The sequence below is a fragment of the Falco rusticolus genome, chromosome 3 (assembly GCF_015220075.1).
Source record: "Falco rusticolus isolate bFalRus1 chromosome 3, bFalRus1.pri, whole genome shotgun sequence".
Lineage (NCBI taxonomy): Eukaryota > Metazoa > Chordata > Aves > Falconiformes > Falconidae > Falco > Falco rusticolus.
In genome coordinates, this window is record NC_051189.1 from 118,129,788 (window position 1) to 118,272,978 (window position 143,191).

The 143,191-nt window shown below is 48.3% G+C and overlaps 1 protein-coding gene across 1 annotated transcript; it reads right to left on the reverse strand.

The window, feature by feature from the left end:
• Positions 1–1,006: 1,006 nt before the first annotated feature.
• GRIK3 (glutamate ionotropic receptor kainate type subunit 3) lies at positions 1,007–120,649 on the reverse strand. The gene is made up of 16 exons (XM_037381768.1): positions 120,535–120,649; positions 55,446–55,622; positions 53,859–54,116; positions 52,306–52,487; positions 47,918–47,971; positions 43,406–43,579; positions 40,711–40,854; positions 37,290–37,397; positions 33,395–33,508; positions 28,556–28,759; positions 19,337–19,560; positions 13,291–13,409; positions 10,359–10,576; positions 2,906–3,128; positions 2,420–2,670; positions 1,007–1,349 (listed from the first exon to the last, which is right to left on the reverse strand). The coding sequence occupies exons 1-16, from the start codon at positions 120,647–120,649 to the stop codon at positions 1,155–1,157; spliced, it is 2,760 nt and encodes a 919-aa protein (XP_037237665.1). The 3' UTR covers positions 1,007–1,154.
• Between the last annotated feature and the right edge of the window lie 22,542 nt (positions 120,650–143,191).

Genomic DNA, 143,191 nt, shown 5'->3' on the forward strand with positions numbered 1-143,191 from the left:
GGACTGCGGTTCATGGGGCAGAGTAGGAGGGGTGTCAGGTTTGGCTCACACAGTGCTGCTTGTCCCAGGCCAGTCCTGGTTTTACTTCGTCTTTCAAGTCTCTGATGCCATGGAGAGCATTTAGTCCTAAACCAGACATACAGTCCTCTCCTGGTCTGAGTGCGAGTGCAGCAGAGCTGCAGTTCAGTGCTGCTGAATTTAATGGAAACTGGTACCATTTGGCTCCCCAAAACAGCTCTGCTCCCACTGCTGCTGAAACCTGTGGACTCAGCCGCTTTCCGTGCTTCTTTGCAAAGAGACCGAGCTTTGCAGAAAGAGCGAAGGAGCTGAGGACCTGGAGATCACGGTGTCACCCTGGGCTGGGCTTTGGCACGGGGTGTGTGGGTGGTGTCACTCGGAGATGGCAGTAGCTCCCATGCACGCTGCACTGTCCCATCCCTGGCCAGGAGTTCAGCTCCATTCAGGCTTACTTGCCCCCTCGTAGTCAGCTGTCTTGGATCTACTTGGCCTTCTGCCACCACACCCCCCACGTGGACTTCCAGCTGTGGATGGCCACAGCCAGCACAGCTGTGAGGTAAAAGGCCATTGTCAGCTGCTTTGAGAGAAGGCACAGCCTTGACCGTCACGGTGCGTCACAGATACCTTTCCCAGACAATGTATCCTAAATGCACTGTGTATGTCAGTGTGGAATAGATGCTCACGCTGCACCTGACAAAGTGTTTCTTTTTATTGCCATGCTAAAGAAGCCTTGCTCAGGGGCTCCTCCTTACCCACCGAGGGTCAGTTTGGCTCAATTCTGTTTTGCCTCCTTGTGTTTTCAGTATGTAAACATCAGACTCCTGGATGGTAGTGTGTTTGGACTCCATGAGGCCTGTAGGATCTAAGTGTTAAAAAAAAGGAATGAAAAATAACAAAAACAAAACAGAAAAGCCCCAAGACCCATGTTACAGTCCGTGCTTTGAAGTTCTTGCTTCTATGCCGATGATTAATGACGCTGTGTTGTAAAGGCCTTGTTCTTGAAATGAACCAAACCAGGCTTTTTTTTTTTTCTCTGTTTTTTTTTTCTTGTTTTTTAATCCTTTCCTCCTAGTTAAGAGTGCATCCAGCCTTGTCTGCTGCAATTCCTTCCCTCCCGCCCCCCCCATTCCCATTCCCTAGGGAAACACAGGTGTCAATCCAGTGTTGCAGGTCATGTTGTCCTTCCCTGGCAGCCGTCGGTCGTTGAATGTGTGCATGTTGATCACGGCGTCAGTCTTCACCATGACAGGTGGCTGCGGCTTGTGTTTCACCCGTCGCTGGCAGGTGAGCGACAACCGGATCTCATCAGCCATGGCGCTGCAGAAGGAGCGCTGGGGAAAGCAGGGACAAAAAGCACCATTACTTCTGGCAAAATGTTCTGCTAACCTCGCCGTGAACAGGAGGGTGCTGAAACTAGGCTCTGCAGAGGGCAAGCACGAGGTTTAGGCTGCGTTTAAGGCATCAGCTGTGCTTAGTGGGACTTCAGTGAAGCACAGGCATCTGGTTGACCCCTCTCTCCTTTGGCAAGAATTGTACCTTTGACGCACTAAATCCTGCAGAAAGGCAGAGCTACAGGCGGCTGTTGGAGTGCTGGTGCTTTGTGTGATCCCTGCTGGGGGGCTGGCAGATTTATGTGCTGGGAGTCAGAGGGCTATCGAGTCCTGCTGGGCTTGCTAGTGGGCAGTTTTCCTTCATCTATCTAGTCCACCACGTGGGCAGCTTGCTTTGATTTCTGGTCATGTACACAAACGCACTTTCCACTTAGAGTACCATGACACACAAGGAAGAGGGAAAAACATAAAAGCAGTCATCTCATTTCATGAGCACTAATCAGCCACTGCGGGTGGGATGGGCTGTTTGTATAAGTGTTGTAAAAAGTTGATTAAGGTAATATGAGGCTCCCTGGTGGACCCTGATCAGTTCCTTGAGGCTTTTTGAATGGGAGTGGGGAGAAGAGAAGGAGACTTCATGCATGTATGCATTGCGCCTAGTATATGAGACACGATTGTATATGATAGTGGCGAGTGGATATAACAGCTCAGAAAGGCCCCTCCCAGGGACCTCCATCCTTATTTTCATTACTTATGTGCTTGCTTGCTCAAAATTACCCTACAGATGTTTACTAGTCTAGTTACTGCAGCAGCAGATGACCCTGACCAGAGCAGACATGATTTGCCCCCCTGACTTGAGGCTGTCAGAGGGGGACAGAGCAATGAGCCTTGGGGGATGGCATTTTGAGGGTGCTGCATTTCAGCCCTTGGGCTGCAGGCGCTTGGATCTCCAGGCAGCAGAGGCAGGGCTGAATCCCTCTGCCTGTCTCCCTGCCTGCCTCTGGGGTCAGTGTGCGAAATCCTCAACGGCTGGGCTAATGGTGGTGTAGGGAAACGGAGGAAATCAGTACCTGCTCACGCTCCGCTGTTTTGCGCAATTTGTAGATAAACTCCACCATGGCCACGAAGACGGACAGCACCAAGCCTGCTGCCAAAACGATGAAAATCCCACCAATGTTTTGGATGCCCAGAGCACTGGCCTCCTTGTTCTCATCCTCAGGACAGCCATTCCCTCGCCACCACTTCTCCTTCATTACGTGGAGCTTGTCCTCCTCCTGGAGCTGGAGGATGGCAATGGTGATCTTGTCCCTGTACGGTGACCCTGGGGAGGGGGAACACCATTACACACAGAGGGAAAGTAGGACAAAAATCACACAAAGTAGGGAACGTGTCTGCATTAAGCAGGGTTGTTGAGACCTCTTTTCAACAGGCAGGCAGTGTAAGCCTTGTTATGTGGAAATTTGCTGTTGGGAGCAGATTATCTTAATCACATCTGTTGTTTGTGTTAACTAGCCCCCCTCCGGGGTACCTACAGAAACCCCACCGCTGTTGCTTACCCATGGGAGTACCAATCCCGTAGCCTTTGGAGTCGATGAGTCCCCCAATCTGAGTCAGGTTGCAGTTCCTCTGGGTGATGTATTCGATGGTGGTTGACTCCATCAGCAGAGCATAATCAGCTGTGAGGGTTCGCTGGATTCCTTCCTCGTTGTTTTTAACAAGTGCTGTGGGTTTGCTGCTCATGAAAGCCCACATTTTTTCAAATGTGGAAATTTTGGATTTCTGGAAGAATGATACACACCACCCCCCCCACCCCCCAAAAAATAAGAATTAATCCATTTGCTGAAACCTAGTATCTTTTCAGTAAATAATAATACCAGTTTGAGAACAGATCACACAATGGAACTATTACCAATTTGACCTTGTCTTAAATATCTCTCTGTTTTCACTGTCCAACATTGTTTGGCTTCATGTTGCCATAAAAGAGACAAAGGTTCCAGCACACTTCACGTTGTGCAGATGCTCAGCAAAAAGAGGCACTGCTCCAGAGACCTTATCCTGTAGGTGGAATCAAACCATCCTTTTCCTTCCGTGAGGTCCAGCAAGACCCTGCCTTGATGCCCTGCAGAACTTGCTAGTGTGACAGGCTATTGGCATATCTGTTTAACTGTATTAGTTTCCTAACCAGAATTTTGGTTATCTTGTAATGTTTCTTCACAATGAGAGAAGACAGAGAACATTTCAGAGGGCATGTTTTTCTCTATTGCATATGCTCTATTATACTTTTGTCTTTCCTCAAGCATTGCAAGGAACATGTTTCCTCTGAGATATGTGCAACTGCCAAACAAATTTAACGTATCCACATAAACAGAGGCATAGAAATATTCAAGAAGATTGTCTTACGGCAAAAAATAAACATGGATATTCTTTCTCTATCAGCAGGCGTTCTGTCAAAAAAGGAAGAATATGTTTTCTAGCTTACTATTCATGTGAATGATTTTTCCTTCTAAAAAATGTGTTGGGTGAGAAGAAATACGGTTATTTTATGTCTTTCTGTAATATTTGAAATATAGCTTTTATCTACAACCACCTTCTGAATTGTCTCTGTGTAGGTTGTCACAAAAGACGTAACTGGCTTTAGTCTAAAAGACTCCCCAGGAAAGGTACATCCACTTTCTCTTAAAGTGTCCCCTTCTCTGGACACTGTTCCCGTGGGTGAATGTAGCTCTTGTCAAACCAGCTCTATACATCCACTCAAGCTCTGGAAAAGCACCTGGATATTGAGGCTTGCGTTAGTGCTGCTGCCTGCTCCTTTATGTGCCATTCTTCTGCCTAATTTCTTGTTTTTCCTCGACGTCTTTTTGCCACTTTATTTTATAAGAGGCAGTTTAGTCAGCCAAAACCTCCCTCCTCCACAGCACTACTTAGCAAGAGCCTGAAGCTGGCTGATAAGTTGGAGGGGCTGATAAGTCTTTGTGCTTTGCCTTGATTAAGGCTGACTGCTCACCTGCAGCTGCATGAGGAGTTGCTGCAGCAGAAGGTCGCTTTCTGGTTTAGCTGTCGTTTATCTCAGTTTCAGGGCTCTGTCCTTCCGTAAGAAAGCAGGAGATGGAGCCCCATCCCATCCCAACTACTGCTATCTCATCTCCCCCTCATTTTTTCAGTATCACTCAAAATGCAGCAGCATAGGTTCTTCTGATAAAAAAACCACTATAAATAAGGGTAAATTAGCGAAGAAAAAAAAAGTCCCCCATAACGCTTTATATTTCAAATGTTTTGCCTGTCCACCTCCTTCTTTTTCAGCATGTTTAACAAAGGTTAGGCAAAACGTGGACACCCCAAAGTTGGTTAGTGTAGTGCAATGCCAAAGGCTGTTCCGCTGTCTTTGACCCCGTGGGCTCATTCTCCTGACTGAAATTTCCATGGACTCATTTCTTCTCAGTTAAAGCTCATGCTTGTTATAATCCACTTGATGAACGTTCAGTAGTGGATGTGCCAGAGCAAACTTCATTCAAGAGGCAGGATAATCTCCCTCACTTGAATATCTGGACCAGTGCCTGTAAGGTAGATTTGTGGCATCTATCAAACCTCAAAGAGCAGCAAGAATGTAGCCTCCAAAAGGATTATTAAATATCTGTGCATTACAATGGATAATTGAAATGAATAGCATACTTGGCTTGCTGATAAGGACTTGTTTAACATTTATATAGTTCACATCAGAGGCCTCTGGGTTCACTGGCTCTCCCTTTCTCTCCTCTTCCTGCATTTAATGCTCCTTGGGTGTTGACACAGAGCTCTTAAACAACATCAGTGTTCTCCCAGTTTAAAGCATAGAGCAAAATAAACTGGCAAAAAAATCAATAGACTGCATTTAGTGAAGCTAATAGGACTTGCATGAGGCATTGTAGCTCTTCAGGCAACTTAAATTACATGAGACAGGGCTCCCTGGAAGAGAAAAAACACTTTTCTCTTCTTAAATCACTGCTTCTGACCAGCTGAAAGGACTTGATTGTGTTTTGAAATGCCAGGAGGGGCCCAGCTTTCTCGGCTCTGGCTGCACTGCTCCCAGCCCCACTCTGGGCATCACTGGCAGGGGCGGGGGGCACCCATGGCAGGGCGAGCACCCTCTCTGGCTGGAGCATGCCTGGGCGAGGGCTCACCGTGAGGCCAGAGCTCCCTGTCGCTGCTTGCTTGTGCCTAATAAACAGCTGAAAGAGAGACCCAGCAGCACAGGGCTCCTTCGGCAGAGCAGGGCTGTCCCCCCACAGCCACACGCTGCTGTTGCAATGGCCTCCTCTCCCCCAAAGGGAAGGCTGGGGTAGCTCCTTCGGGGAGGGCAGCTCAGGCCCTCCGTGTGGACAGGGTGGCTCGACATGTGGCTCTGGTCAAGGCATTCTCAGGCTCTTCCCATAGTCCACAAACCTGCCACCTCCTCACTGGGAATTTATTTCCTGTTAGTTTCTTTAACTTTGCTAACATGAGATAAGGACGCTCCTTTTCCAAGTGAAAATTCACCAACTGTAATTCTCAGCACAGCACTAGCAGTTTGATAGACCGGACTACTTGTTAGAAGTCCAATTTAGAAGCTATTGTCAGTCATTGTGAGAGCAGTCATCAATCAGAAATTGCAGGAGTAACCGTGGTGAGGAATGTACAGTGCTCCAGCGCACACCTAATTTAGCCACTATACATTTTTTCCTATTAGAGGAAAAGTCATTCCTTTCTCCATTTGCTTCTCCCAGAACACTTCAGCTGTACTGCAAAGGTGGTTGCTTATTTATGGAAATTTGGATGATGTCACCTGAGAACACAGCATTCAAATAAGCGAAAACACGTTAGTAGCAATTTATAGTCAGTAAAGAATGCACATAAATTGTGTTTGTTTTGCTGGACAGTTTTTTTGTGTGAGTGTGCACGTCCTGTTTATTTTGGCAGACCTCTGATTTTACAGCTTAAGTAATTTACCTTTAAAAATCCTTACTGGGGTTAGTTACTGGTTTGATCTGATATTTGTCATGCTGTGGCTAGGTGCAAATTTCCTCTCCATTTACTTTTATGGGCTGCATAAAAAAAAAAATATCTGAGTTGGTGGCAGGCAGAGAGACCCTCCTGTGCCCCTGCATCCTCTGTAGGGTCCCCAGCTCCCCCTCAATGATAACTTTGCTTTGCTGCCAAAGGTAGATGGAGAGGAACTTCTTGGTTGCTCTGAAGCATTAAGATAAATGGCCTGACACTGACTTCTTCCTGGCAGGGAAGTTCCAGAGTTGGGTTGGGAGCTCCAGAATGTTAGGAATGATGGAGATCATTACTAATAAACAAAGGCGATAGTTTAATGCTGCTGAACACTGCAGCTGTCTCTCCTGCTTACACCACCGACTCATGTGAGTGGAGCTTCTCATTTTGGTCGGGATAAAAGACATCGGAATCTCGTCCACTGTCCTTTGCATCTTAATAAACCCCTGCATTAGTGCTAAATGAGATGCATGTATGAAAATCTGAGTACCAGCCCCTCTGAATGCAGCAATTGCAATGACACTGAAAATGCCTCTGAATTCATTCTTCAGAGTCACAGCTCAGAAGCTACCTTTAATAACCAATGCTTCAAGACCAGTCACCCAAATAAATTAATGGAATAGTTTAGAGAAGCCACTACAAGGCATCTTGCCAAGACATATATGCTTTTTTATCAGTGAAATTGGCAAGAAAGTAACTTTAAGGCTTAAGATTTTCAATTCCAGCCTGTACGAAAAAATAAATTGATTTTCACCAACTGAAGATACTTACTCTTTAGGATTTAACGTTTCTGTACAAGTGAATATATATATATGTACACACATACACACACTCTCACACCCATACGCCAAACTGCACGTTAAACCTGGCATTTGTTCAGAGAGACAACACCCTTTGCAAGACGTGAAGGATTTCTGGCTTGATTTATAATGTACACTAGATGCTGTTCCTAAATTAATTGATCTGTGTTTATTCCTGTAACTCGATCTGCATTACCAGGGAATAAATAGCTTCTTAAAAGTTCTTTTCATGAAGTCAAAATCTGGCAATATGGTTGGTAAAGCTCTCTTCTGCTTCCTGTTGCTGTACTGGTTAGCTCAGCGGCACAGGCAAAAACCTTTGTGGGAAAAAGGTCGCTGGCTGTGGGTCTGCCCCAGAGGTGCCTGTTGGCTTGGATCAGTTGGAAACTCGTGCGGCGTCTTCGGTGAGCTCTGCATAAAGCCTCGGTCAGCCTGACCACAGGCAGGAAACTGGTTAGTGCCTGGGGGCCATGCCAGGGAACAGCTGCAAGGCGCTTGCCTTCCTCTTCCTCCTGTTTCCCGTTGTTCCCTAAGATTAGTTCTTGGGATGGTGCTCTCCTCCTGCAGCCCTCGATTCTGCTTTGTCAGACCTCCCAGGTGCTGGGAGGGCCACAGACCCAGATGAGATCCAGCTAAGGACAGTGATGGCCACAGTGGATTTGAGGGGTTGGTGTGTGTGGTTTGAAGCTTCTTTAACATGGAGAAGTGGAGGAGTGAGTTCCTAATGTGAGGAGAACTACTCTGTGGGACACTCACACCAGAGCAAGGCAGCAATGTGGGTTAAGTCCTAGTGAATAACCCCCCAGGTGAGTGAGATCCTAGTTGGGATGCTGCTGTCAGTGTTTTGTTCCAGCAGTGCCGGTCTGTTCAGCCAACAGCAGGAGGACTTGACCTCCATATCTCCAGGAGCTTTCCAAGAGCCATGGCTGTACAGCCTGCATGGGGCTGTCTCTGCTGATAACCCTGCTTGAGCAGAGGAAGGTGATGTGAAGACTTGTGCACTTCGCCGTTCCTTCAGTCCCCCCCCATGCAGAGGGAGTGCGGACCCTCAGCAGAGGCTGGAGGTGCCCACGGCTCTGTCCCCCAGACCTTTGTGCTGTTTGACAGGCGTCCCCGTGAAGGTGGTGCTGGCGGAGCAGTCGTTCTGAAACCACCGTGGGGTTTGCCCAGATGTTTGGCAAAGACCTTGTTGAGGGGTGGGAAAAATTCTGGCTCTCCTGTACTTCTCTGTACACAAAGGACGAGTGAACATGGCACCCTGCATGAGTGCTCTCACTGCTCCAGTAATCAAAACATTTGTCAGAGGGAACATGCCTGAGAATTCATCTCCAAACAACAATAGTAACAAAGAAAAAGGAAAATACCTGGCATTAATACACCCTACTAAATGCCTGTTAGAAGCCTGAAGAATGATTCTGATGGGTAACAATATGAAACAACAAATGTACCGTGTCCTTAATTTATTTTTTTTAAAAAACAATTTTCTTTTATACCCATATAAAACTCTTATTGGAAAGTGTAGTTAAAACACAACAGAAAAAACCTGTCTTTTCCTGATAGCTTTTCTAGGTTTATATTACTTTCAGAACGTAACACAATGCATCTGACCATGCCAAAGACAAAACTGCATGCATTGGCGCCACTGCAGAAAGCAAACTAACCAGCAGCAACCTCCTATTCTAGGCAACATTTTCATTTCCCAGAATTAATTAAAGATCAGACTAAATCCTTCATATTTCTTTACCAATCAGTGTTGCTGTCTGTCAAAGTAAGCATGGAGATTTGGAAAGTATAGTGTCTCCATAACCAACTCATAGCCAAGAAAAGTTGCAGAAGAATGCTGCTGTTCCTTGTTGTTAAAATTCAGCACATTGGCTTCCTTTAATGAGTCTTGGCAATTAAACTGCTGACAGCCCAGTCTAGCTGCCTTTATACTCTGCCTATTCAAATTATTGCAGTATTCTAGGCACAGCCTGCTTTTTGAAGCATGAACTATGTCACACTTTGGCCCATATATTTCCTTCTGAATTCGGATGACTGGAGGGGGAAGGAACGTGTCCCAGCGCTGCTCTCAGCGGAGGTGCAGGGGGAAGGCAGCCCCATTCCTGCAGCCAAAGGCTCTGATCTGCCTGTGCTCCTGTGGCCTTGTGACAAAGCACCCAGGGAGAGTATCGGCATTGATTGGGTGCTGCGGCGCTGAGCTCTGGCCGATGCTCCCAGTGTGGCTGGGGCCCTGCACCACCTGCATAGTTAATGCCAAAACTTTCCTTGAAAGATGGTTTTCTGTGTTCATTGTTGCATTTAAATTCTTCTCCAACCAGGGTGATCATTCCTTAGATTAATCACCCCTCATTTCTATTAATTTATTCTCTCACTCTTTTTTTTTTTTATTTAAAAAGCGTGTTTTTGTAGGCCAGCTGTGGTTTTAAAGGTCTTTTTAGGCCTCTCAGTTTTTCTCCAGTTTCAAGCAATAGTGAAATACGAATGCTCTTAGTACCCTCCTCTGCCGTGTTGGCTAACTTCTGAAATTAATTAAAGAGAATAAATTAATATCATTTAATTCTGATGCATTGGTGGTGTTACCTTGCACTGAGTTTCAGAGGTTAATAGAACTTGACTACTTTAATATGAATACCTGAAGGACAAGAAAGGTATTTCAGCTGGAAAAAATACTGGTCAGAGAGGGCACTTTGTAACATCTGTCCAGCTTTATGTTTCATTTGTTCTCTTGCCTGTCCCTGAAGGCTGGCCGGGTCAGCCTCGAGGGCTCTGTGAGCTGTCCTTGCAGAGACAAGGGAGGAGCTGCAATGGGTGAGATGTGGAATTAGGGAAGGTACTTTAAGGAATATAAGATTTTTCTGTAGAGCTTTAATATAAGGTACGCCTGTCCTGTTGTGTCTACCATGTGCTTCAGTTTAGGGTGTCTGAGCCACCATTGGGTAGTCTCTGAAGCTGTAAAATCAACATGATTTTGTAATTGCCACTTCAGTTAGCGACGGGGCGTGGGGGATTTAGCCATGATGTGAATCTAGGTAAACAAACCACCAAAGTCTTGACAAGGATGTCAGACAGAAACAACCTGCTTATAAGGAGTGGTGGCTTAAGAGGCTTTTTGTCTTTGGTTCTTTGTTCTTGCTCCCATTGGCCTGAGAGCGTTGTGTCTCTGCCAGGAAGGTAGAAAGCCTCTACCTGGTCTCACCTTGAAGAAGGTCATAGTAGCTCCATCCTTCACTGCTCCATACTCTATTTTTGTCTGCTTTGCCAAATCATCTGCTGAGTCGATGGGGGATTCCATCCTCTCCACCGTCAGGAAGGCGGCAAGGTTGGCCGTGTAGGACGAGATGATAATTAGGGTGAAGAACCACCATATGCCACCAATGATCCGTGTAGACAGTGCTTTGGGCATCAGCTCAGAGCCTGGGGTAGGAGAGGGGGAAGGAGAAAGAGGTAAGAAGAAACAGAGAGGAAGGACCTATTTCGTATGCACGTATGTATGTACATTACGTACATACATAGATATGTATAAAGGATTAGGTTTCACTGTCAAAACTGTAACAGCTATGTAATTAAAGCCAACGGGTTTTGAGGCAAATTATCCAGACATCTTGCATGCAAGGAAATCAGTGGGATTTTTGTAGCATTTGCAGAAAAACCCTCTCCCTTTATTGCTGACCTTGGGTACAGTGCACAATTTACAGGAAACATTCAAACTGAAGTAATTAACTAGGCTGCTTTTATGAGATTTAAATAGCAAGCTATTTATGAACTTTTATGAGTGTTTTGTTCTGCCATTTAAAAAGTGCTTTGCTTTTATATGGATTACTTTTCAAAGGACTCACTCTAGGGAGTGTGTTCAAATACACAAGGTTTTTTAAAAAATCAAACAACGGGAGAAAGGAACTATCAGGGTCCAGCACTTTGAATATCAGTTAGAAGTAGGGAAGCAGGAGATGTTACAGCATAAAAGGTGTAACAGGTCTGGAATGCCTTTTTTTGAGCAGACATGAAGGACTAAATGGGTTATGCTATTTTTGTAAATGCCCGAGACACCTTTTAAAGCCAGAAAGAGTTTTGGGTTTGAAACAACGGCGTTCAGAAGATATAGCCAACCTGGAATTTGCAATAAGGATTGGGCTTTGCAAAGCAATTTTAAGCTGAGTGGTATCAAAGCATAGCATGGAGCGTAGCTTTTCTCCTATCGGAGTGCAACGAGGAGGCACCAGGAAGCAGAGGAGCCTTGGATATTGATGGCTGCTTCAGTTCTTCTCAAGATGCCGCTTCTTTCCCATTCCATCTCTTGCCCTTTGATGCACAGGATGGTGTGACATCAGTCTGGCTTTGAAATATTTTTCTTCTTAGATGTAGAATAGAATTTAAAAGAATACAGCTTTTTTCATTTATCAGCATCTGATAAAAGGATGATTCATCCTGCTAAACCGTCTTGCTGGGAACTGTCACTGTCCATCAGGGCAGCTGAGATCTGGGAAGAATCTCTATTATACACTGCAGCAGTGGCAGCAGGAGGAGCACGGAGCAGTAGCACCATGCATGCCACCAAGGCGATGCTGTGGTTCTTTTGCTCTCTGGGTATAACTACTGATACATGGTAAGTTAAAGTGTGACAAATGTTTGACATTTTCCACTTATTTCTATTCCTGGATTTTCTGCAATTAGATCACAGCTGAATTTTGTTCCTTATTCGGAGCTGCTCAGAAGCTCCCTCTCTGCTGTCTTCCTAACAGATTTACTCCATTCTATCTACATATATTCCATTTTCTCTATTTCATCCACATATATGAATGTAATTCCATCCATACCCCATTTCTAAGGTCCTTGTCATTGTGGTATCTTACACCAGTTAACACTGAAAACATTCAGTCTCGCATGCAGTGGTTGCCAGGCAGAGGTGCCTGGAGAGGAGCATCTCGCCATCCTCTTTGCCCTATGCCAGAGGGAGTTTCAGGCCATTTCACAATGTGCAGAATGACCAGATGAGGATAAAAATGGAGACACACCAGAGGGCAAGATGCCCTTTCTTCTGTAAAAGTTGATTTAAAACAGTGAGCCAGGATAGACATCCTGAAATTAAACCAATTGTTTGAAGTAACAGAAGTAGGAATTTGCAGCATCTGTGGGATGCTGCTGAGTTTGGTGAATTAAACAGCTGAGGGAGATGAACGCAGCATCCCTCCTTGGGGCACGGTGGGTGGGTGCTCCTCTGCGCACACCAGCAGCAGCACACGTGCGAACACACCACCACTCCATCATCTAGCTGCATGCTTCCAGATGGCAGGCTCAGGAGCTGCTCCTTCTGACACCTGCCAGAGTGTGCATGCTTCATTAATAGTAATTATTGTTCTGCAGCCGCACGTGTGTGCTGGCAGCCAGCTCCAGCTCGTGGGGTGAGCGATGACTCTATCCCCACAGCTGTGGGGTGAGCTGGTGGGATGGGGGCTTTGATCCACAGAAGGCTGAAAGTACAAATAGAGGTAGGTGCCACCCGCCCCCAACAAACAAACCCAGAAAGAGTGAAAAGCTGTGGCCTGCTTTGACGCATAAGAAATCAGAAGGCTTTTTTGGTGTAAGAACCCTGGACCTTTCTCTGGGGTGCCCAGGAAGGCCTCAGCCCTGGCACACGTCCCCCACCAGGTATCCATCCCTTCCAGGCAGGCACGGCTCAGAGGGCGTCCACGTGGTCCACGTGGAGATGAAGTTCGAAGTGAGTGAAAAAACACAGTCACCGAGAGCTCACAGCTGGCTCCCCCTGATGAGATCAGTATCTCATCAGCCCTTTGCTGGCCTGGGTCCCAGCCAGCTGCCATGCACGTGGCTCCCCAGGGAGCAGCTCCCTTGGGTGCTGTGCTGCCGTACGCGTGTCTCCCTTGGGAGCGAGATGCGCCGGTAGTGAGTGCTTCCGCACAGCAGGTCCCGGGGGTGCCAGAGGAGAGCTGCCTCCCCTCTCCTGCACCTCACCGCCTTTCAGCGGCCAGCCAGGAGGCAGTGCTGATGTTTGGATGTTTTATCTTTTTCCTGTCACAAACAACATGAATTTTAGATCTAAAAAGCCATGACAAGAGGCCAGTGCTGGAGAACCGGCAGGAGGGTGTGAGGGTGGGGAGGTGCCGCCGTACCTTGCTGCATCAGTGCTCCCATCCCAAACCAGAAGCTGTTCAATAAGGTGAAGTTATTCTCCACGATGTCTGATCCCGGGTTGCAGGGATGAGCGTCGTACCACTCATATGGGCTGAACCTACGGTGGCACATGGAAAGCAAGAGCTTGTTAGTCGGGATGTGGCATGACAAGACCCTAAAGGAACAGGAAAAAAAGAGCCTCAATACCTCTCGTGCTGCTGTGTGGGCCTGCTGACCCCTTCGGTTGTGTAGCTTACTAAAGAAAAAGACAAATTCAGCCAAGATTTTCCGAAGCGACCAGTGTGGCTGTAAGCCCCGTGTCCTGCATTGCAGACAGCAAGGAAACCTGGGAAGCCGGGTCCTTCGGAGGTATCTCAGCTTGTGTCCCCAGTGCCTTCGGTCACTTTGCATCATCTATGCAATACTGCATCACATGACAGCAACTGGAACACGTAACTATGGGATGGGATAAGGTGCGGGCACACAAACTCTAGTATGTAACAGTTCAAAATGTGAGGAAAAATGGCATTTCTAGATCAACTGAGGAGAGATGCCACAGTGAATCTACAGCAGTAGCTGGGACAAGCCACAGTATCTCAGGGGACTCTCCTGCTAGCACACATGGGAACTGGGGCAGGATTTAGCTAAGTGAGAAGCACTGTCCTAACAAGCAGGAATGCTGCATGGTCAGGGCACAAGCACAGCAGTGGAAGTTGGTGTAGGTTCACTGTGGACTGCTGCAGTGCTTGGCCCTGTTGCAAGTGGTGGGAGAACACTTACGCCCATGGGTAAGTCGTTTATGGGCAAAACCGAGGGAATTTTCTGCAATCATCTCTGCAAATTCTGCCTGGGATTGGTAGGCAAGAGCCGCTATGAATGTAGCTCTTTTAGCCAGGATCTGGGGAGGATGCTTGACAGGAGAGACATTAATATTTTTAGAGCTTTTTATTTGCATTTTCCAAGAGTCCCAAATTTTGCAGAGATTAAATTAAAAACATAATTGGAATAATTGCTTTTGAACCAGGCATTAATTATCATCTTGGCTTCTTTCTGAAATCCCTGTAGCTTCACAACAGCCCTTTCTCAAAGCCCAGCCCACAGTTTGTATTAGGAGGTACTTCTCTCTGTAATTCTCTTGCCAGATGCACTGCTACCCGAGGAGATGTCTTGTTGCCTAATTTTATGGGCGCCCTGAGTCAGACAGTTGGATATATTTGGAAAGAAGAGCCACGGCTCTCTCCCAGGTCCCCCTCCTGGCACAAAAACCTCCCCCAGGCAAACACCTACCCCAGCCTCTGCTCTGCACAGTCGTGCTGTGGGGCTCCCCTCGCAGCCTAACACTTGGGGACGTTCCGTGAACACGGAGCTGTGGTCCCCGGGCATGTGAACTCAGTGGGGCAAAGCGCTGTGTCTGTGGGGCAGACCCCATCATAGGGGATGGACTGGGTGCAATGCACACGAATTCTTGTGGTCTTAGGAAAGCTCATCATAGGTATATCCATCTCACTGTTTGTTTCTATTTTCCACATGCAAGATACAGTTTGACTTCTCTTTTCTTCTGCTTTTATCTTGCCTCTCTGCAGCAGGGACCATTGCCTGCTCAAGATTTTGCGGTGTGTAGAACCAGAGGCCTCACTCAGGCTGCACCCTGACAATCTGGCTCATTTGTCCGGGTAATGGCTGGGCTGTTCTTACTGCCCACCTCCCTCTCCTTTTTTTAAATAAGAGAAAACCAGAAAGGAAAAGAATCAGGCTGAATTCAGACCTGGCTTTACATGGTGCCTGTTCCTTGAAACTTGCTGTAAATTTATGCTAGAGGTGTATAAAGGATGGCACCTGAGCTCTTTCTGTTGAATAAAGCCAGAGTTCAAGAATTAGATGAAAACTTTCTTGGGCTGCCAATGAAAGAGTATGAAACAGAAAGGGAATTGGTAAGATCAAATGAGCCTGACAAGATGACACGCTGAAGAACTTCAAGGTTTCTGAGTGAAAACCTACTGGTGCTGCTCAAATTACAGAGAAATATTCAGAAAACTGCAAAGCAGTGACAGAGTCTTCAGTGCTTGAAAAGCAAGTGGGACCATTAGTGGAAACAGAGGGGTAATGAAGGAAGGAGCGAGTGGAGCTCGTTGACCCCATACAGCTGAAGCTATAACAAATGGGGGCTGCTCCAGCTTCATCATGGGCTTGCGGCTTCCCTCTTCCTCAGGTGCAGGGTCTGAGAAATATTTCATCAAAAACTGTGATTATTTTCTTGTCTGTTCTTGGCCTTTTTGGCAGGGAAACGGAAGCATTTCAAAGAAGTTTTAAAGATCTAATGCAAAATACTTTTGGGTCTCAATTACATCTACAGAGAAATTTCTTATGGATGACCCAGTCCTTGTTGCAATTAAGATGAATATTAAACCCACCTGCCCTGTTGTGCACCCAAAGGTGATTAGCTGTAATTTGAAGGCTGTGTGAGTCTGAGGAAGGGTGACAATTCAAATCAGGCAGCTGCACAGCCCACTTGCAACCTTGCACCAGAGTAACCAGACAAATTACCCCCATGAAGCCTTCTAAATTGCTGGTGTTTATGGCTCTTTGGGGGCTGGGGTGGGTCCAGGAGCAGCAGCTCCATCAATAACTGGGAAAGACTGATTAAAAGGGTAGATGGATCAAATACATCCTTTGCCTGCCTCTAAATAGTCCCGAAGTTGGTTTTAAGTGGCATTGACCTATGATTATAGCATCGGCAGAGGACTCTGGTGTCTAGTTCAGGAGACTCATGTCTCTGAATTAAGGCTTTGCTATTTTGACTGTGGTTTTCTCCCAAGAATTGAGTTTTAGAGGCCTTGCTGGGGTCAAAAGCAGATATTGTTTCTGTTGCTTCTGAATGCAGTAAATATTTCCCCATAAAATCTCTTGTTTTCCATCTCAATGCGTTAAAAGGTCATTCCTGTAGAACTTTAATTAAACCAGATACTTGGTTTTCTTTGAAAGAATAGGAAGACAGAAGAAATGTCAGGAGAAAAACATGTGAAAAAGAAATTGTAGCTGCAACATTTTATAGGTTCAATTTCAGCCAAAAAATAGCCTGATAGGGAAAAACTGTTGTATTACATTGTAACTGCTGTGATGTAGAGAGATTATGAAGCTTGTTTCAGGTAATTTCAGAACAAAACCAGAGACTAAACTACAGTTCTTCAGGTTTTCATCCCTCAACGTCAGCCACAAAGCCTGGCCAGTGGTCCTTGTGCTCATCGTGCCAGGGCAGTCAGCAGAGGGGTGTTGGAACAGACCCTGGGGTCCTGAGGGCAGATGCCACATGTCTGGGCACAGGCAGGGTTGGGGCTCGCCCAGCCCCCACCTCTCCGGGCAGAGAGTGCCCTCCAGCACTGGGCAGGGCAGGGGGTTAGCAGGTCCCTGGCTGGGGTGCCTGGATGCCCGACTTGGTGGGTCAGGGCAAGTGCTGCGTGCACATCGCTGCCGATGGCAGGACATGCTGGAGGCTGGGCAGCCCTGCTGCTCTCTGAACACAGCATCTGTATTTCCTGCTTGTACAAAGTGGCATCTAAGGTGTTCTCACATCGGGGCCCATCCTAGTATTTCCTTCAGCCTTCCTCAGTGTTTACTGCAATGAATTTCATGTGCAAATATAATTTGCACATTTAACATGCTTTGAAAGTGGGATCTGGACAATGTGGGTCGGATCTGGCCATCATATGAGTTAGGAAAAATAAGCTCATAAACACAAAATTGTATTTGAATTGTCATTCCAAGCCATACAAGCAGTCTAATACTTTATGGCATTAAAGCCAAAGACGTTATGGCAGCAGAGCTCATCTAGCTATGTTCTGCATGGCTAACAGAGACATAAAATGAATGCCTATCACTCATCGCAATATTTTTCCTTTTCGTAATTACCATGGGTTCATTTTCCAAGATGGATATCTTTTCCTGCTGAGAGTGTCTGGTTCTTCTGTCTCTGACACAAAGCAAAACTGCAGAGGACCTCATCCTGACCCCTGGAGTCCCAGACAGACTTCCCAGCGCATTCAGCTGGGGCAGGACAAAGCTGGCAGCAGTGTTTTGCCAAAATATGTTGCATTTTGCCTGGTCCAGGGTAGAGCTGGCAGGAAGGTCTAGCGATGCGTTAAAGGCAACACAACTCCCATCCTCTTATAAAATAGTATACAGTAATAACAAGCGCTGCCATTTCCATGCGTTCTACCACCTTCTTGCTGAAAGGAACCGTTAGGTTGTTTCTGTGAGTCGCTGTTTGTACTGCAGTGCTACAAGAGCCCTGGCCTGTGCTCCCAGCAGGCGCTGTGCAAACACAGCGTGCAAAGCCACCCGCGCTCAGGCGGCTGCTGGGGGACCTCAGGAAAGTGCCTGGAAACATGGTGCATGGCCGTTTGATAGAGATGCGTTGCAAAGACCAGGGAGGGGGACAATTGCAGTTAAAATCTTGAGCAGGGTGGGCCTTCTGTGTCTTCGAAGAGTGAAGTGCAACCTCTCCGGCTCTGCACCTCTGCAGAGGAGGGATCGGATGATGTAGCTGCTTTGCCATCCCAGATGGTTTGGAGCGCTAATGCTGTCTGCTAAGCCGAGTTTGCTTTGACAACTGCTGTTATGTGTAATTAGGATATTACACAGTAAACTCAGGAAATCATCTCTAAATGCCTCCACGGACCTGAGGGATGTTGGAAATTGCAGATTTGTTGTAACATGAGGGTTAATGGATTCTGGTTGCTGCAGTTTTGTATTTAATCTTTACTTTGACTATCTGGTGTCGGTGGATTAGATAGAGGCTGGTTTCTGAAGGATGCTCTGGGGAAAGTACCGCACAGCAGCCCTTGGGTTAGCGGGGTCTGCACAGAGCCCCAGTCCCAGGCGTGTGGTTAGCAGGGAGGTTTCTAAAGGCACCACTGGCATAACTTGAACTGGAAAAAATGAGAAATGAGTGTCTAATTGCAGATTGTGCTTAGGAAACTTCCCCGGGGAAGGCTTTTACCCTAAGTATTTAGACATCCAGCAGGGGCTGTGTGTGGCCAGGGAGAGCGACTGCCTGGCAGGAGGGAGGCAAGCTCTTTGTTTTGGTTTGAAAAGGTGGAATCATGTATTGAGAGCAGCCCTGGACTGTGTGCCTCATCAAAGACTCTGTGAAATTAATAACACATGCAATTATGCAAATGATGCTTTTAAATATACAGGTTTAAAACATGCTAATTAGATGCATATTAATTTTGTTAACAGACACATTGTCTGATCCTTAGCGACGGGTTCTCCATTCTTTTGATACAGAGAAGGGTTTGTGGGAGCTTTGCTGGTGGAAGGTTCAGAAACAGGAGCTGAAAATGGTCCGGGACATGGGAGCTTTGTGTCCAGGACACAGCGGAGAGGCTGGGCTTCTTGCTGGAGAAAGTGGGTAAGAACTGACCTAACAGGAGCTGGAATGGTGAATGATATAGAGCAGGAAAATTACCCTTCATTATACCAGGGAGGTGCTAATGAAATGGAAAGGCAACAACATTTCTAAAATCATAAAAGAAAGTGTGTTTTAAAATTCTTTTGTACTGGAAGTCTGTAAAATGTGTGGAACTGCCTGCCTTGATACAACAAAAGAGGCTTACATGTTCATGTTAATAAAGCAAACAAACACAAGCACATTTAGTATGGTAAAACAGTACAAAGGCTATAATGCAGGCTTTAGTTAGCAAAGAAGGAAACAGATTTCCCCTGTGAATAGCTTATCTTTGATTCTCACCACGGGGTTTGCATCACCTCTACAAACACTCTGAGATACAGGTCCGAAAGAGAGCACAGCACGGGAGTCTGGCAGTTAGGAGCAACCCGACACCAAGAGACCAGCCTGCCTTTGGTAATGGACCAAAAGTAATTTCATTAATGACGTGGGTTTAATGCTGTGGTTCCCACTGGGTGGCTGGATCCCTGAACACACCAGGCAGCAAAACAGATCTGGGCAGGGGGAGGGTGTCTTATCGCATGGCAGCAGATGTGGCGTGATAGCAGTTGGATGGGGTGGCACCAGTGTCCCCTTACCTGGCTATGACAAAGAGCACACAGCTGACTCCCAGGTAGGCAAGGAGGATGTACATCCAAATGTCAGGAGACAAGGGGTTGAGGAAGGAGAACACGCTGGGGTTGGTCCCGTTGGGCTTCCTGTACAAGATGCTGACCCCCAGGGTCATGAAGGGCTTGGAGAAGTCTATTGCTTTCTCCCGAACATGGGTGATGGTGAGAGGAGCAACGGCCAGATCAGCTTTCTGTGTGCAACGCAGAGGGAGGGAGACACAGAGGGAGAGAGAAAGAAGGCGTTAGGAACCAAGACGTTTCCATCCCTGCAGCAGTCACGCTGCAGTAATGGGCTAAAGAGCCCCAAAGCGCAGCCCTGGGGTTCCCCCTTCCCATTGCACAGGGGGTACATCTGCTCTGTGCGTCTGCCAGAGCCAGGCTGCACCTCCTGCCCCCCGTCCTGGCTCAGGCAGAGCCCTCTGTGCCTGGCACCAACTGTTCCCCTTCAGACCTGCAATCTTGCTGTACTGGCAAGCACAAAGCCGTCACCAGAGCTGCGCTGCGTTGGTCACGGACGGTGTTTGGGCAGCTTTCTTGTGAGCTCCCCGCACAGCCCTCCAGGTGAGGGGCCAGGGACCGTTCTGTGTGCGTTAGGCACAAGAACACCTGAGACAGGACAGGTGGAACTTGGGACTGATATAATATGGTCCAGTTATTATAAATGCTTCTTATCAACTTAACAAAACCCCAACATAGACACAGGGTCTCCAAAACACACTGGGTGGGATTCTGGAGGTGGTGGTGTAGATGTGTTGGCCATCTTTAAAAGAGTTGTTCCAGATTTAAACCAGTGGGCTGGGGAGCAAAACGTGGTCTTTTGTTTGCTAATTATACTCCGTGACTTTCATTTTACAGATTTTTGGCTGATGTTAGCTCATGAAATACAGTGCAGACAACAGAGAGATGTTACAGTCTCCGCAGCTTTTGCCCAGATGCGATGAGCTCATTCTGATAGGCTTTTCAAAGTGGTCAGAAGAATTACATTTTACAATGGTTAAAACTTCTGTGATCCTCACTGTGCTTGCTTCTTGCCACAGAACTCTTTACAACCGAGAGTTTGCTGTGTGCAAATCCCACCGTTGGCAGAGATGATTTGTTTCTGTTGGCCTTCCTTTTGGTATTGCTGCAAGAGGAGAAAGTCGCGGAGGGAAGCCACTCCAGAATGAAGTTGCAGAAAGTAATGTTGTAGCAGCATGATGTAAAAGGTTCAATTTTTTTTCCCTCAGTCAACTCCTTGATACAGCTTGAAAGACTCATTTTAAGGAAGCTGTGACGGAGGGTAGGAGCGCTGCTGTTTGGGAATGCTCGCAGCCTGCCTGGCTGGCGGGAGCGAGAAAACCTCACACGGTTCCCCTTACATCTTTCTTCTGTGCGTATGGTTGCAAGCCCCACCTAGGAAATGCTTTTGCTAATTAATGGTGGACTTCACAGTTTGTCATGTTGGAACTGTCTGAGCTGCACAGGGAATTTCAGCTGAGCATATTCTTCATCCTGACTTCTTGTATGAATTGTTTCTTTCTCTTATTTCTGTTATTTAGTAATTTCTGTGCTAGATTCAGTGAGCAACCACACACAACCTTTCTGTTGGTTAAGAGCTGTGTTCATTCCTCTCACTAAACATTCATTCAGGTTCCTAGGAAAACCTTAAGTAAATACATCCAAGGCTACCTCAATGTCAGCTGCCTTGCTTGGGGCTTGCAAATCACTCTTTCGGTATCATTGACTTCAGAGGAAATGCAGGCACATAAATTACGTTTCTGAAGTTGAGAGGTACCTCCCCCCGTGCCAGGTGCCTAGTGTACCCGTGCAAGATTTATTTAACATCTGCTTCTGAAAATTAAAATTCTAAATTAACCATGGGTGATAATTACCTAGAGATATAGCGGATTTGTCATTACTTGCAAACTTTAAATCAATATTAGCTGTCTTGCTAGAACATGCTTTACTCCAACAGAAACAGCTGAAGAAACTGGTGAAGATCTCTGGTGTGAGTTGTGGACGAAAGCCAGACTAATGGTCTCATTTGACCTTGCAAATCTATGATGAAAGTCAGTGGAATATTTTTAATTACTTTTTTCTATATGAAGAGTTTCTACATGAGCTTTTACCCGTTACATATGTCTGTGTGTGTATGAAAGGGATCTCCTCTCCAAGGACGTAGCTTATAGGTCCTGAATAGAAGTGTTTCAGGAGTTCTGTAACAAAGATAAAAATGATGTAATATTTTTTAAACACGGTTCTTCAGCTGAGCCCTGGTTGTTTCCCTTTCCTTCTTTTTCCAAATGGAAATAGATTTTTAAATCTGCTTGGTATGGAAAGTGCCCATTTCAATCACTGGCATTTGTCAAAACTTAGAGAAAATAGAAACAGTATTTTCCCAGTGAGCCGTTTTGTGCCAGCTGTGGGTATGGTGACATTGATGCAAACTGAAGGACAGAGGTTTTTAGAAGCAGACAGGCCATGCTGGCTGTCCAGCTTGAGATGGTGAAGTTCTGCATCTTGGGAGCGGGACCTGCATCCTTGGTACTGTCCTGGCAGAGGGTGCCTGGCAGGTTCACGGCTCAGCCACTCTCCCCACGTTACAGCACACTTGAGAATTTTGGCTTATCAGTCTCTAAAGTCATGAGGCAGAAGAAGCAAAAGAAATACAGCATTTTAGTTCCTCCGTCGCTTCTGTGTGGGTGTCCTGACTCAACAGGGAAAACTGAAGGAGATACTGAAGGATTTGGCTACAGATTTTTCTGAAGGAGGAAACAAATGAACAGTTCTGTGGTCAGTGCTCGCTAGCAACTGCCTGTCTGAAAGATCTTGAGCCAAATTTGTCAAAATGATATACCCAGCTAAGTAACAGCTAGGAGTTTATGCTTTACCACAGAAAATGGAGAGAGAAATCTGCATGGATGCCCAAGGATCAAAACGCTTTTAGTGCAGAAATAAAATTTTACTGTGTCATTTCAGCAGCTCCTGTGATTTGATCACAGCCCCGTGTCCTTGGCAGTAAATGTCACACGCAGGCAGAACGGAGCATGTATTAGGGAGCCCAGTCTGGTGTGGTATCCTGCACTGTTAAAGGCAGTACAGGGCTGCGCTTCGATATCCTTTTTATCAATGCAGATTTTTCTGAAGGTGGCCTCTAATTAAGGGCTTGCTGACAGAGAGGATCTAAATCAAAACCCACCAAGGGTGAAGCTTTCATTTGTCGTGCTTTGACATTACAAACTGGGAAGTCAATTATCAGGCCCTGACTGCTTCCTTCACTCAGCCCCAACTTTTACGCTGTTGCACAGTAAGATGGATTTTTTTTTTTAAATGACAAATTATAGCAAGTGCCAGTGGCTTAAAGGCTGTTGTCCAGCAAAACCACTTAAGCACACGCTTCTGTTTTACTGGAGCTTGCACGCCTTCCAAGTCTTATGTATGTTCTTAAGTGTTCTGCTGAATTGAGGCCAAAAAGATGAATTTTGCCAAGGCAGCTACAAACCAAATGCAGACGCTTCTCTAACGCACCTTGGAGGGTTTGGATCTCCTTATTCACCCAGTGCTACAGCATTTTCACTTGGTTGGAACTGATGCGAGTTCACCGGGCGTTCAGTGGATGGAGGATCGTATTCTCTGCAGAGCTATTGGCTTTTATCAGAAAATGCTAAGTCTTATCTTTGAGTTCTCAGTTATCAGGGGAGTGTGGCCTGTGGGTCAGAACAGCTCCTGCACAGCCACGGTGACTGTGGAAATCCTGCAGCACCCAACCTCTGCCAGAGGAAAGCTGCCTGTGACGGCCAGTCGCAGCAGAGCCCGCAAACAGCATAAGCACCAAGATAAATATTTATTCAAGAAAATAAGCTGCCTCTGTGCTTATTTTTTCCAATCTCAGGTATTTACATAAACTAATTATGTGTGTGTTGTCTGAGAGACAGATAAATAGTGCATATTATACTAATTTAATTGTTATTCAGGTGTCTGTCTGGCAGCATCGACACTTTCATCCCTCGGTCTTTTTTGCCACCACCACTGCCAGTGCTGGGGCCGCGGTGCTTTTCTGCTCTTCTGCTCCCACCACCTCGCTTCAACTCCCCTCTCTGCCCTCCTCCCTGCTTTGATTACTCAGCTGCTGTGCCATGCTCCTGCACCTCGTACCCCTCCCTGGGTCTGCTGCATGCTGGCCTCACTCCTGCATCTTTCCCTGCAGCAGAGCCAGCACCTGGGTGTCCTTGGGCACAGAGACCCCAGAGCGCTGGAGGATGACAAAGGACAGCCAGTTTCTCTTGCAGCCCATGGCTTGGAGACAGAGGGGCTGCTGCTTTACAAGGCACTGGAGCGCTCTGCCGAGAGCCCTGTGCCCGCAGCCCTCCTCTCTGGCTGGCCAGGGATAGGAAAACACTCAGCGTGAGAGGTGACGCTTGAGGAGAGTGAGGTCGTGCCCAGCAGCATCCCAGATGCACCTTGGCCTGCCACCACATGCACCGTGCGGCTGGGGGTCAGCGTTAATTGTCTGACTCCAGCTCTTAATGGCTGCTCTTGTCATTTCAGGCCTAATTTAGACATAATTTTTGTCAATGCATTTATTTAATATCAGTTGGGAATTAAGAACAGATGTCGGCAGGGAAAACCTAGCTGTAAGCCAAAGAGGAGAAATGAGGACTGTAAAGTCCTGTTGGGACTCTTGTAATCTTTTCTTTAAGGAAGTTCTTCAGAGAGGGAACTGCCATTAATTGTACCTGGGGGATGTCACAGGCTGTAGGATCCAAGTGAGAAGGGCCATGTTTTTAGAGACAAGCCCTATCCTATGAATTACTGGCAGGTGAGCAAGCCAGGGGAGGGAAAGGCAGGTCCAGAGACACCTGCAGAAAACGCAGGGCTCCCAACGTACACTTCAGTATGCTTCCATCACCTGGATCACTGAACATGATAAAAATGAATCCACCCAATTAACGATGCTGGGCACAAAAGGAGAAAGTGCAGCCAGCTGTTTTGGCTTTTTTGCTTCTGCCCCCTAATTATGAGTTCCTGCAGTGTCTAAACATGAGATGGAGGACCTTCATTTAACGAAACTGTTTTTTCCCTATTCCTGGCCCAGTGGCTTCCAAATGAATCCCCAGTTCATGGCACTTCAAATAAACATCCACCAGTGCAGGAACATGAAAGGGAATGTGGCAGTGTGGTGCAATATGTATTTCTGCCAGAATTTACTGTCAATAAATGCCCACTTATTGTGAAAGTGTTAAATCAACTGTCATAAATCATCCCTAAGGATAGATATTACATCTTTTCTATAGTTACCATTGGCAGGGATTTCCATTAGAAACCCTGTTATTTTCCATACCTTTTTTATTCCCACATGAAGTTTCAGAATGAAAGGAAATTTGATATGCACTGTCTCAGCAGAAGACAAGTTTTATTTGTGAACAAGTTTGTGCAAAATGTCCAGAACGACTCATTCTGCTGGTTTTATGTGATTCTGCCCACAAACTATAGGGAAGATTTGCAGACAGTATTTTGACAGACAACTTAGAATTTATAAATCAGAATGGATGGCCCACAAATGCATGGTGTAGTTTTGCTTGTATCAATAATAATTTCTATGAATAAATATCAGTAACAGTTCACTACTGATGAAAGGAGGGGATCTGACAGTTGCCACATTCCCTGTTTATAATGGGTGCTGGGCACAGGAGCTTCTCCGTGTCACCTGGGTGCCCCAGACCTCCCCAAATGCCAGTACTGTGAGCAAATTCAGTTCTCATGGCCCGTCTGATTGAGGACTCTGCAGGAGTGTCCAGGGAAAGTGACAATAAAAATCAAACTGCAGTGAGGAAAGAGTCTAGTTCTCCAGGGAACGGACTGAATTCTGTCAAAACAGGGATTTTTTTTTTTTTTTGTGATGAAAGATGAGCTGCAGATGAAAGGCAGCGGGGCAGGGCTTTTTGCATCTAACTGCATGAGGCTGTCTTCTCCAGACCTGCTACTGGGGACCTGGAAGACAGGGTCATGCTGCGAGCTGCTCCGACTGCTGTTGCTTTTCCTGTTTACGCTTAAGGCCAGACTAGAAACAAAGCAATTTTACAAAGGATCGTAGCCCAAGGCATTACTGCCTATGGCCAGGCATGTCTGGATCAGAGAGGAGAGGGGAAGAAGGATGATGCGTGACTCCAAAACAAGCCGTGAGAGCTCACTTGTGTAAACAGCCTGGCCTCTGTCATGTGCACTGTGATTTTCACCTTTGTGTGGTAGGCGCCAATCATCCCTGAGACACTACAGTCCCACATCTGCTTGGGCTACCCTGCCTGCCACCTATGCCCAGCTCCCAGCTGTACCCCCCAGCCCAGCAGAAGGCCATCCTGAGTGATGCGCTGCCCCTTGCTTTGCCCTTCTCCTTTTCACCCAATTTCTGCCTCGGATTGGACTATGCCTGGTACGTAATGTCTGCTACTCCCATGGCTCTCAGACCTTCCAAGGGATAGCAAGCATCATTTTAGCCCCTTATTTCACCTCAGGAGCACTTTTTCTTATGCACAGGGTATTCAACCAAGCCTGCACGTCAGTTCAGCCCACCAGAGCTGGTGTACCGCAGCAGTCCCAGGATCTCAGTCTCAGATGCACAGGAGTTAAGTGGGTCTTCAGCAACGCGCAGACTTCCTGCATAGAGTTAATCCTGGCCTGGGTGTTGGGACCTCACAAAATCCTGCCTGCTTTAAGCTCCCACATGAACGATCCCAATTCTTTACGAGAAGGAGACACTGAATATGGAGGAAAGCCAGCCCAGATATCAAACTCAGAGTGTGGGCAGCCCTGTTTTCATCACTACAACTCTGAAAGCTGTCTCCAATGCTCTTCCTGCTAGGTGTGAAATAAATTTGAACTTTCCCTTTGCAAAGTGCCCGTCAGTTGTTCCTTTCCCCACAAGATTTGAAGATGCTTTGATGCTGAGGAAGGGCCCCATCTGCTTGCTGTTTCACTTTTTAATGCTTTATATAAACACTGCTATAAAAAGCAATGACATGCAGATAAAGAAAATAATGGCTTCATGTGGGGTTTGGCCAATGGTTATCAATCACTCCAAGGTGTGCACCCAACCACACCTATTAGAAAGCAGAGTTCAAACTTGATGCTACAGTAAAACACGCAAGAAGAGGGAATTTGGTCTTTTCCTGTTGCTGCATGTTAATTTGCTTTTAAATAGTCAGCCAAGAAATACTTTAATGCAGGTTGACCATGAATTTTATGTTACTTAAAGAGGTTGTTCCCCATACCTTCTTGGTCTGTCTCTTTTAGCTGACCACAACTTTGAGAATGGCTGAAAGCCTCCCAAGAGCCCCATAACATCTTGCAGGACATTGGAAGTTACACAGTTCAGACTAAATGATGGTCTGGCTTCTATTCCCTATATCGTATTTCCTGCTTTGGAGCAATTTACTTCTTCAGAGCCCTGCACTACAGTGAGAGCCACAGACTCTGCTCCCAGCAGCGGCTGTGGGGCCACAGGAACCATGTCCCAGAGCACACTGCCAAGGATTGCAGCCTGTGCTCTGTGTCTGCTTGTATCTATGTCACACACATCATTCGGAGCAGCAAAACACCAGTCTCTTCCACTGGGATGCTGTCACTTGCCTAACTTAACCAGGCTGTTGCATAAGAGACTATAAAATCTGTATTTTGAGCTGTATAGAATTTTCTGGAAGCAAAACTACAAAGGCAGGTTTGCACAGCCTGTGGCATATTCCCCACACAGCATCACGCTCCCCTGAGGGCTGTCCTTGCATGCCCTTGCCGCGCTTCCCGCTTCTCTGGGGTGAGCCATCTAAGGACTGCAGCGCTCTTCTTAAACTGATTAAGCATCGCTTTGTCCCTATAAGGGACATAATCATTATCATCTGCCTTTTACAGATGGAGGAAGTATTGCACAGAAGCAACTTGTCCAATGTCATTTAGGGCAGACAGGCCAAACCCCAGAAACACAACCTCGATCCCTGAGCCCCAGCTCCGCAGTCTCGCCACCAGACAGGGCTGTTATCTATTCACAGCGAAGCCCATTTACTGAAGTGACTCACCCAGCAAATATATTCTTCTCACATGAACTGTAGAGGCATCGCAGCTGCTATGTATGTAGGATTATTTTTGTCTCTTTTCTGCTTAGGCGATGTTTTCAAAACGTAACCAGGAACTTGAGAGGTGGTCTGAGGGCTGCACCACTTGACCAGGATATTCAGGAGAAGAGAGCTGTGTTACAGCTCTAGGACTGCTTATATCGCTGCCCGTGGTGAGGAGATCATAGATTAGTTTTGTCCTGATCTTTTATTTTAGAGACCTTGTCTGGGAACCAGAGCTTGATAAAAATGCCAGCTTTCTTCACTTCCCTAACTGGGCTTCTGGGATCACAGGATGTCCTGGAGGCAAAGTATCTAATTAGGAAACTGAGCAAGCTCTGCCTGTGCGTTGAAGTTTCAGACTAGGTGACTTCTTGGTGTCTGCGAGAGTAAAGCTGCCACAACAGTTTTGCTGGTGTTTAATGGGCTTTTAGAAGTGGCTGCAGAAGGGAAAGCACAGCTGCTCTGTTGCAGGGGGAGCTCCATGTCCCAGGAGATTTTAGAAAATAAGCTGTGTTTATTAAAAAAAAAAAAAAGTATTAAACTGTCCCCTGCACACCTGCTCTTACAGTCTGGATACATCATCTGGATTCAGCTGAGCTGTGTCTTGGACATGTCTGGGGTCCCAAAGCCAGCTCGGTGTTGTGCTCTGGACCATGTTTGTCAGGGGCAGAGCAGCATCATCATCAGGGGGATGCGAGCAGGCACAAAGTGCCCAGGCGGCCACACTGCTGGCTCAGGAGAGCCTGTGTGCAACCTGGCCTCGGAGAACGCTCTTCCCTCCCCTCTGTGTGCCCAGCCTGCAACCCACTGTGGGGCAGCAGCCTGGTGGCGAGGCTCTGCAGCTTCAGCCATTTCTGTACTGTGAGAAAGTCCATTTTCAGAAACTCCAAATGAATGTTTAGAAGAGTCAGGCAAAGAGATACTCTTCTGACCAATGGTGCAACACAGAGCCCAGGCGGGGTTGGGCACTTGCTGCGGCTATCCTGAGCCAGCGAGCAGTGGCCACCTGTCCCACCCCAGGCAGAAAGCCTTGGGGACAGCCTGGGCACAGCCACCCCTTGGCAGCCACCGGCTGCCCATGCCGCAGATGGGCCTCACTCACGTGGTCAATGAGCTCCTTGATCATGCCGTTCCACTGCCCCTTCTCATCTTGTGCCCCGTATTTCCCGTCCTCCACCAGCCGGATCTCATAGGTGAAGCCCAGGATGATGGCCAGCTCCTTCAGGAGGTCGATGCAGTAACCCTCAAAGCGGTCGTTCCCGAACAGGGCCGTGTCAGACTTACGGAACATGACAAAGGGCTCTTCCTGCACATGGGAAGGCAAAAAGTCCCCGTTAAGGGTCAGCCGGGGTCCCAGCTCCCGCTGGAGGCAGGGCTGCCACTGCAGGCCAGCCTGAGCCATGAGACCCAGGCTCTTCAAACAGGGTTGGCACTGTGACATGTTGGGAATAAATTAACTTTGCACAGCACATCAGCTAATTAGCAACCTTGTTTACCCCACAAAATTTAATTTTGTCTCTTCTGAGCAGCCAACTGTTTCCCATTTGGTAGGATTTCAGAGAGAAAAATAACCATTTCATGCTCTAAAAAAGAAGAATGTTGAGAAACAACAAAATGGGGGGAGGGCAAAATCAACCCCAAGTCCCCCACAGCAGAAATGCAGCCGACCCGCACTGCAGTACCTGTTATTCTCTACAGCAACGGCGAGCAAGAGGCTGGTGGGTTAAGGGCGAGGGAGCTGTGCGTGGCTGGTGGCCAGCCCCAAATGTTCCCCAGTTCAGCTTGCCTTCCTCTTTGCTGGCACTGCCTGGTGGGATACCCTGTCCCCATGCAGCCCTACTGCTGCCCGGAGAAAGTTTCTGCCATCTGCTCCAGTTATGGCTGCTGTGGAAAGGTTGGGGGGTGTCTTTAATCACCGTGGTGCCAAGCACCGGTGCAAGTGAAAAATGACTAATAAAGTGCTTTATAGCGGGCTTTGCCCTAAGGATCCCTGCCCCTTTAGCGGAGGCTGGCAGGTGAGGTCCGCAAACACAGCAAACTGCACAGCCCTTGGGTGTGTATCAGGCTTGGGCAGTCACCAAGGACGAGGGACACGGGGGAGCCCGAGGGAGAAAACGTGTAGAGGACAGATGGAAATGGCAAAAGATGGTAGGCAGCAGGCTAAAGCTAGAAGGCAAAGGGAGGCTGAGATATTAACAGCAGTTAACACGTGGCTCAAATTGAAGGTATCTGCAAGGCTACTGTCCTTGCCTGCGGGGTGGCCAGTGAGGGGAGGGCTCATGTTTTGCTCCGCCAAGGCAGCCACGTTGCTGGAGTCCCTGTGATATTGCACGGGGACAGGGGGACTTGAAGTTGCAGGAGGGAAGTTCTGAGTCCCAGTTAGAGTACTACCAAGATGCCTGGTCTGGTGGAACGCAGGTGCCCAGTCTCTGGTGGGTATGCCGAGGAGGGGGGTCAGGACCCAGAGCTGGGCTGTGCCGGCCTGGGGGTTGGTGGTTTTTGGCTTCCAGCACAATCTGCCAGCCTGCACCTCTGCTGTGGGGGACCTCTGCCACCCACTGGGTGGGCAGGCAAGCAGGTAGGAGGTGCCTGCTCGGCCTCAAAGCAGGGTGGGGACGAGAGAGAGCACACAAAGCTCGATTTGCAGAATTATAAAGCAAAACCGATAACATCACGCCTATAGAGTTTAGCTTGGCAGCACAGCTTGGTTAAATCCTGCTCTCCCTGGCCGCCTCCTCAGCTTTTTTCTCTGGAATTAGTGCTTTGTTTGTGAATCAGCTGAATCTATGGATCTTGATATAAATACACCAGCTTCAGAGCAGCCATAAAGCACTATTAATTTTGGGAAGCGCTGTAGGGATTACATACATATTTAACAGCCGAAGCACTGAACATTAGGACGCCACTCGCTTCAGTAATATATCTTCAGGTCTCAAACATTTCCTAGGGGGTAATTCTGAACTCTGTGAACCACTTATTCACGGACTATTTCACAATTTATTACTGAAAATGGCCAGACATCCAATTCACAAGCTCTCTCGGTTTGCTAATCGATTTCTCAGTGAAGGTGCCCTCAATTTCATAACTTCACAGTTCCCATATTGCTTGGGGAGAGTGGCACTGGCTGCTGGGGTAATATTTCTCTTCCAACAAGTCACTGCAATATGAGCAAAAGGGGAAAAAATAACCTTTCATGCTTTCCCTTTTAAAGGTTCCTCCTATGGCTTTCCTACAATCATTTACAGCAGTGCAAGAGTACAAAGGGGTGTTGCAAATGCAAATAAAGTTTAGGGTTGTATTTTATTTTTTAGAGTCCAGTATATAAAACCACAATTATTGCACAACTCAGGTCTAAGCACATTTCCTCCTCCTGCAGGCAAGGGAATTGCAGGACAGCTGCGGTTTCAAGGTAGATACCCCATGGCACGTGTGCAGGCCCAAGGAGTGGCACAATTAATAGGAACTGATATTACCCTTGTACATTACGTAATTTGTACATGCTCGTGGAGTACAAGATGAAAATGCTGCCTGAAAAAAGCATGTCAAAGGCAGATGGCTGACAGGTCTCCTCCTGGCTCCATCGTTTTGCATTATGCCGTAGCCTTTGAGGTACAGTGATTATTGCACTCTAGACCCAGGCATTTCCACAGCTCTGGCCATGCATCTCACCCCTGACAAGATACATCTTTTCTGGTTTCCCTCAGTCCTGTCTGTATAGCTGTCACCGATAGCCCAGTCCTGAATTTATCTGCTGTCCCTCAGCTTCACCCTGCAGTCGGGTGCTCCTCCAGGTCTCAGTGCAGGCAGCTCTGCTGCCATCCCTCCAGCCTTCTCCCCAGGGCTACCAGGCTGTCCCACCCCAGGAATTTTCCCTGATGTGCTGCACACAGTTCTAATTACAGAGGGTTGGGGGAAGAGGAGTCATTATATAACTTCTAGTGAGTTTTCTCCAGCTGCATGGGTTGAACAATTCCCTTAGAGCCAACACTGAGCCTCCGAGTGACTTGGTGTGATGTGTTATTCATGTTGCCCTAAAAATTTGCATCTCCCATGTACAGGTACTGGCAGCACTTTAGGTTACCTTGCTACAATGAATTAAACCTGGCATGGCAGGTCTTTCCATTCAGCCTGTTAGAAAAACAGTACCTAACTTCTGCTTTCTGAACACACCAAGAATGCTTAAATGTATAAGAAAAAACCCCAGCCCAAACCAAATCAAAACTGTTTGTGTATCATGCCTGAGTGCAGTCACACTGCTGCAAGGGTCTCAACAGAAGCAGTTTTACATTCTGATGCATGTTCAATTGTTAAAGTGCCTTTTGATCCATCATTCTGCTACTGCTTCTCCAGTAGCTCCTGATGTGATGATTCATTTCAGTAACTACAGCCAGTGGGGAACCTTTGCTGCTGCTGCCGGTTCTGCTACTGCACATGGCACAGGAACAGCGCCCCGTGCAGACTGCCCGGTATCCACGACCCACTGCACTCTCTTGGGACTGGTATGGTAGAAAACTTTTGGACTGGAAAGGAACTTTTCAAGTCTGCCCTGCATGTTGGGACATGAAAGTGGTGTGTTACGGAGCATAGCCAATGAGCTAAGCCTGTAGCTGACTCTTGGAGAGAGGGACCTTAAAGAAAACTTCTCCTTGGAACAAATACTATGTGGTGAATGGGAAGTTTGTTAGAAGGAGTGGATAATTTGCAATGAAAGCTGCAGCAGCGTCTGTATTTGGCTCACATTCTGCCTGCTTCTGTTCTGCTAACCTCTTGCTGATGGATACTAGCCCTTTGGTTTCAGCCTTTCTTCTGCCCTGGACCAAGTGGTTCTTTTTTCTGTTCTCCCCTGAGCATTTTCTTGGTCCTATTCCTTCTATGATACAGAACCCTACTCTTAGCCGGTCATGTCCTTTTCAGAAGGCAAGGGCATCATGAGGGATCACACTGCTCTGAACTGGGGAATGCATCCCCAGCTGGCTCTTTACCATCTGTAACTTTATGGTCCCCGAAAATACGGAACATAAAAGGGCCAGAAAATTTCTATAGGCAGAACCATAATCAGGCCCAATTTTGACCAGGCTGTCCAAGGGTTCACATTTTTTTTGCTTCCTGGTGACATGCCATGAGCCTGCGTTGTGTAATACAGCTATATAGAAACCAATGCCACTAGTCATCATCCATTAGATAGTAAATAAAAATTCATTCTGATCTCATGCCTGCTGTCAAATCCAATAGTGAATGTGATAACAAAATGCAGCACGACAGTTGGAAGCGGAGGAGACCTGTTAAGCAGCCGTGGTTTGCTGGATAACGGCATTACTCTTAGCTAGTTTATCAAATACGTACTTAAGAGCGGGAAAGAAACACGATTGTCACAGCTAAGCCAGGGTCTCTGGTTGTTGTTAGTATTTTCTTCTGTAACAAGAACGCTCCTATCTGAGGTGGGCAGTGCTGGCCATCTGACAGTGCCCGCTGCCGCGCTGCTGCCTGCCCAGGCGCTGGTGATAAATGGGTGACTTGGAGCTTCCCTGGAGCTCAGCACGTGCAAACCTGCACTCTTCAGCATGCAGGGAGTGAGGGGGACCGGGGACCCAGCCAGGCGGCTGAAGCAGAGGAGCTCAGCCAGGATGAGTAGCAGCCTCCTGGGCATGGGGATCACCGGCGGTTCCAGCTGGCCTGTGCCAGCCTCACTGCCTGCCACGTGCTGGCTGGCAGCCTGCTCGGGAGTGGTGGCATCGGAGGATGCTGCGGGTCACCTTGGTGCAGGTGCGTGGGCATTGCGGTGCCCTGCTGAGCCCAGCCTGCACGTGGGGGCTCTCTGTGCCCTTGCTCAGCTTTCCAGAGGGACTAACTGATCTGTACTGGGATACTGTAAATTTTCAGCAATATCATATATCTCTGAGATTTGTGCATGGAGGAAAAAGACAGGCTTGCAATCTCCTACCAGGACCGTCGTGACAATTAGAGATCTGTTGCTCAGCGAGTCTGTGACATTAGGCCCTCGTCCTTTGGAAATTTCTGTGATGTTCAAACCATCAGAAGGGCTCCACGCTCCAACCTAAAATGAAGGAAGCAAATGAACGCATGAACACGTGGTTTACATTCCTTTCCTGCTCTCAGCATCCTACTGGCCTGGGAGATGGAGCTTGCTGCTTTTGTCTGCATTAAAGAGAAGCAGAGCTCAAATTATCATCTTGTATCACCTAAACGGAAGATTCGCATTAACTCTTCAGCTGCAGGTCACTGTGGCTGCACATGTATAATAAATAACCCGTACTGCTGCCCTCTGACGCAGGTGCATGAAAGGCGACCATGATGACTGGAATTTAGGGGCTGGATGAACAATTTGCAAAGGTGTTGTGTAGCATAAACAGTCAAACTGCACTGAAGAATCAAATGTGAGCAACTATAAAGCAGAAAAAAAAGAAAAAACCCGACCAATATGAGGTCATTTTTCTTCTCTTTTATTTCCCCACAAATTTGCCTTGCTGGGGAGAATTAAAAATGACTTGACCAGCTCTGCAAATCCCTGGTAGGGACCATTCCTATCCTCTGTGCTGTGGCAAACTAGACAGACATTTCTAACACATCCCCTTGGAAGGGCCCTGGGCATCCCTCCAGGGAAGTCCATTGCAATGGTGGTCGCAGTCCTGGCAGCAAACCTGGAGGAGGGAATGGCAGCAGACTTGCTCAGGCATGGACACAGGTATGCATGGCTATGTTCCTCATCAATTTGAGGTGCTCTGTTTTTCTCAAGCTGTCAATTTTAATAAATTATTAGGTGTTAAGGAAGTCCATTGATCCAGAAATAGCAAAACATATCTCTATTTAAGAGAAGTCATCTGGGCAACTCTAAGCCTGTTAACCTGATCTCTGCGGTGCAGGGGAGGCTTTAGAACAAACTTTGAAGGCAGGACTGGCTAAAGGACTGTGACAGTGAGATAAAATGCCAGGAAAACTGGAGGAACATGGACTGCTGCCAGCAAACAGAGCAGGGTGGCCATATAGCCAGCCTGACAGTGAGAAAAAACAAAATTCCACGTGGAAATGGGAACAGAATGATCCATCTGTAGGGTCAAACTGCGAGATGGGACTCAGAAAGAAACCAAAGGCAGACAGCTCAAACCCACTGGGGAGCCAGGAACTTTCAATGTTTTATTTATTGCTATTTTTAAGAAGCTTCAACCTCTTCAGCAGTCTAAGGGGAGAACTTGGTTTTACCGCATCTCCAAAAAGAGACTTTGTAATGAGCAAAGCTGCCTGGCAAAAAAATGTCATAAATTCTAGAAGAGTTTCCATGAACTTTGTGAAAGGCTCTAAATATTTCAGGTAAAACCTAAGCAATCCCCCATATCTTCCTTCGATCACACAACCGCTGCAATGTCAAAAGATTATTGTTGTGCATGGGAAAAGAGAAGCAAGTCTATAAAGCCCATGCTAGCAGCACTGCAGACTCGGTGAACTATGACTTGCTGAGTTTTCTTTAAGAAAATTAAATACATGGCACTTAAGACTGAATTAATCAGTTTAAAATATTAAAAAAGGAAAAAAAGTACATTAAGAGAACTGTGCAAGTCAGATAGTCAAACTACATGTAATTAGGTCTGGTTAATACTCCTGTAATCCCTGGAACATCCAGGAGGTATAAGGATCAGGAGTTCAATCCTAAAGCTCAACAAACATAAGCTATTATACATAATGCACAATCCCATACGGGATTTGTTTGTAGTTTGGCATTTTGTTATTTCAGATTAACTATTGACATAAACTTAGCTTCAACAGAGATTTGACATCGATACTTTAAAACCCCTCTGGAGCTGACAAGAAGCTTTCAAAAAAATAATAGTGGGAACTGTGAAATCTCTGAATTGTTGGAGACAAAAGTTGAACGGCTGTACAGCGTATGCATCAAGGTTTGGCGGCTTCCTATGGGCTTTATGTGACACACCACAGCAATAAATACAGCTGGTGCCAGCTATTCTCCAGTACACCTGAGGAGTATTAGTTTGACAGATAGATATTGCGGTTGTAGTTAAACATTTAGATTCATGTGGTATCCAAATACTCACACATTTTTCTATTATTCTACCAACACAGCTCTCTGGCAGTCCATCAGTGCCACTGTATTCCAAAAAAGACGTTTTGGGTTTTTTATTTTAGACTCTGTAAACAAAATATTTTGTTAAAAAAGAAGTCAGGTTACAAAGATTGTCTCCTGCTCAGTTCTTGTGAGAGGGCAGCATCTTCCCCTGGTCCTCTCCTGCCTCCTTCCTGCACAAGCTTGGTTGATCACAGCTGAGACTGAAGGTCATTTGGTTTATTTGAAATGTTTTCTTTATTCCATATTTGACACCAAAAAATACCCACTAGGAGAGTGCTGTGGTGACCTTGAGATTTTTTATGTGAAGCAAGGAACTACTGCTGTGGTGTGAAAGTGTGGCAACAGTTTATTTCAAAGAAAAGGAAAAACAAACTGTAAAAAAAGGGGGATGGGGAAGTCAAGCTGTTTGGTCCCAGGGAGCTTCACTGCACAGGATCCGTCCCCTCCGAACCAAAGGGTTGATCAAACTGCTGCCTCCAGCCTCCGGGGACTGCCTACCTGCACGGTGTGATTAATTCCTGGAAAAGTCATCTGTGCATGTTGGGCTGCTTGCTGCATGGTTAATTGAAAACTCCCTCTCTCTGCTCCCGGCTGGATTTCCCGCAGTAGCATAACCTGTCCCCATGTCCAAAGGTTACAGGACTCAGCACTCAGCCCTGGCTGCCAGTCAGCACCTTGTGTGTGTTGGAAAGCAGACTCTGCTCCAGAAAGGGATTTGCTGCCCGGTAGCCAACTGTCTCCTGTAAATCTGCAAGACACCTTTAGCAGAACGGGGACTCAGACGAGCTCACAAAAGGGGTCAGGCTCCGGGAGCCCTCGGTGGCCTCACATGTGTTATTTGGAGCCTGATGAGAGCACAGCCCCTGGGCACTGCTCACTGCTGGGATCAGCTGGCCGCTGTGCTGGGCTTTCTTCACTTCGCTGCTCTCTTTTGTCTTAAATGATCTCACATTGAAACCCGTGTTCTAGGAGCTTTAATGCTTTGCCTTTTTGCTTTTTTTTTTTTTTTTTTTTAAAGTAATTGAAGAAAAGGAAATGAAATCCCCGCGAACACCTGAGAATCAGATTTGCACATCAGCATCATATTTCTGTGCCCAGAGGAGATTTGCACTAATTAAGAGGATCTGAGGCTACAGTCTTTGTGCCCTGTTGCCTCTGGGTGGCCGGGCAAACACGGCCACCAAACAAGACCCCTCCAGCCAGCCAGGCAAAAACGTGATTCGCTTTTTTTCATATTGTCCCTTAGATAACACAAAAATGCACACCACATCCCGCAAAATCTAGGCTGTAATAAGCGGGTGCCATTGCCAAGCCTTAGGCGGTTTCCATTGTGGGAAATCACACCCAAATGATGCTTTCAAGAGCTGTTGCCTCCTCAGGGAAAAATCAGGGCTTTGTAAGCAAGCCCAGCAAGATGGGTGGGGTGGGACAGGCTTTATTCCTTCCACCTTTGGCCTGGACAGGGAGGGGTTAATGGCTGCTCAGAAAGTTTCTTCTGCTTCCACTATCCCAGGAAAGTGCCACAAGCACTTCAGCTAGTAGCCATAATCCTAAGCAAGTTGCTTCAGGGCTAGTGAGTCATGGTTGAAGCATGGAAAAGGATCTGAGAAATCCCACAAAATAAATATCCTTCTATATAAAACCCAGAACACCTGGAAACAGTACAACCAGCAACCATTTTCTCTGTTGCCTGAGTATCAGAGTTAGACTATATGTGGATAAGACAAACCCTGCCTACCTTTTCGAGACCATCTTCTTTGAGGCTGATGATATCCAAATCAAAATCTGTCCGTAAACCACTGGTTTTATTAAAGACAATCCGTCCTGTTAATCCTTCCCATTGGGCCTGTGGAAGGGAGAAAAAGTAGCAGAGCTGTTACTTGGTATCATAAATAATCCTTTGCCCTCCACTGCATGTTCTTTTTATTAGTCCTTATACTGGTTCTTTCTCCCCAAAGAGTATGATTAATTAATAATCACCTCTGTTGCTGTTCAGACTGCAGACAGAGCTGGAGTTTCTCTTAACTCTCTTGCAGTCCTTGCTACAGCTTTTGTTTGCACCTTTTGCGTTCACCAGCTGTTCCAGGACGTGATGACTCAGTAGAAATCTGCTTGCATTTATCATGGCATCCTTGTGTGCTGCATTTATCCTTGTAGTACTGATAAATGCCGGGCTGCAGGGAGCTTGGGCTTGGGACAGCTCCAGTCAAGTTCATAAATAATCCCTTTTTGCACAAACCTGCTGATGCTTCCAAGGTGTGTGGAAGCTAAAATGTTCTGAACTCTTCTCTCTCTCCTTTCAGATGGAAAGTGGAGCAGAAGAGGCCAAGAGCCTGTCCATGCTAGCAGGCTAGCAGGCTCTGTTGTTTTGGAACAGGCCTGGGAATCTGGTGGGCCCACGCTGTGTCTGCAACCCTCATCCCGTTCTTGGCAGTACAAGCATGGGGTAGGTGCCCACTGTGGGGAAGCCCCACTCCTGGGGATTTTCCATGCTTGTCTGGATGAGGCCCTGCACAGCCTGGTCTGACTTGGGAGCTACGCCTGCTCCCAGCAGGGGCCTGGGGTAAAGATGTCTAGATTCAGGTCAACCAAAATTATTCTGTGATTCTGTTTCTTTTCCCCTGTGCACTTTGCAGCACCACCAGAACTAATCTTTCTGATTTAGGAGGCGAGAGCACCTCAAAGATCAGGTGTTAGCTGTGTTAGCAGAGCAGGAGCTAAGGGACAGCATGGTACACGGTGCCTGCTGTGCCTGGGGACAGTGCTAGGATGTGCTGTAAGTACCTGTCCCAAGGAGGATGCTCCCGTAGGAGTGCCAGGCTGCTGGCATGGTTTACTGCTTTGCAATCACAGCTCCGCAGCGCAGAGCTGAGGCTCGGGCTCTTTCCCCTGAGCGCTTCAGCGCGCGCTCCTCTCTGACAAATGTGTTTCCTTTATGGGTGGGGGAGCTTGAAATACCCCAGTGTGATGAAGGTGGCATAACGTATTCTCAGGGGGAATGACTGGCGTGTTTCCCAGTAAATACACTCCTCTGGCTCTTCCTCATTAATTCCTGAGGAGTAATGACAGCCTTCTCCCAGCCTCAGCACCCTTGTGTTTTGGGGAAGGCTGTGCTCAGTTTGCTCACTTTGGCAGGCAGGTGGTTTGCCCGTGGGACGCACAGCCTGCGGAGCCCCCTGGGAGCCAGGGAAGACACGGAGCGTTTAACGTACCCAGCTGGAGCAAACACAGCTGTGTGCTGAGCCCTGCGCCTCCTGCACCCACGGGCTGCACAGCTCCCGGGGCTGGGCTGGGGGGGCACGGTGGCGGCGTGGCCCCCATGAGCTCTGATCCCACTGGCGTCAGCCCTGTCTCTGCAGGCAAATGCCAAGTGCCCATTGTCCTGGCTTCTGGGCAGGCGGTGGCTGCTGAGGAGCATGTCCCCTCGCCTCCTGCCCTTGGCTCAGTCCCTCTGCTTCTTGGGGAGCCCTGACAGCACATGGGGTGAGGGTGGCCTCCCTGGGGCTGGCAGGGCCACTGTCCTGGCCCTTTTGCACCTCGGCTAGTGGGAACTAGCAGGGCTTCACCCCGGGAGTGGCAACTGTGGCAGTCCAGTACCGTGGGGGCCATGGCCTGTGCACGCACAAAGCGAGTGGTACTGGTGTCTGTGGGGAGCCCAGGGCCAAGGGAGCAGGTGCCTGCGGTGAGGCATCCCTCTGTGTGCTGCTTTGTCCTTACAGGAGTTTAGAGAGAGCAATTACTGTGTGTTCTGATTGCAACGGGGAGGAAGCTTATCCCTGCAACGGGCTGACACGGTGCCAGAAAGGGAAACAACAGGCAGGCACTGGAGTGTGAGGCTCAGGGTAATTTGCAAAAGGAGCCAACCAAACAAATTATTTACACTCTCTTTTGGCAGCCAGCTGGAGCGGCTTTCTGCAGAAGGGAACAAAACATGAGAAAGGAGAGAGAGGAGAGATACCATCTTCAGTGCCTATTAAGAAAAAAGTTCATTCTCTCTTGCAGTGGGAATCGTTCTTGCTTTCTCCTGCCTTACGTCTGCGTGCTCCGTGCAGCTCGGCAGCACCTGGGGTGGGCACGCTCTCACTGCACTTACGTGCCTGTGTTCGGGGGCTGTGGGGGTCTGCAGGCGATACTGCAGCACGAATCATAGTAACGACTAACAACACGCTTCTAGTCTTCTGTTTAAAAACTTTAGGGGATTTTATACCCAACCTTTTAAATGTGGCCCAATCACGTACCCAATATTGCAGTCAGTTTCATAACTTGCCATGTGGAAAGCCACAGGCATAGAAGTTTTAAAAGGCTTTAGGGTAAATAAGGGTTTTTCATCACAAAGACACATTTGGTAGGGTTTGCAGTACCTCCCTGCAGCTTTGTCTTAATTTTTTTTTTTTTTAATGCGAGGGCTTCTTTTCACAGACAGAGCAAAACCTGGGGCGTGAGTGAGTGCAGGGGTGCGTGCTCGGGGGCTGTTTTGGGAGGGCTGCCCACCTCTCACTGCACCTTCCCCGTGCTGCACTCCCTTGGTGAGCTCGCTGCTCACAAACACCCGTGCTTTGACTGCTTCCCTACTTAAGCCAGATGCAAACAAACAATTACGTGGGCCGAACAGAGAGAAATCATAATGACTGAAAACAGAGAGGGAGTGAAGCTGCCTCCTCACTCCCCTGGCTCCCTACTTGCTAAATCCACCGCTCTGCCAAAACTGTTCATCAGCGCGCAGGCAGAGATGCACAGCGCTGCCAGCTTTGCCACTGGGATTTAGTGGCACTGAATGGCCTTTGTGCACCCCAAGCAAATGTTCCTGTAAAAGGCAAATGGCTATTGCTCTGCTAAGAAATGGCCTCAGAGCGTGGTCCAGCTGCTCTTGACGCAAGAAGAGGCCAGGGCAAGTCTCAGTGACAGCATGGGAGATTTCAGCTTGTTTTGGCATGGCTGCATGGATGTTATTTTGAAGGCAAAGACAAGATTTTTCCTTTCTGGGTGCATTCAGCAGCCTGGTGTATATCTGTGCTTCCATCCAGTTGTACCTGCCCAGGCGGGGGGATTTTTTATAACTTCATACCTGCCAAGCCTCTCTGCTACATGTGGACGTACTTGCATGTTGGGGAAGTTTCGTGTTAGTGGGAAGTGATTATGGTTGCAAATCATGCTTTTACCTCTTTTATAAAATTCATGAAGCGGCCACCGAACCTCCAGGCTTTGTGCCGGTGGCACTGCAGGGAGTTCACGGTCATCTGAGGGGCGCGCTGGTAGCAGACGGAGACCACGTGCACCGCATCGTACAACAGGGCAGCGTCTGTCTAAAGGGGAACAGCATTTGTTTTGATAGCGGTTCCAGAGCAAGGAAGCACTGGGACAGCAAAGCAGCGAGGGATCTGTAAAGTGTCACAGGAGAAGCTGCAAGAACCCCCTTTGAGTTCCCCCCTGCCCAACACCCGCTGGACCCAAGCGTTTCTCTGTCCTGGTCCACTGCCAACCATCCCACCTCCTGGGTGTCTAACCCTGCAAACAGCACTCCGAGGGCAGGGCTGGGTTCTCCAGAGAGTCACTGCTTCTCAAGAGACTGCCCTAAATGTGTATGCTTCAATACAAGGCTTGTATAAACCTCTAAGCTGACCTCACATGCAAAGAACATCCTCAAAACACGTAGCTCTGCACATGACAAAGCCTCACAGTTTTTCTGTTACGTGTCTCTTAAGACTAAAAGATCATAGTTCTGCCTTAAAATCAGAGATTGTGAAAATGCCATTTGTGTACATCTATTCTGGTTATTTCTAGATTATTTACTACTGTATTGTCAAACAAGGGGGCTAGTACCGACTTCTGGATGTAGAAGACAGTAATAGAATTTTCTTACTTAGTCTGTTTTCTCTGAGTGTAAAAAACCCTGTATGAGAACATATTATCCACACTATTTTATACATGGGAAAATAAGGAACAGAGAAGTTAAATGGCTTGTCTGTAGGCATGGAATTTTCCAAAATGACCTGAACTGTCACCAAAATCAGGACCTCAGAGATTTGTAGCATCTTCCTGCATTTCAGTGATTTGAACTTTTTTTTTTTTTTCTTCCATGTAATGTGATGGTTTTAGATTCAATTTGAGATGCCCTATCTCACCTCCAAACACTGATCAAGAGAACTGGATTTATTTTTCACTCTGATATGGTAAGACCTCCTAGTGAAAATACATTATTTGCTGGCTTCACAAAGCTACAAAACAGATAGGAGTGTAGCAGCAGCGTAATGAAACACAGTAAAACAAAATAATACAGCAGACAACTGGGCAAATATCTAACAGGATGTGGCTATGGAAAAAATCCTCCGATGTTGGCAGCCATCCCTGTGACCTTCCCTTCCCTCAGCACACAAGCATGAAGAGCAGGCACCTGACTTGCATCCCATGGGCTCGTATTTACAGCAGCAGGGACAGGTTCTGTAAATTTGGGGCTGGGGGAGAAGGGGTGTAAGAATATGTCCAAGCAATTTCAAAGTGAGTTACATACTGTAATCCCCAGCTGAGATCAGGGCCCCACTGGGACAGGCAGCAGACAAACACAAATAAAAGGCAGGATCCCTTCTGAGGCAGCAAACAGGGAATGGGAGAGGGGCCAGCGGTGGTGGAGGGAACCCAGCACCCTTGCGGGCAATATGATGCTGCCCTTGTGGCCAATGCTGCAGAAAAGTAGAAGGCTGGAGGAGAATGGTGGGGCTCTCCTTTAAGGAAAAAAAAAAAAAGAACAGGAGGGATACAAGAGACCGTTTCAAGGTGAAAGTCTGGGAGGCTTTGCCACTTGTGGGGTTGGTTCTGGCAGATCTGAAGGGAGAGGGAAGGACGGAGCCAGTCAGCAATTACGGGGGTCGGAGACAGCCTCGCAGGGAAGACAGATGGGCGAGCAGGTGCTGTACCTTCCGAGCAGTAACTCAGCAGAGCAGAGCTGCCATCAGACCCTAAAAGGAGTCATCAAAGCTGCAGTGAAGCCCATCTCTGGGCATAGCTTTGGCTCTTTCTCCCTGCATCAATCTCAGCGAATTGCCTGGTGCCGTCCAGCTGTGTGCTGCACCCCCAGCCCCTGGCAGATGGGCGCTCGGCTGCTCTCAGGGTCTGTGTGGAGAGGCGATGGCAGCAGAGCCCTGCAAGCCCCTGTGGGACAGGACCTGGTGACCTGGCTGGTCCAGTGGGACAGGAGCGTTTCTGGTCCCCAGTGCTGCTCCCAGGGCTGGGCAGAGGCACTTGCAAGGCGATTGTCCTGCCCTGAGCTGAAACAGGACTTGTGGAGAGCTACTGAAGAGAGATGATGCCCTTTCCTGGGTGCTCTGGGGTTTGGGGCACACACAGCCCATCCCTTTCCAGGTTAGCGAGCGCTCGCTGCATCTGCACATCAGGCGAGCGTGGAGAAATCCTGCTGTGTCTGAACAAGGGGTACAATACCCAGCTGATTGCAGCTCCCTCTCTTCTTGTTCCCAGCAGGGTGCTTCCCCACCATGCTCAGCCCCTTCTGGAACTGAAATTTTGAATTTTGCTGGTCCTGGGGGCGGCTTTTTACTGGCAAGAAGGGAGGGGGAAGAGCACAGTGTCTGAAAATTAGCAAGTCCGTTGGCAGCTGGGCCTGCAAAAGTCGTGTTAACACAGCAGTGGGCTGCACAGGATTCACCAGCCAAACTCACTGCATTTGAGGGACAGTTATGAAAGGATGGAAGTGCGTGCCTTGGGGAAGATACCTGGGGTGAGCTGTTACTAGTATAAGAACCAACAAGAATAACATAAAGGCCTTAATCGACATTCCTGCCTTCCCTGCCACTCTGGGCTGCTTCCCAGACTTCACCCGTGGTTTGTTTAAATTTCTCATACCATCATCACACCATCGAGCAGTCCCAGCTCTGCCTTGGGCGCTGACTGCAGCCGCTCCATGGACCACTTGTCAATGATGGAGGACACATGCGGGTTCTCCACGTTGAGGATCCGGAAGCCGGTCAGGTTCACTCCAGAGTAGCGGTATGGTTCTAGGTCTAATGCATAAAGATCCTTAAAAGAGAGAAACCAGTTTAAACATTTTGTTTAGCTTTGTTTTGTTTGTCTTTTCTGTATCGGTTGGTGTCTGTGAAGTGAGAAGGCAGAGCCCGCAGAAGGTGGGAGGTAGGACGATGCCCTCACGAATTCGGTGGGTTGTACTGTCTGTTGCCATCAGTCGCTGCTCGCAGGGACTGGTAGGTGTGAGTGGAATTTGGGTGTCGTATGTGCAGGTTCACCCACACGCAGCAGAGGGAAACTCCTGCCAAAGAGCCCACGCTCTGCATACAAGAGGCAAGTGAATTATGGGGAGAAACCCAGAATCGCTATCTGTAACCACCCAAAAAGAGGCTTGTGAGCAAGGGGGAGGGGACGAGGCAGAGTTCCTCTACCCGAAGCTCCCTGGGGCCTTTCCATGGAGGATTTGCTGTAAGTGCTGAAGCCCACAGGGTGCTGCAGATGACAGAACAACTCTGAATGCAGAATGCCAATTTGCAGACGGCTATCAAAGAGGAACTAAGACGCATTTCTTGACATTACGACCAGCCTACACAGTCTGCAAATGAATGAGAGTGCCTTTTATAAGATTTAAAAAAACCACAGCCAGGCAGTCCTCAGCTCTGCTGGCAGCCAGCCCACAAGCATTGCCTGGCAGACAGTGAGAGAGGGGTATTTGGAGGCTTCTGCGAGTACACTTCTTTAATGCATCTCTTGGCTCTGCTGCATGTCTAAATATTAACTTCAGTTCAGGGATTAACTTCAGTGCTCAGTAACCAGTCTGAGTAGTTTGGGGTTAGACAGCATGGCAAGAGCATACCACAGCTGATCTACTCTGCCAAAACCCAGGGCAGCTGACACGAGGGGGATCGTGAATGAATGTGGTGGAGAATGGCAGTTGGGAGGGTGCTTCGTTAATGAGAATCATTTTTTGGATGGGACATATTTGATCAGAGTTTATCCTGAACAATTTCTGCAAGTGTTCAATGGTAATAAAAATGTGGGGAGGCAGAAAGGCAGCACCACTGTCTTCTTCGATAGGGGGTGTGTGTGTGTGTGAATATGGGAATGGTGTTAATTGCTCTCACAAGGGATTATAAAGACGAGTTTAAATACAGCATGAGATTATGTGTCCATTGCTTTTTTGTATAATGTGGCTACACCGGCAGGACCCAGCCATGCTGTGGGTTCACCCAGACACAGCGTCTGTCAGCAGCGAGCTTTGTTCTGCCCACGGGGGAGCTGGAAAAGCACTGGTCCTAAAACACTGCCCTAAGCAAAGCATAACAAAATCAGCACTTGCCATCAACTGAGACTTCATTCTCAGTGGGAGAGCAAGGAATTCTTATAGCTATTTTGCTTTAATAAGCTTTGGGGGTTTGATATTTTCCTTAAGCACTGGCCTCTGACTTTACACCCCCAAGGCATGTTGCTGATGGATGCCATGTTTTAATCTGCAGGTGCAGCCAGGGACGGAGTCATTAATCACACCCACAACAGAGTTCAGGGTCTTTGTTGTCTGGGGTTTTTTTCCCCTGAAAAATTGCAAGCACAAACCTCCACGTTTTACTAAAGGGCATTGTGGAAACCAGGCCATGATGCTGACTTTTAAATGACTTACAGTAAGTAAGGGCAAATACAGTTGTTTAACCTCAGACAGATGCTTCTATTATCTGGTTGTGAGGGTGTACAGTGGTCTGTGCCTGACCCACTGGAATAGATTTATTTATTTTTTCAGAATTCATGACTTTTCGTCAGACACTTCAGATTGTATTCTGGAAATTGTTGTAGGGCAATAATTTTCTGTTGTAAATGCAGATCATTTTCCCCTTAGAAAATGCAGATCATTTCCCCCTTAGAATGTGACTCTATGTGACAAATCTGATCCACCAAGCTCCGGATCTCATGGTCCATCGCAGAGCTGCCAGCCCACCAGCCCCAGCCACCTTTCCAATCCTCTGGGTATTTTGGGTGCCCTCCCTGTCCTCCTGCTCTCCACTGACCCTTCATTTCACCAGGTTCCTATAGAAGCCAACCTCCCATCAGGTCCCTTCTTGGTTCCTGTTTAAATCTCAGCTGCACCTGATTTATCATCTCCTGGAATTAAGAGGATAATTAAGAATATAAGCTGAGTATCAGAACAGGGGGAGGTGTAGGGGGAATTGCCATATCAGTTTATTCTGGATTTTCTGCTGCTGCCCAGCCACAAATTGAAACATCTGGTTCTATTTTCCACCTCATCTACACTCCCTTTCACTCATTATTTTCTGTACTTAAGATTAATTATCCCCTCCATCCTACTACCATTAACCAAGTTTTGTTCTTGGTATTTCTGTGTGGCTCTTCCCCTTTCTCAGATATGCTCTCCCACCTCCCCAGTTGGAATTCCCAGCTTTGGTTCATCAGTCGTAGGTGACAATGCTGAGGTCTGATCCGCGCTGCATCCAGCATGCACAGTAGGGAGCTGTAAAAGCAGGTGTCCGGGAAGGGCATCCTCCATCTGCTCTTGTGCAAAACAGCTCGTGGATAACGTGCCTTCCATGGATTGCTGAGGATCCCTGGCTGGGCACGAATTGCTTGGGCAGCTGTTGCTGGGAGGAGTGGCCGTGGCCCTAATGGGAGACGTGCATGTGCAGTGCCATTGGGCTAACAAACTGTCATGTGTTCAGTCGTGAGTGCACTTGCGCTGTGCCATGACCCTCAGGTACACGGAGTTAAACAAGTACCTGATTATCAACACCAGTGGAAAACGGCTGGTTTGGCCTAGCACCTCATCGAGAGCAGGCAGGCTGGGTGTCTAAGTTTTGCTTATGTCAACTCAAAGCCCAGGAAGAGATTCCTGCTTCTGCCCATCTGTAACTTGCAGCAGCTGTGACAGCAGGCAGTGGGGAAACTTCGGTATTTGCAAGGACTCATTGCTACAAGCTGCCCAGAAATTCCTAGAAGCGTTGAGTTTAAGGGGTTGTCACTGCTTGGATGTCACACTTTGCAGGATGTAAAAGCTGTGCATGCATTAGACAGAGGCTCGCAAGTGTTCCTCCTCCTCTGGTAGGAAAGGCTGATGGGCCTCCTCATGCTGAAGTCAGTGAACTGTAGTCTTGCAGCCTAGCAAAATGTTGAAGCATTTCACGCCAAGTGTTGATACACTGTGCTCACTATTGACTAGGGACCTTTTAGAAACATTCAGTATAACATAATAGACTAATTCATTAGCACCCCATGGGTCCTGTACTGTAGAAGCTGAAGCACATGCATTGCAAGCTAGGAAAACATTGCCTTAAGGAATGACAGATTAAAATATCTTTCCCATGATATAACTGTTATTTCAGGAAAGTGGCATTAATTGTGATTGCTTATCTATTAATTTATTATAATTCTTCTTTTCCCACCTCCAGGCTGTACCTACACATGAAATGTACTCTAGGCTCAGCTGGGGCTGATTAATAGGAGGTTATCTGGGAAATGCTTAAAGCTGCCTGGAATAGATAATGGCAGCAGGGGTAATTAAAATGTCTTTTGCATTTGAAAAATAAATTTTGCAGTTTTTAAGGGTTGGTTTAGTCTGTTTGTTTCCTAAAGGCAAAAAGATAAATTGGATTTTCAAAATCACACAAAATTCAACAGTATACTAGACAGTAGCATCCTAAATGGAAACAGAAGTGGCATGCCAAGAAACCCAAACCAAAATGCCTCCTGGAGTCAAAGAACCGGCCTGTGTTTAACCAGAGCAGACTTAATTTCAAGCTGAGTTCTTCTCATGCAAAATAAACCTGTGGTACTGAGCTCTCGACCACAGCAGGGCTGCTCCTGGCTCTTAAGGGAGCCCTAGATGAACACAGAGGAGCACATCCCCAGTTCTTACTGATACTCAGCCCCATCACATCCTGTCTGTGGGACTACAGCCTCACCAGTTCACACATGGGCTCATCCTTCAGTGCGTGGGTAGCTGCACTGAAATCAAAATGACTGGGAAGGGAAATAAACCTAGAACCTACATCTGTGCAAAGCCGGAGCAGCTCCAAAGGAGCGAGCCAGTCCAAAAGCAGTGAAAGAAAAGACTGACATCTCAGAATGAGCACCGGGCAATACTGCCGTTGTGGAGGTGTTACAGCCAAATCATTGTGGTCTGATTTTAACCTGAAGATAAATCTAGCCCTGCTCTCACCTCCTGTTAGGTTACCAGACCTCTCTTTCCCTGTCTTTTCCCACCCCACTGCTTTAGTGTCCTGCAGCTGTGCAATGCGTGCCCTGGACAGGACACCCAGCCCACTTCCCTGCCTCCTGAACTGCCTCCTCACTCCCCACTGCAGCTCAGCAGTGAGTGTAAAAGGTGTTTGCACAGATTAGATACTTTACCAGAGTGGTGAAGATGAAGTGGTAGTATTCTGTCATCATTCCCATTGCCATGGCCTTGAGGAGAGTAGGGAAAGGAGGTTAGTAAGAGTGGATACAAGAATATAACAGTCATGCAACATAAACCTCTACAGAGCTGATCTGGTAAATGCGGCAGGAGACAGGCCCAGGAACCCAGAAGCTGGGTTCTGACCAGTCCTGTGAAGCAGTTACGCATGTGCTTAGCCAGCAAGGGGCCTGTGCTTAAGTGCTGAACTGAACTGTGGTCCTCGAACCTTTCTGAAACAGCAGCAAAGCCCCAGTGTCCAGCTCCTGCAGAGGCTGGTGGCATTTCTGGGTGTTGCTGTGCCACAGAAGGCTGGGACACTGTGGCACACCACTGTGCTCACAGATCACTCATGGTGCAAAATCTCCAGGGCTACAGGCTTGCTTCTGTCTGCATGGCTGGGAGAAAGGGGGTTGCCTTTCCTTCTCAGATACCAACAACAAGCAACCTTCCATAAACCCATGCTGAATGACCACAAGCAGCCTGTTCTTATGGTTACAAGTCCGTGTGCTGGCTCGGAAGCTAAGTAAAAGGCTTTTTATTTCTTACGTGTATTTCTGGTGCTCTGCATCCCTTCCCCTTCAGTGTCCATTCGTATAATGAATATGTACAGCTCTTGCCTGTGTGTCTCTACTTCCTGCATCCAATAACCAGATTCTAACTTAGTGCCTGGTTTACAAATGGGTCAGTGAAAGTATAGGCACAGGAGTGGGGAGTGGGAACATCTCCCGTCTCTCAGCCCTTGGAGATTGTGCTCCAGACCTGCAGGCTCTTGGCCAGCCCAAGCTCTGGTTGTGCCAGCTCCGACATGAAGGATGGTTTGTGCAGATTGCTGAGATTTGCATAACTGAGCACTAGAGAGAACATGTTGTTCTGTGAGGTTTGTTGGAGGGTGACCGTGGGCTGAAGGGACCTCGGCTGGATGAGCTTGTTCAGGCCCTACACAACAGGAGGGGAACGTGTTTCTGTCTGTGAGAAAGATCACCTTGAAGTTGGTGGCTGGCAAAAGGAAAGAGATACCCATGGCTTTGACTGTGATGCTGACTCTCTGAGCATGTTTTCTAGAGAAAACACATGCAAGAGCACTTTAAAATCTCCACTGATGGGAAAGTGACTTCGAGTCCCCCCAGGAAACATTTTTGCTAAAATTACTAGGGCAGAATTTAGCTCTGAGGAAGGAAGTGGCAGTTTGAAAAGAAGTGAGATGTCAAAAAACAAGGGAAAAGGAAAGGATCTAGATCACAAGCCTAGATGTAAGTCTATTGTGTGGTTTTTACCACCACGTTTCCTGGCCTGGAAATACCTTTTGGAAAGCCTGGCAGCACCTTCTGGAAAGCGTGGCAGCTGTCTCTGCAGCAGCGTGCTGTCCCGTCCCCCTCCTCCCTGCCTGGTCGGTGAGTCTGCAGGGCTGCCTCATAGCTCTATGCTGAGCTGCACCCTTTGGTGCAAAAAGCAGGAGCAGGGACCGACACTGAAGTATGTGAGGCATCACTTGGAGGAGGGGAAACCAACTGAGAGTAAATCATGAGATTCCAGTTCAGATTCTACAGCTGGATCATTTCAGTGGTAGATGAAGAGTCCAGACCCGCTGTAAGAAGCAAGCTCCAGCTCCCCAGTACTGGCAGCCTGTGTGCGGGATACATCTGGGTTTGTGGGGAAATGAATAAATGATAAACCTGGTGGATAAGCTACAGGCGATCGCCAGGATGAGAATGGGAGCTCCATTAAAGTTAAGACAGGCACATCTGTGCACTGCAGAGTGCAGCAACTGTTCAGAGACAGCTGCCAAGGAGAACAGAGAAGCTGGGAAGCCAGAGAACAGACATAAAACATTAACAAGTGACCAAAAATGAGCAAGGCCAGAGAAGTTGAAGTAGGACAGGAAGGTCTTGTGAGCAGGCCTAGCTCTGTAATAGGTTTCTACAATGATTTCTTTGTCCAAAAGGGTAAAATAACAAATTGTTTGGTGCCTCAGTCACTCCAAGGAACCCAGACTGGAGCAGTATGTGGCAATGTCATCTGTATGTCTTTGTGTCAGCTCTTGTGTGGTTATTCACGGATTACTAATCCATGGGGGATTTTTTTACTACTCCAGTTTAAAAATACCGCCCAGATTATCAGTGAAGTCTGCTACTCGTGTGCTGTGGGAGCGTGTTACCTTAAATAACTTGGGAGCAAGATCTGGACTGGCAGGATGGTGCGTGCTTAGTCAGAGCTACCTTAGTGTATCTAGGCTGTAGTTTCTCAAACCTTCTGTTACCTAAAGACACACAGTTAAAATCAGTAACAAGCAGTAGAAATTTTAGCACAAGTCCTGAGCGAACTTTTTTGCCATCCTGTGTGGTGCTGTGTGGGCAGTGCAGCCGAGGGGCTCCAAGGACCTTGCCTGAAGCAAACACCAGAGCCCAAACATCTGCAAAACTAACTGTTTGGGTTTTTTTTTTTTGTTTTAAAGTGGTTACCAAAATGTTACAAAGGGTAAACACTAGCAATAATATATGAACATTATTGTTTCCAGGCCAGACAAGGCTGGGCCACTCTTCCCTGACTTTTTTTGCAGGCCAGTTTTGTTTCCGTGTGGTGTTCTAACACGGCAAAGCGAAAGCAGGCTGCCCTCTTCCAGGAGGTGCTTTTGGCTTTACCCAGTTCGTACCTGCAGTGCCTGTGTGACGCAGGGTGTGAGGAGGGCAGCGTGGAGTGCGGGTGGGAAGCCTGGTTTTCTATCCCGTCCTATAGAAAGGAAAAAGCTGTTTCACGAGCAAAGGTGGCACCACTGGATGTGCATTTCTTGATATGAGTAAAAAATTTAGGAACAGATGAGGTTTCTGAGCTTCCCAATTCTCCAGCAGGTGTGAGTGCCAACGGTGGGAGAGACACAAGGGTCACGGTGTGCACCGTTCAGAGCCTCCCTGGTGTTACACCGGCACGTGCAACTGCTCAGAGGCCAGCCAGGATGTGGGTTGGGTTTATGCACCTTCCCAAACTCTGTAAATATTGAACAGTTTTTTTCCCCTGAGTAAAAATACACTACATAATACTGCTAAGCTGAAAACCATGGCTTTGGGTCCTGAGAAAAAGCAACACACGCACAAAACCAGCCAGAAGGACTTAGAAAGACTTCTTTCCCCCTAGTCCCTGCTCTCCTCCATCTTCCTCACTCTGTGCTCACAGTGATGAGCAGAGCAGATGGTACAATAAACTATAATAAACTGCATAATAAGTGAACAGCACCAAACACAGCCAGCATGTTAAAATAATAGGCAGGAGACAATGAGTCCCTTATATTGCTTTCTTTAATAATCCCTCCCAGGCTTTCTGATTTCTCTGAGCACTTCCCTTCATTTTGCATCAGGCAGGCTGCAAGGGAAGTCTCTTTCCATGTGCTTGCTGTCTCAGCCCTTCAGGGGATTTATTTAATCTATGTGGTAGTGTCTTGCTGGGCTGATACGAGCAACACTTCCAGTGGCTGGTTCTTAGCATTCTTGGTGAAAGCGTTTCCTCTGCTTGCAACCTAAAGGCACTTGGAAATGAGGAGGAGCTGGGGTGAGCAGCAAACCTTCTGGTCTGCAAAAGAAAAATGCCAGCGGAGGAACTCGGGGAAAAAGGAGAGAGACCAAATGAATGGAAAATCACTGACATCTGGCTTAGAGTCCAAGAATTGCACACAGTGCTCATGAAGGGACAGAGGATGCTGTCCCTCCCCGGCTGGCCCGGTCCTGGCTGCTTGCAGCAAGACGCAGGATGTGTGCACAGCTTGGAAAATAGCTAAGCAAAACGAAGTGGTTTGTACCCTGCCCCTCTGTATGGACACGTATTCACAGACCTGGGGGCATGAAGCAGCACAGACGGGAAAGAAGATATTTAAACTCGGCAAGCATGAAAAGCTCGTACAGGGGTAAATGAACAGTGACAGAAGTGGCCCAGAGCAGAGCCCTGCCTGATGCCCTGCCTGGAAGAGAAAAGCAAACGTGGCTCCAGACGGCGGCGGGTGGAGGGCAGGGGCTGGGGCTGCGCGGCCGCGGAGGGGAGCGGGACAGCAGCCTGGTCTCGGCGCTGCGTTCCACACAGCCGCTTGGCACCTTCTCCTCCCGCAACATTGGTTCCTTCTTACCGCTTTTTGATACTTCCAGGTTTTCCGTGAAAACTACATTTTCCGTAGGAATCCAATAGTATCCTTGAAGAGTGTGTATGTTGTAGCTCTCAGTGTGGCTGTGGGTTGTGGGCAGAGGGAAAGCTGCAGGTCTGCGCCCCTGACTGCGGGGCCCTCCCTGCGGGACGGCCGCCCTGTACTCGGGGGTCCCTCGGTGGGGCCAATTCTGCTTCGCCCCCATCACCCCCCGCTCACCTGCTTGAGGATCTGAGCTGCCATCAGGTGGCTGCAGTCGAAGATGATGCGGAATTCCCTGCCCCGCTTCATCTCCTTCAGCAGCGGCCGGGCATCGTCGGTGTCCAGCGGGAGCTGGCGGATTTTCAGTCGGATGTTGTACCTTGATGGGGCCATGATGAGCTCTTGCAGCCGTATAAGGCCTTCAAGCATCGCACAAAGACAAACCCACACTGTTACAGACAAATCTGCCTTTGCCCTGCAGGCTGGCTATCACAGCAAGTTATTTCCTCCTATATCGTTTTATGGAATGCAGTCAAGACTTTCCTCCCTCCCTCAAATGGCCATTGCTAAAGGTATCAAAACCAAGGCATCACGTATCAATTGTTAAAGACCCAAGAAGCTTCCAGAGCGGTTGTTGTAATGCAGAATGGCTTTTCCTGGTGTTTCCCTGCTGCCCCTGCGTCCAGCCATGGTAGAGCTGTAGTCCCTGCACTAGATCGGAAGAGGAGAACAGCAGATTGGTCCTAACCTTTGACATCTCTGGGATCATGACATATTTTCTTAAGCAAATGTGTCCTTGAGAAAGGACAGAATGTGATAATGAGCTACACAACAAATTAAAATCCATAGCATTTACCATGCAGAACAGCAAAGGGAAAAAAATGAGTATGCTCTTAGATTTATGAACAGCATAGCTCCTAACAGTCACTTAATCACAACTTGTAACTTTCTTACTACCCTTAGAATTCATTTCTTTTTTATGCAGAAGATACAAAGCGGTGCTGGATGCAGCTGAGCAGGAATTATTGGTATCTAATGTTGCAAGAAGAAATTCAGCAGATGCCTATTGCAAGGAGTAAAAGAGAAGTACTTTCCTCTGCATAGTAGAAAAAATACATTAGAATATGCCGTGAAGGGAACATACTGTGACCCACATTTGCAGAACAGGAATGTCAAACTGTGTTCTCATCAGCCCTCCCCTAAAGAAACCATTTGGTTTAGTGGAATTAGGTTGGACAGGCTATCCAATGTGTCTTTTGTTTGGTTTTGGTTTTTTTTTAATCTATAGTGCTGTGCAGTGCTTTGCTTTTTTTAACCATCAACAGCTTTCTTTATGTGAAAAACTTTGTCAGCTATGTTTTATAGAATTAGCCAGAAAACAAAAAACTTTCCAGAACTGCTTTTGCTTTTAGCTGGGAAACTGCACCCTCAATGGCAGCCACAGACCAAGGTCTTTGCTTGTGTAAATGGGCACTGCGGTGCCAGACACAGCCATGCTGAGCCAGATCACACCAGCGGACAATTAATCCTCCCCTTGACCCTTTGTCAGCTGGGGTGGTGCTGGGGGTTACCCACTTCCTAAGCGCTTTGTGAATGAAATGCTCCAGAAGGGATGCCAGGGCCTTCTGCAACACTCGCCTGAAGGCTTGGGAACCAGTGTGTCCCCGTGCACCGATCACTGCACGGGCCGTCATTTTGCTCCTAAAAGGCTTCATTAGAAAAATTCCTAAATGAGACCCACAACAAACACGTCTCCTGGATTCCTCCGTTAAAACCCCTCCTTTACCTACCTGTACTGTCATCGTAAACCACAGTGGCTGACCTCCATTTCAGGTACTGCACGAGGTCCAGAATGGCATGGCTAAGGGAGGCGTAGTCGGGATACAGGTTGACATAGAAAGTGTCCTTGTTATCCAAAGGGTGATGCTTCCATCGAAGCTGTATGTGGGGGACTTCCAGGGCGTTGCAAATAGACTGGACAGCATTGGTACAGGAGCCTTGGGAAGGTCCGAATATTGCTACGACCCCCAGAGCGAGCTGGTCACAGGCTGGAAAAGGAAGGGAGCGATCCTGTCAGTGTCGTACAGGGCACCTCTGTGGGAGCGGGGAGCGCCCGGGCAGCCGGGGGGGCACAAACCATGGAGCAGTGGACAGACAGACAAGCTTCTGGGCACTAACAGCAGCTAATCACAACAGTGATGGGGCAGAAGAGAGAGGCGGAATTATGGCAGGTGGGGTCTGGAGCGGTGGGAGGCACAGGCGTGTTTCCAGAGGAGGCAATGACAGTTATGGTGTGTTAAAAAATGGCTGAGCCTCCAGAGTTGTGAAAGAAATATCCTGAGATGATCAGAATTGCCCAGACAAAGGCGTTTTTTCATCAATTTAATATATTTCTTTTTCTGCAAAATAATGGTTCTCATAGATTTCTTCAGGTTTTCACTGGGAAATTAAAAGAGAACAATTGCATTTGGGGCTGCATTTTTAGGGGGGGGAGGGGAAGTAAAAGTTTTTTTGAGGAATAGAAACAGGTGATTTCTCACCTGCCTCTGCAGGTCCTTCCGAACTGAATGCTTAGCACTGTCAGCAGGAGCTTTGCGATGGCCACGTTTCATTAAAAGATTTTAGGAAGGCAACTGCTGCCAGCCCAAGAGAGGCACGAACGCAGAGAGCAGCTGAGGCACGCGGGTCCCCCCAGGATGCACGTGCCCCTGGTGCGGGTCCTGCGCGTTCTGCTCCTGTCCCAACACTTGGTGCAGCCAGCTTGGGTGCTGCCAGCCGCCCGGCACAGCAGTGCCAAGCAGAGCCCTGGGGAAACCTCCAAAACAAAACAATCTCCAAAAGGGACAGCGCAGCCAGTGAGCTCGCCTGCGAGAAGATGCGCCCTCTCCGGTGACGCCCCTCTTTTAATTGTGAGCAGGCTGCAGGTTTCATCTCTCCCAAAACAGAAGCAAACTCAGCAAGCCCTCAGGTCACCAGCCCCACAGCCTTTGCTGTGTAGTCCCATTTCTTCCCTCCCCTTCAGTAATTCAAGCGGGCGGCTGTTATCGGATAATAAAAAAATGACTGTTGGGAAGAGAACAGAATACCTGCGCTATGGATGTTGAAACTGCTGGGGAAACCGTAAAATAAACAAAGGCATGGCCTACGGACCTTCGCTCAGGATTAGAAGCAAACACTGAAAGGAGTTTCGTGAGGTTTGCAGAGGGAAAAAAGAATAGTTGTTCCCCTTATATTAAAATGCCTCTGGAAGGTCAGCTCCTGGAGGAGTTCTCATCTAGATCACTGACTAGTCTCAAGTGAAACCTTGCCTTTTTTTTTTTTTTTTCCCCATGAATAAATGGCCACAAAGCTGCTAAGAAGTGTGCTGTGTTTCTTACCTTTCTTAGTTGCTTCAAAGCTGTCATGGAAGTGTATCCTCTGAATGTCGTAGGTTAGTGTTGTGTTAGGCAACAAAGTTCTGTTTCTGTTAATAATATTGGCAGAAAACCTGAAGGCTTGCTCCTCAGCGCTCATAACCTGGGTATTGGGGCCATCTGCGTACTCAAAGATTCCTCCTGCAAGACGAGACAAACCCAGCATTAAGCCACGTAAATTCGATTCACAATCTTACATAGCAAGGACGAGATGACTGTTGGACAGAGCTGTGGCATTTGCAGGCTGAACAAGGCTTGCTCCAGGATATTCTCTGGACTGAAGTAAAGACATGCAAACTTTTTTTGGTTTTTTTTTGTCATATGCTGGTTCACGAAAATGTTCTGAATACCAGCTTTGCAGGGCAATAGGGGACAATTTTAAAGCCTTGGAATATTTTTACGAGACAGATGAGTGCCTTCCCATAAAACTTTAGGACCAGACCTTGGGAAGTGTGGACAGGCCCATTGCTCAGCTGCAGAGATGCTCCAGGTTTGCTATGAGGAGTTACTGTGGTCCAAAGCTGGCACTGCCCTTCCCTCTGTGCCACACTGGCCCCCTCCCCGCCTTGTCCACCCATCACCAAGTCCTCACGCAGGGGGCAGGCAGTGCAGCACTGCTGCTTGCTATTTTTAGTGCCATTTTTAGTGCCCTTCTCATCTTCTGTTGTTCCTCATGTTTAGTTATCCAAGTTCTTAATTCAGACCAGCAGAGACTTCTGAATTTGTCTACCCTACAGCTTATCTGCTCAATAATGCACATCTTGAATGCATGCTTTCCCGTGTTCAAAAGTTGTTAATGCCATTACACCTCCCCAAGGGCGACAAGCTCATGTCACAGTATCGCTGGGTTTCTTGGCTCTGTATCTGTGAGTCTTGTCCTCAGATCCCCACTGACAGCCACTCTAATTGAAGTGACTCAGTGCAGGTGTAAATTATGTAATTGTGTGTCCTTGTCTGAGTTGTAGGCACCGTCTTGTGCCCCTTACAGAACCATGGAAAGACACATAAACCTTGCTCTATCTTATTAAAAAGTAAACCAAAATAATTAATGGATGAGCGAGATAAGCACATGCAATTGGTAACAGATGGTCTCCGGGTTCATTAGCAGAAGGAAAATCTTCCTCTTCAATTTAAGGTAGTCCTAAAATATTTTGTTATAGACAACAGATGTCTACTCAGCCCTCCTAGCTCTCAAGTAACTGCATGAATCGTCCTCCAGGAGCCAGAACACGTTACCTCTAGTTTTTGTGGCAATTTGGTGTTAGCCAAGATGCCAGTTTGGCAAGAGCCAAGTTGACATTTCTGTGGACAACCGTGCTCTGGGCATCCTCCCAGGAACCCGACCAAATCGCCATGGGCTGTGCAAACCACAGTAGCAATGCTTGGAGATGTTCACAGTGCGGGTGCAAAGGAAGTTGCATAAAGCCTCTGACTTTTCTGCTCCTCATGATTGTGGCAAGTCTTCCCCTGCAGACTTTGTGCATCTATGTCCCCAGATATAAAGTGGGTGTGGTAATTAGTTTACATTTATAAACATCCAGAAATGTTTGAGCTGCTCACTGCATGTCTGTGGTAGAAAAAAATATTACTGATCTCAGTACTAACCTTGGTGGTAGGGGGAAAAGTAAAGAAAAACGGGCTGAATGCTCATTCTGGAGACCCATTTCAGTCCCATGCGAGCTTCAGCAAGTCATTTATGACCAACTTTTCGATCTAGAATGCCTAGCAGTTTAGGCAGGAGCCTAGCAAATTTTCCGCTAGGCAGGAGCCTAGCAAATTTTCCAAGTGCCTCATTCTCACTGGATCATGCCAATACACGAGGTTATTGTCCAGTGCAAGGAAAATTATTCATCCATATCAAAGTTGGCACATGCTGGTAGCTCAGTCTAAGCTCCTTAGGGCAGAGGAAGTTCATACACATTATTACAGCAGAAACCATAAACAAAACTAAAGTGAGCGTGAGATTCATCCCTGTCTTTCTGCTCAAAGCTTTACTGTCCAGAACATTTTAGCAAGGGATTTTTTGTTTTCTGGCATCATTCTGAAGTGATAACTGGGTTCATGTTACATTGATTATCAACTAGCTGACATGAGGCTTTCTCCTAGCCCAGAGCTTTCAGGGTTGCTTTGGAGCATGTCTTATTATGATAGAATATAGGACAGGGGATGTGGATTATTGGTGTTTGATCCCAAATAAATTCACGTTCCAGACATCCAACTGGATATAATAGGCTTTTTGACAGAAAAGAATTTTCTGTGCAGCCACCCAATACCTTGAATTTAGTGCCGAGCAATGAGAAAGTAGACAGGCAGAAGTAACGTATTTCTGGTGATATTGCAGGATGCTGAATATATTGGTACAATGCGAAATCTACTGCAGTTGTGAAGGTGTTGAAGAGTGGCCACCACATGAAACAGTCTGCTCTTTTTCTCAGAAACTCAGGGGACAGAGAGTGCCTGACGGCAGATCTGCACAGCAGCAGCTCCCCGCTCCTGGGGATCGCACGCGGCCGTCCCACTTGGCTTGTGCGCCTCTCCTTCAGAGATGTTCATTCCGATCATTATTTAAAGAGCCTAATAACCAGCTTGAAACAGCTGATTAATGCATAATCTTCGTCATGATTACATAGCATAACTGGCATTAATTTGAAAAGCCAGCTAATTATCAAAATAATGGTTGCAGCTTTTTCATTTGAGCAAAATGGAGAATATCAGCTTGTGCTATTGAGAGAATGAGGGGTGTGACATCAGCTGGCAGATCACCGGGCTGGAGGGACCCCATGCGTCCCCCGCCACCCTCAACAGGAAAGATGAAACAATGCGAGGCTGGATAATCTGCTGCAAAGTGTTTGGGCAAACGAACTGGGTCAGCTCTCCCTGTGCTTCCTGGAGAGAATGATGGTATGTGGGTATTGCAACAGTAACCTCACTGTGGCTTTACACTTAGAAAAATATAGAAAGTCAACGGGCTATAAAAAGTCAGCAACAAAACAGTTTCTGCTTTTATATACTACATATAAACAAGTTTAATCTGAGAGAGTAAAATTGAAGCTCCTTTGGTGTTGCTGTCTCTCTCTAAACCATTTTTGCCTCCGCCCTATTTTTGAAGTTATTTCAAATGTCTTGAAGGTTGATGGATGCTGCTCACTTGACCTGGTGCTAACGACCATTTCCCAGTGTTGCCTCTGTCTGTTCAGGTCCCCGCTTCCCCTTCCTTCTTTCTTTACCTCCCGTGGCTTTACAGACAGATAAAGACAGCTGTGCTGAGGTCTGTCACGCTTTGGAACGTCCTCCTGAGGTTCATGAGAATATTTTCTGCCTAATTTGTCCTGGAAGGGACCATGCTGTTTCCTTGACCAGTCAATACAGCCCACAGACTACTGCGACGCCACGTGTCGTTTAACACACACTGAGGTTTATCAACTTCATGTGGAGTTTGTTTGCCTATGTGTTTTTCCCTGAAAACCTCCTTTTATGCCACATATTTTATGGCCTTTAGTGCAGTGGGGTCCAGGTCTGGGAGTCAGCCTTGCAGGAGATACCTCAGCACAAACTGTCGATACCTTCTCAGGCAGGACAGGCTCAAACGCTCCCAACTGTTACCACTTCTACAATTTTTTTGATGCAGTCATCCATGATTACGCCTGACTTCTTGGATTTTAAATATCAATCACCAGGCAGGTTAAATAGTTATTCAGTTGTCTTTTACCTATAAAGCGGGCTAATTGCTCTCCAGAGAATGTCAATTAGTATACAGCAAAACACGCTAATTAGAATCAACTTTGCATCTTTAGTTATTTTACTTGATGACCACTGACATTGCTGCTGAGGTGGGAATTTTAAAAATTCAAAATGAGAATCCAAAACAAACACCTGGAACTCTCCCTTCGATGTAGACCAGAAGTGCAATAGCTGGACCGGGCTGCAGGAATGAGGTTGGTGCTGCACGTGAAGGGAGGTTTAGCCCCGAAACACAGGGGATCTCTCTCTGAGTCGCAGAAAATTAGCCTCTCTGCTCAGGGTAAAATCCAGATCCCATGAAACACCTGAAATCCCACTGGTGCTAATTAGAACATGTCCAAGTCTGTTTGCATCAAGCAAAGCCACACTGCCCTACTTCCACCCCCATCCAGGGGGTGATGCTGGAAGACCTTGGGAAGGGCCCCAGGAGCAAGCCAGAAAGAAGCCTGGTCAATGGGATGGGAATCCTTTCCCAGCATTCCGGCTTACCCTGAGCTATGGCTGTGCAAGCTGAATGCAATTGGAGTTATTTTTAGCTTTGTTGAAAGCTAAGTCAAGAAAGTCAAAGTATTTTAGGTTTTCACTTTCTCCCCTCTTCCCCTTTCTAACAAAACAAACAGCTTCATTCTCGGAAAGAAAATTCCAACAGCCCTCAGCGTGTGGTGTGATCTCTTATCTTTTACTCCTTATAAAATCACTGAGTTACTTAGCTTTGAAGAACAACTATTTCTGATAACACTTTTCTCTCCCCCGCTGACAGTGTTGTTAACACATTTAGACAGCTTTCTGACAGTCTCTTTCCATGTGACATCCTGGAAGGAATACTTGTTTTGAAATGGCTCTTAGTGAGGATGGAGCCAGCCCGAGCTCCTCCAGGGACACCAGAGCTCCTGCCTGTCTCGCAGACCTCTCGTGCCCAGAGATCTGTATTTTATGTATTATTTTCTCTGAGGTTACACAATGTCTTTCCTGTTGAGCAGCAGGGCTGGCAGTGGCATGGCGACCTGTCCTCTTCTGATAGGCTGTGTTTTGGGGACAATGTTAGCAAATGGGCTGATCAGGACCGTTACACGCAATTTAGTGCCTGTTCCTGCAGGATGCCACTGGCAGGTGCCCGAGGCAGGAAGATGGAGAGCCTTTCCTCACCAGATGTGCCTCCCCCAGGAAGGCTTCGAGAACTGATGCTTCTGTTTATCTGACCAGTCCAGTGGAGAGAATTTCACTGTCATGGTCCAGGTCCCTCCAGGGCCGGTGGTTATACCAATGGAGAGAAATGAGATAACGCTGGTGGGAAGTAAATGAAAGCTCTCAGGAGCACTGGGTTGTGCACTGGGAATGGAGCTAAAACTCGCAGACACTGCCCATCAGCGTAGGACCGTTAAAATCTCAGATGCAATAATATGAATGCAGTGAAAGCAGCAAAATCCGGAAGACAATAAATAAATAAGTAAATAAACAAATAAATATCTATCTATATATAAAAGCAGTGACAGATTTGTTCATGAGAAATATCTCCTTGCTCCCCAAGGAGCTGCTACTATAAAATGTTCCACAAGTGACTGCAGCTGAAGCTGGAGTTGGTCCCTCATTCATCCAGGAGTTGAGTGGAGCCCCTGTATCTGATGTTGATGCCAGCTGGTGTTCTCCAAACAGAAACAAAATCATCCTAGCACTGTCGAGGAACATTGGGGACTCCCTCCCTTCAGCCAAGAGCCCTTTTTACTGCCTGGAAAGTGCTTGCACCCCCGGGAGGTGCAGCGGAGCCCTCTGCCCTGGCCCTCCGTGGGGTCCCATCGGGCTGTGCGTGTCAGACTGCAGCAGCCCGGGATGTGCTCCCTGAGGCAGGACCATGGACGGGCTCAAAGCCAAGGCAGTAAACAGAACTTGCAAACTTACCACAACAAACCTTCTGGGAAAGAGCTGAAAAAAATTTCTTAGGTCCGTCAATGGGTTACTGATTTTGACAGAACAACAGCGTGGCAGGAACTGAGTTCCTGTCCCCTTAAACTGCTGCTGCTGATGCATCAGCCCTGTCACTTCAGTGTGGCACCGCTTAATGTGATGCAGCACAGCCACGAATCCAAAGCAATTTCAGGCTTCATAAACATGCATCACGCAAGAGAGACTCTGTGCAGGAATCTGCTGCTGCTGCTCACAGGCCCAAGCTGTCCCCTGCCCATGGACATTGCTCTCTCTCTGGATGCTAATTGCTAGAAACCCAGGAGGAGGATCTGACTCGGAACACAGGAAAAGGATTAACCTCAGAGCCGGTGTGTCTGGATTGCTTACACTCACATGCTGCCTGTATTCATTACGCATCTCTTTTATACGAATTAAAAAGGAATCAGGCCTGTCCGCCAGCAGACGTTTCTCTCCCGGCAGTTTCTCTGGCTCTCAGGTCCAGGGTATTTCCAGCTGTATTTTCTGAGGGCCCCAGGTTCGCTCTGCCTCCACAGACTGACAAAGCCCATGATGTACCTGCCCAGCTCAAAGCCTTCCCCGTGTCCACGATACCCTACAGCAAGGTGGAGCCAAGGGGAGGCTCAGCGCAGCCCCGCCGCGGGCTGTCTGCCTGCTGGAATGGCCTGGCTGGGGGGTCATGAACACCCCGGATAATATTGCTGGATTTTTCCAAGGGCATGTAGTGACAGGGCAAAGGGGAATGGCTTTAAGCTGAAAGAGGATAGATTTAGATGAGATATTACGAAGAAACTCTTCACTATGAGGGCGGTGAGGCACTGGCACAGGTTCCCAGAGCAGCTGTGCGTGCCCCATCCCTGGCAGTGTCCGAGGCCAGGCTGGATGGGGCTGGGAGCAGCCTGGGCTAGTGGAAGGCGTCCCTGCCCGGGGCAGGGGGTTGGAACTAGATGATCTTTAAGGTCCCTTCCAACCCAAACCGCTCTATGATACTATGATTTGCTCCCTAATGCCCTTGAGAAAAGGCAAGACTTGGTGCAGGGAAGACAGGTCTCGCTCTGCTTGGAACCCCCCATGAGCTCAGAGGAGGGACAGACACAGCGGTACCCCTGGTCCCCGAGGTGGCTGGGAGGTCCCCATCCCCCCCCACCATCAAAAGCAACCATGAAAATTCAGATTTCTGACCCTAATGACAGCCCCAAGGCACTGGCAGCCTCCACTGGACTGCCACACAGCCGCTGCTGGGAGACTTCAGCGCGGGGCTGAATTTTAGAGGAGGACAGTCCCACTCCCAGCTGCCTGCCCGCAGCCTGGCTCCCCCAGCACTGCTCGCCTTTCTGGGGGTGTCCTGGGGACCCCACAGCAGCTGATGGGAAGAGTCGATGGACCAAGCAACATTCCCAGGACCTCAGATTCCACCACTTTTGGCAGCATAATGAAAGGCCAGGTACTTGCTGAGTAACGCCAAGAAAATGAATTCAGCCAGAAAATCAGATATGCAAAATGTGTGTGTCCCGTAAGGAGGGATTTTCCTGCCTGCCAGGACAGACAGCCCATCACAGCAGGTCGATCCATTCCCAAGAGACGGCGTCTCCCTCTTTTCTCGTTTTGTTATTGAATATGCAAAATCCTATTTCATTTGCACTGTATTAGGTACTTCATGTCACAGGGGGTGACATTCTTCTATGTGTAAGCTGTTTAACAGATGAGCAGTCAAGTGGCAAAGAAATACATTATTAATGCTTCTGGTTAAATTAACTGATTAAAACCACTGTAGCTAAAATGCATGTATCAGCAATTTACTCGCACTAAATGAGAAATTAATGGAATATGGTGGCTTGGTTTTTTTAATGACAAGTAGATAGGGATGGTCTGGAAAGGTATGCCACCTCTGATAGGAATTAGCCACTCGGTCCATGGGCCACGCAGCTTCGGCTTGCGCAGCACAGCCACCCGCATCCCCAGCAGTGCTCAGCCCCTGGGGCTGGGGCACCCACCTGCATGGGCTGCAGCTTCTAGAAACAAACTTCTCGTTTGCAGCTCCTACTCACTTGGCCTAATTGGCAATGTTTCCTCTGCCATGCCTTTGAACAAGCTGTTCTGGCGTTGCATGTTTTACATCTGAGAAAGAGCATTTACCACAGCAGCAGTGTGTAACCCTGACCAAGGGAGCGGATCAAAGCACTAATCTGAGATCAAAGGCCTTCAGCAGTGGTACAGCAGAAATAAATTAAGTTAGCAACAGATTTTTTAATGATATTTAAGTTTTTAATTTGCATAATACATGATTAAAATGAAATGGGCATTTTTATTTTTTAAGCAGGCTCAATTAATTAAAAAAAAAAAAAAAAGCAGCATTATAATCTCCTAAGAATAGATTCCTATAAAGATAAGGGCAATGAAAATGCCAAGAAACTTTTAATTTACCCAGTGTACAGCTCACAGCATAACACAGATCTCCACAAGTGACCAGTGAGCTGCAGGCTGAAAATGCTGCAAGAGGCAGAACCTCCAGGAGCCCAGTGATGCCCACAGCGGTGGCTGGGAAAGGCTCCTGCCGGCTCTACAGTTTTACTTTAAGCAGGCTTATTTCTCTGCAATAGATCTTGCAAGCTTTGGGCTACTCCCCTTGTAATCGTTCTCACTATGAGATACCTCACCAAATACTCGGGCTCACTTTTGATTAATTAGCAATTCAGATGTTTTGTGTGTGGGTTGCCACAAGTATGGAATTGACCCACGGTATTTGTTCGTGCCTCCGCCTTATGACACCCCGCTGCTCGGACCGTGCCCACCCGTGCAGGCTCAGCCCGATGCCCGAGCTTTCTCCTGCTCTGAGCGACGGGCAGCTCCCGCCCCGAAACCTTCCTGAGGCTGTGTAAACTCAGCAAACATGTCCTGGAAATCACCAATGACCGAATAAATCAAGCATGCTCAGATGTCATGTTTATAGTTGTGCTTTGGGCTATAAGCGTGGTTTAAACTGTAATATATGGGAGGAAAAAAAAATGTTTGAAAGCTTAGAATTATTAAGGATCTATAATACAGGGTTTAGGCAACACAGCTGTAAGTATATTTTTCTATCGTGTTTTATTGGCCTGCGATATAATCTAGTGTTAGATGTGATGTCCATCTGGCGCACAGCTCGAGCGAAATACGAAGCAGAGAAGCAAGGCCACCACTGAAATAAATTCAGGCTCATGCCTGTTATTGACTGGGCTTGTAACAAAACCTGCAGGATGATAAAATAATTCAGATTTGTCTTTATTATGTGCCTTGGAGCTCAGCACTGGCACCGTGTCTCCCTGTACATGCTCTCTGGTTTCGGACTCCCCCAGCCCTGCCGCGCTGTGCCCGTGCAGGCGATTAATTACAGGTGCTGCTGTGCCCGTGCAGGCGATTAATTACGGGTGCTACAGCACAGCCTCTGCCCCAGCAGGCAAATGCTTTTCTCACTTACCCCAGTGCAAGCTGGGCCCAACTGGTCAATTTGTGAAAATTATCTGTAAACTGCATACAGGGTGTTGAAAACCAAAACCACTTATTTTTTGGGGGGGAAAAAAATTGCCTTCTCAGTTGAACTGGAATTTGCAAATCTCTGGGCTCTGCTAAGGGAGCCCCAGCTCTGGGGCTCGTCAGACATGCACAAAACCACTGAAACCAGGGGTGGTCCCTGCAGCGGGTACTGCCTCGGGGCCACCTTCACCCCCCCCGAACTGGTGACCAGCCAGCAGACCGTGCCCAGTCTGAAATGTCATGTGTAAGAATGAGTACAAGAATTCATTCATAAGAATAAAACTTGTATGTAGGAGTGAACCTTGCAGAGGAGGAGCAGCGACACTGCCTGGGCTCACTCTCTTCCCAACAAGTCCTCAACATTGAGGCCACACGGTTTGGCTGGCTGTGTTTTTTAAAGTTCTCTGTCCGTTTTCCTTCCCTAGCAGTTATTAGCTCCTGTTTTATCTGGAAATAGAAATACACCTGGTATAAATGTGATATAAGTGTCCTGCGATGAAGCCTCACACAAAAATTCAACCCAAGTAAAATTACAATTATTGCATGTTAATTAAAATCTTTTAAAATATTCATTGCTAAGCCCCAGCTAATAAATGTTAATACCCACCTGGCATGTAACATATAATACTAGACTCAAGAAATCTAAATTAAATCCTATACTTCATTTACAGTATAACCAGTCAACTGGTTGTTTCTCATTCTTGTGTTGATGCATTCAAAAATCAGGGCTTTAAGATGATGCATTGAATAGCAAATGCAGTTCTGCAAATATTATGACATATTGTTTGTCATCTGCCCTAAATATTTAACAGTTCGTTTTCACAACATTTTTATGCCACATGCTGAGAATTTGCTCCTGATAGATGCTGAATTTGATTGATGAGATGGATTCCATTCAGAAGCTGCCAATCCCAAACCCTCGTCAGGGTCTTTGCTGTTAGCATCTTCTGGTTTCCCCCACCCCCTTCTTTTTCAAAGAAAGCAGAGAGGGGAAAAACCCACAGAGTTATCTGGAAAAATTGTTTCTGCTTAATCCCATCTACTCTCCACAGAAAAACCTTTGCCTAGGAAGAGATCAAAGGTCTGTAATAGATTTCAACAGGTTTCCAAGAGGTGTGTGATGCAGAAGGGAGTGCAAGGCTCTGAGTGATTGAGCAGCCCTGTGCTGCTGCTGCTCAGGAGCAGCCAAAGATGTAATTGGGAGATTTAGACACCCATTTTAGCCTTTTTATCTTCCTATCTTAATGCCATTAAACAGAGAGAAAAGCCAGACTTTGCCAGGATGCAGTGCTTGTTGTGTGTGCTGGGAGCACGAGGTGGTGGGGGGCACGGGGGCTGCTCTGCTCACAATCTACCTCGACTAATGTCTTTTACAGTGGGAAAGATCTGCCTGGGGTAGGCACTTTGTAAATGTGCAATGTTCAAGTTTTTTTATGAATGGTTCTTTTTCCTTCCCTTCTACACCCCCCCCCCCCCCCGCCCCTATTTCTTAATTGTCAATTCTGAATGCCCAGGGTAATTACAACTGAAAGATTTGCTGACTTAAAAGCAGCACTTTATTCCAGGGAATGAAAGAAAAAAAAAGGGAATGACAAAAGGATCTGCTCTGAAAAATGCTTTCATTATTTTCCTGTCATCTGTACTCTCAATTTACAAACAGCTACATGCAGAGCAGGGGATGCAAAGGGGTGCGCTGGAACTGCCCAGCAGTGTGACTGCAAAGGAATTTTACATTCCCTTTAAATGATCAAAATCAGCTATTAAAAATCTTCTCCATCTCATAAAAGAAAACGATGCACATGAAAGAGCAGCTTGTGCGGAGCTGTGGTCGGTGCCTATGGCTGAGCAGCTCAGTGAGCGTGGCTGCAGCGTGGGGTCCCCGGCACGGGTGGGCACCCTGCCTGCACCCAGCCAGGCTGCCCAGGGCACGGCTTAACATCGCTTCTGGCCCCTCTGCCCAACGTCAGGGCTTGGTGTGGGGGGTGCGGAGCTGGGTGGTCACAGCAGGGCTGGGTCCTGATCTCACCCTGCTGAACTCGGCTCCTGTGGGAAAAGGGGTTTGGGTTGTGCGGTGAGAGGGGACCAGACCCACGCACTGTCCTGGGGCTCATGATGCTCCACGCCGAGCTCTGGGAAGGGCAGCACCCCGCTGCGGGCACCCCGCAGGGCTGCTCGTCTGTCCCCCCTCCTGCTCCTGGAGAGGTGACAAGCAGCAAGTGCCAGTTACACCACGTCGCTGCTCAGGGCTGGGAGCGGCTGCTCTGCAGTGATCCAACTGTCACATTGACAGAGCTGAATGCATTTCAGCATGAATTGAGCCAAATATGTGCTAATGAAGCTGAATATTCATTATTATGACTAAACAAACTAAGTGAATCACAGATTAAAGTGGGTAAATTATTAGTTTGGGAGCTCAGGAAAGGGGAAATCTGAAGACCAGTCCAATTATAGAGGAGGTGGAATAAGAAAACTTTATTAATAGACTCAAATCCAATTAAAAATGCATGTTAGTCATTGTATAGTGCTTCACACCTTTGTCATCAACAACAATGGATGTAACTGTACCACTTGTCGGCTCAGCAGTGACCTAACCGCTTAATTGTTCACACCCAACCCCAAAGCTTTGATGTTTTGTAATAATTCTAAGATTTATCATAGCAATCACTGTTTATTTAACGCTAAGGACACTGTTTCCTCAACCACAGCGTTATGAATTACCAAGGATTATGTGTTCAGTGGCTCCTATTGATTCATGCAGAGCTAATTAATGAGATATATCACCCAATCATAAACATGAGCAATAACACATGCCTCGTTAGCACCAACGAGCAAACTGTTACAGGGGGCATGGGGAGGTGGGAGCAGATCTCTGGAAGGGTTAATGGGGTGATACCTCCTGAGTGAAGTAAAACTTCTTTTATAAACTCTGAAGTAGAGAGTGACAAGCAGCGCGTGCCCGTGGGCTGTGCTCTGCGGCTGGGTTCCTGCTTTCTCCTGGCTGCCCTGGCCTTGGCGTGGGTGGTTCTGCCTCCCTGGGGCTTCCCTCAGCGGGGTGGGGGAGCCTGAGGAGCTGGAATAGGACTGGAGCATGAAGGAGACCTGTAGATCTAAGGTGTGTTTGTTGAACTTTCTTTAAATAAAAATTCCTTTTTTTGTTACCTGGAGCCTTTCCTGTAGGTGACGCAGGATTTGGCACCTTCTGCCAGCTCTGGGGCATGGTGTAGCTGAGAGATTCCTTCAAAGGAATCAGGTTTTGGCCAAGCACTTGGTAAAGACTGGGAAGGTAGATCAAGTCTGGAAGCTTCCTTTGTGGCTGGCACTAGAGCTTCGTCACAGTCAGAGCACAGCAGGGGCTGCTCAGACCGCAGTCTCCGTGCCCTTCTCTTAGCTCTAGGTCTGTTGGGACAGCACACAGGGTGAGAAGTAGTAGATGAGGCTGTGAAAGGTCCACAGACTGGCTTCCCATGGGATGTTAAATAACCCCTTACTGTCTTGCCTTTTTTTCTTTTCCTTCTTTTTCCCCTGGAATTGTTGGGGTTTTTTCCTGCCATTACTTTCATTTCAGGTAAGTCGGTATCTCCTGTGCAATGGTTGTATGGTATAAAGTAAACGGGGAGCTATAAACTGAGAGCAGCATGAATTCAATGGAAAAAATGATTTGATACAAGTTAAACAAGCTTGGCAGGAAGGGATGCTTGTGAGTGGGAGATGCAAAAGGAGCTCAAAATGTAGCTGAGCTGAATCTGACTTTAATTAAAAAGCATATTCAAGGAGATTTCTGACAGAATAGCTGAAGAGTGAAAGTTTCCCATTTCCTACCCTATTTATAAACCAGTGAACGTGAGCTGGCGTCCCCCCTCTCCACAGGGGGTCTACAGTAAGCAGATTGTCTGTGGGGAAACCACATGGACTTGTGCAAAACAAACCTCTCCCACTCGTGGGACAAAGAGCTGTGGAGCAGCCCCACGGTTGGTACTGCTGCCATGCCTGGGCCAGAGATCTGAATCAGGGACCATCCCTGACTTATCCTCTAATTCACAGATGACTCAATATCTTGAGTGCAGAACTCAAAATCTTCAGTTTCAAAGAGCTAAGTGAGAAAAAACAAGATTAATAAGTAGAACGGTCCATCTGAAAGCAAATTTGGAGGGGATGCTGCAGACATATCCCCTACTATAGTGCCAAGCATCTGGTTTATGTATTGTTTTCTTCATGATGCATGTAATATATTTAAAGGCTATTTGGAAAAGATGTTTCTAGCACCTTCTAGCCCAGCAGCAAGCAGGACTCTGCTGGGTAGCAGCACATGAATCTGATGAACCAGTGTTGGGTCACTGCCACGCACCCTCTGCAAAATCCGGAATTAAGCTACTGCAAATATATCGCTCCCAGTAACGTCCCAAGGGTGGGTGGGGGAACCTGCAGGGTTAGAAATTATATATTGCTCTAGAAATTATATATTGCTTGCAAATGTACCCTCTGCCCTGCGCAGCTTGATGTGGTTTTGTGTGCGCAGCTGCTGAGTGTGGCTGTGCTGAGCATGAGGGGATCTGTGCCGCTGCAGGGCTGGCGATGGCTTGTGAGCGTGCTGTCACCGCAGAGCTGCCGTCAGCACCAGTGCTGCCGTACCAGCCAAGCCGATGCCCAGCAAGGTGGCTGGGCTGGGGGGCATGGGGGTTCAGTTTTGCACGCATCCTGCTCTGTGCTGTGCTCGTTTTAAAGTGGTATTGTAACTCAGCTGCTCTGCCAGGGTGAGCATCTACAGTCTGTGGGCTTCATGGGGTTCCCTTAATTAAAATCAATTAGTAACATCTTGGGGCTGTAATAATGAAAATACATGAGTTAGCATTGGAAATCAATAGCATTATTACTGGTCATGCTGTGGACCTTGCTGCGGCAATGTAGCAACAGTGCAGAGAAGATCTGAAATTAAAACATGGAGATACAAGGCTCCTTCATGCTGGTGTGCTCTTCCCTTCCTTTCCCCCATGATCGTGTGAGTGAAGGGGTGGGTGCAGTCCTCGTCCCCTCACTGATGTCCAAGCAGAGCCTTCATCTTTCATGAGAGGGGCAGCTACTAGGGTGTCCCCAGGCATGGAGGATAAGTGGGGAGCAGAGTAGAGCTCCAGACTTTGCTCGAGTCCCTCTTGGGCAACTACTTGCAATAAACGCAGTGTGACTTATTTTACTTCTTAAATACTGTTTATGGAAATACTTCAAGGCCTGACCTAAGTCACATCTCACCAGACAACGAGTTGGAATAACCCTACTGCTTAGTGTCTCACTCAGCTTTGTAGTATAAAGAGAGTACTATAGCTTTATAGTGTAAAAAGAAAAAAACAGACACCAGCTAGAATTCAAGGGGAAAAAAGACGTGACTTTTAAAACTTGCAGGTGGTAGGATTAAGTCCCAGGAAGATGATTCTTTGTCTGAGACGAGCAGCGAGTTTGGCACCGAGTCCCGGGTACCCTACCTGCAGTGTGAACGCTCTCCCTCCCCCCGTGCCAGCAGGCTTTGGTGACTTGCTGGCTGGGGCTCTGGGCCATGCAACACCTGCCTGTCCCCTCCTGCTAGACAAGAGCCATTTCAGTGGCCACAACGTGGGGTGAGACACGTGCCGTAAGCACAGGGAGCAAACCTGCTGCCTCTAAGGGTGTGTGGCAGCTGCTTTGAGCTTTACCCCACAGCCCCTCCCAGCTCCTCCAGGACAGGACCAAGCCCAGCTAGGTGAGGGCTATGGAGACATGTGACAACTGTCCGTACGTGTTTAGAAGGCATCAGCTCTTATTTGCACAGGTCCTGGGAGGATCAGTGGAAATATTGAAGACCAGATGGAAATTTTAGGCTGGGCTTCAGAAAGAGCTTCCTTGCTGCAAAGCCAACAGCCTGAAGGAACAGTCTCTTTAGGGTGGAAATCTTCCTGGTGCCGCAAATAAACTCCCTCCGCTGTCCCCCCACTTCTGCTTTCTCCTGGCTTGTGTCCTCAGGAATGTCCTGCCAGTGACCTTGCAGGATAAATCAGGCTCCTGGGAGCCATCACAGCCAGGAAAAACCATTTTCAGTGACAGACAACCCTGAATCACAGTGGGTGTGCTGCAATACTTGCGACACAATCAGGAGCAATGCTTTAATTTAGGCACTCGCTTCGGCAGAGCTGCATAGGGAGGGTGACAGAACAAGGAACCTGCAGGGCAGCGGAGTCCTGCTTCTTCCCTGCAGATCAGGCAGCGTCCTGGGCTTCTGGGGAAATCATTTCACATGTACCAGGTGCTTCACAACTATTAAATAAACCAGCTTTCCCAGTTGCCGTTCTTTGAACTGACTGTGAGAGGATTAACCGAACAGCCAAGCTGGCCACACTCACAACTCAGTCACAAAGTAAGGGGCTGACTGTGAGCTCTAAGAATTGCTTCCTCTTCCTCAGCATCCTGTCCTCCTGCAGAGATCCAGCTCAGATCTTTCCTTTTTCTCCCCCCATGCTTTTGAGCCACCTGTGGCAAGCGTCACCTTCCCATTTGATGGTCTGCACTTGCAGGCAGGAGGGGCAGCTCCTGCCAGTGCCAGCTACACAGCATTTCCCCGACTCCTGCTCTGACACGCCATCAGCTCCGCTCGTGCTTCATCTCCTGTATCACCCCCGGCTGAAAACTCCCTGGCAATTACAGAGCCTGCAGACAGCTCCTGCCAGACGGATGGCACAGGCAGACCAGCACCTCGTCCTGCTGACCTGCATCCACAGCTTGTCTTTGGTGCCCCCCCAGCCCCGCCCCCAAAACCTCACTCTCCTTCCTACCCCTGCAGCTTCTCAGCCCTTTGTGGGGCATCAGGACCAAGAAGGCTTTTTGGGGAGGGGTACCTATTTTCTTTTAAAAAAAATAATCTGTCACTTCACAATGAAAGAAACCCTCACTTTTACGTTTTAAAGGAAGGAAAACTGCTGTTAAATGCCTTCCTGATATGTTGTAGAACAAATGGAAGAAAGTCTCTAGAAGCTGTGCTGTAATGACTTGTGATGCTTTGCCACACAGGAAAGCACTTGGAAAACCACTGGGAGGAAAAATCTTAGTTTACTTTGCAGGTATCCTGGGTTTTATGCCTCTTTTGAATTAGCTTGAGGAGCTTTAGGACACTGAAAGCTCCACTTGGCTGAAGAAAGGACAAACGTTCCCAGGGTGGAAATTTGCTCCATTTAACAATACTGGTAAATTTATAGCTCTCTTCCTTGCATTCTCTGTGACCTGCTAGCAGTGACTAAAAATTCAAGGTAATGTACATGTCCCTATCATCCAAGTCAGGTCCTGCATGCTGCAGGTGGGCTCCCTGGAGGGGGTTTTGCTCTGCTTTGGCTGGAGACGAAGGACCTGCATTAGCAGGTTGCACCAGTGCAGCTGGGGGACAGAGGCAGCGAATGCTTTCCCCAGGATGACAGGCACAACGCAGCGAGGTGGAGATTTTTCTGAGCTGTAATTGCTTTCCTCAGATGAAAGAGTGACGGGAACTGGGAATAAAATCGGTGCCATGTTAGCACATTTGCAGCTGGGGGAGAACCCTTCGTGCTCACGAAATGCAGCGGGAGGCACTGCAAGGGCTCTTCCCCGGCTGCGTGGGAGAAGCCTTCAGAGGGAAGGTCTCCCCATGGAGAGTGGTTGCCAAGGGAGGCTCTGCCTGGACTCATGTTCGCTTGCAAATGCTTTTATATTTAGACAAGAGCTTTTCCCAGTGTACTGGTGATCTGTGGGTGTTTGTCACCCTTGAGGAGAGGCAAATGTGGAAGGAGAAGTTGTGCTTGACATTGTATGTCCCCACTTCAGGAGTATTTCCTGAGGAGAAATGACTAAAGGCTTTGAGCAAATGATATAAAGGGAAACTATCAACTGAACTAGCAAAACAGTGCTCTTGCTCAGTACTGCAAGGCTCTGATACCGAGCTGGTTTGCAGCTTTTCTCCTTCTCAAACAGTGCTTTCAGGTGCTGGTGTGATCCTTTCAGATGTGCATGCTTTGTGACATGATCTGGTAACAACAGAGGCTTTGTATGTGCAGGCAGGTAACTGATGGCAGCACAACAAGCATTTTTTGTAACTGAAAAGCATTAGAAAATGCATCAGAACTTCTGGAACTTAATCCAACCTGAAGTGCTGAAATCTGGGGGAAATGCACAGAGTAGTAGAAATCAGATTTTCTTGTCCTTTCTTGTCCACTTCTTAGCAGAGGTGACCTCTCTTTTGAAGACACAGACAACCAAGAGCGAGGGTTTGCAGTCTGGTGCTGTGTATGCCCATCTCTGCTTAGCTCAGGTGAGCCTTGCCTAACCTGAGCCTGGTGGAGCAGGTGTCTGTCCCTGTCTGTCCCCAGGTGTCCTGGTCCAGAGGAGCAGCCTGCGGGTGCTGAGCCTCCGGCAGAGCTGCTGCCCCTGTGCCTCACCCGGGCTTCAGCACAAGAAGTAACTTGCAAATCCTCCTCTGCAAAACCCGTGGCATATCCCTGATGGCGCCCTACTGGGCTCACTTCAGAAACTTAATTGCCATAATCCTTTTCCGTGTTGTAGTAATAAAGTGCTTGCTTCCCCAATAAACAGGAGTTAATTTCAGTGCATTCACGCTCTGTGTTCAGGTTTTTTTGGATTTGGGAGGCTCTTCCAGAAGTGTTCATGTTGAACTAACTGATTTTTATTAATGCTTTCAAATGGAGATGAACATGATGTGTTATCTCAGAGATGTCAGGCTTGATGAAACCAAAAATCCCACCGGTTCAACCTCTGCTCCTTCTGCTTTGTGTAGCTGAGCCTTAATGCAGTAATGATATTGCAATACCCTCTGAGATGAACACAGAAACCCTGACTGGATTAGCATGCTGAACTGTTTATTCCAGCAGGGCTTTTTTTGCTCGCAAAAGCTTGCCTGAACTTCATTCATTAATGTGCAGCTAAAACAAGTGAATGGGCTTGAAATGTAAGTTTGGTCTTTCTATTTTCCCTCACCTAAGCAACTGTACAAGTGTTTATTTCCTCCTGTAGAGTAATCCAAACACAAATCCTAGGAGCAGCCAGGTTAATCTCTTTGGCAATTGAAGCTGGCCAATAGAATCCAATGGAAGGGTGAACATATTGGATTGGGCAGCAGAGATAACCCAGTCCTTATTTTCTTTATCCCTTAATGAAGGGATGGCTCACCAGCACTCTCATTTTGAGGATCACCTTGCTAGCGCAGTCAGCAGGACAGTTCGGGGGAGCTTTGGCCGCTGGGGATGCAGCAGCTCCCATTTCATGCTGTGACTGGGCAGCCGTTCTGCTGGGGACGGTGAGGAGATGTCCCCATCGGCTGGTGGCCTGGCTCTGCTGCCGAGTGGTGGGGCAGGTACAGTGATGGGGCGTGAGCTGAGAAAGTGCTACGGAGATGTGTGTGCTTAGGTCTTGCTTTTTCCTTCTATACAGATTTTACTGTTAGTAATGCTATTTTTAGCTTCCCCTTCCAGAACTCATAAAAACGTGTATTTTTGATCTCTCTCAAATATATCTTGCTAGCAAATCTGAAACATGTTCTTACAGAGTATCTGCATGAAAACAAGAAACTTATTTTTTCCTTAAGAGTTCTTCAAATAATCTTTGCTTGTTAAGTGCTGAAACAAAGATACATAAAGGTCTGTTTCTGCGGGGGGGACAAGTTAAAGGTCACAGGGAGAACATATGAGGGCTGTCTATGGAGCTAAAGGGATAAACACAAATGCCTTTCTTAACTTTCCTCATCCTCGTGATGCCTACCCACCACCAGTGGAACTAAGGCAGCCTTTTCCACAGGAGAAAAGGGGGAAAAAGGGGGAAAAATTCTTAGCTGTGCTGAAGAGCTACATGTGCTGAATCTCTTTCTGCGAATTTTCATTTTTTAAAGCAGTATCAGATACTAATAACTGAGCTTTTTCCTGGTTTAATAACAAGGAATCTTCCCAGTGTCAGAGGCAGCATTGGAAACAATGGGGCTAATTAACTCCCAGAGTTTTCCTGTGACCTTTGAAGTCTGCACGGAGATACACTTTGTATAAATAGGCTAAAATAATATCAAAGGCTGATGGTTGTTTCTTTAGTTTAGAAGCAAAAAAGGCTTTCCTTAAATAAATACGGCAAGCGTGTGCATAAAGGTCAGCAAACTGATTCCCATAGCCAATGCAGAGGCTGGTATTTAAAACCCAACCTGTTTCAAGCAGAACATCATCGTGATGGGCACAATCCCTCCTGTAGTGTCCCCAGGTGCATCCGCGTGGAGTTTGCCCACGTTTCTGTCTCTGCAAAGCACCTGGTTGTCTCTGGGTTATCGGGGAAGTTGGGTGGCAGGAGGGAAAGCAGCAGCTGTGGGCTTTGCAGCTTCTGTCAGGATAAGTGCTTTGCTCCAGTGTTGCCTGTGGTTCTCCAGCCTGGCCTCGGTGATGCTGGTTCCACCTCTGAATCCACCCACGTTGATCGGTTTGTTTGGCACCTTACAGACCAGCTGCCACACGTCCCCTGCTGCCCAGGTGCTCTGCCAGGCATGGCGCAGGGGGGTGAAGGCCACGGGAGGCCTGAAGACACCCTGTTCTTGCTCTGGTTGTTGCTGTCTGTCTGTGTGCTCCTCTGAAAGTCTCAGCCCTGCTCTCTGGGACCAGTCCTCCCAGAAGGATGAGACTTTTCTGCAGAGAGAAGGTCTGGGGTGAAATAGCACTGGGAGCTGTGCTGAATTCTGTGTGACCCTGGCTATCTCAACTGGAGCCCTTTTTCCTCAGCCACACAGAAAGGACACAGGTATTCACAGTCGGGGTCTCCATCCCTGGAAGTTACCCCACTGAACGGGGGCCAGCCCTGGTCTGTGTTTCAGCTGTGACCTGGCCGACACACAGCATCTCCTGGGCTTTGCCCTTTGGGGAGAAGCTGCCGCAGGCTGTGTTTGCCCAGCTCTTTTGGACCACAGCAAAGCTCCACTCGCGGCACTTGGACCGTTCAGCTCACCAGATGTATGGAGAAATTACTCGAGGTCTCCACAAACATCTGCTGGATGCCCGCTCTGCAGCTTGGGGTGGGACTGACCAAGGCAGGACAGCCCTCCGCCACAGCACGGCTTTGTCCTGCCCGTGTCACCACTGCCCGTGCGCTGCCTGCACTGATTAATGAGGAGGACATTAGGGCAGAGCACTTGGGAGTTACCAGGTTATGAGGTATTTGTGCTTAAATTAACTGTGGCTCTGTTTTCCTCCCATTACACAAACTTTGTTAAAGCACCTCTTAATAGCGCAGACTTCTGGCAGGTTCTCTAGTAAGTGGCTGTGGCTTTATCTACTGATTAATAACCACAAGCTGGATTGAAGGTCATGGTGTTATGTTCTCCATGGGTGTATAAAAATAAACACGTAAGATGTCCTTTCAGTATTTCTGTGCAGGCATTGTGCAGGGGGGCCAGGGCATAAACATGGCCATAAAATCATCGTAACATCACACAGCCCAATGACAATATATTGTCTAATTATGGAAGGCTCAAAGACATCCTTGGGAAGATATAAAGTGGAAATGTAGGTCTACGGATGGATCCAGGATGAATCCTGAGGAGACCGAGTAAAAGAAGTGGGTATTAATGAGTAGCACAGAAATAAGGATTTGAGGAAATTCAACTATAAAAAGACGGGGAAAAGGGGCTGTCTGTATAACTAGGAAACAGCTAAAACAACAGTCCAAAAGGGAAACATAAAGCTGGAAATTGGGTAATAAATCTCTGCACTCATCAAAGAAGAGACAGTTCTATTGGAAAATAAAAATAACATTCTAGAACACAACAGAGTGGAATTTATAGTCCAATTAAAAATGCACGACAAAGAAGCCCCCTCAAATACTTTTTTCCTACTTTAGGTAGAATACAGTGAGAGCACAGCATATCTGGGGGAAAGAAGACTATTGGAAACTGCAAGAAAATAATAGCTTGAACATATGGTTGATTAAAGGCACTTCTGCCTCTGAGATGGTCTGCAAAGTCACAGCCTGCTCCGGAGCTGCTGCTTCCCCTGCACTTTGGTTCGTGTGCTCTACACCGGTTGAACGCCTGGCTCTGGTGCTCCAACCCAAGGCTGAGAGACCAGGAAAAGTGGAGCCCATGGAAGAGGTGGTCTCACCTGTACCATGCCATTACGTGGGCTTTACAGGGGTGGCTGTACTGTATGTGACAGGGCTACGAGGGGGCCTTGTAGACATGATTTAAACCTGACCCTTGTGAACTATTGAGAGATGCAACTGGAGGCTGGGGACAGGATGGAGGCTTGTGCCTGCGGTGGCATCAGAGGGAGCTGTGACAGGAGTCAGGAGCAGCCCAGCTCTCATCCCCGGAGGGAATGCTATGTCATAGCACTAACTACAAACCTAATGAAACAGCCCCCAGCTCAGTGACAACAGATTGCCTAATTATAGCGGCCCCAAAGACATTTTTAAGCATCATATAAAACAGAAGTGCAGAACTGAGGATGTCTCTAACTCCCAAAGAGCACGGAAAAGGGGGAGAAACACTGATGTGCTTCCCCCTTAGCTGACAGCAGTGCTGGCACCAGGGAGGAGAGAGGGGCCCCTGGTACTGATTCAGTGGGGAAAGGGAACGGCTGTGGAGGGAGGGAGAGGAAAAAGCAAACACTATTATTCTCACAAATGCTCCTGAAAACTCAAGGAAGCTTTCGCATGAGCAACAAAAGCCACGCTAGCCACACAAACCATCTGGAGCTCCCTGTGGGGATTCAATAAACTTCCTCAAATTGCTTTAGACATTTCCCACTCTCTCCACTCATTTTATGTGCAGAGTTCAGCAAGACACTGCTTCTTACTCAAACACCACTTGTCACTTGTATTTGGGTCGTTTTTCTTCTCTTTGCCAGTACTTTTTTCTTCTGGCTCTTGAGTCTCTCGCGTCCTCCCTGATACCAGCTCTCTGCGCGCCTCGGCACAGGTTGCACAGCTCAGAGCTAGGCACAGCCAGCCCTGTCGCACCGTGAGGGGCTCCCCACCGCCCTTGGAGTGTCACAGTGACGAGGTGATCGCTAGTGCATTTGCGCACCAGGGACATGACTCAGCTGCCTGCCCTTCCTTCCTTTCAAATAGAATTGCTGTCTTTTTTCTCTGCTCTCTTCAGCAGCTCCTGTCCTGCTCTGTCCTGCCTGAGCTCCAGCCCTGCTGCAATGCAGGCAGCGGTGCCAGCAGCACCAGCTGGTGACCACATTTCTGTCTGTCTGCTGCTTATCAGGAGTCAAGCCACAGACACTCACACTCCAGCAGTGAATTATGATATAAAAATAAGTGTAGGCCTGATTATTGGCTTTGTCTGCTTTTTGCAAACAGATGCTCTATTGTTTATCGAGCCTGTTCTCTAAATCCACTGCCATGTACATGGTATTTTATATTTGCAGGCACTCTTATATCTTAATTTTTAAAGTGCACCCTTTAAAATGCCCAGAAGCTGTATTCTGCATGTTGTCTGTTAGCGTGACCTTCCCCCACAGGACAGTGTACTTGGCAGTGACTCAAGACCAGAAGAGCTTTGCTTCCCAGCCCTACCAGAAAAGTAGATCCCACCACGACCTTGATCTAGAGAAAGCAAATCTGTACATCACAGGCTGCCCTCTCTGATGCACAATGGTTCATCTCAAGGAAGGAAAAACTGTTGTGATGGTGCTGACCCCTGGCTTGCAGTCTGATAGTTTTCTTCTAGACACAATGAAAATACACCAAAGTAATGGTCATTAATTGCTAATCATGCCATCTCACAAGGTATGGAAGGCTGAACTCCTAGGAGGTTGCCCAGTGCATGTTCTCTGCTCTATAGGATGAAAAAATAGGTACTTCTGGCACCTAGATAGACTTAATTTGCTCAAATAATGGTCTTCTGTGAATATATGAGCTCACATGATGAAAAAAATAGCTTGCGTCAAACATACTACCCCTCATCTATTTGCAGACACGGTGTATACATGGCCAACAGATTCATTAAAAAAATCAAGGGAACATCTTGAAATATTATGCTTACCATAGTTGTTATGCACATGTTGGATAGAAAAGAACCCTTGCCTGTTCATTGTGCTGTTTGTGACATTTTCAAATCTCAGTCCTGTCCTGTCTACCAGTTTTGCAAGAGTGTGTCCTGAATAAGGGGATTTGATGAAGCTCTGCAATACTCAGCAATTTCAGCTCCCAAAGATACACAGGAGCAATTTTCCTCATGTTCCTTGTCATTTCAGGTTTCATTTCTGAAGGAACTTAAAGGAAAATTCAGCCCAAATTACTCAGCCTCCCATCAGAGCAAAATTATACGATATCTTTTACTTGATTTCTGCATGAAGCCCCGTGTCTCAGTCAAGTATTTTTTCTATGTAGCCCACAAAATAAGAAGGAAATGCAGGTGCTCGAAGGGTAAAACCCATCCTCGAATCACTAACTTCCAGCAAGCTTGGCTTGCTTCAGCTCTCCAGCCCGAGGAGGTGCAGGAGGACATCTCCTTTCTGAAGTCCTTTCAGCTCCAGCTGGAGCTTATCCTGAACCAAGGCAGCTGTGCGGTGCCTCTCCCAAACACTCGGAGCCCCTCACCAGGCGGTGCTGGCTCTTCCTCCGATGGTGCACGCAGCCAGCAAGGCTGCAAATAGCCAAGACCTTTCTGAGCACCTGCACGTCCAGCAAGGTTTAATGGAAAGACAATAATAACTGTTGTCTAAAAGTTTTAATGCTGTGTAGTAATGACAAATGATTTTGCTGTAGTGCACAGTGCCAGGAGATGCATGTGCAGGAGAGTCTGTCTGAATGGAAAAAGCCCACGCAAGAAATACTGACCTAGCCAGATGCTCTCTGCTGCTGATGCCAAATCTAGGTTTGTTCTGTTTCTAAAGTAATAATAGAACAAAATTTCTAAGCATCTTGGTGACAGACATCTCTTCCCTGAGTTCTTCAAAGGAAACAGCTCCTTTTTTCAGACCTCACTGAGGTTACTTAGGCTACAGCACAACACCACTACATGGCTTTCAACAGCATTTTCAATTAACACCAAAATCTGATGAGAGTACGTAATCACAGGTATCCAACTGCCATGGGACTGATAGGAGATGCAGACTTCAAACAGTGTCTTCAGAAACTCGGCTGAAAAAGGCTTTTTATGCGTGCCTGATACGTGCTTTTTCACTTGTGTGTTTAGCCAAGGGGCTGATATTTAGTTAATCCTGACAGAAGGAGAAACCGCTTTGTCCCATAAGGACTAGAACTGGTCCCAACAAGCAAAAGTCAAATGGGCAGCGTGGTGAGAAGTAGAAGGTACGGCTCAGCTCTGCCCAGCCTTGAGCGTAATGCACATTCAGATAAAGAACCAGCGCAGAAGCCGTTCTGCCATCAGGAACCCGATAAGCAGACAGCAAAAGAGGATGATGTCCCCTGGCAGCTGAGACTTTCTATTATTATTATTAATTTTTAATGTCTTGCTTTGTTCATGCATCATATATGCACAGCCTGAATCCAGCCTTCAATCAATAACCTGTCAATCATCCTCCCGTCTTTCATCTTGCAAATCTCTAAGCCTGTGTTACAGGCTGGTTTTATCGGTGCCGAGAGAAAGGCCGGTGACCACAGGGAAGCAGATCGCTCACATCTCGGGTCAGCCTGGCCCTTACTTCTCAGCTGGGTTGTGTATACTTGCTATTTTTTTCTGCATTAGTGCATCTTTATGATTGCATTTATATTCATCGTTTTGAAGTGTGCTTTAGTCGCTCAGCAGGGCACCTTGTTAGACAAGGTCATGCCCTGAGATGCTTTGAATCCATTATGCAGGTAGGATGCAGCGAGCAAGGGGGAGGGAAGGGCAAGTGAGGTGAGGGCTGCATTGATAAAATGCTGAGGTGCTTTGGAAACCTTGCTTGTGTCTCAATGTGTTCCAGGCATTCCCACTGCCTGTGCAGGGGACTTGCTCTCGGTATTGCAGTCAGAGCGCTTGTACTGGTGGCCGTGGCCATGCAGGCATGCCGTCGCATACTTTGCAGAGCCTTCTCAAGCCATCAGTCGCTGTGCGATCATTCCTGCATCCCAGCTGTGACCCTCATCCTTCGGGAGGTCTTGTAACAATCATCCCCTTTGTTTCTTGCCCTTGGTCTGAAAAAGCTTGACTTGTATAAACCAAATTGAAGTACTTGAAGCACTGTGCAGATCTGCAGTTATCTCACAATTGGTGGCTTCTTACTGTCTGGGAACATAGAGGGGGAAATCTTTGGCTCCTCCAAATAGCCACGAATCATCTGAGTCTGGGGCCACTTTTGTGCTTTTGATAGCCAGAAAAAAAGTCAGTGCAAATTTAATAGGACCAGAGTTTGGAAGTCATATACTAGATTTGTGCCCTAGAAAAGCAAGTAAAGAAGAGGAGCCTTTATTTTTAAGTGTCCCTGTAGCACAGACTACCTAAGAGTGAATTTGCCTGGCTGATTTCATTGGAAATAATGTTTTCAAAACCAAGATGCATCTGTTTTCCCCTCACCTAATGAAATTATTTAGCACCCTGCTATTATACTGTTGCAAGAAATAAGGTTCACCGGATGATAAAAATGACACCAAAAAATTGACCCAGGCAGAGTAAGTATGTACGGAGCAACAGCAGGAACCTGAGCGGCTGTGCCACCCTTGTATACTTCATACTAAGTTCTGTTTCCAGCAGAGGCACCAACTGCCTTAACAATGTGCTGGCTTCTGTTTTATTCACAGCTAAAGACAGTGTATTGTTTAGAGTTCTTGGTTCAGGAATGTGTAGGATGTGTAATTTCGCAGGGATGGGGAAGGATTGGGGTGGGAGTGGGGGCAAGAATGATTACATATTTTTCCTTTATGCTTTTTGTGTTTTGTTTCTGGCTTTTAATTTTATTGCTGGCTTCAGGTCAGCAATAAACCGGGGTGGGCTCCTAGCCAAAGCTATCTTCTCTGATTTGCCAAAGAAAATGCATCTCCATGTTCTGGTAAATTCTCCGAAGCTGCCTGGTAGCAGCATCCCCCTTGCACCGGTGCGAGGGTTGGTGAGGGCTTCCCAGGAGCTGCCGGCCGGGACTTTGGTGCCAGCGCTGTGTAAGCAAGTGCCCGGAACCAGAAAGTTACTTAGAAAGATTAAACGACTTGATGTGTCGCATCTCGAACCTCTCGGAGAGTCAGCTGTGACACAGCTATATTTTAAATTGACAGAATCCCGAGTGCTGCAGTGCAATGAAGGGGGTTTTGACTCCTTCTGGGCAAGACCTTTTCCTGCTGTGCCTCTCCTTAGCTTTAGAGCCCAAACACAGCTCAGAGGAGTAGAAGGATGCTCCTTGGTTGACACAAGGAAGTAGCTGCTTCTGTGTCTCTGAAGCACCTTATCCTGACACTTCTGAACAGGTTTTTCCTTTAGTCTGATAGGAGTTGAGCCAAGCCAGCCAAGTCCACCCTTGCAGGTGTCTGACGAGCCTGTCTCCAAGTTCTTGCTGTGCCTGGCATGAAGTCTGCGGAGCGCGTTTGCCCTGTCCCCACGGAGCAGGCAGCTCTGGGGTGCGAGCTCTGCGGGTGGTGAGGAGGCGGCTGGCAGAGCTGCCGGCAGATCCTGACTTACAGTAACAAGGATGGTGCACGGAGCGTTGGCCGGCAACCACAGCACTCCCACCCCGGCATATGTCCTCTTGCCACTTAATGTAAGCTGCTTTTTGCTAATGGGAGTTATCGGTGCTTTCATCTGCACTGCGTTTGAACTGCTGCATGATTCCCACTGCTCTGCCACCCAGGAGGGATGCGCACACGGTAAGGAGCTGCTGGCACAGCCCGCAGCAAGATGCTTCCCCATCCTGGCTCCAGTGGGCTCCTGTTTCCCAGGTCCCCTTCAGATCCAGATATGCGTTAGTGGAGGGCTGCAAAGCACCCTCAGAGATCCGGCAAAAGCATCTGTTGGGGTCCAATTTCTCCTCTTTCAAGCCTCCTCCAGGGTGCCTGCAGCATTTCCTGCTGTTTAGTGGGAGCTGCAGAAAGCTTTTGAACAGCCATGGTAAATTCAAAGTGTTGGGCTTTAAAACCAGTGGTCATGGGGGTCCTGGCTAGGAGAAGGGTCCATTTTCCTTGCTCTCTGCAAGCCCACTCCAGCAGTGCTGTTCTGAATAACACACCAGCTCCTAAAATCTCAGGCCCAGGCTGAGATTGCAGTATTTTTAAGACATAATGAAAAAGGTAATTTTCCCAGCCTCCCTGCAATCTTCATCATTGGGGAGGTATTTTGTGCAATTTTCAGTACTAGCTATAATCATGCTCCCAGAGATGATAGCGTGCTGCCGTATTGCCAGGGGTTCTTTGAACCCTGTGGTGCTTTGGGTCCCTCCCAGTAAAGGAAAGAAGTGAGTACAGCCATATAGGTGCCATCTCTGCTGGAGCTGCTCGTGTATAAAGGTCCTGCACTGAGAGCACAGCATGTCGCCTAGGCAAAGGCTGGCCTAACACCCAGATTTTAATATCTGCTCATGAGATGAGAAGCTTGATAAACCGGAGATCAAAGGTGAATGAATCCCCTGAATGTGTTAGCACACAGAACATATGTCCTGTGAAGGGGACACTGACGTGCTCCTGGCAACATACTACAGTCTGTTCACTCTCCCGCCATGCTGTCGCTTCAGGGGAGGAACCCACAGCACTGAAATTACCACAATCGTCATAATAATTTTGGCAGGATTAGTTGCTATGCAATGAAAGGGACACAAGGTTCATATGATGTCCAGTGCATTAGCCTTTGAAAATATGATGGGGCTTGGAAAAGCTTCTAGATTTCCGCAGACTTTGTAGCCCTTGCTTTGTTCGTGATGGATTTGCTGAAACCAAGGGTGCAGGGGGAAGTGGAACAAGCTTTATGGAGGAGATAAGGGCTGGAGTTAGGTGTGCAGCTCTGCAGGCAGCAAAGCTATGTGGGTGCTGTTTCTTCCCCTGCTCCTGTGGTTCCCTTTGGAGGGGGGTGTTGAACTGGGTCGGCGCAGGTCGGGAGGCACGGGAGCAGCGCTGCGGCCGGCGGCTGCAGCCTGGATCTCCAGCTGAACCAGCTGCAGCAGCACGAAGCAGCCCTGCTCTCGGCCTGCCACCTTCCCTTACCCCGCAGAGAGGGCCTGGTGCATCGAGAGACTCGGGCTTGTGGAAGATGATGTTTCAGAGCTGTGAGACAAGAACTGAGAGGAGTTGTGAGGTGCACGTTGCTAATGGTTGAATATGTGGATATATGGGGTATTAATAACAGGACAGTGCTCCCAACAGCAGCTCTTAGTTAGAGAGCTCCCAGAGTGGCGCTGGTTGGAATGAGCTCCATCTACTGACACAGCAGCACTGTCATACAGTCAAGGGCAATGCTGACTTGGAGGAGGCTGCGTTTTGCTCCCCAACTGTTTGTACCAGATAAGTGGGATGCTGAGGGGTGATGCTAAATAGCATAGGATCTGTAATGCACTTGCAGCAGCAGCTGATGGAAGGAAAGTGCAAAGTTGTGTTACTGGCAAAATGGAGCACAGGAGTCTGGGCAGCAGCCTCCGCGGTGCTCATGAAATAAAAACATGCCTCTTGCGCTACATGCCAGAAGCCATTACCCAGAGAGCAAATCATCTACAGAAAGGGCCGTGAGGAAAGCGCCACTCGGAGACGGGGGGCTCTGCAGCAGCTAATCTGCAATCATTCACTTAATCAGGACGTCTCTGTCACAGCCTCTCTGCCTTGTGTTTCTAGTGTTAGGGCTTGTGATACATATTCACAGGCAATCGGACGCAAACAAGCTGTAATGCTCAATCAGATCACGTTAGGGATTTCAAAGAAAACAGAAATGAAAACGTCAAACCTGTTAAGCTTTGGAGTGCTTTCACCAGAACGTGGGCAGGAGGGACTCCAGGGGGTTGTTTAAAAATAGGAGCCAGAGGGAAATTGCTCTCACAACAGTGACATTCTGGTGTTGATGCCCTGCTGCAGCACTGTTCATTCTGCTTTTTATAGTTCAAAAAAGAAAAAAAAAAAAAATCATGTGATGCTGAATTTATGAACCCACTCAAAAAGCAGGGGCTCAAAACTCAGCTCAGTCATCTTAAGTTCAGCCTTGATAGTGTCTGTCGTAGCACTGAGTGCCTGAACAAAGAGGCAGAAGAGGGTAGGCAAAACACAGTCACTTGTCCAAGGCCTGGGGCCTCTTAATGTTGTTTTTACCTGTGCAAGGGCAGCATAGGACACTTACACCTCGGAACGGTGGTATTTTGTACCTTTTTTGCATCTCTTCAGTACAGGTCTCTACTCCAGCGGGCAGCACAACAGCAGGTCAGCTGCCTGTGCTGCCTCTGTGTGCTGCTCAGCTCTGCTAGTGCTTCTCCTCTGCTAAAGCACAGCACAAGCTGGAAAGCTGCTGAAAGCTGAATTGCCTGGAAGTACAGGAGAAGTAATGAATACTAGGAGGAGTCTCAGGAACTTTAAATATTAAGGTAGCATAGTTGTTTCCCCTCTGAGGGCACTGTGCACTTAAGAAGTCAGGAAAAGGTTACTGATCAGGATTTTAGCCCACTTGTAGTAGTTAAAGGCCATTTCATGCTGCATGTAACTCAGGTTTTTGCTCAACTAAAACATCCATAAAGTGATAGTGTAAGTCTTCTCCTGTGTTTATTTACATGTAAGGCTTTGGTTTATATGACTTTGAATAGGAGACTACATTACTAGAAAGCTTTTTGTTAGACTGAAACACTAGGAAAAGAAGTGTATGACGCACAGAGACTGATTTTCCTCCCTCTGTGGTCCCTCTGACAGCCCCCACCCCTGCATGGCTTCTCACCAGGAGAAGGGAGTGAAGGATCGGTCCCAGGGCATCTAGCGCCGGAGTCCTGTCCCTCCTTCCTCCCTCCCCTTCCCTGTGCAGGGATGTCTTCACTTGCCACCACAATGCGATTACTCCCATGTGCCAGGGAGGAGTTTGGCAGGGCTGTGTCTGCTGGCTCTGCCAAGAGCTGTTTGGCAAACACGGTATTGATAGACTGGGAGAGCAGATATCAGATCTGCAATATGGCCCAGCTCAGATGGTAAGCAAACAAACTATGGTGCCGCCCCATTTCTTGCTTGGCTTATTGAATCTCCCCTTCATCTCCTGTACCAGGAGTGCTGGTGCCTGGCAGTTGCTTTGGCAGGACACCCATGGCTGTGCAGGATGGCTGCGGGGTCTGCAGCTGCCCCAGCCAGCACGCCTGCTCTGGACAGCCCGCCATCAAACCCAGCATCTCCGCTGAGGTTTCACAGGAGCTCGGGGAAGTTTTCTTTTTTGCAGCTCTTTAGAGCTGCCAGGATTCCCTAATGGTTACAACTGCTCTGTTAACATAAGTGATTTGTTCTAAACCTACAAATATAGAAACATTTTGCCTCTCCCATTTTTCTTCTTGTCTGAGAGGAGGCCAGGCTAATACATCACTGGGTCTGCAAAGCAACATCACAACCATCAACTGATGTACAAAACCGCTACAAATCCTTCTGTCCGTATCTCCCACCACAGGCTGGGGATGTCTGTCATCACTGCCCTGCCTGTCCCTGTAACCCACCATCCCAGGCTTATGCCATGCAGGACGGAGCAGAGGAACAAACTGATGCCTTCTCAGTCCCTGGGTCGGTAAGGAGCGGATCTGCCGGGATCCCCCTGTGCTGAACTGACAGCTGAAATACTGCATTTCAGGAAGTCTGAAAAAAGGGGTAACTTGGTAATGTGCCATATGCTGTCCCGCTGTAACCATGCTCCAGCCGCTTTGCTCCATCTGCATCGCCAGGTTCCCACCCTCCCTTTCCTTCCCCTTCCTTTATCTTTCTCAGCTGTTTACAACATCAGTAGCTCTTCGCAGCTGTCACTGCCTTTTGCCCTGTGGTTGTGAAGCCCCGCTTGCGACAGGGCCCTTTTGATGGTGGAGCCTCCTCGCTGTCCCTGCTCCTGCGCTGGCAGGAGCACTGTGCCGCAAGTTGGGAGCGTCTGTGTTGCAGCGAGATGAGCTGAGCTCGGCTGTGCCACAGGTGGTCCCTGCTCTTTCATCTCGGCTGCTCTCCGAGCCGTCTCTCCCTCCGCTCCGTGCTCCCGGCTCAGGTGGCAGCAGGAGCGAGCTGCGCGCGTGGTGTAATCAAAACAGCAAACAGACAGGGAGACTGCAAATACAGCGAGCAGTACAAAGGCCAGGCAAAAATAAAAGTCTGATCCAGACATTCAGGTATAAGATGACAAAAACATAAACAGCACGCTAGTGCCTGTAAATGAATCGCAATTCAGCAGCCAGGCGAGCAGAGCTGACAGGGGGAATGACAGCTCCTCTCATCATCTTTTCAATTACCTGCTGAACAGTGGACCTCACAGACAGCAGAGAAAGTCACTGGCCTCTTATAGAAAGTGGCTGACAGATCAGCAGCTGTCCCTTCCCTTGGAAGAGGTGAGGAATAAAGATCAGCTTTGAAGGTTTCTAAGCCCTCATTCAGTCCCCTGGCAGCGTCAACGGCTCTCCTGCTGCACGCGGGCAGGGGGGATATGGTGCCCGTGGCCCCTCGCCCATCAGGTGCTCCTGCAGGGCTGTGTGCCCCTGTGCCGTGGGGCTGGGTCCGTCCCCAAGCACCTAGAGCCCAGGATTTCCATCCTGCGAGCGGGGAAGGGGCTTTCCCAGCGGTGCAGGCAATGTCTGGTTTATGCCAAATTATTATTAAAATACATGCATGCAAAGGTTCCTTCCCTGCGTGCAGGAAGGGAGCCGCAGTCAACATCCGACTCGGGCTACCTAAGTAGCTGTGTGGCTTTGAGTCAGATAAAAAGCATCTCCTTTATGCAGAAATCCCAGAGGAGCAGAACTCCTCAGCCCCTCTCGCCACACAGGAAAATGGAGCCGGTTGCAGGGCTGCTGCAGCTGCAAAACCACCGGGGACAGGGGGAGGGAGCGGAGGTGGACGCCGTGGGCTGGAAAAAGCAAAGCAGGGAAACAAAAACTTTGGTCACATAAAAAGTCGTAATGTTCACCTTATAAAACACACAAAGTCAGTGATTTAAAGGGGGGAAAACTACTATTTGTTTCCAAATTTACAGGCAATAACACTTGATTTAGATCCCTGTCTGCCTCCTGTATAGACTGCAGTATAATTTAAAGGACAATAAAGTCTGGGACCATAATACCATCACCACAATAAATCAGGCTAGCTACCACTACTCAGAACAGAAATTATTAATCTGTGTTCCAAATGATATGCCTGCATATTGCTTATTTTAGCTGTTTATGCAGCAAGCTGAGATAGCACTTTCCCCCATTATTATTTTTTACTTTTGCAATGAAATACTGTCTGCTCCTACCAAAGGGGCATTTATTACCCAATATATATGGGGGCAGCCTAGTGTGTTGCACAAAGCATCTAATATCAGGATACAACTTTACAGTGTACCACCGCGCTGTTCATTTCTAGGATGTTCTCAATGCTGAGGGTACTAACTCATCCCCAGCCGGCAGTGGCAGGAGCGCGGTGGTGGTGTGCCCCGGGCAGGCTCGCCAGCGTTGCTGCACGGTGGGAACGGGATGGTGCCGACCAGAGACCCCGTGTGCAGCCGGGGACTGGGGAATGCCGTTAGTGCTGCTCCCAGCGCTGGCTGCTTCCCGTGGGAATACCTGGACCCGTGCTCCTCTCCCAGCCGCAGCACCTCCCGGGAGGGCTCAGGGCGCACAGGCAGCATTGGTGCCCTTTGCAATTACAGACCATCTCTGGTTTTGGCAAAGTATATTTACAACACTAAGATAGACCTTAATTTTTAAACTTTCAAATTTGGCGGGGATTTTTAATAATACAAGGGAGGGAGAAAAGTCTGTTAAATTTTAAGTGGGGAAAGCACATGTTTTCATGAAAAGTACACTAGAGACCTGGTCAAACGTTGCCTGGTTTTGCAGTGGGTGTTCAGGGCCCGGGGTCGGTGAGCTGGGCTGGCTGTGCCGGCCGGTGCCCTGCGCTCTCCAGGGACAAAGGGACCCCTGTCAGGACGGGGGCGAAAAGTCGTTGGTGTCTGTCCCACGCACAGCTCTGCAGAGCTGCTGCCAGGCAGGTGCATCATTATTTTCTGATTACAATCTGACAGTTGACAATTTGAGCAAGGGAGTGATTCACCCAAAGCAACAAAAGCAAGAATGAGACTTTTCAATGTTCTTCCCTTGGGACAGAAACTAATTAAGTGCAGTGATCAGTGGTCCTGTCTAAAGCCAGGCACAACTCGCACACCCCGCTGGCCTTGAAAAGGTGGAAGGACAAGCATCGCTGCACTCATCTCCCTTTCTTTTTTGTAAAATCGTAATTATCATTGGGAATCTCCTCATCACTCGACTCAGTTAAACACAAAAATCAAAAACACATGGGAAGCTGAGCTGCCTTTTCGTACCCTTTCCCAGTAACGCTGAAGCAATGGACTGAAAATCAGAACGTTTTATAAGTTTGGGGACCATTCTGGCATCTTTACCAAGATTTGATCATGGTCTACCTTCCTCTCCAAAATCGCTAGAATTGTGTTTTCTGTTAAGGAATGATGAGATTAGCCCATGAGTAGAGAACACCCCTACCTGGAGTCTTCATCTGAATGTAAAATATAATGAGCTTTGTGTTTAAAATTAGCTGAATTGCCGACTCTTCTGAAATCCCTGGGATTTCATGAGAGGAGAAAGTACTGCTGTCATGGGCAAACCCACTCGCAGCTATACTCAGGATTTTCTCTGCGTTATCAAGGGTTTAGCTCATTTTCATTTGCAGGAGCGTTCTGGTTTCATCTGCAGAAAAACATGAAGATGTTAACATGTGTTTTAACATACTCCTCAGGACTACTTGAAAACTTGTGTTTTTAATAAAGTACAATTTATTTGTTAAACAAATAGCAAATTTTTTTAAATTAACTGCAGCCTCCCACATTGTCTGCAAACCACATTCTCTCTCATGCAAAGGGCTGAAAGTTACATTTGTACATAATGAAATATTCAGCACTGAAATTTTCCCCAGGAATGTCCCCATCTGCCGCTTGATTTCTCTTTCATGCTAATTATTAAATGTATCTGAACAGAAATAAATAATAGATTTCCTTTAAAGAAGTGGAAGTAAAATTTAATGAGTGTTTGGTGTTGGAGTGTGGTTTTCCCTTTGAAGTTGCAGTAACCTTAATGCGTCCTGAGCCACAGGCATCACCCTTCCCGTCAGCGATAGAGCAAAACCCTGCTCCCAGACCAGCTCCGCACCGCTCGCCCTGCCTCTGCCCAGCTTTGGCAGCCATGTGCTTTTGTCCCCTCTCATTAGCAGTCAAACTCTTCCCCAGACACCGTCCTCAGCTAACAAATACAATTTTTTACAGCTATTCTCAAGCAAACCACAAGACCTCCGGCTGCGCTGAGCCAGCCTGTCCCTTGAGAAAACGCCAGTCTCCCCCAGAGCCTCAGCAAAGCCAGACTGGAAGAGCTCCAGTTACCCTGTGCTTCCCTGTGAGCCGATTTCACGCCTTCACTGGAAGGTATATTCAGGAATAACAGCAGATTTTGGTTCACAAACCATCTCACAATATGATGCCCTTTCTTGGTGAGGACTACGCTCTAAAAATACAGTGTGTAGCATTAAGTATATTTTTTTATATTGCGTAGCCTTATGCACCAGCTAGAGCCGGTGCTGAGGCAGTAATGCAGAAAAGCTGTGTCGAGGTCCTGGCGCGGTTCCCACTGATGTTGTCTGAACAGCTCTGAACTCCTTGGAAATCTTTATTTAGCACAAGGAGCCTGAGCTTTCTCTGAAGCTGCTTTGGTAGAGCACAACGGAGTCAGGGCTTGTGAGCTGCGTGGTGAGACAGGACACGGGACAATCTCCAGAGGTGTGTGGGGGAAGGGGTTCTCTCTTCTGCCCTCTCGTTAAAAAACGTAACGAAATTACTAAGAAATACGAAGGAATGACGGTGTTATACCACAGACACAGAAAATGGTCTGTGGAAGAAAGAACGAGAAGAACTGTATTTCCTTCTCGGTGTAATTATTGATGCGTTTCTAGAAGCATTACCCATTTTCCAAAATAAAGCTGTGCTGAGACCTTTGCCTGTGGGACCCGCCGTCACCCCTCCCATTACACACCATTTCTGGGTGCATCACGCCTGCTCCCTTGTTCAGCGGGGTTCTTGCCCTTTTTAGTGACTCCTAGCAACTACAAATAATACAAATAAAAAGTACCAGTAAGAACATTTCCCGCAAGAGGCCTCGCCTCACACCAGCTAATCAGTTTTCTGCTGGAAGCTCTTGTGTTGCAGCGCTGCTGCACCACAGCACGGTGACCCCGTTATTATACTCCATATTGGTACATTTTCTCTCTTCTTACTGCAAGCAAATGTGTCCTTAATAGTGCAAATTGCTGCAGAAGCGTTAATGAAACACGTTGCAACTGTAAGTAGGCAGGAATCTGTTACTATAAATTGCATTTCGATTTCCTTATTGCCAATTAGACTAAGAGAGTCAAATAGGTCATATTTGTATACAGCTCGTCGGGAACAAGCTTTCACACTTAAACCAACAAGAGCAAGAGCTGTTGAATTGTTTACTCTGCCTTTCTCGAGGGAAGGGGTCAGTGCTCAGGCACGGTGAGTGGGAAAGGTCTGGCCAGGGATGGAGATCGCCAGGGGGTCTGTCCGTCTGGCTGTGGGCTCCTCATCAGTGGATTTCTTTCCCCAAAGTCCTAAATATCCTTGGTCTTAAACAGGGAACCTCTTCCAGCAATTAAATATTCTTACCTCTAGGAAGATTTTCTTAATCCATAATTTATATGCCATGTGTTTCATGTTATAGGATGGTTTGAAAAATCTACAGAAAAGTGTCTTGTTGATGTCAGATTTTGAAGTTAAGTACAAATCCTGTTTGCACTTACCCTCTTTATGCCATCAAAACTTTCTGAGAAGGAAAAGCGAGAGCCACAAATGTCAAGATTAAAAGATCCCTGTAAATGAAGTTTGATTCATCCTTCCATCATTCCTGGAAGGAATGCATTGAACTATACTGCAGAGTTTTCTGTGCGTGAGGCCTTCAGATGAAATCTTGAAACACTTAAAATCTGTACGTTTCTGGTAGAAACTGCAGGTCAAATGGTTGTGCTGAAAGAAGGTATTTTTGGTTTGTCACCTGGGCAAAAAGCACCTTTGATTATTTCCTTTTTAAAAAACATATTCCTGATGTGGAGATGAATGGTAACCGTGCGATAAAATGGTTTGGGATCCCTCAGCAGGGAAAGTCTGTGCGTGTGTTTGCTCTCCTTCCATTTGGTGACAGTGGAGATGAAAGTTTTGTCTTCTCATATGCTGCAATACTTCATTCCTCCTCACACCTGTTTTCCCCAATTTATTCCAAATGCCAATGGAATTTACATATATAATAGCAAGCAAAAATCTGACTTAATGCTTTCCAAAAACTTTCTGTCCAAAAGATTCAGCTCTGTCCCTTTCAATTAGCTTTTCGGTTTTCTCTGAGTTAATTGCATAGTTGTCATTCTGACAGTCTGCTGTAAAAGGAGGGAAAGAAAAGACTGAGCAGAAGCCAAAGGGTGTAAATTATTCAGAGATGTCATGCATTCCTCAAGGGAGCCCAGGTGATGTCTGCTCATGCCCAAGAACTCAGAAGACCCAGAGAAAACTTGGGAGTGAATCCAAGCCTTGCCAAGATATCCCAATCTGAGATGACATTTTGTCCATTAGCAGATCTTTGTACCCGTGCCCTAACTGGGGCAGCACAGACAGGCCTGGCACTTCGTGTATAATCAAAAGCTGCTTCCCTGCACCACTCGTCTTCCCCTGAGCCCAGACCCTCGCGGGTGCCATCCACCATCGCCCTCCCGGCTCAGCCCTGCACCTTCCCCGCTGCAGGGCTCTGCGGCTGGCGGTGGCGAGCCGAGCGCCGGTGGCTGCGGGGACACGGCCCAGGGAGAGCTGCTGCCGGGCTGGGGAGGGAGCAAAGCTGCAGGAGCAGGAGGGAGCTCGCCCACCCCAGGGACCCCGAACTGGGGCTGTCCCTGGCTTACAGGAGGGGCTGGAGTTCCCCGAGGGTCACTCGTGAGGAAAACGCACGGCAGGAAACCGTGTCTGCACCCTGACGGATTTAAAATGGAAGTGGGGAGAGGAGAAGGGGCCGGAGAGGAGAGCTGCAGGGGCTGCACCAGGAGAGCCTGCGGGGCTGGGGGCCGCTGGCTGAGCCGTGTCCCCGCAGCCACCGGCGCTCGGCTCGCCACCGCCAGCCGCAGAGCCCTGCAGCGGGGAAGGTGCAGGGCTGAGCCGGGAGGGCGATGGTGGATGGCACCCGCGAGGGTCTGGGCTCAGGGGAAGACGAGTGGTGCAAGGAAGCAGCTTTTGATTATACACGAATTATATTAACCGGTATGGACCAAAAGGATCCAAACTCGGTCGTCCAGCAAGGCAAAGCAGGCGGGAGGCGAGCTGGCCGGTGCCGGCAGGAGAGGGGAGGCGTGCGGGGCCGGAGGGAGCCACGGCTGCAGCTCCAGACGAGCCTCCACACGTTTCGGTAGCCAGGTACGGGAAGACTCCAACCCCCATCTTTTCTGGGTCACCTGGTGAAGCCAATGCAGGGCAGTGTTCCCTATTACGGCACAAACTAATGTATTATGTCTTTGTTATGCTAATGTCCCAGCACTGCACAATTTAAATAGCACTTCCAGAAAAATTAAGTATGTTCATTGACACAGTGAAATGTTTTCACCCTCCATGTAACCTTCACAGTTTCTGTACAAAATCTATCAGTCAGTAAACTATTCATCTGCGAATGCTTACCAATTATTATGCTAATGTATTACAATACATTACAGTGAATTCTTTTTAAATGCCAGGAAATGCAGCTGTCTGGCAACCTACCTCGCCTGTATTATGGAGCTATCAATAAGCAGCACAGCATTTGCAACTGGATTTTGACTGCTTTGTCAGAACTATGCAAAAAATTTCTTATCATTATCATTATGAAGAAATTCGGGAATTAAAGTGGTGCAATGTATTCTCCATGCAGCGGACTCAAGAATGGCACATAAATACAAAGTAGATAGCTGTGGCATGGGTTTGCACTGAGCCAACTTGTGCATGGACATGACGGCGTGCAGCACAGAAAAAGTACTGGATGTCCATAGGAGCCAATACATATGTATGCAAGCTGTGATGTGTAACTGCTCAGTATGTCCTATCTCTTTTTTGGAACTGAGAGATACTAAAACTTAGACTAGCATATGTAGCCTGCAAATTGAGAGACTGGACTATATACAGAGTATAGCATATGAATAGTTCACGCTGAGACTATTCGTTCCACAGATCATAGGAACTGCTTCCAGGTACCAAAAGGAACTCTCTCTTTTGTTGCCTGATAGAGGAAATATTCCATATTTATATACATTTGGCTGTACTCTAGATCACCGAGGAATGGTATGATAAAAATCCTAATCTATTATAAAGAATTAGTACCTATTGTTGAAAAGATGCAATTGCTTAATCTCTGTGGATTTTAAATTTCATTGCATGTTTAACGCACGGCCCGTCCCAAGAGGTGTGTGCAGCATAGCGATCGGTGCTGGAGTTTGCGTTCCCAGCAGGGCTTTGCATTCCCGTGCCCGAGAACTTGTGCAGATCCACGTAGCAGCAGCTCGCAGTACTTCACTGTACGCTGTTATGCAGGCTTACGTAAATGTACATACTTGGTATTTTTAAACATTTGCCATTGCATAATACTTTAATGAATTCATTTATTCCTCTGTAGCATGGCACCGAATATTGGAGAGCAACTGTGCATACATTAGTGGTGCAAAAAACTTCTTGGCTCCAAGGAGGCCCCGATGCTCGGGCTGGTGAGCCCCGGCCCTTCGCTGCCCATCCCTGGAGGACACTGGCTGTCCCGCAGGATGGGCCCAGCCTGGCTGCACAGGGACTCTGTCAGATAAGATAATCACATCCTCCGAGGCAGTGGAAATTGCTGTTTTCTTGGAGGAGGTAGCGCTCGGGGCCATGAGATGCTGCCAGAGCCTGACATCCCGTGGAGCTGAGCTGGCTGAGCTTGAATCTGGCCTCCAGCAGGACTGGCCAAACGTTTCTTAGCTGGCAGGGACACAGTGTACAGGGAGAGCAGAGCAGGAGCACGGTGTTAGCCACACAAGTAAACCCCCTCCATATGTACCAGCTCCACCATTACAGCCAGCCATGCCTCCCAGCCCCAAGGCACCCAGGCCTGGGGGTATCGGGCTTCGGAGCATCCCCTCCCTGAAACCTCCCCAGCAGGACGGTGGAGGCAGCTTTTTGGTCCAGGCACAATCTTGGTGTAGCATGGTCTTCATCACTGACCAATTCCTAGATGTATGGCTTACTGCAGCTGTGAGTGGTTGTGGAGTGCTGCTGCAGCAGCCTGTTCTGCTATCCGCCCCGTGGCTCATAAGCCAGCCAAATTAAGGTGAGTTGTCTCAGTGTGGCACATGTTTGGGAATTTTTAATCGAAAATGCAAAGAAAAATAAATGCAGCTAGAGGCATCTATCAAAACTTCTCTGGTTCCCATATTTGTCTTTTCTCAGAAGCTAATATCCATGAATTTGGTTATTAGAGTCATAATGTTATAATTATTTAATTTAATACTCTAATTATCCCTTGTGATTAATCCTGACCATAACAGAAATGTCTGTGAGTCTGGAAGGCATGTTCCAATAGATTTTGCATTAAGAATGTTAATTTGAGTGAACAAGTATGATAGCTAGAGGAAAAGAAACCAAAGAGCATGAGGACTTTTAGCTTCTGAGCAAGCGCAGTCTTTTCCTGCACATCTTAGTCAGCAGCTGGGCCAGCGAGCCCGAGTTTCTGCCGGGATGGATTCTGTGACTTCGGTGCAGCGTTGGAAAATCTGTGTCTGTATGTGGAGGCTGTGCAGCAGGCACGGTGGTGATGGGTGAGAGGTGGCACAGGCCTTGGACAGACCCATGTCCCAGCATCATATTAGCAAGTCCTGCACTGCTGATCACTTGTGCTTGTGCTGTAAATGTTCATGGGTATGGCAGGAGCTGCTGGTGGTGCAAATGTTCTCCTGCACTTCCCCATTCCCATTGTCCAGCTTTAGATGGATGCAGTGTAGGGCTTATGTGTTGGCCAGGTGGTATTTTGATACGTATTTGAGAGCTGTCTGATCCCATCATAATGCCCCATTTCCCATTGTTGCCAGCTACAAAGTCACATTCAAAGAAGGTATTAGTATCTTAGATTCTTAAGTATCTTCAAACTCATCAGCAGACCCAGTGTAGCCACAGTGCACTGCTATGAATAGAAGAGCAAAAAGCTTTTTTTGTAATAGCTGATCTTCGGGTCCAAGGACCTTGGTGAATGAGCTTTGCAACTGTCAGACATGTATTGGCTGTCATACACACGAATATCTATTTACACATCTTTACACTAAAGTTGTACTGAGCTGAAAAAATGCTGTCTAGGTCAACAACAAAACCAGCATGAAGCCTGATGGGTTTGTTACTTCTTGCTTCAGAGGCAGCAGCGAGTGCAGCGCTCAGAGCTCTGTGCACACTTGGGCTCTTTCTCAAACAAGTGTGCATTCACAGGCACACCCCGACACACGTGCCCTCGCAAAGTTTGCATGCCTGCCTCCAGGGATTGGCCATCTGTGCCTTTATGTATGGAGAAAAGAAACGTATGGACAAAGGGAGCCTATGCTGCTGGCAGGGGCCTATGGGGACAGGCTTCTGTGATCTTCAGAGAAAGGCTTTTCCTATAAGACAGATCTTTAAACAGCATCGTGTCAAAAAGAGCCAATGGTGTCTTCACAGGCTGAGGCAGCAGCTGTAAACAAATGTCAATTCAGAATGCAAAAATGAGGGAGTAGGGAAATTTCTGACCTTGTCGTCTGTACACAGGAACCGGGCAGAGTCAGCTTGGCCCGTTTCACTGCGCTCTTTACCCAACGCCTACATTAATCACCAGGCCCTCTTGCTCCGCCTCCACATGGCCAAAACAAACACTATACAGATTTTTTCTTTATATACACAAACTATGAGGTTGCAGAAAACAGCCTTTCAAATGGAGGAGCTATTGCTGGCTCCTGGCTTCTGCGTCTATCTGTCAAAATAACTGCTGACAAAGGGTGAAGTCTTTTGGCCTTGCAGGCACTGGAAGATGCCAAGCAAGTAAATACGTATGTGATGAGTACATTTCACTGCATAGAGGTACCTCTGTGGCCTTTACATTCCTATCACAAAAGCAGTCTTTGAGAAATCAGGAATCCTAAAGATGATGCTTCTGCTGTCATTGTCTGAGGCAGCCTCAGAGCTCCAGCAGTTTGCTATCCCCACTGAGGTTTTTCTGCTCCTACACCACGGTCAGTTCTGGAGGTTGGTGGGCATTGGGCACTGCAGGCCCAGGATTTTCCCTTCATCTGGGGCTGAGCTGTACCTGGGATTCTCATTCTCTTATATGCTACTGCTTAGAAACCATCAGTGCTCAGAGAAAAAAAAAAAAAAAGAGTTGCTAGTGGTGACAGCCGTTTTGTCCGCAAGTGCTGCCCCTATTTTATCAGCTGCATTCTATTCTCTTGAATCCATTTGCTTCAGTTGTTCCCAAAAAAAGCTAAGCAGCTGGCTGCCTTGACTTTTCCCAGGTGCTGTCAAAACTGTCCGGGAGCTGCAGGGTCTCCAGCAGAGAAAGCACCTGGCACGGTGGTGGCTGGAGGAGCAGAGAGGGGAGAGGGGAGAGGACCACCCTGCCGCTGCATGTCATGCACACAGAGCAGGCTGCCTCCTCCCACCCTGCATGGCAGTGCAGGTGACTGAGGAAGAAATAAAAGACGGGGATGTGAGTGGCTAGCTGGCCTGCCTCTGGGAGACTTCTTGTTTGCCTGCTTGTTTACCTGCTGCTGCCAAGGGAGGAGCGTCTGGCCGAGATCCGTGTTGTTTTGCAGTGCAAGTTACCGGTGATAGACACATTACCAAAATTAACTAAATAGTATAAAACACCTGCGTACACAAACTCACTTTTCCTTTAAACAAAGGAACATCTGGCAGGTCCAGCTTCCAGGGGTTTGCAAATGCTGTTCTTTAGATATTTCTTTGGGTGCTCCCAAATGTTTGCAAGTTAGCCTCCCTAAAGCTAGGTACTCAAATTGTACAGGGTTGGAGCTAGCTGTCTAATTTTAGGTACTGAAATGTGAAAGATTGAGTCAAATGTGGCGAAGCCTCCTTTACAGCCTGGAGTGGAAAGTGAGGCGCAGGCAGATCATCGCAAGGCTTCCTTGTGTCACCTTGATGGCTGAGGGCAAACATGGAATCACCCCGGGGCTGTATTATAGATAGGAAAATTAATGTTACCTAGTTTCTTCCTTACTAGTCCTTAGCCCACACATTTGTTCCCAATTTAGTTCACCTTGTAGTAAGTCCGCAGCTGCTGGATTGGCCACCTCTGCCACATCAGCTGCACTAAACCCAAGTTTCTGGCACGCTTGCTGCAACACGTCTGAATGCTGCATGCTCCTGACCTTTCCCTGCCCACCTCCAGCAGTATTCAGGTTCTCTCAGATGGTTTCCAGGTCCACCCACCTCTCATCTCTGGTAGACAACTGTTTATCTGCAGGGCAGTGCTCTGAGCTAGAGCAGCTGTGCCCCTTCCCCGGCTCCCTGCCCAGGCCGGTGGGCAGCGCAGAAGGTGGTGCCTCCCCAGGTGGCCAGGCTGCGGTGTGGTCCTCGTTAGCATGGACAGAGCCTGGGAGCAAGCCAGAGAGTTCCAGATGTTGAGCAGCTGCAGAGGGCACACACAGCCCCAGGGTGCGGAGGGCAGGCTGTGGGTAAGAGGGTTCCTCGTCCCTTCCTGTTCCCATTTTGCATGCTCCAAAGGTGGCTGCCAAGGACCGCAGCCACGCAGCCGAGCTGCGGCCTTCAGCTGTCAGAAAGATGATCTTGAGTCCGCTGAAAAGTTCACATCCGACAAAATACTTCTGCTGGGCTGTCTTGGGTATCCTTGGGCTGGGGAAATGCTGGAGGAGCAGGGAAGGGTGGGTGCAGCACTGGCTGTGCTCTACGGTGAGGTTAAGGACGTGCTGTGCAGCCCCACCAAGGGAGATGCTGTTAGAGGCTTTGCAGGTGGTGCCACGTTATGTTTCCCAGAAGGAGCAAACCTCCTTTCTGCAGGCAGAACCACCTCCAGCCTGCCCATTGAAAGCCGTTGGGGAGTTTTTCAGTAAGGAGCTACAGCGAGGAACGGAGGCAGGGGGCTGCAAGGACACAAGCGCCATACCTGGGGTGACCCTCACCCCCACCTCAGTCTCCTGGAAACAACCTTCATAAAGCAAGGTGCTCAACCATCACCAGAGCCGCCTGAAGGAACCGCAGCCCGGAGCTGTCAGGAGGGAAATGCTCGCACGGCGTCTGCTGCCCCAGCTTGATAGCAGGGCAGGACAGGCAGACGACGGTGGGCACACACCCAGCAGCAGCAGCAGGAGACAGAGGAGCCCTGGGACATGGCAGTGCCCAGCACCCCCGCAGGAGCCCGCCCCACAGGCTGCTCGCGCCCTAATTTGATTAATAAGCACAGTCGACTTCGCTCCAGCGCAAGCCCCATTCACGAAGCAGCAAATATCAGCAAAGCCAAGTCCCCTATTTCTGTGTCTCTGGCAGCCAATTACTCATTTCCAGCGCGACAGTCTGTTCTTAATTTGGCAGTTAGGGGGTTGTTGAAGGAAATAATGCGGCAATGTCCTCTTAGTGGGAGTCTCAAAAACAATATTCTAAGAGACAGGAGAAAATTAATGCGAAAATGTGGTGTTTACAAGCCCCTGTCACTGCCCATGCTTGAAGGACTGACTATTAACACCTGGTCAATAACAAGATCTTTCTCTAAAGATTTTTTTAAAAGGCATCAAGGATGATACTGAAGAGCATGAAAATAATCTGATTGATATGATGTCTCCTTGAAACATTTCTGAAATGTGTGAAGTGTTACTTTTACTGCAGTGTACTTTTCCGTTGCAAAGTGAAAATCAAAGTGCAGAACAACACAAAATGCAGAGATCCTTACTACACGGAATAATGAGGCCATAAAACCAAACAATAAAGTTAAATAATTTACCATAAATATCTAAAGCTCTGAAATTATTCTCTACATTAACTGCCTATGTTTAAAATGATCTTTGCATTCACCATGTCACAGATGGCAACATCAGACAAGAGAGTCCTTGACAGAATCTCGCTGTAATTATTCTTTCCACAGCTGCAGTTATTTTAATGCCTTTTCAGTTAAGCTGAAAGAGACGCACACATTTTATAAATAAGGGCTTTTAACCAGTTTGACAATGAAGCATTTGAAACGTACAGTGAAAAAAAAAACAAAAACAAAAAAAAAGAAAAAAAAAACCAACGCAAAAACTTTCACTGCATCTTGAAACCTGGGAGAGCAACTGTGCAGACTCAGAGCAGGAAGACAACTGTTTCTTCTACAGTAATATTTAGCAATTAAAACTAAATTTATATTGATCGTAATGGCCCGAGATAGCTGTTACTAGCAACTTCTGGAGTTGCTCAGACACAATATAACAATTAGTTTTATTTTGGCTAGCAGCTCAGAATAGTCCTTTCTCCACTGAGAAACTTCCCCTCAAGGATGGAGAGGGAGCTCCGAGACCGACTTCCAGGAGAAAAACACAACTTGAACGAGGTCAAGGTTACACACTGCTCAAGACCCAAGTGTCAGCTGCACTCCAGGTTTGGTTGGCTTTCCTTGCCTGCTTTGGTTGCTTCCAAAGTGCTTTAAATCACTGTGACAAGTCCTTCTCCCTAAGGAGCACCGTGAAACGTTAGCCTCTCCTACCCCTAGACAACGTTGGCACACTAGCTGGCCAGCAATGGCTCCGCCACGTGCTGCACCCGCAAAGCCTCCTGCTGCACACATTGCCCTGCTCCAGTTGCCCAGAACCAAGGACGAGTTGCCCCGACAGAGGCTGTGTCCCTGGGGGCACAGTCCGGCTCTCCTCAAACCCAGGTTTTCAGCCCTCCCTGCGCAGGGGCGATTCCACTTGGGAAGCGGCTCTGGAAGCCTCGACATTTAATCACCTAACTAAAAGCAGGCTCATTCTTGAGTGATCCTGTGTCTTGCAATTTTCACCCGCTCAGAGGAGTCAAGGAGTTTGGGATATATCTAAAAACACAGCCAGGGACTCCAGACAGCCATAAAACCTTGAGCTGAAGCACCAACATTTTGGTTCCTGCAGGAGTTTGTGAAAGCTCGCCAGCTAGCAGAGCTCTGCGTGACCTTCACTCGTGCTTCTAAATCTCTTGCAAGCCCTCAAAACACCTCTCCCCTAAATCTATGTTTCAGGAGTCTGAATAAGTGGCCGTATTTTTTAAAGCTCTGAACACTCAACAGCTCTTGTAAAAAACAAAAGAAGCTGAATCCTCTTTAAGCGAAGTTCGCTCCGCTCCCAGCAAGTTGCAGCTGCTTTTCCCTGCCCCCCTTTAAGCTGTCTATTAGTTTAAAAGGGAAGTGTGAAGATGCAACTAAAGTGATGGTAGCTGTACGGGGAGGATATTTTCCCATTTAAAGCAAATAAAGAAAAATGAAAGAATGGCAGATCGGTGGGAGGCTTTTCAACGTGTAATCCTAGCAAGCTTTGACGTACAAAGAAGACATCGCGGCCTCCAGTGCTTGCAGGCTAGGGAAGCCTGATTAATGAAGGTTATTGTCGGGGAGGCCTGGCTTTTATGCTCAACACTGAAAGGCACCAACCCTCAAAGTATTCAGCATTATACAATAACAGATTATGTGCAGTTAGCCTTAGAAAACAAATGTGCTCTCTCTCATATAAGATTATAGAGTATCCATCACTGCCTGGCATTAAATACCACACAACACTAGTGTATGTAATTAGCAATACATGAAATCTAAACATGATTTTAAAGGAGTTGGAACAACAACAACAACAAAAAAGGAGGTTCACGTTTCCCTTTCACTTGGAGGCCTCTTTTCTTTCCTAACCGAGATCCTCAGAAAACACATTCCTGCAGCCCCGTGGAGGTGGGTTGCCCTGGGAGGGAAGGGCAGTGATCCTGCATTTCCCTCCTGCATCCCCCCAGCCTCGCCCCCGACCTGCCGGGACGCGGCTGCATCAGCTACCGCTCCCAGGACTGGGACGGTTCTCTGCCAAAACCTCTGCTGATCCTTTTGTTAGATTTAGACTGCAAATGAAATACAGCTGTAGAGCTGAAATGGCGAAAACGGGATTTTTTATGAGACACAGTGTGCACTGTTAATGGGCTGCTCATAAACCATGGCTTGCCTCAAAATCCTCTGCAAAATCCAAAGAGCTGCCACATCACAGATCTCTGTACTTATTTTATCTGTCTACAAAAGGAAACAAGGGCATCAGTTCTCTCTAGGAGAAATGACACCGCAGCTGTAAATCCATTTGGTTTGCTTTGTGGTTCGCTGGCCCTGAGCCACTGCACCGAGTGGCGTCACAAGGGCCTGGACAGTGACCCGGAGAGCAGAGGTGTCCTGGTGCTACTGGTGGAGCTGCCTTAGGAACCTGTTAGTCCCCACGTCCCCTCTCTTACTGCAGCATAACTTCGTCGCAGCAGTCAGCGGTGGTGCAGGACAGGGCAAGAACCCCCGTGATGCAGCACATGCTATATGAACCCACGAAGCTCCCCGCCTCTGGAAGCGTTTGGATTCAGGGGCAGAGGGAGAGGGTAGTTACACACCGAAGGGCAGCTCTTCACACAAAATTACAGATTAATTTTTTCTCAGTCTTTTCTCCTGTGCCGCTCGTTGCTCTCACAGCATTGCCCAGGTCTCCTTCAGGCACCGTGTGAGGGCAGGCACGGGCAGCCCTTACCCTGGGGGCTGTAGAGAGGGGACAGGTGGAGGAAGTAACAGGGACCATCAGTGACCCAATGTCCACCAGCGATCCAATGTCACAGTATGCTTTCCACCAAGTTCAGCGGCATTTATTCTCTCTCACATCCTGCCCACCGTATGCAAAATGGGAACAGTATTTTCCTTAAGTCTTTTGCCTAAGGCTACCCAATGTCTCTGTCAGAGCTGGGATCTGACCTGAGGCTCCTGGATGACGATTTCATATCCTGCTTTTTTTTTTTTTGCAATGTACTGTTAGTATCAACCACACAATTGCGAGCTATATTTAAGCACTTGAATAAACAAATAAACTCCCTCCTTGAAACAGTCAAGCACGCCTCGTGGGGTCCTCGTATCCCTCAGTTTTAAATCTCAGGCTGATAATTAAAAGCAAAAAAAATCACTTATACAAATTAACATCACATCATGCTGTGGAGCTAGCACAAAGCTATTGTCACTTCCTATTTCAAACACGCTTGAATTAAAGGGGGATTGGATATTTTTTATTTTTTTTTTTAAAGGAGAGGCAGAGAGAAGTCACTTGGCTGGATGGCAAGCAGCTGTCTTCAGACGGATGTCCTGAGGGCTCTTTCTAATGCAGCCTGCCTGTGAAAGCCTGGCACAGGACAGGATAACGATACAGGCACGTCACTGTTTGCCAGTTCTATGATCCCCAACGGCAGAAGAGACTAGGGCCGAGTGCTGTGCAGGCACCCAGCAGGGAGGCAACACCACAGGATTTCCAAGGTCCCATAGACATCACGCAATATTTTGGCCTCAGGTGCCCCTTCCAAGGTTGCTCCTTCAGACCAGGACTTCTGGCCAAATGGGGCGGTGAAACTGGGGGTGTCCCCTACAGGGAAACAGCCTGACACTGACTCCCAAGCCAGTGATAAAGCCAAAGCCACTGTTATCGGCTGCTGCCTCTGGAGAGCATCCTTGACCTGAGTGGTCCCCAGGGGGTATTCTGGAGACCTCTGGCATCCAGAAGCATAAAGTATCCATGGCCCGACCTCTCTCCCACAGCACCTCGGCTCTGCCACACCCCAGGATCAAAGCCAGCCTGTATGGAGCAGAAGCTACTCCCAAGAGCAGTGCACGGCCACCAGCTTGCCAGGCTGCATCCCCGCATCCCTGCTCCTCCCGGCGCACACCCAGCTGAAGCACAGCCTGGCGCGACAGGCACGTCTGCTCCGGCATGCGCCTGGCACCGACTAACGCGCAGAATCCTTGATCATATGGATCTGGCTGGGGAGCCAAATGATCGGGAGCTTATTATAGCCTCCTTTTTAATTAAGTGTCTCAAATAGGGATTTAATTGGGATGTAATAGCACACACTATTGTACATAAGTTAAATACCAAGGGATTATTAAGAGTATGTTTTAAAGGCTTTACAGTCCCATATTGAGTAAACAGTTGTTAAATTTCAATAAATAAGTTTTTAAATCTACATTAAATAAGCATTTAAGCGTATTTAGGAGATTCTTTTTTTTCTTTTTTTTCCCCAGAATTACCCCAGTCATATAGTCCCAGGTTGTAATCTCAGTATTTCACTAGTTTAATAGTGTTGTGCCTGCTCATGTCTATTTGCTCTGCCTCAGAGGCACTGCCTTGGTGCAGCAATCTCAGCTATTTACATCCACGTGTCACAGTCTTTAAAACCCTCACGGCTACAACAGCCCAAAGATGTGGGGAGCGCGCTTAGCCCTATTTTACAAGTACAGAGTTAAGGTACAGAAGAGCAAAGTCATTTGTTCAAAGCCACGCGGGGAGTCTGTAACAGAGCAGAACAGGAACTAACGGAAGATCAAAAAATACTTTTCTAAAAATAAGGCTTTGAAAATCTGTAAAGGAAATGTGGTTCTAACAAATTGCTGTATTACGATCAAAAATGCAATTAGTCGTGTGCTGGTTTTGTCACTGACATTGGTAGCGAACACACAAATGTCCCACAATCCCCAAACTACAGAACGTTTCCATCCGTTTGGTCCTTGTGTCCAGGGAATAGCAGGTCGGGGTAGGGGGCTCCAGGGAGGACCACAGTAGGTGGCCTGCCACCAAGCTTTGATCCCTGGCAGGCAGCTCCCACCTATGCTGCACCAGGAGGGTCTTTCCAAGATGGCACATCAGAAACAAGAGGTGTAATCACCCCGGTAACCATGGCACTGAATAATTTAGGACTCGCTTAACCTTCGTATTAAGGTTGATCTCGAGCTTCCTGCTGCTGTCTGCAGCCGTGGTGTTCTTACAATGAATGATCAGCATCTCCTGAGGAGTTATTGGGTAAAATGCTGCTGTTCTGTAAACCAGCACCTGCGGCACAGAGCGAGTGCCTGCATGTTTGGAGGAGGGGGCGTAAAGAGGGGGCACCTCGGTGCACAGCCCGGCTGCGGGGGGGGGCGGTGGGGAGCAGGAGCAGGAGCAGCGATGGCTGCACCAGAGGCTCTGAGCACAGGGACCCTTTGGTAACCTTGGGTTGGAAAAGCCAGCAGGCGTTATGGGCAGGGGAGTGGTGGTACTCTCCGGGTCGCACCCAGGATGCTGTAGCACCAGCAGCCACAGCACAGGAGCAGGTGGGACATGCAGAGCTGACCACTCAATGCACGGGGCATGGAGCCCCTGCAGACCGGTGCTGGCTGGCCCCAGTGGGAGACTGAAAAGTCTCCAAAATCTTGACCCTGCTCCCACCTTCTCCAGGGAGCTGCCCAGAGCATCATACTCCTACTCCTGTCCTGTAAAGCAATCTGAATTTGAATGCTCCTTTCTGAAGTAAGTCACTTGCATTACTCTGCACTGTTGAACAGGTAACACCAAGGAAGAAGCCAAGAAATTGGGAATCTTCAACCAAGCGCACTAAAATTAATGAGAAGCTACTGAGGAACATAAATAATGCGTGTTCCCCATTAGAGGTAGTTAGCACCATTAAAGCAATCCAACCTGCCCAGGCACCACCAGCCCTTCTCCCTTTGAAATCCATCACTGTCATGTAGTTTTTGTCAGCTGAAACCAAAGGAGCATTAACCCTTTAACATCCAAGCTATTTAGAAATAATTATTGTTGCTATAAATCAGAAGCGATGGCTGAAGTGGTAGCAAAAATGTATATATAAAAAACCAAAATGAAGTAGTATGGCCACAGAGGAAAAAACATTAGCTCCCTAGTGGGTTTACAAGTAATTTGCTAGCAATAAAAATGCAAAAACACATTTTGGTGTGTAATGATCATAAATAATCCTTGGACAAGAATTCTTTCCAGGACGCACAAGTCCACTCCCTTAATGGCAAGTTTTATTACCCTGGTTTCTCCGTGTTTTCTTTCAAAATGTTGCTGTCATAACAATTTACGAATTACAGTCCTGTTGGCATAAACTTTCATAATTCATATGGAAATAGGTTCCCCACACACGCTCACAAAGCACAAAGAATCATGTAACCATAGAATGACCTTAATAATGCAGTCAAGAAACATAGATCAGACTCCCGAGCCAGTGCTAAATATAGATGGTCACCAGGTTGGGGGAAAAACTCGCACGTAAACTCCTCCGAGTGGAGTCGGACACGCGGAGGTGCAGGCAGCGTGGCGTACTCAGCGCTGTCACCCAGCCCGGTGGCACCTTGCAGGATCTTTAGGAAATAAGGAACATACCGAGCGTCTTGTTTCCAAGCACTGGCAAGAAGCGAAAATCCTAACCAGCTGCTGAGGAAGCCTGTGAATGCAGTTTTTTTCTTAAAATAGGAGAAAGTGCAGCTTGTTCAAGATTTGAACTGTACTAATTTCTTCCCTCGACTTTTGAGGCCAGAGGGTGAGGACTGGAGTTCAGCATCCAAAATGAGGATAGCATGGGGGGAGCTGCAACGCGGGGGGGCTGAGGCTGTTATTTAGTCAAGACTCGGTGGCAGGTCGCAGCTGCCAAGGGTAAATCCTGAGGAAGGATCCATGGGGTTTTCCTGCGACTCATCTGTGTGGTTGAGTTGTTGTTTCACTCAAAGTGTGTGTGTGGGATCCTCGGAGTAAGAGAGCGAGGGAAAGAGTGAAAGTTAATTAGGTTAGAATTGCCTCCGAAAAGTGCTAAAGCTAAACGTGAATTCATCGCGTCAAGATAAGGGTACGCAAACCAGGCGGGGTTGCAGATTTCGGTGTGCCATTGCTCTCCCTCTGCGTGGGGGAAATGGATGCAGCAACTGAAATTGCTGCACTTCACTATAAAGTTACACTGCAGACAAGAAAATATTTCATGTTTTTTTCTCAAATAACCACCGCTGCATTAATGTATAGGAAAATTAAGTAAACATGGCTATAACTGTCTTTTTATAAATAGCCACATGTACCAGGTCAGTCTTGTCTTTTGAAACCCACCACTGGGACCGAAGGGAGCTGCTAGAAGAACTGAAGATTGTTTATTTTTGACACCTTTATTTATAACTTTAATCTTAAGTGAAGTTGATAATCGGTGCAAAGAAAAGCTCTACGCTTTAAAAAATGATGTCAGCAACACGCTTTCTGGATAACCCTTTCCCTGTGATATAGATGAATATAAAAAGAAACTAAAGATCCTATTTCCATTCAAATATTATGAGCCAAGCCTAGACATCACCCCGAAGCTAAACGTCCAAGGACTCATTTTGAATTTCTTTACCTAGAGTAAAGATGACAAAACCTGATTTTGCAGAAATAAAAATTGGTAAGAAGAGAAGTGCATAAAATGAGGAAGAAAATGGTTTTCTTTCCCTATAAAGGAAGAACAGGTCTTTAAGATTTTATAGACCAGAAATTTAAACCAAGAACCTCCTTTTTACAGGTCCCTGTTTCAGCTTAAAATGGGAATAGCATTACTGCAAAAGAAAAAAAAAAAAAAGGAACTGTGATGGCAGTGGGAGGCGCGGGTCCCCGCAGCGAGCTCCAGGGCAGTTGCTGGTTCTGCAGAATGCGTGGCTGGAGGAGACAGACAGGGATTCAGTGGATTTTCCTGCCCCTTTTCCTCTCCCCTCTGCTCATCCCAGGCACATTCTGCCACCAGAGTGGCCCGGCCCTAGGTTTGCAAACTGTGGTTTGGGCTGCCGAGTGCAGGTTTTATCAGTGCCTGGTGGGAGAAGGTGCCAGAGAGCTGAGGGCCACCCTGCTCCTGCACCCTGGGGACCCACGGGGCTCCGCTGCCTCTCGGCGTTTCCAGTCTCCCATGAAGCATTCAGCTTCTGCTGAGATGGTTCAAATCAGGAAAGCCGTCTCCCTGCCAGACGGTTAAAACTGAAAGTAATTAAGGCAAAATCTTTTCCTGCAACAGAAAGTACTGAACATGTGGAGATAGCATAATAATCAGTGTTTCTGCCATCGTAAGCCCACAAAACAAATTGGTTTTTGAATGAAGCACATGGAACCGTGACCTATGTATAAAACTTATCTTGACCTCAGAAAGTAATGACATCTTTTCTCCGATTCTACTGCTAATTACAAATGCTGAATTCTGAATGTTCACATTTGAGAAGGATTCATTGCCTTATTGTTTAAGAAATCTAACAACAGCAAGATGCCATGAAGTTCCTCTCTTTGTATGGCCAATGTTTGCCACAACTCCCAGGCTTGTTCTCGGAGGCATTTTTCTGCCCAGCTCAAAGCGAGAAAACTCCAGCACCAAACACACAAACCATGGGGAGGCTGAACCCAGGCTCCTCTTCCTCATCCAAACTGCCATAAGCCTCAGGCTTGGTAATTTTGATAACTCTTATTTCTTCCCATGGTTAATTCTCTAGACCAACAGAGGACAGTCAAAGGATCTTCCATTTACTCAAGTCCTTGAACCGCACAAGGCCAACACACCACGTAAGCGATGGGGAATTGCAATCGTCCTTCACCAGGGGTGAGCCCACTCTGCAGGGCGCAGGACGCGGCACAGCACAGGCGGTGCACCGGGGCAGAGATCCCAAATTAGATTAAGAACAATTTAAGCAGCCTGTAATGCAAAGTGGAGCCAGAGACCAGGGCAAAAGTGACCTGAAGCATGATTTGCAGTAGATGTCTTTTCTTCTCATAAATAGGAGAGACACTGTGGGATGATTATCCACCCAGATTTATCTCTGCAGCTCCGTGTGTATCCTTCTGCACTTAAAAATGTCTCACTGCCCTTTGCATTATTGCATTGCCCTTTACATTCATACCGCATAAACCTCTCAAGTACCGTAAAACTTACAAGGTGTAATATAATGTCGTGGTTTTCTTTTACACACCATAAACAAAAGTCACTGAAAAAAGAGCACAAAAAGGGAGATGTTATTTTGCCTGACAACGATACAGAAGGAAAATATATATACAAGTACACATACATACACTCTTACACACTTAAAATCCCAAGCTGGATTGATTATCTGGCGTTGATGGATCACTTTACTGTATTACGTAGATAAGGAAATTGATTATTCAATAAATCACTGTCTGCACTAAGAATCCAGTGTTAAAAAAGAAAGAGAAAATATTATAAATCTGTCTTGCACAGGCAAAGACAAAGCTTATACTTTTAAGGTAATCCTGATGTACCTTTTGCTGCACATCCAATGAAAGAGCAACATCTCGGAGCTGAGTGCTAAATGACCACTTTTCCTTCCCCAAGCCTCTTGGCAGGGACCCTTCCTCGCATCCCCGCTCCGGCAGCGTGTGCCTGCGGGCAGGGTGACCCGGCAGAGCCCCATGGGCCAGCGCTTGCCCCCGGGCCATGATGCTGCCGCACGGTGCTGGTGGCAGCCAGGCAGGGGGCTGGGGAAGGGGCTGGAGCACAAGTCTGATGGGGGGCAGCTGGGGGAGCTGGGGTTTCTTAGCCTGGAGAAAAGGAGGCTCAGGGGGGACCTTCTCACTCTCTACAACTGCCTGACAGGGGGCTGTAGGTACGGGGGTCAGTCTCTTCTCCCAAGTAACAAGCGACAGGATGAGAGGAAACGGCCTCAAGCTGCACCGGGGAGGGTTAGATTGGGTATTAGGGAAAACTTCTTCACCAAAAGGGTTGTCAAGCGCTGGAACAGGCTGCCCAGGGAAGTGGTGGCGTCACCATCCCTGGAGAGATTTAAAAGCCGTGCAGATGTGGTGCTCAGGGACAGGGTTTAGTGGTGGGCTTGGCAGTGCTGGGTTAACGGCTGGACTCGATGATCTTAAAGGTCCTTTCCAACCTAAACGATCCAATGATCGGTGTAAGGAGGGGAGGAACCTGCCTGTGCACCTGAGCTATGGCTGTGCCATGAGAGCAGAGCAGGGGGAGCAGGAACACCACAAGAATCAGGGGAAAAAAGGAGATCAAAGGAAAACTGAAATGGAAAATGGAATATCTAGGACTCAGAGAAACCATCCACCTCAGTGTCCCTCTGGAGATCTGGCCAGCAGGGTTTCTGGCCCTGCTTTTGGCAGGTTTGTCTCGTGTTTCTTTCTTGGGAGCAAGTTACTTCTGCTTTTGAAGGAAAAGAGCAGGAACTAGGTGAAGTCAGAGGCTTTTAAAAAACTCAGGCAAAGAATGTCATTGAAATGCCTTATAGCAGTATTAATAAATAACAGCAAAAGCCAAGCTAACAGGCATGCTTTACAAAGGAAATACCTAATGGTGGATGCTTACTCTGGGGAAAAGTGCTTGAAATTGTCTGTGATAAACTTCCTGTAACAGGATTCTGGAGGAAAAAATACAAAAATTCCTGCAAGTTATGGCTACGATACTGCCAAGCTGAGTTATTTCTAAAAATCTCCGGGTCACATCCGGGTGCTTTAACGTTCCTGTGACTCTCAACACAGAAAGCAGAGCGACTGCTCCAAGTCACGCGTTGGCAGTGATTGAAAACTGCTGCAAGATGCTATTTGCCAAGTGTCCTACGGGTGCGACACAGCCCCAGAAGGCTAATACATGAGTCCTCTGGAAACCACCTTCTTGCTCAAGAAACTCTGCTGCCTGCACTGTAAAGTAGAAGGCAAAGACAGCAATGAGAGAGTAGCTGACACTGTGCTCTTCAAGAATAGTTTGTCTTTCCTCCTCCTACACGGAGGATCCAGACCCTCTCGCTGCCCGTGCTGTGGTCGGTCACCCAAACAGCAGCAGTCCTGTGACACTGTCAGAAATATTTCCAGGTATATAACAATGCCAATGGAATTAGGAAACGGGCTTGATCTGCTCTAATTTTTACTAGAAGATATACACCAGCCACCTTTGCTCAGAATATGAGAGATTAATAATTGCCCTTCAGCGAGGCATGAATCAGAGAAATTCAGGCTGAGCAGCACCTGTTTTAATTTAAAGAAAAACTTTATGTATATGGCAATGAGAACAGCCATCTTTTTTCCAAATTCCCAGGCACCACAGCAATACAGATACACACATTATTCTTCACTGACGACTTAAAGGCCAACTTTGCAGCAGAGCGGTTCATTTTTGGCAGACACCGTCCCAGTTTGCAGTGCAGCCCGAGGAGCCCGGTGCAGCCGCTGTGCCCGAGGAGCAGAGCTCTCAGTGCAGGTGTGGGGCGTGCAGCTCCCAGAGCAAAGGCCGGGTCTGTCCTTCTGGGGAAAATCCCTTCTCAGATCCTCTGCTAAGCATGTGCTGTAGCCGTTTGCTCCATTCGTAACAAAATCAGCCCTGTTTGTGACACAGAGCGTCTGCGGCAGCAGGGCAGAACTCCCTCAGCCCATGCACCCAGTCTCGCAGGGGGTGGAATTTAAAATTCCTGCTGTGACTGCCTCCTGAGTGCTTTGCATGCACTGCAAAACTAACCAACGAGTCTAACACCTCAGTCCCAATAGACAGCCGTAACTCAGCTAAATTTGGGGGTTATACCAGACTTTATTTACTGTTTCATCCTGGGAGATAAGTAAGAGATGACAGCCATCTATTCATTAAAGTGGGGGAAAGCCGCCCACAGCTAACGCTGGTTCTCTCACCATACACTTCCACATCTTTAATCGAATTTGGATTTTGCAGTACCAGCTCTGTTGTTTTAAGAAGGGCTTATGTTCCTATTCACCTGGGTACCGGTGAGTTCCAGGAGCTGGTCTGTTCACCTCTTAAGCCCCCAGTTTGAACAAAGGACATGCTGTAGCAATCGAATGTCATTACCAGCTAATGAGTATCCAGTGGCCTGTGTAAGAGCAGTCAATGGCCTCTTCCCACTCCTTATTGGACATAGGAACCACCGTTCTAACCCGAACTGCTGCAGTGGCACTAATGAGTGCTCCTGAAGCCACTGTTTGCAGATATCGGGGATGGAAGGCTGATTTAAATCAATCACTCTCAAAAGCCTTTGGAATGCACTTAGTGCCATGGCACCCGGGAACCTATACACCCCTTCTGGGGATCCCTGGGTGCCCCGTTCCCAGAGCGATGAGCAAAGTGCAAGGCCCAAATTCAAGATTTAATTTGAGCAGTTGGGTAATTTTCAGCCTTTGTTTTATTCCTTTGATATTAGCTGGTTTATTTGCTTGCTTAAAAACCTTCCTGAACAGGGATGTTTTTCTGACTCAGTAACTACACAGACTAAACTCCTAATCCAAGGTGCAAATACTCTTTATTTCGGTGTACTCTTTAGACTTAGTGTGACTTGAGCAAAAGGCCAGGCTGTACTTCAAAGACAAAAATGCAACCGGGGGGCTTTTTCTCCAGGTGGGTGAATCTGGTGCATCAGTTCCTGGCAGGGCTGGGCCAAGCACCAAGTGGTGTCTCTCCAGACCATCACGAGCAGTGCTGGTGTCCGGTACAAGGTGGAGGAGCACCTTGGCCTGGGCAGGCTGGCAGGGAGGCTGGCAGGATGGCTCCACTTGCCCCTGCTGTGCCATACTGAAATGAGCCATCTCATAGCAGAGTCATGCTTTTGCTCAGGCAGCTGACATAATGTCTTACAGCATCTTTCAGGCTGCTTGGGAGGGCCTTTGCCTACAAATCCAAGAGGCACAGACAGGAGCAAATGGCAGCTGAAAACCAGAGCCCCATCCCCAAAATCTCCTGTTCCCAGATCTTTAGTTTATCACCGTCATGCAGCACCCTGTGCCTCACCAAAGTGACTTCAAGGGCGTAGTTGTGTGCAGTCTCTCCCCTCCTGATGCCAGGCTGGGTGGTCTCCCACTTTAGGGGAGTTCTAATCAATAAACCAGAAATCTTGTATTTCCTTTTTCCTTCCCTTTTCCTTTTGTGCTATTAAGCATTGTGGTAGATTTATTCCACCACACTTACAGCATCCTCTTCATCTCATTATTTTAAATTCTGTGAACACCGAGGGAACTCCCTCTACCACCTGAGGCTCCACAGCACGCTCCTCTGCCCTGCTCAGGCTGCCCAGCTTCCAGAGATCCCTCTGCCTTCCTCCTTTCCTGCATCCCCAGCAAGACACGTTCCGTGCTGGTGGAGTATTTACCGCAGTGCAAAGTGACAGAGAACAGCCTCATAAAGTGAAATAACTGATGGGTCCACTGCATCAGATGTGGTGGAGAAAAAACTTTCCTTGGTGAATTAGCACAGCCCAGCTTGCGATTTAAAACCTGAAAGTACCGAGGGGTTTGCAATCCCCCCAGACCGTGTGCTGCAGATAGTCTGTATTGTGGCAGCCGGCGAAGGGTGACCTGCAGTGACGCTGCACACCACAGCACCGCTCTCAGATGTCGTGCAGCGGTGGCAGGACCACTGACTGCGTTCTAGAGCCCCAGAGCTCGGGTGATGGAGAAGCACAAGCCTAGCCAAGATCACCCAGGGGCTGTACCCACACAATCCATGCCTTTGGAAGCCCAGTCCTTCCTGCTGTTTTCCAGGTCACAATGCTTTCCTGAATGTCCCAGGCCCCAGGAGACAAACCCAAATATGCCAGTTGCTCCCCCAGTGCTTCACAATTCTGATTTTATTCTGTGAATTTGAGCCCGCACTGAGGGGTGCTGGCTGTTGGCTGGGGCACAGCAACAAAACCCAAAGTCTGACCAGGTCCCTGGGCTAAAATATTAAATAATACAGATACAGCAATGGCCAGTATTTGCTTCCCTCTTATTCACACTGCTGCATAGGTTGAGCAATTTGGTGTGTGCAGGGGGAAGTTCAGAGCAGCACTGGGGATTGCCTCTGACGCACGGGTACCGCACGGCTCTCCTCAGCGGTGTCTGCAACCGAATGGCATTTTCCTGATTATCTTCCCTCCCAGAAATAACAGAGCAGCTGTGTCCATATTTGTGTGTTCGTGCACAATGTCTTGCTACAGATTTAAAGCACCAGGGCTGGTGCTGCTGAACACTCAGGTAGCACTTGACATGGTGAGTGTCTCATAGTGCAAACCTGAGAAACCAAGCTGTAATGTCAGAGGAAGGTTCCCTGCGGGACAGCACAGCAAAGGGGGGTCAGCAGGAGTCAGAAGCAAAAGGGGTTAAGAGAGGCAGTCGCAGAGAAAAGCTGGTGCTGGAGCAAAGAGAAGGCAGTGAACTGAGCCTTCCACCTGCTTTAAAAGCTCTTGCTTGTGGTAAGGACCTGCATCTATTTTAGGCTTTATTGTAAGTGATAAATACCAGCACATTATCTCTGTTTTTACTGTTAATGAACAACAGTAGTAAGGCAGGAAGCCCCAGCACAGCTGAATCCCCTCTACATCAGCCCAAGCGGAGTCGATCCCTGCCTGACAAAGCAAGCTGGAGGCTCTCAGGGGCACAGAAGCCACAGTATTCGCTGGTGGAGTGTCAGGATCCCCCATGCAGTCATGGCAAACAGCAACATCTGCAGTCGCAGCAACTTCTATTCTCATGGCTTTAAGACAACCAGCACTCCTCATTTCACATCTATTCCCTTTGGCAACATCACCATAGCGCAGTTTTTATCCTTGTGTTCAGCCCTCAGCTCCTCTCCAACATTTGCCTCTCTCCCCCCCTTGCCCATTGAGTTCTGGTGCTTTCAACTCGTTATCTGCCTTACCCAGAGACTTCCACCAGCCTGCCTTCTAAGTGTGCGAAGGAAAAAAAAAAAAAGTCTAGACAGCATCACATTAAACCTCTAGCCAAAATGAGGGAAAGGAGATTGCACAGCACAACTGGTGGAGAAACGCAATACATTGGATTACGAGGCTTAATGCTTGCTACAAACAGCCTGTGCAGTGTCGGGTTTTATTTGATATTGTGTCTCCGTGAGAGACTCCTGCATCATAGCTATTCTGGCAGAGCTGCTCCATGCAAATGCTTGGAAATTAGGGATGATAGCGAATACAAGAAAGCAGCGGTGAGGAGCGGGAAGGAGGAAGGTGGCCAGGAACACCCAGGCAGGGTGGGAGCTGGCGAGGCAGTGCCCTCTGCTGATGCTGGGCCCGCAGGCTGAGCTGCCAGCCCTGCAGGGACTTGGGGCATCACACTGACAAGAGATGAGAGAAGGAAAAGCTAGATTTCATTTAGGATTGCTAATTTAGTGAAACCACTGATCTGTACCAAAGGAGCACTTTATTTACCAGAACAAGAGAGACCCAGCTTTGCTGGAGATTGAATCACATTTAGTATTGTTCTGTGTCAAGAAGGCTATACAGAAATCTTTTCATAATATCAACCTCCGTTTAGTTTCATCAATAAAAACATGCAGAGATGGAGAAATGAAGGTTGAAGCGGTGGCGGTGGATTTGCACCTGCTGGTGATAAAAGCAGAAGGGGCAAGGCAGCAGGAGCAGGCAGCAGGAGCAGGCAGCAGGAGCAGGCAGCGCTCGTGGCGAAGGCTGGTGTCCCCTGGCGCAGGGGCAGGTGCCAGGTACAGGGCAGAGCAGCCTCCGGCTGCGCACACAAGGTGCACGCAGGCTCCTTCCCCACTCGAGTCCTGCATGAATCTGCCCACGGGGGATGCCAGCGTGCTGGTGCAGCCAGGGGAATGTGCCCGCCCCGAGGAAGCAGCCCAGCACTAAGTAGGTCTGTTTATTTTGGCGGTACTCCTGCCCTATGATGAATGAAGGTCTATTTTTTCCTGGTTTGTGGTTTGATCTTAATTTCCTGTATGAAGTTCTCAAGAGGATGCCAAGATCAAATAATTAGACTATTCTGCGATAAAGAGGTAACATTGTTATTCAAATGTATTCAGAATTAATTTACCACCAAACAATTTACACTGCCACCGTTGTATCCTCCTGAAATTACTGGAATACGTTATCTGACATGCAAAGCATCTCATGACCTGAAATAACTTTATCAACCATTAAATGCTTGCGCAATAGGTGCGTGGTCACAGAAATACGCATTGAAATGCAGCAGAAGCCACAAAGGCAATAGCGTGACTTAAAAACGGGTAGAACAAACCAAACAAAAGCACTTTATTTGCAAGAGTAAACACGCAGAGAGCAGAATCCCGGAGCAGCCCCCCAGCGCGCTGGGCCCTGGCAGGGCTGGGGGCCAGACCCCCACCGCAGGCACCCGTGCGAGATGCCGTCGGTGCCGCCGCAGATGCACACCCGCAGCGCGCAGGGCTGGGCTGAGCCTGCTCCTGGGTCTCGCCTACGTGCCCCTTGGCCAGGGCAAACCCAGCGGCTTTCTGCGGGCTCGTACGCCGAAGTGGGGGGCAGACGGCGGGGCTGGGGGCAGCCAGGCTGCCGCAGGGATGATTCCCCCGATTAATGATCTCTGAGCCTGCGGGCTGGTCTCAGGTGCTGTGAAGCTGCTTCTCTGAAGCTGTTTGCTTCGGGGAGGGGGAAGCGCGTATCGATCTTAGTGCAATTCCTGCCTGCTCCTACCCCGCCATGTTTCATCACCTCAGCAGCCAGGGCCGAAACCCCTCCTGGCTTCGCCCAGGCCGCGGGCGGGGGCTCGGGCACGGCCAAGGCAGCGCCCGCCGCGGGGCTCAGCCCGGGGGGGCTCGGCCAGCCCGCAAACCCGCGGGGCAGGCGTCTTGGAGAGGGTGAAAAGGCCCGTCTCGGCCAGCATGTCCCCCGCTTGGGTGAGCAGCCCCCCAGCCCAGCGCGCCCAGGCTCAGCCCCGCTCTCACCCGGTGCCGTCCAGCGCTGGCGCCCCGGCTGCGGCCGCGGGGCTCTCCTGCCACCCTGGCCCAAGGGACCCGGCCAACCCGGCCAGCCAGCGTCAGCTGGGCAGAAAGACGGGCACGCTGCCTTTCTGAGGGCTCCCCCTCCAGCATCCACACACCCCACCGCCGTGCAGCTCCCAGCCCGGCGGACACTGCTTTTTTCAGCTTGGAAAAGCCTGCTTTTGCCTTTATTTTTAAAAAATGAAACTTCGCTTGCAGAGTGTGGGAAGGTGATTCCAAAATAAAATTCCAGACAGGCATAATAAGCCTCAGAAAAGCCAATCACACCGAGGAGGATCATTATCCACAGAATTTGTTTTCTACGTATTTATATAAAATAATCAATGATTTTTTTTCCACGCAGACTTCAATTTGATTGTCTTTTCTGTGTTACTTGCAAATCATACAAACGATCGATGTCCTGACCCCTTCTCTATGCAAACACAGCTTAGAAAGAGACTACAAGAAATAAAATCCAATAAATTCCTCCGTGCAGGACTGTTTGTTTAAAAGCTTAGCTGGAGCCCAATCCTGTTCACAACAACTTCAGTGGTACAAGAGTGGGACTGTCAAACATGCTTGAGGTATTGTTATTCCCACAAATATCAGCGGGAATATAACATCAGTAAAAAAACCCCAGAACAAAAGGAATAACCCAGAGGTGAAGGCGATCTCTTTTAAAATGCAGAAAGCAAAATGAAGCCCCTCCCAGGCACAGTGCACTTCTCTTGCAGAGGAAGGGCAAGGTGAGCATGCAAGCCGGGGTTTGGGGTGACCCTAGCGCTGGGTAGGCTGGGGACCCTGCCTGTCACCACCCACCCACAGGGGGGGTGGCCAAGGGGGTGGCAGAGGGGGTGGCAGGCTCTCCTTGCAGGAGCAGGGGTGGCCAAAGGAAACAATGGCATGGGGGCTGCACAGTTTTGGTGCCACCTCCTCAGCAGCACTTGAATAGAAACTAACCCCTAATCAACAAATGCAATACTAAAATTGGATTGACAACTCCTGTGGTCTATTTTTGACTATTACTTATTAATTCCAAACCGCTGGCATCCATCTGATCTGCCACGTATATGTTGCTAACACATCATCCATCAAAATAATCACTCTGAGTAATTTCTGGTGATGCTTCAGCAAAACATGGCAATTGAAATCGGTCTGCTATGAAATGCCACTTCAGGCTCCACGTGTGACACCGTTTCCAGTCATCCCGCATTGCTTTGTTAGGGCCGGTGCCATCAGGCTCTACAAAATGGCATCAAGCTCTCATCTGTCACTTTGAAGGGGTGCTACTACTGCTTTTTAATCTAAGAGAAAGGTTAGATAAATAGGCTATCTACAGTAGCTTAATCATCTTGCACTCACTGCTTTTACTATATGAGGGGCATGATATTGCAAATACTCAGCTGCTCAGTGCAGCACTTAATAACAGGTATAATCTCACTGATCTCATCCGCAGTCAGGGCTGGCAGCATCACAGACTACCTCTCAGTCACAGTGGTGTAAACACGGAGCAACTCCACTCACACCGTCACGGTTATCTGTCTTATTCCGGTATAAACTTGGAGCTGAATCGAGCACTTTGAGTGTGCAGCAGATCTAGATGGTGTTTTCTGATACAGTATTTTCAAATATTTTACAGACTGCATAATAAACAAACTGTTGTTGAATAACATTTTAATTAAAGCAAGGCCGTTCCTGTGGAAGGCACGACAGTGCTGGCAGAGGCGGTGCACAGCAGTGCTCCCGTGGCGGACAGCCCTGCCTGCCTGCCTGCACGCCACCTCACTGCGTTTGCACCAGCCCAACATTTGCACCAGCCCAGCACGAGCATCCCCTCACCCTGCTCCTGGGGCATCCTCTGAGCCGAGCCAGGGAGCTCCAGGGAAAGGGGAGCAGAGCTCCAGCAAAATGCAGTGATTTCGGTGAAGGGCTGGCAGCACTTTCTGGGTTGAAAGCTCCTCTATCCTTTTGTGCAATTGCTTTGAGCCATCTAGAAAATCCATTTTCAGGACAACTGAAGCACCTGGACTTGAGACTAAACATCTCCACAGAGCCACAGAGATACTCCTGGGCCTGAACAGCTCCCACGAGCACGCTGGTATTCCCAGGGGTCTCAGCACCCACCCACCCAAGCAACTTCAGCCCATTCTCCTGCCAGCACCAGCTCGCTCAGCAGCAGCCTCTTGCACGCCTCCTCCGGAGCATCAGCCCGGCACCACGCTGGCTCTGCCCACCCAGCATCAGGCCGCTGCTGCCAAGCTGAAAGCAAGACGAGCCGCAAGCCCAGCACCCCAGCTGCGACAGGACCCCCTGGGCACACAGCTTAGGGTCCTGACAGGGATCTGTACCCTGGGACCCCTTGGGAAGAGAGATGCTCCCGCGGTGCTGCGGTGCTCTCAGGGTGCAGGGGACAGGCTGGTGATAAACAGGGGGGCTCTGCCACGGCTCGGTGGGATGCCTCGCCCCTGCTCATGCCCCATCAGCAGCAACGGGAGCTTTCCTGGGAAGGGGTTTCTTGTGGCACAAAACATTTCCAGCTGTTCCGGGCTGTGGCTGAGCATACCAAGCACCTCGGCTCCAGTAAAAGTTCCGTGGCCACCGGGGCCCAGGGGCAGGTCCAGGAACCTTTTCCAGCAACATTTCTGGTACTACAAACATGCACAGGACCACATCTGCCTGCAGTGTCTCGTTCATAGAAGTCCAGGGGAAAGCAGATGTTGACCCTGCAGGAATCCAGCCCTTGCCTGTGAGACGATCTGGGACATACAGTTGCTCAAAAGCGTGCTGGAGGTGACAGTGTCTCACTTCAGAGAGCGGCTGTCCGTCAGGAGTGGCATTTTTCTCTCCCTGGCTTTAACATTGCTGCTGTGCAGTTGCACTGGGATGAATAAGAACCATTTTCCCACTTCAAATATTCACAAATTATTCAGTTTTCACTAGTTTCTCTTGATTAGAATTTGATCACTGAAAAGACAGGTAAACCTGTCCTTATAATTTTTAGTGAGCAGACAGCAAATCCCTGGGAGTGTGTACCGATGGCAAAGTACATGGGGTGTAACAGAAAAACAGTGCTGTTCTTTACATGACATGCTTAAAACAAGTATCTCGTTTAATTAGAAAAAGAAAGATTGTAGACTCTTTCCCAAGCTTTTATCTGTGCAATTACTTTATGTAACATTATTAAAAATTAATTTTCCCTGGAACCTCAGCAATTTAATGAAACACGCCTGGCCCTCAGCAGCGGCTGCGGTGGAGCCAGCCCACTGGCATCCTCCCGGCAGCAGGGCTGGGTGATGTGGGGCCCCCCAGGCTCTGTCCCTTGTGCTGGGCGCTTCTGGCCCTGGGTCAAAGCACCCCTGCACAGCACCTCTATTGTAGCAGGCTCAACACCTCTCCTCGCAGTGGCACAGCACCCCTCCTTGCACTGGCACAGCACCTCTTCTTGCACCGGGCACCGCAGCCCTCCTTGTAGCAGGCTCAACATTCCGCTTCTCTGGGAACTCAGCATCCCCCCTCTCTGGGGGCTCGACATCCCCCCCCCCCCTCCAGGCACTGAGCATCTCCCCTCTCCAGGGTCTCAGCACCTCCCCTCTCTGGGCACTCAGCATCTCCCCTCTCCAGAGGCTCAGCATCCCCCACTCTCTGGGGGCTCAGCATCCCCTTGCTCCAGGGGCTCAGCATCTCCTTTCTCCAGGCACTCAGCGTCCCCTTGTTCCAGGGGCTCAGCATCCCACCTCTCTGAAGGCTCAGCATCTCCCCTCTCCGGGCGCTCAGCATCCCCTTGCTCCAGGGGCTCAGCATCCCCCCTCTCCGGGGGCTGAGCACCCCCGCTCTCCTCTTTGCACGGTGCCCAGCACCCCTCCGCACCGTGCCCAGGCGGCTGCTGGCACCGGGCGCTGCCCCCGCGGCAGCGGCACAGCCCCGCTCCGTGCCGGGACGCGGCCCCGGGCAGCGCGTCCCCCGCCCCGGCCCCGCTCCGCGAACTTGGCCGCGCCGCTGCCGGCCCGTCCCCGCGGGGAGAGGCGGCCTTACCGATCCGGATGACATGCGGCATCCCGTGCGAGCACTGCCCCCAGAAGCCGCCGACCAGGAGCGCTGCCCAGTATTCCCAGAGCACGCCGCGGAGCGCCGGCCAGAGATGGGGCATCGTTGGGGCGGGCGCGGGCCGGCGCGGCCCTACGGCCCCAGGGGCAGCGGGGGGGCGGGCGGCAGCTGCCCGGGGCTCAGGCGGAGCGGCCGGTGGGCGCCGAGGCCGGACCGCTCATGGCACATCTTAGTGCGGCCCCGCCGGCCCGTCCCGCGGCAGCCGCTCCGTGCCGAGCCGAGCCGAGCCGAGCCGAGCCGAGCCGAGCCGGGCCGAGCCGAGCCGAGCTGTGCGGTGCTGGTGCCGGTGCCGGTGCCGGTGCCGGTCGGGCGGCACCTGCGGAGCCGGGGCTGCCGGTGCGCCCGCAGGAGCGGCTCTGTCCCCTCCTACCACTGATGCGCGCGGCTCGCGCAAAGCCCCGGAGTGGAGCATGCACACACACACACACACACACTGACACACACAGTGACACACTCATACCGACACCCCCCACCCCCCCGACACGCACCGGCACCGACACGCTGCACCCGCCCGCTCCCCCGCGGCGAGGCCAGCGCCGTCGGGAGCGCGGAGCGGGGTCCACCGGGGGTCCCGGCAGTCCCTCTGCCCCCTCCCCCCCGACGCCCCCCCCTCGTTCCCGAGCCCCCGGGGGTGCCGCTGGCCCTTATGTCCCCTCTGGCCCCCCTGTCCCGGCCGCCAGGCGCGGCGGGGCAGCATCGCTCGGGCCGGGCCGGGCCGGGCGGGGGTCGGGCGGTGTGTCCCCCCGACGGGCGCCCAGCCCGGGCTCCGCAGCCGGGAGTTTAATGACCTCGGTGACAGAGACAAAGGGCTGCCCGTGAAGCCGAGAAGTAGGCTGCTTTGTCAACTTGCTGGACTAGGCTAGGGCGAATTTATTTTTTCTCATTTAAATAATTTGATCTATTCCATCATTTCCAACCGCTCCCATTTGCCAGCTGTCTGCTAACTACATCGCCTGGAACATCTGAAGAACAAATCTTTAATTTTCTTACAAACATGCTATTACTCTCTATCTGTTCATCTTTTTAATTTTCCTTGCCCTGCGCTTTCCCCAGCAGCGAGCCCGGAGCTGGCTGCTGTCCTGTGCCCAGCCCGTGCCAGCCTCCCTTTGCCTCAGTGTGTGAGCTGGAGGGGAGGTTGTGGGCAAATCATTATTGGTCTAAAACTCAAAAAAGTTCCGGGGTGTCGCATCTGACAGCAGACAGCTTGCCCACTGCCCGCTGCAGCGTGGGGGGACCCCCTTTGTGCCCATCGCAGTGGTGCCTGGTCTCCTGTACTGCAGGAGCGTTGGGGTTTGGCCAGGGTCTCTGATACCATCAGCATCACAGAATGGTAAGGAAAAGCTGGAAGAGTCTCTGGGGGTCTGCACGCCCGTGGCAGGCCCAGCCCCTCCTGGAGATGCTGGTGTGACCCTTCCTACGGGCACCCCTGCCGTGGCCTGATGCATGCTGCCTTGGGGGTCGTGGGCAGGTGCCCCTGAGCGTGACCTGGATCCTCAGTGTTGCAGCACCACGCAGGAGGCTTTTTCTTACTCCCACCTAAGAGCCAGGCCAGAGCGGCAAAGGCGCTGCTCAGCATCTTCAAAGCGCCGAGCAGAAGTTCGGTCTCGGAGGAGATCTGCTGTTGCTCTTTGCTGTGGGCAGGGCTGAGGCTCCAGCTTCCACCAGGAAATCCTACCAGCTGTCAAAGGCAGGTACAGAAAAAGGAGTCTCATGTTAAGGATATTTTTATCCCTCACGACACCAAAAAGGATAAGATTTAGCAAAAGGGCATGGAAGAAATGTTCTTTACTTACTGCTCAAATGAAGGACAGCTGTTTCTGTGAACTTGTTACAAAATTAAATGTCACAACCTGGTGAATTTTTGCACCTGGAGATAAAAAAAGTCCCACAAACCTACTGGGAGGGAGAGGGCAGAGAGGGCTGTTTCATTTGTGGCTGCTCTTTACTTTTTGCAGACTCTAGTACATAGCAAAGAGATTTGATTTTCAGTAACTTGGGACAAGAGGTTCAGATTTTGCAGACTGTTAAAATTAAAATGTAGCTAGGATGATATATTTTGTTAGTTTATTAGTGCTGAGATGCTGCTTCTTGCTTTTCTGCTGGCGCTGGGCATTAATAAGGCTCTAACCTTTGCTTCAGCCTCCGGATCCTAATGCAGTACCGGCACAAATAGTTCATTTCTTATGATCTTATTTGAGTAGTGTCTGATGGGTGTATGGAGGTCATGAATAGTCCTCGTCATGTATGTAGGTCAGAGAAGGAAGTCTGTGCTGCTCAAAGGGCAGGCCAGGAGCAATCGTTTATTGGGAGTTAGGCAGCAAACGGAGCCACGCGCGCCTGGGCAGCAGGCAGAGGTGGGCTCCGCAGCTGCAGGTCTCTTTCTTAGGTGTTTCTGTGGCCTTTCTTTGCCAAAGATCCCGAGTCTGTGGGTTGTGTTTTCCTTCCTTACTATTCCTGAGTTCCTGTGCTGTCCCCCAGCCCTGTCCCTCGCATATGGCTTGGCCATGCTCCTGGCAGTGTCCTGCTGCCCTCCAAGGGGATCCCTGTCATGATTAAAAAGAGGGTAAACTACTCTTAGATGTTGCACCACACTTGCCTTGGATTCCCCTCCCCACCCCCACAAAGACTATTTGACCTTGTATATTCCCTGTGGATGTGCTGCACTGGGGTCCACACCTGCAAGCAACGGCCGTTACCCATTAGGCCAGGCTCTCCGTCAGCTGTGGTGGAGCTAGGTCGTTAGCATATAATTATAGCAAAGACAAAATGGCTGAAAAAGGAGAGAACATATCTTAAGACTAACAGAGCATCTGGTGGGACCAGAGCTCCATCCTGGGGCAACCACACAGGTAAGCACTGCCTGGTGCTGCTCGGGGTGGGATGCTGGGCTGGCCCACGTGGCCAGCGGGTCCTTGGGATGCTCGGCTGGGGGGAAGTTGGTCCTTACTCGGGAACCTGCAGCTGTTCCTTCCTGAAGGACAATCAAATGTAGCAGAAGGGTTTTGGTGCTGTTCCATGATTTGTTACAGCGATGCTAAAAATGTATTTGCCCAGTTCACAACCCCTGTGAAAATAGCTTTAATGTGGTAATCCATCATTTTATAGTATATCAATTAGTGCTAATTCTCTGCTGTATTTATAACTCGTGGGCATGGTGTACCATTTAGAAGTTGTTTGGTTATTCCTGGTTTGTTATGAAGCTGTTAGGAAGGGTTAGGGTTTCGTGCTGCCTTCTTCACAGTGAATGCATGTGGTATTTAGAGCTCCATTTATTACACAAGTAGGACTGATAATTGTGTACAGTTTATGGGTTTTTTTATACACATAAAGATCTCCGTTCTCTCATACAAATAAAGCTGTAGATTTATGGATGTTCTAAAGACTACGGAGGTAAGACTTTTTATTTTCGAGTATGAAAAGGAACTGCTTACAAAAGTGGAAAAAATGTTGGAATTATTAATGTCTAGGGAAAAATGCTGATTGACGAAGGACCTTTTCAAATTAGATTCATGCTTCGGAGCAGCAGCAGAAGTATGAACCTTGCAGAAAGAGACGTAAGCATTTCTATAGCTATGGCGTTTTCCCATGCTAATGAAGAAAAAGAGGCTTCTCTTTATTTTTTTAATGGTATCTAAACTGGTTCATTTGAATTAGCTGCATCCACATGCATTTTGTTTAGATTTATATGCATCAGGTGTAATATAACTACAATCAATGTGAGTTATGAGGCCCAGTGCTCACATTACCGAGATTCATGTGCCAAAATACGGCAGAGTAAATGCACGGGGACTGGCAAATGCAGATTTCTGGGACTTGAGTGCCCTCTGCTGAAACAGTCCCAGCTAGCCCTTCGCTTTGACACCCAGCAGCTTGATTGATGGGTTGCTAAATTAAATTTAAGCCTGCGGTTCACAAGTTCACCCGTGATGAAGAATCCCTCCTTTCTTCCCTCCCCTGTCTGATCATGCACTCATTTCTTCTCCCTGCTCTTCTTTTAACACTCCGGTTTTAATTCTGACTCCTCCTGCAGCTCTACATATGTCATGGTAGATTTTCTTTTTTTTTTTTTTTTTTTTTTTTAAATGGCAAGTTTAGATACAGTAAGGATTCCTTCTGAAATAATCATCTGGGGAGCTGCAATCGTGCCAAGGGCTGCCGGAGGCTGGGCATGACAGCACCCACAGGGAGGAGCCCCCTTTGCCCCAAGGGTCTGGGGGCTGCTCAGGGCTTTGTTACTGCAAAGGACATTAACTCCCTGCAAGCGGACGGGATGAGGCAGTGATGCCACCCGCCTGCTAGGAGCTCTTTGCAAAAGCAAACAGCAAGAAACCACATTTACCCCCCCCAAGCTTATTGTAATTTTGTGGTAGGTTTTGCTTGTTGGGGAGGAGCGGAAAAATTTCCCTTTCCTACTCAGCGTTCCACCCACAATTGGAAAAGCATTGTGTTTTGCCCGCAGCCCGAGCAGGGGTTTCTCTCGCTGCAGCGATGCTCTGCTCTCGGCGAGGCTCGGGGTGACGACAGAGGCACCAGGCACCTCTGCATCCCCCACTGCAGGGTGGGAGATGAAGAAAACACCAGAAACTGTTTGTTTCTTGTACAACATGATGCTGGACATATGATTTGGAAGTCTGGAGACTTCCCACTTGTTAAATTTTTATCAGGTTTATTCCCTCTAAATCGTGACCAAATCACAGGCTGGTTGGGGTTGGAAGGGACCTCTGGAGACCATCTGGTCCAGCCCCGTGCTAGAGCAGGATCACCTCGAGCAGGTTTCACGGGGGGGTTTGAGTGTTTTGCGGCATGGGCTGCTCCGTATGGCCTCGGCCAGCGAGGCAGGTGGGGCAGGCGTCGGAGCAGGTAGGGAAACGTGTTTTTTTTTCTGCAATCTGTGTTAGAGTAATGCTCCTAGAAGAATTGTTGCTCCTCTACACTGCATATATTTGTGTTGGAACATACTGTGGTGTAATAGCTGGTTTGAAATGTATCCAGTTCTGCTGAATATATTATTGTGAAAGTCAGGCAAACGCACTGGGAGAATGCGAGCTCCTGTCAAACCAGAGAGCAGGAACGCTCTGCAGAAACTGTGAAAATGAGAAGGGAGTTGGTACCAACTGCTTAGCTCCTGCTCTCATACAGGGATGTTTACAGGGGGCTGTTGCTACAGGCAAACTCAGATCAGAACCATGTGTGGGGCCCGTGAGTCTGAACAGATCACAAGGCTTCTTCCCTCCTGGCCGGGAAGCAGTTGGCATCGCCCGCCCTTGTGCCTGCCCCCTCCTCGCAGCGAGCGCCTGGTGCGGGCGCAGGAGCCCAGCACCGGGCTGGGTCCCAGTGGGTCCCGGCTGTTGGCTGGTTTCTGCCAGAGCTGGCGGCAGCAGGTAGGAGGTTTTGTCCCTGATGTCCCCAGGCTGGCAGGAGGTGGGAACTGGCTTTTCCTTCACCCAAGTGGTATTTGCATCACCAGTTTCTTTCACTGTCCCCTTTCCATCTGGGGCAGAGCTGAGGGGCGAGACAAGAACCGTGCAGCCCTTAATAAAGCAATGACGACTAGAGCAGTTTGCCAGGCTTTCCTGCCTGGAGCTGGGTTTAACTAGGGCTAATGGAGGCTCTTTGAATGAGAAAATAACAAGGAGGGGCAGCGGGGAGGGGGAACCTTGTGTTTGTTTGGTTTTTGTTTTTTTTTACTTGGTTACGCTGCAATTTGCCCTATCTGAGGGTCCCATCCTGTCTCACAGCGGTGGCACGCATGCAGTGGGAGCCCAGCTGGGTCTTTGCACTGTCAGCAGCACCAACGCTGCCATACGGGGGGTACATGTTCTTGGAGGTCTGGCTGCTTTCACCTGGGAGGCGACAGCAGAAATGTAGGACCCTTGGCTGGTGGGAGGCTGTGGGAGGGGGTTCAGCAACATGTCGATGCTGGGGCAGCCACGTCTGCGCGAGCTCTCACAGCGGGACCCTCGCTGGGCACCTCGCCGGCAGGGCCGCCTTTGATCAGCTGCTTCTTTTGATGTGGTCTTGGTTTTGAACCTGGAGATGGGCTGGTACTCTCTCTGAGAGACCAGGCTGTGCGCTTCCCAGCATCCGCACCCACAGTCACCCGAGGCAGCAGAAACTTGGGAGAAGGCGAAGAGCTGCCCAGCCGTTTTGGACGTGATGTAGTGGTGGTGAGCAGGGATGGAGCCGCCTCGGTGCCCAGAGGGGGAAAGCATCCCGCTGGGCATGCGAACGGAGCCGCGCGTGCCCCCGGCTGCTTGTCAGCCTTCTACAGCAGCCAGCAGATTTGTACAATTGAAGCATGTTGTATAGGCTGAAAAGGGCAACAGGGAACAAATGAATAAGTAAGACCAGTTTAAATTATTATCTTTATCACGCCACATGTTCGTCTCCTGACAGCAGAAGCTGTTTTGGCCAGTCAGTTCCATCAAGTGCTCCTTTTTCTGTGCTGCAATATAATCTTTTGAACTAGGCTGAGTGGAAATACATATTTGTGGCAGGCAGCCTTTGCATGTATTTTTTCATCTTTCTGCAAAGGTAGAAAATGATCTTTCTTTCTTAAAAAAAGAAAAGCCCTCTATCTTTAGGATTGGTGGGAGAAGCCATTTGCAACTGATGGGTGTAAATTATGCCTGCTTATTCAGACAAGAAAATTAGAGACTGCAGAATTAGACTCCGCTTGCAATTATCTTTATATGGAACCAGTTTACAAAAAAATTTGGTATGATCCTTGGCTTTCTGATAAAATCTCACGTGATTTGTTTTCAACGTGTTGGCTTTGAAGTGTGGTCCGTTGTATGAATCCCAGGAAGGGTATCTCTGCTTTTCTCCTGTACAAGTATACCAACTGGCTGAGCAGAAGGTTGGTCACCTGCCAGCCTGTGAGTGCACAGGGCACTTTACTACCCACATGTCTAATTACCCATGCAAAGATTTGGAATGAGTTGTTAATACCTTTTTTTTTTCTCTATGCATGCAAAGGGCAAGAAAAGAGCATGTTATTTCGAATGCCTGTTAAAATCGGACTTCAGTGGAATTATGCTGGGAATTAATTTGGCCAGCTGCAGTCAGGCTTGCTTTTCCCACCCCCCCCACCCCCAGTTCCCTTGCAAGTTCAGGCCTGTTTCCAATTCACAATTTCTTGGTTGTTCCAGCACATTCAGAGGAAGTTTAAATGTTGGGCGGGGAAGCTGTGGCTGGATCTGACCATACCTAGTCCGAAAAAACAAGGCACGACGAGGCACCTTCCTAGGGGCGTCTAGGGGATGAGGAGGTTCCTGCCTAGGGAAGGGCATGGGATGGCCGGGAGAAAACTGCTTCCCCACAGCAGCGGGCTTGGCCATGGGCAAGATGCTAGGAAAGACTGAGGTGTGTGTAATGTGTGGAGGCAAAAATTGGGGGTGGGGTGGGAATGTCCTGGCCCTGAGCTACTGTGTGAGCTCACCTTTGGGATGGGGGGTAGGAAAGAGGGAGGAGGGGGTGGGAGGGGGAGGAGGAGGTACCATGTTGTGCTCTGAGGAGACCTGGGGGGCTGTGATGATCCTGGTATTTACCTGGCACCTGGACATCTGAACTCTGCATTCACTTGGCGCCCCCCAAATATTGCCATACAATTTCAGCTTAAAACCCCAGGCTTCATAACATTTGCAAAACATGCTTTTCCCACCCTGCTGCCTGGATAACGTGTTGGCAATTCATGAGGCCACGCGTGGCCCTGACTGTATCCTGCCTGTTGCCACCACAGGCTGTGGTGAGCCCAGTGCCCACCCTCCACACAGGGCTGGGGGTGCTCGGCAGAGCTGGGGGTGGGCAGCAGCACTGGGGCCGGTGCAGGGGGTGAGAATCTGCTCACAAATCTTCCTACTTGGTTTTTCAAAGCTGCTGCATGTGACTAAACTGTGTGCCAGTGAAAACCGTGCTGCCTGTCTCCAAACGTGTCTGCACGGATGCAGGCAGTCGGAGAGGGATGACCTCTCCATGGCTGCCGTCGCCAGCATGTGCCTCCCGACTGGGTCAAGAGATGCGAGGAGACCTGCCCGTAGCCAGCCCCTGCGGCGTGGGCTTCCAGGGGCCGCCTTTTAAGCTGATGCAAGACTTCTTTTAAAACTGATGCTAAACTGGACCATTGCACTAGTTAAATACTCGTTATTCATGGCTGTCGGTGCCTGGGCACAAGGTTAATTTTGGCACTTTCTAGCTTAGCAAGCAATGAAAGCTCTGTGTTTTCCCCTGCTGAAGGGGTTTGTGCAGCACATCGTATTTGTGGATTGAAAGGGGAGTGTGGGAGGCTTCCCGCGTACGTTGCAGTCCTTTTTGCAGGAGGAGAGAAATGCTGCTTTTTATTATCTTTTTTTAAGTCTGATGTTTATTTGATATTTTAAAGGTGTTAAGAAAACAGAGAAAATGAATTTCAAAAGATAGAAAACAAACTGGTTTTTGAAATGTGTCTTGTAAGCTGTTTGCTGGCTTTCCCAGTTTGTCCAAGCTGCCCCAGTAACTCTGGTGATGGATGCACTGGCTGGACTGGCTGTGCTGGTGTCCAGCTGATGCCAATGGAGACGGGCACCAGCCGCCCCTGGAAGGCTTGTGCCAACGAGCAACTTCAGCAACTGCTGACTTCATAGAAGAGCTGAAAGCTGACATGCCTCAGGCCATGCTGAGTGTGTCGGGGTTTTTTTGTTTTTTTTTTTTTTTTTAATTGTAAACCATTTTCACAAGCTTCCTTTGGCTGTGCAGCAGATGCAGGGCTCAAAATTCACCCAGGGTTTCCAGATTAACACGATGGCTCATGCTGTGAGAGCTGGAGGGATGAGAAAGATCCAGCTGGAAACAAAAGCAGTGAGAGACCTGAAACTGGGTGGCCTTCAAGCTGGAAAGGGCTGCTCTGCCTTTAGCCTTTCAGCACGAACCAAGCACAAGGCACGTGGCTCTGAATTTGTTCATGTTTTATTTCCAAGTCTGTCTTGCACCTGGAAAGATGATCAAATTAATCTCCTTTATGAACCGGTAATTGCCGGATGCATCCTGTTCAGCGCAGCAGAGGGGGACCAGGCTGTGGCATCTTGAAGTGGTGGGGTCCCCATCCCCAGAGGCATTTAAAAGCCGTGCAGATGTGGTGCTCAGGGACAGGGTTTAGTGGTGGGCTTGGCAGTGACAGGTTAACATCGGACTCGATGATCTTAAAGGCCTTTTTCAGCCTAAACATTTCCATGGGTTTGTGGGTGAGCACTTGCTGGTTGGGTTTTTACCCCCAGTTCAGCCAATGGGGCTCCCAAATGCAGGTGGAGCAGGAGGAAGCTACAAACCCATCTGTGAATTTTCTGTTGACTTTACTCTGGGGACACCTTGTCCCTTGCTCCGACGCCCAGCAGCGGCTGAGGAGGTGCCTTGTACGGGACTTAGTTATTTTCTTGTCATGACTCTAAATCTGAATCTGAAATACCTTATTTAAATTTCATTGCTGCTATTTCTATGCATCTCTTCTGTTTGGTGATGAGACAGAAAAATAATATTTTAAAGCCCCATCAGCTCTGTTTTACTTGGTACTAAGACCTGCTTAATTTTAGACAGTGTACGCAAAAAATCTTCACTAGACTTTATCTGTGCTCTGCGTGGCCTTCCACTTCGTGGTGGGAACATGACTTGCATATTGAAACCTGGTGTGAAAAAACCCTAGGAAAAATAACAAGCCTCTTGTTATAGTTTATTTCCATAACTTTCTATGGGAGATGCCTGCTTTTTTCAAATGTAAAAGAAAACCCAGAACTGTGTCCAGTAAACATGCGATATTTAAAGTGCTTGTATATAGAGGAGTACTTTGTGGGGGCTTTTTTAAAATATAAAAGCAAAAAGTGAATAATTTTGCATAACTATTTTTGTTTTATAAGCACTCCCTGGGGGAAGGGAGAGCAAGGTCTTGCTAAAATTATGCATTCTGCACAATTTTTTTATTTGGTCAAAATCCTACTTTTTTTTTTTAATCCCTGAGGCACTTCAGTGCATGCACTGCTCTGCTGGCTGTGGCGATGCCTGCTTTGTCCCGAGCCGGGTGCGGAGTCGGGGGGGCTGGCTGTATGCTGGACTGTGACTTTTTAATAAATGAAGGCCAAAGTCCCACGAAATCAATCAATCGGCACTTGTCTGCACGTCACACCTAAGGGAACGGGGAAGTCAGGTGCCTTTATGTTTCGATTGGAGGTGAACATATATCTTTCCCAGAAAGCAGTCACAATTCTCATATCCTACTTTCACATATTTCAGTGAGATACAGACTGAAAGTGGGTGAGGGAGAAATGTTCCAGCTCTGCCCTCCTGGCGCCTGCTGGGCTCCAATGCTGGCTGCGGGAGGATGTGGCCCCGGAGAGATGCAATTACACACCCTCATGTTAACAGTTTAAAGATCAAGTAAGGAGTAGTTTGACTAGAGATTAAATATAAAGATACACATTTATGAATTGGGGAGAGAAAAAAAGAACAACCCTCCAAGTAGATTAAAGTCTTGCAGAACTGACTAATAAATCAACTGCTGGTGAAGCGTGGCAGCCTTGTCTGCCACTCCGAAGTGGCTAAGGACAGGTTTAATAACGCTTTACAATTCAGAGGCTGAATGAAGAGCAAGCAAAGAGAGCGCAGCACAGCCACTACCTCCCTGAAGGCAATGAAAAGGGACTCGGGAATGAGCGCAAGCCTTGGCTGGGGGTGGACGAGGTGACCCCCGGGACCCCCTCCGCACCCGCTCCCCCTTGGTCCTTCCAGCTGGAGGCAGAGCAGCGAGGGGAGCACCCCGCCGAGTAGGTACCGAGTTTGGGCTGAGACCTTCTGGGTGAAGGAGAGAAATGCTGAAGGCATCTAGGATTAAGGGGAAAATCTTGGAGCTTTGCTTGTATGTGCTCGCTCGTTATTTGTGTTGCAGCAATGAGCAGCACCGCTACAGCACAGTCACAGACCGGTGCTTGAGCAGCCTGGGCACTGTCGGAAGAGCTTAGGGCCACGCACAAGGGAATAAGATGATGGATATGTAATTTTGCTTTATAATTTTAGCTTGTTAGCTAAGACTTAGGACTCTTCTATGGCACAGGCTGCCTTTTAGTGCTGGGCTTTCAAAACAGGGGTGAAGGGACTTTCCCCTCTCTAGGCAAAAGCATGGTGCAATGTCAAATCGACTGTGGTCTGCAGTGGGGACCAGTTGGGAAGCAAACGTTCCCAGAGTTTGTTGGGAAAGGCTCACCCATTATTGCAACCAGTAAAGTATATATTTTAGGATTTTGGCTTTTTCCAGAAGAGCACAAACGCACCTTGTCCTATTTACTGCAATTTACTAGTTAGCTGAAAGTAATAAGCTGTCAAAGCCTTTGGGAAGTATTCCTTGGAGAGAAAGCTGCTGCTGTGCTGCTGCTAAGACTGGAGGTTCTCATCTGCCTTCAGTGAAGTGTCTGTAGATGCTCCTTAACTTGCATCAAAGCATAACCCACCCCTTGTATCGCTTTCGTAGTGAAAAGAAAATATCACAATATGATCCTCGCAGGGGCTTATGATCTGTCCATCATGTGCAGGATAACAGCAGGAGCACATTTACTTTTCTGAAAGAAAAGGCTTTGGTGAGCCTGGCTTGTGTTCACGTGCTACAGCTGCACAGCTGGAAGGTGCTCAATAGAACAGGCTGGAATTTTGATCTGGTCCTTCCTGGGCGAGGAATTTATATATGGCAGCAAATACCCAGCAGAAGTGGGTTCTGTGATTACTGAAACATCAGATCCTTGGGTTGTTTCACCAGTTTGTTGCATTACTCTCCATCACACGGCTGGGAAAATGAACCTTATGGAAGCAGGTGCAGCTACTGCTAGATAAGAGATGTCATTCACCTCAGCAGCAGCCTATTGCTTTTATTGGGTGTATGCTTCTAGCAACCGAGTCTTAGGGGTGGGGAGGCAGTGGCATTAATTGCTGGCTCAGGGAGCAAACAGCTCTAGGTGAAGTCAAGGGTGATCAACCTCAGCTAGACAGCCATCTCCCAGGAGATGCTCTATGCCAAGGGTACCTCTTGCTATAAATTGCTTTGGATGTTTGAATATAGACCTCTTATAAACTCAAGCACTGCACAGGACACTTGTGTCCTCACACTGCCATCATGCCCTCAATCACTGAATTTTTCAAGGTCATAGCAAGAGCCTGCAGTAATCCAGAATTAAATGCAGTTTGTTCCACGACCATAATTTTATCTTGTCTTTGCACCCAGTTTTCGGAATGCTTTTTCTGTTCTGTCCTGCGGGGCACTCCCAGGTCCAGCACAGCACTGATGCATTGGAAGCATCCTGAGCAATATGCAGGCACAAACTGGTTGTTTCTGCAGTGTGTTCTCGGGACCTGCTAAAAGACAAAGAGCGTGGTGCCGAGAGCCCACTGGCAAGCAATGCACTCAAGCCCCCATTAAAAACAGCAGAACAAGTTTAATCTCTGGATGGCAGGGAAGCTTGCATTGTCAGCATTGTTTGATCCAAGTTTTAAAGGCAAAATTGAAATCATTCTTCACCAGGCTCAACACATTGATCTCTAGAAAAGAACACTTGTAAATAACCTCCTTGAGAATGTGTCACCCTCTTTCTCCTCCAAACCCTACTCCTCTGTGAGAAGGGCAATCCCCAAGGATGCTCCAAAAACAAGAAGGAGAATAAGCAGAAATGGCCTCGGGGAATTTCTCTCTCTCATTCCTCCTCCTCCAGTCCACCACTGAACGCACACATCACATGCTCCAGATCACAAACCATTAAAAAGGAAAATTACTAACGCTCTCCTTTCTCCTTTCCCAAGAAGGGCTGCCTTGCTTTCCTAACCGGTTCATCTCTGCCTTTGAAGGAGGTGCTGGGCAGGCCAGTGGCAGAGCCCGGGACGATGGGCCCGCAGGCTGTGTGCCCAGGCTGGCTCCTGAGCAAGGGCTGGCTGGGTTCAGGTGCCGGGGCTGTCCCCGGACCGCTGGCAGGACGCCTTGTAATGCAGCACCCCTGCTCTCCCTCTCTTCAGAGTCATGATTCAATGCTTCAGTGAGGCATCTTTCATGCTTCCTGTAATGTGAAGCAATCTCCTTGTTTATGCTGTGTTTCTTGTTGACTCTCTCGCAGTGCGAGGTGTGCCTGCAGCCAGCCTCGGGGGCTCAGGGCTTCAGCCCTTAGCCACATCAAGAATTTTTCTTTTTTCCACCTGGTAAAGCAAGAAGGGCAAGGCACAGCCTCTGCACTCTTCGCCAATTATTTGAAATTACAGACCACAGAGTTTCATTTCCCCTCAATCGGGCAGCAGTTCAAACCACCACCACCTCCTATTTTCCAAATCCTTGTGTCTCTCTGTGCTCTGAGGAAACCCAGCCTCGTGGGTGGCTCATCCCTCCTCGTGCTGTGGCACACGTGTTGTGGTTTAACCCTGGCCGGCAACCCAACCCCACGCAGCCGCTTGCTCACTCCCCCCAGCCAGGGGGATGGGAAGGAGGATCGGAGAGGAATGTAAAACGCGAGGGTTGAGATAAGAACAATTTAACAGGTAAAGCAGAAGCCATGCACACAAGCCAAGCCAAGCAAGGAATTAATTCCCCACTCCCCATGGGCAGGTGTCGGGCCATCCTCAGGGCAGCAGGGCTCCATCACGTGTGACAGTTACTTGGGAAGACAAACGCCATAATGCCAAATGTCCCCCCCTTCCTCCTCCTTCCCCCAGTTTATATACTCACCATGATGTCATATGGTACGGAACAGCCCTTTGGCTGGCTTGGGTCACCTGTCCTGGCTGTGTCCCCCCCCAATTTCCCGTGCCCCCCCAGCCCTCTAGCTGGCAGGGCCCAAGGAACCAAAAAGTCCTTGATTTAGCCTAAACATCACCCAGCAACAACAAAAACCATCAGTGTGCCATCACCATTGGTCTCACATCAGAGCCAAAACACAGCGCTGTACTAACTGCTAAGAAGAAAATTAACTCTACCCCAGCTGAAACCAGGACAGCACATCAGCAGGAATAAGGGCACCATCGCCCATGGCTTTTGGTGTGGTGCTGTGGAGACAACGCGGTGCTGGGGCACCGAGGTCTGGGTGCAGGTTTGCCTTCCCCTCAGTGCTGGGCGCACGCCGTGTGCTCCCCCATAACGTTGGCAAGGTCGCAGCGCAGCCTTCAGGGGAGAATGAATGATCCTCTGCTGGGATCAATAGGATGTTTTTAGGAGTAGCTAATTGGAAGGAAAAGCAGCTGATGTTAGATGTGCTCTAAGCATAAGATTTCCCTGGCAGGGTTAGATATATCTAGGGCATCTAACTGTCGGGGAGTTATGAAGTGATTTCATTTCTTCCTCACCAAATGAGACATAATAACCACTCTCAGCATTTGGAAATTGCACTGAAAATGGCAAAGTTTGTAACCTGGAGAATTAAAAATTGGTTTGGTTTTTTTTTTATTAGTAAAAACTAATGTTTTTTTAAAAATCTCCATGGTAAACTTTGTTGGAATGGGTTGTGGGGGTGCGTGTCCCGCCTGTGTGGCGTGTTGGCATAAGGTCTGTGAACATCCCTAGGAGCTTTGACCTTAAAGTCAAAATTTGACAATCCTTAAGGACAAATTTGACCTTGCAAGGTGCTGAGCCCTTCAGGTTAGATCTTCAAGTATCTTTTGACTCCAATTCATTAGCTTTAAGTTAAGAACATGTTTAAATGATTTGCGGAATTGAACCCAGCCCATGTGATTCACAAATGAGATATATTTCCATGGGGCATCTTTTCCCCTCAGGTCTGTTGGATTGTAAACAGGTCTGAGGGGATGCTGTGGCAGTTGCTACGACCTACTTCAGAGCAGGGACTGGGTGAGTCTCTCCAGCAGCTCTGCACTGATTAACAGTGCCTTTCTAAATATGTACATTTCCACTTGAATGTAATTTTCCTGTAAGGAGGGGAAAAAAAAAAATCAGTGTTGTGTAATGGGGGCATCTTTAACAGTGATCTGCATCTAATTCATGCTCTCCTCTGAACAAGGAGGAGGAGGTTTCCTCTCTTGCCCTCCTCATCTGATACAAATCTGTCTGACCAGAACCAGGACTGAACTCACTGAGGATTCTCCCTGGCAACATGTAGCGTTTGGTTACGTGTTGTTCCAAAATTAATATATTCTAGCCTTCCTATTGATCTGGAAGGGTTGTCTGAGATGGATTGGGGGATGGAGGATGTTGGTATTGGGGGGGGGTGGGGGGGTGGGGGAACTAATCTAATTTTTTTTTTTAAGAAAGCTGTATCTGTATTTGAAATGATCACGATGCATTTCCAGAATAAAATCTCAGTAGGAAGCATGGAGCTGCTGGCAGGGACAAGGGCAGAGCGGCTGCTGCAGTGGCTGGGCTGGCTGCAGGGCGGCCGGGCTCCCTGCAGAAGGGGCTTGCTGCCAGCCCTCTCTCCCCAGGCTGCCGCCCGGGGGCTGGGGGACGTGGCCCAAAGCAGAGCCTGGCAAAGCCTGGCTTGCCTTCCCACAGCACGCTGTGCCGCTCGGCCAGCGCCAGCCTCACCGGGGCAAGCGAACCGGTTGCCTTTCTGGAAGCCTTGCAGAGAACAGCTGAGAGATCCCCATGTTTGTGTACCTGTGGATCCCAGCACCTACAGATTGGGGTGGATAGATATAGGAAAACACAAGCGGGAAATGAAGAAGAATGCACGATTTGGAAATAAAATGAGGTTCTCTTTAATATGAAGCGCTTCAAAAATAGCTTTGTCACTTTTACTCACAAAGGAAGTTATTGTGGTGAAATTACGTTATCATCTCGTGCTGGTTTTAAAAACCACACTGTGCCTCCTGGGGAAAAGTGACTGCAAAAAGCTCTTTGTTTTTTCCTTGGAAAAATGATGCTGTGAGGATGTGTGTTTTCAGTCAATGGGGGCTCATAACTAATGGATCAGAAAAGTTTAGAAGCCAGCAACAAACTGGAGGCATTAATAACTGTTGCTTTCAAGTCAATGGAATTGATCAGCAAATTCAGTTTATTTCTGAATGATCATTGTAGAAAAGTGGAAAGCAAACCAATATTTAAAGATGTACCTGCGAGCAATAATACATGATTGCAGGCTTTGGCAAGCTGGGTAGCAGAAAAAGGGCTGGATGACATAACAGATCATTCATAATTGTCAACCAAATTGCATAGCTGGTATTGAGTTTCATAAAATGAACCTTAAGAGGCATTTCTTATTGATTCTTGTTTCGTTAGAAACAATATAAGGCTGCCTTAAAGAACTGAGAACAGGCTGCAATTGATTCTCTTTCCTTTTGAGCAAATTCCAGTAGAATTCGATATTTGATTTTAATTTAGGATTTATTAATGCATTTTCTTTCTCTTCCAATTCCCTGTTACTATAGGAGGTTGCTGGGAGCTGAAGTAAAACTTGGGGAAAGTTTACGCCAAAGGGCACAAGCTCCATTGAAACTGGCTATTCCACAGATTCTTTAGAGAGGGGGAAAAAAATAGGATAAATTCAGAGTCCGATATGAATCTTACAGGTCAGAGGCTACTGATTTTTTGGCAGGTATGCAGGGTGTGCTACCACCACCTTCCCAATTCATTTCTGATCCTCTGCCCAAACACTGAGATTATTGCCAGTTCCTCCTCGCTGTCCTTCCTCTGTGGTGAAGTTATTACCATTAAACCTTTTATTTGTGACATACCAGGCCCGTATTTGCAAGCAGAGCGCTGCCTAGCTCAGATGTCTCGTTCCTAGACGACTGTTAGGCTTTTATGGGAAAATACCCTTGTTTTAAGCAGAACAGTGTTTCCGTAGGTGTTGGCTTCAAGGGGGTTGGTTAGTCATCCCAGCCTGCAAACGGGACACCTTCCCTAGAGCCCGAGGGAAGGCTGCGGCGCGCAGCTCCCTGGCCCCATGCCCCCTGCGCCGGCACGCTCCGTCTCTGCCAGCATCTCCGTGTTCTTTGCTGGTTTCACACGAAGGGGAGAGTTATGTGGGGGCAGCTCCTTCCCCAGCCGCCTGACAAAATCCCCAGTAACCTGCCATTAGTTGCTGTTGGGGACCAGCAGTGCCTGCAGGGAGGCTGGGAAGAGGAAGAGGCTGACTTGTGCTGCCGTGTTGCTGTGGCTCTGCAGGAGCAGAGCAGCATCTGGGGCTCCGCAGGGCTTGGACTGCAGCCCATCTGGATCCCAACACCCTTCCCAGAGCTGGGGGTGCTTGGGGTGCTAGGGCTGTCACTGCACAGCTTCAGGATCAGCTCCTTAGCAAGACAACAAGCTCTCAGGTTTGCTTTCAAGTCCTGGAAAAAGTGGGGATGCCCTGTCTCTACAAGGGGATGACAAGTTTGATGAGACGGGTGTTTAGGCTTGGCTTTACCAGCGTCCTAAAGCTCTGCAGCCTGGCAGGGTAATGGATAGCGCTGTGTCTGAAAAGGCCGGCCTGTTTTACAGCAAACTCACAAGATGCCTGAACCGGTGGGACTGAAATGGAGGTGCCTGGAGCCGCAGGGCGCTGAGGGCTGCGATGTGCTGTCAGCAGGGCCTTGTTCCCAACGCCCCGTGTGGGTGAATAACGCTGCGAGGTGACTTTTCTGTGTCGCTTCAGCACTGTCTCGAAACGTAGATGTGGTGGGGCTTTGTGACCTGTGGTCCTTGCTCTGGCCCCCTGTGGGGGGGCAGAGGGGGGATGCTCCTGCAAAGACTCAGACTTTACACAGGTTCATGAGAAGCGTTTGAGCCAGGGGGTTTCCCCTGTGCACTTGGCTTTCCCTCCCCAGTGCCAAATAATGATGTTACTGCTTCCACTTGTGTGATTCATTTTCCATGCTTGCTTCTAAACAGATCTATTTGCTCTTCCATCTCTCCATTGCTAGATAATAAATATACAGTCCCTCATCCATGAAGGTTACACATCTATTCTTCCTCCTCAAAACCAGAGGCGAAGCCTGTAAGACCTAATATTATTTAAAGTCCTCCTTACATGAAAGAGATGTAATCACCCTTCACAGGTGAGGTATTCTGAGGGATTCATTTCGCATTATTCTACATTAAACTGGTTCACTGTAAATTTTTAGTGCCTGCTGTTAGGAGAAGGCAGGTGGGACGAGGCAAGGCTTGCTGCCTGCTGCGCTCTGCGGTGGGGCTGCTCCAGGTACCCGCGGATGTGCTCGTCACGGGGTGCTGATTCCCCAGACCGTGGAAGTGATTCCTCACTTTTATCTGTACTGAAATTATTTCTTTGAGAAAATAAGAGAGAACTCTACAGAAATGAATAGTAATTTTCCCAAATTGATCTGGCCAGTCATTTGTATAATCTCTTTGCAAGAGAAATGGCTCAAGCGGAGGTTAGCAAGGGAGAGTAAAGACACGGGGCTTTGCAGAGACTCTTCAAAGCCGCCTTTGGTTCACGGGGAGGCTCTGCTGATTTAGTAGGTTTTAGCTGATGTTTCTTCTCCAAACCTGGTGAGGCTGTGGCAGCGTGAGCTGCGGGTCCCAGGGATGCCAGCCCTGCCCCTGCTCTGCCTGCACGTGCTGCTGCACCTGGGCTGGGGCTTGGCAGCGTCTGCTTAGCGCAGGACGCGAGTTCTTCCCTGCTCCTCCTTTTTTAGCCTCCTGCAAATGCTCAATAATGCTGCAGAGAAGTGCACAGCAACAGTTTGGGGTAAGCTAAACCAAACAAACCTCAGCTCCGAAGATGCGGAAGAAGAGGCAGCTATTTTAGGCTACCTTTGGAAGTGTTTATGTCTTTCCTTGTAAAATACTTATCTGCTGCCAATAGAAACACGATGTGAAACCAGATCTTTTTTATTTGTTGTTTCCTGGCATCACCTGCAGGGCAATGTGGCCCTACATAAGGGGTGCCAATTACACCTGCCATCCTGCTGGTTATCAAAGATTTTACATAGGGGCCAGGACGGCCGTCACCTGGAGCCATGTCCAGGGCTGGTCCTCGGGGAGGAGGTCTGGCTGTGGGTATCAAGTACCAAGTAATAAGGCAAATCTAGAATAATGTCTACATATTTCTGATTTCTCAAAATACCAGGTGTGCTGCAGCTGAGCGCTCAGAGGAGCAGGCTTCTCTTAAAGCTCTGGTTTGTAGGGGTTTGTTATTCAGATCCTTCTGTTAACAGTAAAGATTCAAAGCTGCAAAATAATCACGGGATTAAAGTTACTTACAAACAAGTCAAGGCCTGAAGCTGCTGCAAGTTGGTCAGATTTACATGTATCGTATGGGTAAATAATTTGAGCTAAACAGATTAGCATGTTATGCCTCTGGTGAAATGATCCTTGAATAAGCCACGGCCTCGTGCCAGGGCCATTATGAGCGGGGGAAAATCGTCATTTGCTGCCAGTGACATTCAAGTGACAATGAAAGTGGAAAAATACCTGGAGGTGTTGCTTTTGTAGATATTTCAAAAATAAACTAAAATTCAATGTGTTAGTCTTATCATAAGCCAAGGAAGGAAAAATAGAGAGAGGTTCTTGTGGGTTTGATTTAACTTCTGACCCAAGGAGCCCGCTGAGGACAACGGAGCATCTCTTACTGCAGCTGCCCTTTGCCTGGTGTCAGCAGATGGCTGGTGTCTGCTGGCACAGGCTCTGCGCCTTTTGGGGAGGGAGGGATGTACGAGAGCCGTTACCAGACGAAGTTCACCTATCACGATCTCTGCAAACAAAACCAAATCAGCTTTTGGTCCCTACGTGCCAATATCAAATGTAAAGAGCTACTCATTTACAGGCTTTAAGGTCAAGCATGTACTTCTGTGCTTGACTAATACAAATGATGATGCATGTGATTTGGGCTTGAAGCCTGCTCATTTGTCCTTTTAAAAATACATAAATAACATTTTTGTGGATTTTTCGTGAATGTCACTTCATTGGCGTTGCCCGTCACAGATGTTACAGTTAAATATTTCTATATGCATAGCTATTGGGTTCGGATGGATTTGATTTGGGTGAGATAGTGATTCAGGTAAAGGGATGATGCAGACCTCCCAACACCAGCAAAGGTGCTGGAATTATTTTCTCCTCCCAGTAAGTGGAGGTGACTGGGAAACCAGGGCCACTGGAACAGAGAAGGAGAGAAATCTGCAGTAAAGCTGGGAGCAAAGTGACTTTGCTGGTCACGGTCCTCAATACGGACACTGAGTGCAGCTCTTTGATGCACTCTGCTCCTGGCAGCTTTTATGGCTGCCTGGAAGCTGGAGGAGATATGGTCGATAACAGAAAACTCGTTCTTCAGCATCTCCGCCACACTCTGTAGAGAGGAGGGTATGCCAGTGGGATTTACCCCAAAAGTAATGTTCATAGCACAGCATCTGTGGGTGATTGGAAGAAACTCTATTTCATCTTAAGGAATGACTCCGAGTGATTGTTGTCACCTGGATGGGACATACCCTGACCCACCATGTGCTATTACCTGCCTGTGCAGGTGTCTGAATGCTACCGAGACTGAGAACAGGTACCTTGGCCTCAGATGGCCTTTCTTTTAGAGAAGACAAAAAGCACAGATTTTAAGTTGTGTCTTTTAATTGCATGGTCTGGTGTGGGGGTGCATTTTGCCCCCTGGGAGCGCCGACGCTGTGTGTGTGCAGCACGGTGGCTCGCTCTTTCAAATGGCTTTATTTTGCACAGAGGTTTTTGCTGAAACGTTCTCCTTTCAGCACCATAACTCTAATACGTTTTATAGGGAGCTCTTTTATATGTCAATAAGAAAGAAGCAGTGCTGGTGTTACAGAGGGCAGTAAGCGTGATGGAGAGCACTCACGCAGCCCGAGAGCAGACTCAGCTCAGTGAGGAACAGTCCCTCGGCTGGCGTGGGGCACGGTCCTGCAGACCTGTCAGGATGAAAAATCTCCAGGTTTTCCAAGCACTTTATACGATGGTTTTTTGGCTCTGGGAAGAACATGGTGAACATGAGCCAGCACGTGTGGGTGAAGGATGGGTACGTGCTGCTGGTGTGTCATGGCCCCGCTCAGCCGTGATGCAGCACCAGTGCTCCGCTCGCCGGCGCAGGGGCTGACAGTAAATGTGCTGATATTCCTGTGGTTATCATGGTACTGGCATCTAGACAGATACGGAGATACGCATACAGCATTAGCACAGAAATCTATTAGCATAAATTACTGATTAATTCACCTAAAAAAGCTGAGCCCCAGCTCTGCGATTAAAAATAGTGACAGAACTTCAAAGGGGCAATAGGCATGATTTATTTTTAAGATAATGTGGATAATTTCAAGTACCAAAGGATCTTGCTTATGCTGCTTTCCTTGGTTTTCTGCATAATCCACTGTGTCCAGCTAAGATTAGATAAAAGCAAAAGCAGGATCCTTTTTCCTTTCCAATGTTAACTATTTTGCTTCTCTTTATCCAGAGATGAGGTCATGGAGCTTAACATGCAGAATGCTCCTCTTGGCTCCAGACTTTGCTTCCAGATAAAACTTTGGATCTTTGGGGATTGTTTTTTTTCGCTGCATTGTGCTGCTGCGGGCATGGCCTTCTGGTGTGGCCCAGCTTTTGGCAGCTGGGAGGGGAGCAGCGGGGCAGAACCGTGTACGTGGCAAATGATGCCGGTGCTCAGTCCTGCTGCCTGTGCCAACCTGCCCCCGGGCCCCGAAGCAGAGCTGCTGGCCAAGGGCAGTCCACCTTCATCATTCTTGCTTGGTTTTAGCTGAAATTTTTTATTTACTCACATTTAATACGAATGTGCCTTCCATGCAAACATTACCAAAGCTTATTTGCATATGCTGGGCATCTTTAAAAGCCCATTTGTTTCATCAGGCTTCTCATTGGTTTCAAATTGTTAATACTCAGCCTCAAAAAGGAGTATCCGCTTTCTGTAAAACTGATGTGATCTTGCTGTTTGGTTTTCCTATACTCCCATACTGAATTTATTTTTATTACTAATGTCGTAGCGAACTTTCTTACTTCAGGAGCCCCTGGGAAGTGCTGGTGGTGCTGGTGAGTCTCATCCCACACCAGTAACCTTCTCCAGCTGTAAACTGCAGTAACTGCACATTTTCTGGCAGCATGTTAGGGGCAGTGGTAATTCGTTGACAGGTTTCTGCAGGATGGTCTCAAGTGACGATTTGCTGGCCTTTACTTGCACTCAGGTGTTATGCAATTTTTGTGGTTTAGTGTTGTTTTATTTTTACTCCCTTTTGTATGATAAAGTAGCCTGGCTGATGAGTCTGTACCTTCTGCACTCGCTGCTGACCACTCCGTGGGGCTTGGCATGACGGGCAGCTCCTGCAGCAGGGCTCGGCGAGGGGAGCTGCCTCCCGCTCGTGAGTGTGCAAGTGCAATGCTGGCACCTGGCAGAACCAGCGAGAGGTGCGGCTGTTGGTTTGGGTTTTTTCCCCTGCAAAGAAATGGCTGATCCCTTCAAAGTTCAAAACCTAAGCAAAACCAACTTTCAGGGATGATCAAACCACAGCTGAGAGCATCCTCTTGCCACCTCGCCTGTGCACATAAGCCAGGCTCCCCCAGCATGAGCCGGCTGCTCCGGGCAGCCTCACCCTCCCGGTTCGTTTTCTTCTGCGTCATTAGTGGCAGCAGAGGGAGGATCAATGCTTTCAGTGTCACGGCAAGACAATGTCTGTGCGTTATTGCCATGAT

What these genes read in the sequence shown, in the direction of transcription:
- GRIK3 (XM_037381768.1), bottom strand. Translation starts at nt 120,649, where the DNA reads ATGCCCCATCTCTGGCCGGCGCTCCGCGGCGTGCTCTGGGAATACTGG. An exon ending in TCATGAATTTTATAAAAGAG is followed by an intron (nt 37,398 to 40,710) that starts GTAAAAGCATGA and finishes TCCCTTCCACAG; the next exon opens with GCCCAATGGGAAGGATTAAC. An exon ending in TAATTGTCACGACGGTCCTG is followed by an intron (nt 28,760 to 33,394) that starts GTAGGAGATTGC and finishes TCCCATGTGCAG; the next exon opens with GAAGAGCCCTTTGTCATGTT.